A 144179-nucleotide genomic window follows, 5' to 3' on the forward strand; every position below is an offset into this window, starting at 1 on the left:
AACGTAACATAACTGTTAATTTTAAGGTAAAAATATTTTAAAATAATCATATTTCTTTGTAGAATTTACAGATTACTGTAGTTTCGACAAAGAAAAACTGTATTAGAAAAAGCAATATAATACAGTTAAAATTACAACATGACAGTGTTAAAAAAAAATTATTTATACAGAATTAAACTGTATTAAATTTCACAAATTTATATGTTATACTTTACAGATAATATATGTACAAATACAGCTAAATTATGATAATATGAGGGGTTTAAAAAAACAGGTGATGTGTCTGTTTAGAATCGAGTAGGCCTATATTTAACAATATGTCAGTTTGGTCATAATAATAGTAATAATAGTAATGATAACTTTATTTGTGTACTTATCTAAACAAGGTAACAGCTTGCTTCACACAAAAGTCCATGGCAAAAATTAATTTAAGAGCCAAATATTAACATAATAAGCTCAAGACCTTAAGTTTATAGAGAAACCCAATAGTTCCCACAATGAGCAAGCACTTAAGGATAAAAACTTTTCTTGTCATTATGGTAATTACTAGTGATTAGTTTCAAGAAATAGTTGGCTCTTGCAATTTTTATTTTGTCATTATAGGAAGTTAAGAGTTCTTTTATATTTAGGTAGTGGACATGCAGTTTGGTCTTTTTCCACTTCCGTTCAATTTTTCTGCACAGCCTTTTAAGTTCTCGTAGCCTGTCATCAACCCATGGAGAGGTGTTAATAGGGGATTTCATTCTTGTTTTAATGGAGGCTGTGATATCCAGTGTGGTTTGACAGGTATTATTGAACCATTAAGTAAAATTTTAGGATCAGATGACTCATGACTCGCGTTATCGTAGAGAAGACCTACGGAAAAGTTTGATGAGAATTTTGAGGCAATATGTTCATTTAAGATATACGTGAACTTTTATGTAACTTTTTATGTTTTTTGGGGCAACTTTGAACAGGGAGTCAAACTTAACACAGAGGGACTAGACATGTTAACCACGAGGTCCAAACTTTGACACATAAATAAGTTATAATTGGTTAATAGCCTGGTTAAATAATTACTTCATTGTAGTATTTTGAGAGTCAACAAAGTATTTGGTAGAATCTTCGGAACAAAAAATGCCTCCCAAGTCTTCTAAAACTGTGCTGACTAATGACTCAGAGGCTAAGGCTATTACGGCAAGAACACTGTGGACGCTAGCATGCCACAGGCATTCCAGGAGATTGTCGAGGAAGTTATTTAAGAAGAGAATAGCGGTCTCCGTGAAGAGATCAAGCGGGCCATCTCTCTGATAAAAACTTCACTAGATGAATGCAGTGACAAACTACTTGAACATGACGAAGGGCTGAATGACTTGGATACCCGCTTGCACGATACGCAAATTTGAGCCAAAAAACTACAGGAGAAGACTGATGTTCTCGAAAATAGAGGAGGACGATGCAATCTACGTATCATAGGAGTGCCAGAGGGTTTGGAAAAGGGAAATCCTACACAGTTCATCCCCCTCACGAACATTGCGTTCTACACACGAACGTTGTGTTTCTGTGCCCTCACTGCGCGCCCACTCTGCCACCCACCCCCTCCGTGCCCGGTCAACTGGCGCCTGGAGCTGAGTTTACCTGATCACGAGGACAGCGGGTGTTACGTTCCGTAACCGGTAAGTCAATGTTCATCTTCTTCAAACTTGAAATACGTGTTGTCACTTTATAACGAGCTTCTGCTTGGGACCGAGACGATATTTTAGTGTCACGGTCCGACTGACCAGCAGTTAGTTACGCAGTTAGGTGGGTTTCATGCTCAGTGTCGAACTTTTTTAGTTCGTTGTTCCATGTCATGTGGGTTGTTATACAGCGTCACCGGAGGAGGGAACACACTTCTAACGCTAAGCTAAACAAATCGAGCGGTTTTGTTTCTTTGCTAAAAATGATTACCTGCCGTTTTTGCAGCAAAGCATTAGAGACGTTGAGGGGTTATGTGCTGCATTGTAGAGTGCATAGGAGCGCACCCCGTTGTATTTTCAAATGTTTTGGCGTCGAATGCAAGCGGACATTCTGTACTTACGCAGCTTTCAAAGCTCATTTCTATCGGGTTCACAATGAACCAGCATCCTCTGTTACATCTAAAGCCGTTGTTGCAGATTTCAAATGTGCCATTCCGCTGTGTGAGCGCCAATGTCACACAGTGACAGAACTTATATCCCACTTAAAGGAGCATTTAGTGGAGGGGCGACCCGTGGCATGTCCAGTAACTGGTTGCAAAAATGCGTTCAGGGTGAAATCATCATTTACTGCTCATATGTCCAGGAAACATAGAGCATGTTCAGTGGATAGCATCAGTGACATGTACAGGGAAACTATTTCTCAGTGTTCTTCTGTCATTGCACGTGAAGATGCTTCCCATAGCTCAAATGATGCAACAATAAATGAAAGCATTGAATTGCCACAGAATTTCAATGAGACCTTTCTTAAGAATCTATGTCTATTCTACCTAAAATTGCAAGGGCAGCTCCTTCTTCCAGCTTCAACAATACAGACGATTGTCGAAGAGATGCAAAATGTGCACGAGTTGGGACAGGATTACACTTTTAGTAAACTACATTCGCTTTTAAAAGATGACATGTGTCTGACAGATGATGTTATTGGTAAAATCTGTGATTGTGTGAAGGATTCAGATCTATTCTCTGTCTGTCATCAGGGATCACTGAGAACAACATATTCAAGAACTCAGACATACAAAAAGATGTTCAAATACATAGAACCTAAAAAACTAAAATTAGGAAATGATGAAAATATGACAGAAAGGTTTGCTTACTACATACCCATCAAGCAAACCGCAAAGAGTTTATTACAATCAGAATTATGGAAGAATTCTGTGTCACAACAGTCTTGTGGAACAGACTCAGATTATTTTGGTGACATAAGTGATGGTCAAATCTTTAAGTCCAACCAGTACTTTATTGAAAATCCAGGATGTCTTAAGCTTATTCTGTACCAGGATGCTTTTGAAATGGTCAATCCCCTCGGCTCTGCTAAGAAAAAACACAAAGTTGTTGCAGTCTATCTTTCTGTGGCAAATTTACCTGCTCATGTGCGGTCCAATACTGATCACATGACACTTGTACTATTGTGTAGAGAGAATGACCTAAAAAAATGTGGAAATGCTAAGGTTTTCTCAGAGATGTTAGTGGATTTAAAAGATTTGGAGGAAAATGGAATAAAAATAGGGTGTGAAACCGTCAAAGGGGCTCTGTGTTGCATTGCTGGCGATAATTTGGGTTCACACAGCATTGGTGGGTTCACTGAAAACTTTAGTCGTTCTGAGTACTTTTGCAGGTACTGTGAAATTACGCAAAGAATGTTTCATGGTGACGATCCAAATGTATGTGGTCCACAGCGCACCCCTGAAAGCTACAATTCTGCTGTTGATGATCTACAAGCTGGAGACAGTCAACACGTCAAAGGTATAAAGGCGAACTCTGTTTTCAATGTTCTGAAATGGTTTCATGTTTGCCAGCCTGGTCTCCCACCTTGTTTAGGCCATGACATATTTGAGGGTGTCTTATCCTATGATGTTGCACTATACTTAAAGTATTTCATTAAGAAAAAAAAATGGCTTACATATGTACTTTTGAACCAGCGCATCAAGCAGTTCAAGTATAAAGGATCTGATGCTCTCACAAAGCCATGTGCTGTCAACTCTGAGGTTGGCAAGCTTTCTGGTCAAGCCATTCAAAATTGGAATTTGTTAAGGTTGCTGCCTGTATTAATTGGTGACAAAGTGCAAAATCCAGAAGGTGATGTCTGGCAGTTAACTCTCCAGCTTAAAGATATCGTTGATATGATTTGTGCGCAAAATATTTCATTGTCACAGGTAGCATATCTTGACATTGTAATCCAAGAATACTTAGAATCAAGAAAGTGTTTATTTCCTGAGAGTCGACTAAAACCAAAACACCATTTCATGCGGCACTATCCAGAACTAACTTTGAAATTTGGCCCCTTGATCAGAGTTTGGACGATGCGTTTTGAAAGTAAACACAGCTACTTTAAGAGATGTGCCAGAAACTTAAAAAACTTTAAAAACATCTGCCTAACTTTATCCGAGAGACATCAGATGTTTCAGGCATATCTTTCAGCTGGGCCAGGACGCAGTCAGCTTCTACAAGTCAAAGACAGTTGTACTTTTTACCCAAACCTTTACAGTGATGCAATTAAACATGCAGTGAGGGAGTTTGGCTTTTCAGAAAACATTACTAGTGTTTCCACAGACATACAGTATAAAGGTACATCATATAAAAAAGGGAATTTCCGGAGAACTTCTCATTATTTTAATTCAAAATGATGCTGCTGTTTATTTTGTGATGGATCTACATAAAGCTGACTATCATTCTGAATACCATCTGTACTCCCTGATGAAACAGAGTACAACATTGCAATGTCTGAACATTGACAACTTGGTCGATTTTTATCCGTTGCCATCATACATTGTTAATGGGCACCAAGTCATTTCACTGAAACACAGTGTTTTGTCGAAATAAACACAATCTTGGCCACTGAGGTGGAGAAGCCATACTAAAAATGCACATGTAAATTTAGTAAAAATTATAAAATACTATTTGAAAAATATGAAATTGACAGCAGTTTTTCCTTCTGTTTGTACAAAAATAAAAAGTAAATTCTCACTCACATTATATCCTTAAAGTGGAGGTTCCTCTTATCTGTATATATGTACAGTATTACATGACTAAATGTGCTAATTACCTTTCTCTTCTTTCATTTGTAATCTGGAAAAACTATCGTCATTCTGCCTTTATTCCAGAAATGACTCACTTGGAAGAAACATTTCTACGCATTGCCATCACTGAGGTCTTGCCTGACCTTCCAGAGATGATAAAAGATATCCTGGAAGAGAAGTTAAATTCAATCGGGGTAGAGACATCTGATGATTTTCAGTTTATCAAGGAAGCCGATTTGCTGACAGCCTTGAGGCCAATTCAAGCCCGAAAAGTCCTTGCTGCTTGGAAGCTGAAATGTAAGTCCAGTATTGCATTACAATACAGGATGCAACCAGTGCCCAAAGTGGCCTGAATAAAAGATCAATCAGAAATATACAAACATTCACTTTGTGTTCCTTTTTTTTGTGTGTGTTTTTTTTGCAGACCAGACTCCTGAAGCCAGCAGCTCATCTGATGCTGCCTCACCAGGACCTCACGCATCCTTACAGTCTCTTTCACCCAGAAGTTCACCCTCAACCTCTTCCAACAGCTGCCAAAGCCCCGATATAGACTGGGTGGATACATTTATGATACCGTGGGATGAGTTCCCAGAGGAAATCATGCAGTCATTGGAGAGAGAAAAACGACCAAGTCCACGAATGAGGAGGGAGATGATCCGGATTGTGGTATGTGAGATGACACAAAAAAGATCTTGCCTTAGTAGAAGAAACACTACTCAAGTTGCCAAAAAGATGGTGGCAAAATATCCCAAATCTCTTCAAGACATAATAGGAGGAGAGGTGATTGGGCAAGGGTATCACTCTCTTGTAAAGCAACTGCAAAACAGGATTGAGAATGTGAAGCAAAATACAATCCCAAAAGTGAGAAAAAGAAAGCAGCTCACTGAGGAGTCCGACCCAGACGAAGTCCCTCCAGAACAGAGAGCAACAATCCAGGACACTTATGGTTGCGTTAAGTGGAATTTAAAATTCCTGCCCCGTGGAGAGACTCATCAGAGCCAGCAGGAGAAGAAAGAAAAACTGAAGATCATGTCTCAACAAACTGATGCTAATTTAGAGGAGGTCAAACTTCTAATGAAGTTGACTTTCTACACACAGCGTGAACAAGTCAACCAGGGGAAAAATATACAATTCCTCCTGGAAGAGTGGCCATTTTGGTTCGGCGAACTCGGCATGGCAGTCCACTTCGAAGAACTGACCGGACTTGGGCTCAAAGAAACTTTCATGCAGAATTTGGATCGGAAGGGGAAACGGCTCCTGAACTACATGAATACTGTTTGTTTGAAAAAGAGCCAAAAGTCCTTACAGGCTGTCACCAAGTCTAAAGTGATGAGGGGAGAGCTGAGTGGTTGCTCTGAAGACGTCAAAGAGATGCTGCTGCTTCTGTTTTCCTACTTTAATGAGAAGCAAGACTCGATGCTCTGCCATGTGGAGGACACATGCCTGGCAGAGGAAGTACAGATGGACCAAGTTCCCCTAACTCCCACCATTGTTGTGTGTGGTAAGTTCACTATTTTTATTTTATTTAAATTTTGTATTTATCTATTCTTTCTTCCTTTTCTTTCTCCCTCTTTTCTGCCTATTGAATTATTTATTTTCCCCCAACCTACACATGACCTGTTTTCTATTTTCATGTTAAGCAATTTAACTGATAGTGATAATTTCAAAGCATATATGCTCAAATGGTTTTGTGATGTTTCAGGGAGACAAGTCTTGTTTTAATTTTGTATTGTGCATTTTGTTTTGTTTGTTAGGACGATCCTGTTATTCTTCGAGACGGTTCATGCTGAGTGTGGATCGAAACATTGTACACGACAACATCCCCTCCTTCATTTCTGCCCTGTGCATGATGTTTGGGAGCTACTACTGTTTCAACATCCATTACCCATCAGAGCTGGCATCCACCCTGGAGTTTCTTCAGAGGTGTGTATTTTTGGATCCAACACTTTCACTTTATTTTTTATATTACTGCTACAGTAATTTGGAGATTAGGAGACTTGAATAAAAAATGTTGGTTGATGTGAGGTGTTTTGGTGTAATTAATTATTAATATAGTCTTCTGTTTTTCTTCTATTTCCCAAGGTGTTTTTTCTCCATCAACCCGGAAAAGGGAACTAAAGTGGACAAGACAAACAAGTCCCGTCTTCACATGAACTCCCAAGTCCTGACCTTGTTACAAGAACTTTCGGATCATGCGTGGCGGGATCTTTGAGTTTGTTTGAGTTTGTTTCATCTCAACTCTGTCTAGCCAGTTCCTCAAGCTTAAGAGTTAAAGTTTCAGACTGAATTATTACAGTTTGTATGCAGTTGTTAGTGAATTTTATTTCACTTGAATTTCTTCACTTGCTTACCTACGGAAGAGGATTAGGGCCACTGTGGAAAAGACAAGTGAGTTCTGAGAAAAAAGTCAGAATTCTGAGATTAAAGTCAGAATTCTGAGTTTAAACTCAGAACTCACTTGTTTTTTCCACAGTGGCCCTAATCCTCTTCCGTACATACCCATACCTCAGTTGAAGAGCTTTTTTTTGGAAGATATTATTACATGGAACATTTATTCATAGCCAATAACCCCTTCTTTCTTTCCATATTTTCTCATTCAGTTAATATAGTATGTGGAGAAATTACATGTTTTTGCACTTTTGAGATTAATAAATCCTTGGAAAGGCAAGTTATTGTTTTGTTTAATTAAAACAAAAACATATTTTAGTACAGCAACACTTAAGTTATATGTAGCTTTGCTTTACAATTTGTAAATGCTTAATCTGTGTACACTGGGTTACATCTTTCACATTTCTGGTCAAACATTTAAAAGAAGACAAGGCAGTGTAAATGACTGATAGAAGCTTTCTTTTTTTCAGAGCGCAATAATCATAACAGGTGGTGAAGAATACTTTTACAGTTTATATTTCAGGTGGATATATATGGGAGTTGTAGAACAGGATTTTTTGCCATAAAATCCTAATTTGTACATTTTACAGAAAATCTAATTGCAGTATTTAGATGTTAATTTTACTGTAAAGTCTTAATATAAAATACTGAAAAATACACTACATTATATAAAAATTTGGAGTAAATTTTGCAGAGGAATTCAGTTAAATGACAGCCTTATAATGAAGAACTCATAGTTCTTTTCAGTGAAACTGAATGGGGCTCAATGTAAAGTAAGCGACAACTGCATGTAAATATTACGGAAGGAATTTACATGTTTAAAATGTATTTTTTTATTTAAATTGAACAGATTAAATTGTCAAAATTAAAGTTGTTCTTGTAAAGTTGTTTACATTTTTACTTTAAATTTTACAGAATTACTCTGGCAACCCAGCTGCCAACTTTTTTCCGTAAAAACGACGGGATTGCAGACATGATGGAGGACCTCTGAGAGCTCATGGGCAACAGCCGACTCCGATCTCGACAGGAAATGATTGTTGGTCTTCTTCTGTGGTTTGTATTCTTTAAAGGAGACATATTCTGCCCTTTTTACCGCAGTTGATATGGTTCCTTGGGGTCTTAATGAAATGTCTGAAACATAATTTGGTCAAAATACCACAAGGATCATTTAAAACAGCACCTTGTTACCCTGTCTAAAGCAGCCCTCCTCAGATTGACCTGTTTTGAGTGCCCCCCCCCCCCACACCCCTTCTCCCTCCTTCACGAGATACAAGCGCCCAGATTTTTATCTATCCATTACCTCTGTAGAAATATGGCTACAGGAGACGAAGATACGGTCTTGCAACCATATCGTCAGGTAGTCAGGTGGGCCGACGCCTGGCTCCGGGGAGAGACGGGCCGCGAGCTGACCGCTGACCGCCGTGTAGCGAGACTATGACGTGTGTTCTGGTCATAATCCCATTCGACGCCATCTAGCGTATCGTTTCAGAGGAACCACAACAAATCGCGGGAGTTGTTTTTTTCCAGAGTTTTGGGACTGTAGACATGCCAGAGACCCACATTAACGTGTAGAAGAACTACAGGAGTGGAATTTTCATAATATGTCCCCTGTAAGAGTGGAAACTTTAAATCAATTAATTTGTTTTAACATCTTTATTCCAGACTGTCAACACACAGAGTTCAAACTGCCACGTGTTAATTATACTTTAAGAAAATCAAATGTCCACTGGAGTTTGAATGTGGGGGGGGCTTGTGGACACGTGATGACATCACAGCAGCAGGATGGAGGTGGCTTGTGTTTTTCTGTTGTTCGGTTTCCACTGAAGAGTCGATCACTTACTGCTCTTGTGTTCTGACTCGTTCACACCTGAACTGCAGGAGGGTTCATCAATAATGAGCAGGTAATGAGGGGATTATCACACACACACACACACACACACACACACACACACACACACATACACACACACACACACACACAATAACACACACACACACACACACAATAAAACACACACACACACACAATAACACACACACACACACACAATAAAACACACACACACACATTAACACACGCACAAACACACACACACACACACATTAACACACACACACAATAACACACGCACACACACACACACACAATAACACATACACCTACACACAATTACACACAAACAGACACACACACAATAACACACACACAATAACACATACACCTACACACACATACACATAAATACTTACACAGACACACAAACCCTTACACGTACACACACTAAGACAAACAATAACACACACACACACACATTAACACACACACAATAACACACACACACACACAATAGCACACACACACACAATAAAACACACGCACACACAATAAAACACACACACAATAACACACACACACAATGAAACACACACACACACATTAACACACGCACACACACACACACACACACACATTAACACACACACACAATAACACACGCACACACACACACAATAACACACGCATACACAATAAAACACACACACAATAACACACACACACAATGAAACACACACACACACATTAACACACGCACACACACACACACACATTAACACACACACACACATTAACACACGCACACACACACACACACACACATACACAATTACACACAAACAGACACACACACAATAACACACACACAATAACACATACACCTACACACAATTACACACAAACAGACACACACACAATAACACACACACAATAACACATACACCTACACACACATACACATAAATACTTACACAGACACACAAACCCTTACACGTACACACACTAAGACAAACAACTACACACACACACACACACACCTACACTTGATATACTACACTCCACTATACTGTTACTATACTTTACTCTTCGATGCTTTTATTATACTGTACTTTGATATTCTGCAGATTATATTATATTGTTATTAATCTGCATTAATTTTTGAGTTATGTGTTTTTTGTTGTTTCTCTACATGTTTGAGACATCTTAATAATTTAATATATGACATAAATCAGATTATTTACATCAGTGAATGTATCAGTAATACTACAACTAATAATATTATGACTAATAATAATATTAATTACCAACTTCAGTTTTCGTCCTGTGGTTTGTTGATGGTTGTGTCAGATGTGTCTCTTCATCATTTAGTGTGTATCACGGTGTGTGTGTGTCTGAGTGTGTGTTAGTGTGTGTGTACGTGTGTGTGTGTGTCAGACTGGAACAATATGGCGGCGCCAGCAGCAGCAGCATCGTTAGCATCGTTAGCCTCGTTAGCTCCGGGACCCGTGTGTGTGTGAATGTGACCCGGCAGGATGACCCTCTGTGCCCAGTACCTGAGGTAAGGTGTGACTCAGCAGGTGAAGTGTTTGGTGGCTAACGCTAAGCTAACAGGCTGGGGGACCACCCCCTCAGCGCTATGCTAGCAGCTAGCTCCTCATATCAACAAACACCAGGCGGTGCGTCGCGCGGCTCCTCGCACAGATCCCACCGGGTGTTCGGGTCCAGTCGCCCCGGTTCCGTGTCCCCTGGTGACCGTTGTCTTTAATCGGTTCTGAAGTTAATTCGTGTTTACCCGCCATTGACAGACTCGATGTGTTATTGCTAGCTAGCTTTAGCATGCTAGCATCTTTCTGCGCACGTCGGGTTAGCATCAGCGGGCAGATGTGTGTTCGTGTTGAAGCTGGTTCCGGTGAGTGATCAGCGGCTTGTGAGCGGATAACAGCCCGCTTCATGTGTCCCTCTGCCGGGCTGAGCCGGACCAGGACCCGGGGCTACCCAGCGGGGCCGGGGCCGGCTAACTGCTGGTTTGTTTGTGTGGCTGGTCACAGTCTGGATCCAGGTGATAGTCACAGCCCGGCAGCCACAGACCGGATCTGTTGAGTGTGTAAACGAAGTCATCAGGAAGTGTGTGTGTCTCTGTGTGTGTGTGTGTCTCTGTGTGTGTGTGTGTCTCTGTGTGTGTGTGTGTCTCTGTGTGTGTGTGTGTTTCTGTGTGTGTGTGTGTGTTTCTGTGTGTGTGTGTGTCTCTGTGTGTGTGTCTGTGTGTGTGTCTCTGTGTGTGTGTGTGTCTCTGTGTGTGTGTGTCTCTGTGTGTGTGTGTCTCTGTGTGTGTGTCTCTGTGTGTGTGTGTCTCTGTGTGTGTGTGTGTCTCTGTGTGTGTGTGTGTGTCTCTCTGTGTGTGTGTGTGTGTCTCTCTGTGTGTGTGTGTCTCTGTGTGTGTGTGTCTCTCTGTGTGTGTGTGTCTCTGTGTGTGTGTGTCTCTCTGTGTGTGTGTCTGTGTGCGTGTGTCTCTCTCTCTCTCTGTGTGTAACCCTCTCTCTCTTCTCTTACATGTAAACAGACAGGCTGAGGCCCTGAAGGCTGACATGACAGGTAAGATCACACGTCCTCACTACATGTCCCTGTCCTCAGGTGACCTGTCCTCACTACATGTCCCTGTCCTCACTACACGTCCCTTCTCACTACATGTCCCCGTCCTCACTACATGTCCCTGTCCTCAGGTGACCTGTCTTCACTACATGTCCCTGTCCTCACTACATGTCCCTGTCCTCACTACACGTACCTGTCCTCACTACATGTCCCTGTCCTCAGGTGACCTGTCCTCACTACATGTCCCTGTCCTCACTACATGTCCCTGTCCTCACTACATGTCCCTGTCCTCACTACATGTCCGTGTCCTCACTACATGCACCTGTCCTCACTACATGTCCCTGTCCTCAGGTGACCTGTCCTCACTACATGTCCCTGTCCTCACTACATGTCCCTGTCCTCACTACATGTCCCTGTCCTCACTACATGCACCTGTCCTCACTACATGTCCCTGTCCTCACTACACGTCCCTGTCCTCACTACACGTCCCTGTCCTCACCACACGTCCCTGTCCTCACTACACGCCCCTGTCCTCACTACACATCCCTGTCCTCACTACACGTCCCTGTCCTCACTACACGTCCCTGTCCTCACTACATGTCCCTGTCCTTACTACATGTCCCTGTCCTTACTACATGTCCCTGTCCTCACTACACGTCCCTGTCCTCACTACACGTCCCTGTCCTCACTACATGTCCCTGTCCTTACTACATGTCCCTGTTCTTTACTACACATCCCTGTCCTCACTACACGTCCCTCTCCTCACTACATGTCCCTGTCCTCCGTACATGTCCCTGTCCTCACTACATGTCCCTGTCCTCACTACATGTCCCTGTCCTCACTACATGTCCCTGTTCTTCACTACATGTCCCTGTCCTCACTACATGTCCCTGTTCTTTACTACACGTCCCTGTCCTCAATACATGTCCCTGTCCTCACTACATGTCCCTGTCCTCACTACATGTCCCTGTTCTTTACTACATGTCCCTGTTCTTTACTAAATGTCCCTGTCCTCACTACATGTCCCTGTCCTCACTACATGTCCCTGTCCTCACTACATGTCCCTGTCCTCACTACATGTCCCTGGTCTTTACTACACGTCCCTGTCCTCACTACATGTCCCTGTCCTCACTACATGTCCCTGTCCTCACTACATGTCCCTGTTCTTTACTACACGTCCCTGTCCTCACTACATGTCCCTGTCCTCACTACATGTCCCTGTCCTCACTACATGTCCCTGTCCTCACTACATGTCCCTGTTCTTTACTACACGTCCCTGTCCTCACTACATGTCCCTGTTCTTTACTACACGTCCCTGTCCTCACTACATGTCCCTGTCCTCACTACATGTCCCTGTCCTCACTACATGTCCCTGTTCTTTACTACACGTCCCTGTCCTCACTACATGTCCCTGTCCTCACTACATGTCCCTGTCCTCACTACATGTCCCTGTCCTCACTACATGTCCCTGTTCTTTACTACACGTCCCTGTCCTCACTACATGTCCCTGTCCTCACTACATGTCCCTGTCCTCACTACATGTCCCTGTTCTTTACTACACGTCCCTGTCCTCACTACATGTCCCTGTCCTCACTACATGTCCCTGTCCTCACTACATGTACCTGTCCTCACTACATGTCCCTGTCTTTACTACATGTCCCTGTCCTCACTACATGTCCCTGTCCTCACTACATGTCCCTGTCCTCACTACATGTCCCTGTTCTTTACTACACGTCCCTGTCCTCACTACATGTCCCTGTCCTCACTACATGTCCCTGTCCTCACTACATGTCCCTGTCCTCACTACATGTCCCTGTTCTTTACTACACGTCCCTGTCCTCACTACACGTCCCTGTCCTCACTACATGTCCCTGTCCTCACTACATGTCCCTGTCCTCACTACATGTCCCTGTTCTTTACTACACGTCCCTGTCCTCACTACATGTCCCTGTCCTCACTACATGTCCCTGTCCTCACTACATGTCCCTGTTCTTTACTACACGTCCCTGTCCTCACTACATGTCCCTGTCCTTACTATGTCCCTGTCCTCACTACATGTACCTGTCCTCACTACATGTCCCTGTCTTTACTACATGTCCCTGTCCTCACTACATGTCCCTGTCCTCACTACATGTCCCTGTCCTCACTACATGTCCCTGTTCTTTACTACACGTCCCTGTCCTCACTACATGTCCCTGTCCTCACTACATGTCCCTGTCCTCACTACATGTCCCTGTTCTTTACTACACGTCCCTGTCCTCACTACATGTCCCTGTCCTCACTACATGTCCCTGTTCTTTACTACACGTCCCTGTCCTCACTACATGTCCCTGTCCTCACTACATGTCCCTGTCCTCACTACATGTCCCTGTTCTTTACTACATGTCCCTGTTCTTTACTACATGTCCCTGTCCTCACTACACGTCCCTGTCCTCACTACATGTCCCTGTTCTTTACTACACGTCCCTGTCCTCACTACATGTCCCTGTCCTCACTACATGTCCCTGTCCTCACTACATGTCCCTGTTCTTTACTACATGTCCCTGTTCTTTACTAAATGTCCCTGTCCTCACTACATGTCCCTGTCCTCACTACATGTCCCTGTCCTCACTGCATGTCCCTGTCCTCACTACATGTCCCTGTCCTCACAACATGTCCCTGTCCTCACTACATGTCCCTGTCCTCACTACATGTCCCTGTTCTTTACTACATGTCCCTGTTCTTTACTACATGTCCCTGTCCTCACTACATGTCCCTGTCCTCACTACACGTCCCTGTCCTCACTACACGTCCCTGTCCTCACTACATGTCCCTGTCCTCACTACATGTCCCTGTTCTTTACTACATGTCCCTGTTCTTTACTACATGTCCCTGTCCTCACTACACGTCCCTGTCCTCACTACATGTCCCTGTTCTTTACTACACGTCCCTGTCCTCACTACATGTCCCTGTCCTCACTACATGTCCCTGTCCTCACTACATGTCCCTGTTCTTTACTACACGTCCCTGTCCTCACTACATGTCCCTGTCCTCACTACATGTCCCTGTCCTCACTACATGTCCCTGTCCTCACTACACGTCCCTGTCCTCACTACATGTCCCTGTCCTCACTACATGTCCCTGTCCTCACTACATGTCCCTGTCCTCACTACACGTCCCTGTCCTCACTACATGTCCCTGTCCTCACTACATGTCCCTGTCCTCACTACATGTCCCTGTTCTTTACTACATGTCCCTGTTCTTTACTACATGTCCCTGTCCTCACTACACGTCCCTGTCCTCACTACATGTCCCTGTTCTTTACTACATGTCCCTGTCCTCACTACATGTCCCTGTTCTTTACTACATGTCCCTGTTCTTTACTACATGTCCCTGTCCTCACTACACGTCCCTGTCCTCACTACATGTCCCTGTTCTTTACTACACGTCCCTGTCCTCACTACATGTCCCTGTCCTCACTACACGTCCCTGTCCTCACTACATGTCCCTGTTCTTTACTACATGTCCCTGTTCTTTACTACATGTCCCTGTCCTCACTACACGTCCCTGTCCTCACTACATGTCCCTGTTCTTTACTACACGTCCCTGTCCTCACTACATGTCCCTGTCCTCACTACATGTCCCTGTTCTTTACTACATGTCCCTGTTCTTTACTAAATGTCCCTGTCCTCACTACATGTCCCTGTCCTCACTGCATGTCCCTGTCCTCACTACATGTCCCTGTCCTCACAACATGTCCCTGTCCTCACTACATGTCCCTGTCCTCACTACATGTCCCTGTTCTTTACTACATGTCCCTGTTCTTTACTACATGTCCCTGTCCTCACTACACGTCCCTGTCCTCACTACATGTCCCTGTCCTCACTACATGTCCCTGTCCTCACTACATGTCCCTGGTCTTTACTACACGTCCCTGTCCTCACTACATGTCCCTGTCCTCACTACATGTCCCTGTCCTCACTACATGTCCCTGTTCTTTACTACACGTCCCTGTCCTCACTACATGTCCCTGTCCTCACTACATGTCCCTGTCCTCACTACATGTCCCTGTTCTTTACTACACGTCCCTGTCCTCACTACATGTCCCTGTCCTCACTACATGTCCCTGTCCTCACTACATGTCCCTGTCCTCACTACATGTCCCTGTTCTTTACTACACGTCCCTGTCCTCACTACATGTCCCTGTCCTCACTACATGTCCCTGTCCTCACTACATGTACCTGTCCTCACTACATGTCCCTGTCTTTACTACATGTCCCTGTCCTCACTACATGTCCCTGTCCTCACTACATGTCCCTGTCCTCACTACATGTCCCTGTTCTTTACTACACGTCCCTGTCCTCACTACATGTCCCTGTCCTCACTACATGTCCCTGTCCTCACTACATGTCCCTGTCCTCACTACATGTCCCTGTTCTTTACTACACGTCCCTGTCCTCACTACACGTCCCTGTCCTCACTACATGTCCCTGTCCTCACTACATGTCCCTGTCCTCACTACATGTCCCTGTTCTTTACTACACGTCCCTGTCCTCACTACATGTCCCTGTCCTCACTACATGTCCCTGTCCTCACTACATGTCCCTGTTCTTTACTACACGTCCCTGTCCTCACTACATGTCCCTGTCCTTACTATGTCCCTGTCCTCACTACATGTACCTGTCCTCACTACATGTCCCTGTCTTTACTACATGTCCCTGTCCTCACTACATGTCCCTGTCCTCACTACATGTCCCTGTCCTCACTACATGTCCCTGTTCTTTACTACACGTCCCTGTCCTCACTACATGTCCCTGTCCTCACTACATGTCCCTGTCCTCACTACATGTCCCTGTCCTCACTACATGTCCCTGTTCTTTACTACACGTCCCTGTCCTCACTACATGTCCCTGTCCTCACTACATGTCCCTGTTCTTTACTACACGTCCCTGTCCTCACTACATGTCCCTGTCCTCACTACATGTCCCTGTCCTCACTACATGTCCCTGTTCTTTACTACATGTCCCTGTTCTTTACTACATGTCCCTGTCCTCACTACACGTCCCTGTCCTCACTACATGTCCCTGTTCTTTACTACACGTCCCTGTCCTCACTACATGTCCCTGTCCTCACTACATGTCCCTGTCCTCACTACATGTCCCTGTTCTTTACTACATGTCCCTGTTCTTTACTAAATGTCCCTGTCCTCACTACATGTCCCTGTCCTCACTACATGTCCCTGTCCTCACTGCATGTCCCTGTCCTCACTACATGTCCCTGTCCTCACAACATGTCCCTGTCCTCACTACATGTCCCTGTCCTCACTACATGTCCCTGTTCTTTACTACATGTCCCTGTTCTTTACTACATGTCCCTGTCCTCACTACATGTCCCTGTCCTCACTACACGTCCCTGTCCTCACTACACGTCCCTGTCCTCACTACATGTCCCTGTCCTCACTACATGTCCCTGTTCTTTACTACATGTCCCTGTTCTTTACTACATGTCCCTGTCCTCACTACACGTCCCTGTCCTCACTACATGTCCCTGTTCTTTACTACACGTCCCTGTCCTCACTACATGTCCCTGTCCTCACTACATGTCCCTGTCCTCACTACATGTCCCTGTTCTTTACTACACGTCCCTGTCCTCACTACATGTCCCTGTCCTCACTACATGTCCCTGTCCTCACTACATGTCCCTGTCCTCACTACATGTCCCTGTCCTCACTACATGTCCCTGTCCTCCCTACACGTCCCTGTCCTCACTACACGTCCCTGTCCTCACTACATGTCCCTGTCCTCACTACATGTCCCTGTCCTCACTACATGTCCCTGTCCTCACTACACGTCCCTGTCCTCACTACATGTCCCTGTCCTCACTACATGTCCCTGTCCTCACTACATGTCCCTGTTCTTTACTACATGTCCCTGTTCTTTACTACATGTCCCTGTCCTCACTACACGTCCCTGTCCTCACTACATGTCCCTGTTCTTTACTACATGTCCCTGTCCTCACTACATGTCCCTGTTCTTTACTACATGTCCCTGTTCTTTACTACATGTCCCTGTCCTCACTACATGTCCCTGTCCTCACTACATGTCCCTGTTCTTTACTACACGTCCCTGTCCTCACTACATGTCCCTGTCCTCACTACATGTCCCTGTCCTCACTACACGTCCCTGTCCTCACTACACGTCCCTGTCCTCACTACATGTCCCTGTCCTCACTACACGTCCCTGTCCTCACTACATGTCCCTGTCCTCACTACATGTCCCTGTCCTCACTACATGTCCCTGTTCTTTACTACATGTCCCTGTTCTTTACTACATGTCCCTGTCCTCACTACACGTCCCTGTCCTCACTACATGTCCCTGTTCTTTACTACATGTCCCTGTCCTCACTACATGTCCCTGTTCTTTACTACATGTCCCTGTTCTTTACTACATGTCCCTGTCCTCACTACACGTCCCTGTCCTCACTACATGTCCCTGTTCTTTACTACACGTCCCTGTCCTCACTACATGTCCCTGTCCTCACTACACGTCCCTGTCCTCACTACATGTCCCTGTTCTTTACTACACGTCCCTGTCCTCACTACATGTCCCTGTCCTCACTACATGTCCCTGTCCTCACTACATGTCCCTGTCCTCACTACATGTCCCTGTCCTCACTACATGTCCCTGTTCTTTACTACATGTCCCTGTTCTTTACTACATGTCCCTGTCCTCACTACACGTCCCTGTCCTCACTACATGTCCCTGTTCTTTACTACACGTCCCTGTCCTCACTACATGTCCCTGTCCTCACTACATGTCCCTGTCCTCACTACATGTCCCTGTTCTTTACTACATGTCCCTGTTCTTTACTACATGTCCCTGTCCTCACTACACGTCCCTGTCCTCACTACATGTCCCTGTCCTCACTACATGTCCCTGTCCTCACTACATGTCCCTGGTCTTTACTACACGTCCCTGTCCTCACTACATGTCCCTGTCCTCACTACATGTCCCTGTCCTCACTACATGTCCCTGTTCTTTACTACACGTCCCTGTCCTCACTACATGTCCCTGTCCTCACTACATGTCCCTGTCCTCACTACATGTCCCTGTCCTCACTACATGTCCCTGTTCTTTACTACACGTCCCTGTCCTCACTACATGTCCCTGTCCTCACTACATGTCCCTGTCCTCACTACATGTCCCTGTTCTTTACTACACGTCCCTGTCCTCACTACATGTCCCTGTCCTCACTACATGTCCCTGCTTTACTACACGTCCCTGTCCTCACTACATGTCCCTGTCCTCACTACATGTCCCTGTCCTCACTACATGTCCCTGTTCTTTACTACACGTCCCTGTCCTCACTACATGTCCCTGTCCTCACTACATGTCCCTGTCCTCACTACATGTCCCTGTCCTCACTACATGTCCCTGTTCTTTACTACACGTCCCTGTCCTCACTACATGTCCCTGTCCTCACTACATGTCCCTGTCCTCACTACATGTCCCTGTTCTTTACTACACGTCCCTGTCCTCACTACATGTCCCTGTCCTCACTACATGTCCCTGTCCTCACTACATGTACCTGTCCTCACTACATGTCCCTGTCTTTACTACATGTCCCTGTCCTCACTACATGTCCCTGTCCTCACTACATGTCCCTGTCCTCACTACATGTCCCTGTTCTTTACTACACGTCCCTGTCCTCACTACATGTCCCTGTCCTCACTACATGTCCCTGTCCTCACTACATGTCCCTGTCCTCACTACATGTCCCTGTTCTTTACTACACGTCCCTGTCCTCACTACACGTCCCTGTCCTCACTACATGTCCCTGTCCTCACTACATGTCCCTGTCCTCACTACATGTCCCTGTTCTTTACTACACGTCCCTGTCCTCACTACATGTCCCTGTCCTCACTACATGTCCCTGTCCTCACTACATGTCCCTGTTCTTTACTACACGTCCCTGTCCTCACTACATGTCCCTGTCCTTACTATGTCCCTGTCCTCACTACATGTACCTGTCCTCACTACATGTCCCTGTCTTTACTACATGTCCCTGTCCTCACTACATGTCCCTGTCCTCACTACATGTCCCTGTCCTCACTACATGTCCCTGTTCTTTACTACACGTCCCTGTCCTCACTACATGTCCCTGTCCTCACTACATGTCCCTGTCCTCACTACATGTCCCTGTTCTTTACTACATGTCCCTGTTCTTTACTAAATGTCCCTGTCCTCACTACATGTCCCTGTCCTCACTACATGTCCCTGTCCTCACTGCATGTCCCTGTCCTCACTACATGTCCCTGTCCTCACAACATGTCCCTGTCCTCACTACATGTCCCTGTCCTCACTACATGTCCCTGTTCTTTACTACATGTCCCTGTTCTTTACTACATGTCCCTGTCCTCACTACATGTCCCTGTCCTCACTACACGTCCCTGTCCTCACTACACGTCCCTGTCCTCACTACATGTCCCTGTCCTCACTACATGTCCCTGTTCTTTACTACATGTCCCTGTTCTTTACTACATGTCCCTGTCCTCACTACACGTCCCTGTCCTCACTACATGTCCCTGTTCTTTACTACACGTCCCTGTCCTCACTACATGTCCCTGTCCTCACTACATGTCCCTGTCCTCACTACATGTCCCTGTTCTTTACTACACGTCCCTGTCCTCACTACATGTCCCTGTCCTCACTACATGTCCCTGTCCTCACTACATGTCCCTGTCCTCACTACATGTCCCTGTCCTCACTACACGTCCCTGTCCTCACTACATGTCCCTGTCCTCACTACATGTCCCTGTCCTCACTACATGTCCCTGTCCTCACTACACGTCCCTGTCCTCACTACATGTCCCTGTCCTCACTACATGTCCCTGTCCTCACTACATGTCCCTGTTCTTTACTACATGTCCCTGTTCTTTACTACATGTCCCTGTCCTCACTACACGTCCCTGTCCTCACTACATGTCCCTGTTCTTTACTACATGTCCCTGTCCTCACTACATGTCCCTGTTCTTTACTACATGTCCCTGTTCTTTACTACATGTCCCTGTCCTCACTACACGTCCCTGTCCTCACTACATGTCCCTGTTCTTTACTACACGTCCCTGTCCTCACTACATGTCCCTGTCCTCACTACACGTCCCTGTCCTCACTACATGTCCCTGTTCTTTACTACACGTCCCTGTCCTCACTACATGTCCCTGTCCTCACTACATGTCCCTGTCCTCACTACATGTCCCTGTCCTCACTACATGTCCCTGTCCTCACTACATGTCCCTGTTCTTTACTACATGTCCCTGTTCTTTACTACATGTCCCTGTCCTCACTACACGTCCCTGTCCTCACTACATGTCCCTGTTCTTTACTACACGTCCCTGTCCTCACTACATGTCCCTGTCCTCACTACATGTCCCTGTTCTTTACTACATGTCCCTGTTCTTTACTAAATGTCCCTGTCCTCACTACATGTCCCTGTCCTCACTGCATGTCCCTGTCCTCACTACATGTCCCTGTCCTCACAACATGTCCCTGTCCTCACTACATGTCCCTGTCCTCACTACATGTCCCTGTTCTTTACTACATGTCCCTGTTCTTTACTACATGTCCCTGTCCTCACTACACGTCCCTGTCCTCACTACATGTCCCTGTTCTTTACTACATGTCCCTGTCCTCACTACATGTCCCTGTTCTTTACTACATGTCCCTGTTCTTTACTACATGTCCCTGTCCTCACTACATGTCCCTGTCCTCACTACACGTCCCTGTCCTCACTACATGTCCCTGTCCTCACTACATGTCCCTGTCCTCACTACACGTCCCTGTCCTCACTACATGTCCCTGTCCTCACTACATGTCCCTGTCCTCACTAGGGATGTCACGAGAACCGATACTTACGATTCCTTTCGATACTAAGATAACAAAACACAGACGATGCCCAAGTTTTTGAAGCACCGTAGGCACCGTGAGCTTCGATGCCAGCAGCTGTTAGCAGCTTAGCATTAGCATCGGGGCTGCGCCAGTCGATGTTTACATTCAGAAAACCAAGACGGCAACTGCGGCTGCAGCGTTCGCCCCACCTCGACTTGTTGATAAAAAAGGCACAAAGAGTCGTGTATGGAAGTACTTTGCGTTTGACGCCGGGTTTACACCGAACACGGAAGCAAATCCGCCGCGCCGCGCTAATCCTTAGCGCGCCGGCACATGGTTGTTTACACCGGAAGCTGAAGCGGCGCATGGGAGTGGATGGGAGCCAGCTGTTATTTAAGGCTTGGTGCTGCGCTTACGAGTCGCTTTGGCGTCGCTTCAGCGTCCGGTGTAAACCCGGCGTGAGGCAGATGACCGTGGTATTATCATTTAATGCATAACGTGTATCACAACAAAGCGTCACTCACATGCGTCCGCAACTACCGTATAACCCTCAGTATATGCGCAGCGCAAGCACATTGAACTACCGTATATGACATTAACAACATCCAAAGAATGCACTTTTTTTTTACCGTGGTATCGAAATTGGCATCGAGAATCGTGTTATTTTACTGGTATTGGGACCGACTACTGAATTTTTGGTATCGTGACACCCCTAGTCCTCACCACGTTCCTCATCACGTTCCTCACCACGTTCCTCATCACGTTCCTCACCACACTGCTCCTCAGGTGTTCCTCACCATGTTCCTCCCACCTCTCTGCTCTTCTGTTGTGTAGATTCCAAGTTGGGGGCGGCCGAGGTGTGGACGTCCCGTCAGGCTCTGCAGGACCTGTACCAGAAAATGCTGGTGACTGACCTGGAGTACGCTCTGGACAAGAAGGCGGAGCAAGACCTGTAAGCAGCTCGGCCTCCACTCCCCCCCACACCCCAGAGAAACCTGCAGCTAGTTTACTCCTGTGTCTCCCTGGCGTCTCACTCCTGTGTCTCCCTGGCGTCTCACTCCTGTGTCTCCCTGGCGTCTCACTCCTGTGTCTCCCTGGCGTCTCACTCTTGTGTCTCCCTGGCGTCTCACTCCTGTGTCTCCCTGGCGTCTCACTCCTGTGTCTCCCTGGCGTCTCACTCCTGTGTCTCCCTGGCGTCTCACTCCTGTGTCTCCCTGGCGTCTCACTCCTGTGTCTCCCTGGCGTCTCACTCCTGTGTCTCCCTGGCGTCTCACTCCTGTGTCTCCCTGGCGTCTCACTCCTGTGTCTCCCTGCAGGTGGAATCATGCTTTTAAGAACCAGATCACCACCCTGCAGAGCCAGGCCAAGAACCGAGCCAACCCCAACCGCAGTGAGGTGCAGGCCAACCTGTCGCTGTTTCTGGAGGCAGCAAGTGGCTTCTACACACAGGTACGAGTCAGGTGGCCCTCAGAAGTCCATCCTACCCTGTGTCAACTACATGACCTTCACGTAACCTGGATTGAGTTTTCATGATTCTTTTAGACTTTAGAATATAATCTATCTCTGTAGTGTTTGAACGTGCTGCTCAGAACAAGAACTCTGCTGGAAGATACTTCAGAATGATAACAATCAGGAGTTAATTTTAACTGGGCGGGACTAAAATGCAGATGAACTTGTAACAGCTCCAGAGGAAGAACTCATGTTTCCTCTGAAAATGAGCTTCTACCTCCTTCAGCTCTCAAAGCTCCGTAGACTTCAGGATTTAAGAGTCTTTCACACCTTGTTTGGTTCAGAAGTTGGTTTGTGTTTGACGCCTGCTCTTCCTCCGGTGTCTCAGTTGCTGCAGGAGCTGTGCAATGTGTTTAACGTGGACCTGCCGTGTCGCGTCAAATCCTCTCAGCTCGGCATCATCAGCAATCCACAGAGCAGCAGCAGCAGCATGGTCAGCCCGCAGCCCAGCTCCTGCTCCTACATCTGCCAGCACTGCCTCGTCCACCTCGGAGACATCGGTGAGAAGCCTCCACACTTTGTCCTTAAAAGGTTCGAACGCTCTCTGAGCTCCAGGTCGACACGTTCCATCCACCAGCCAACGTGTGTGTATCAGCCAACGTGTGTGTATCAGCCAACGTGTGTGTATCAGCCAACGTGTGTGTATCAGCCAACGTGTGTGTATCAGCCAACGTGTGTGTATCAGCCAACGTGTGTGTATCAGCCAACGTCATACACAGGGTTAGTAACTAGGGATGGGCATTCGATTAAGACAATCGACGAATCACTATTTATAGACTGTTAAAATGCAGTGAAAATAGAAAAAACGCCGCGTGTTTCCTCATTGAGATCTTTATTACAAGATGAACAACTCTTGTGGCAGATAAACGGGATCGTTCAATAGTTACACTTGTAAATAAGCTCTGCTGTACTCTTCAGCCGCGCTGAGAGCAGCTAGCCGCTGAGAGCTAGCTGGACTCCGCCGCCCTCGACCTCTTACTCCGGCCGTTGTCACGTCCTCACTCCAAGAACTCCTCAACCAGACCCGGCCCTGTCCTGGTCCGAAGGGGCTAGCGTCCGGAGCTAGCCTCCGCTAGCTCCGGATGCTAGCTGCGGAGCTCGGTTTCATGTCCGCACGCGGACCCTCAGTCTACGGGAAAGGGAACCCGTACAGACCCGGGTCTGGGTGAGGTTCCGGGATTGATGACATGACAACAACCGGACTGAGACGTCGAGAACCGTCAGATCCATCTAGCTCCCAGCGGCTAGCTGCGGGTCTTTCAGCGGGGCTTGTAGAGTAGAGCTCCGGACTGCTTCCTACAGCTGCTAACATCCTGTGCTGCGTTCAGGCAACTCGGGTATTCTGACCTCCTACTCATGCGCTCATGGAGACGTATAGCTTCGCAGTGTTGGCAGTGAACGCAACAGAATTTCGTCGAAGACAAAATAATGTCATCGATGAAATTCTTTATGATCAATTAATCGATCGTCGATTAATTATGCCCATCCCTATTAGTAACATACAGCGGGTAAATAGGTTATAAAAGTTAATGTCCAAGTGTCAGAATCAGGAAGTTAAATGGTACGGGAACATCTCTAGTTGTATGTGAATCAGATTCATTTTCTGTCAATCAACTGCTCTGATATTGAACGTGACAGATTCTTCTATCAAGTCCTTTATAGAAACAATCTTCCACTAGGCTGATAATAAACACTCCGGTGTCATGTTTACATTTAGTGTTTCTGTGTTTCAGCCCGTTACCGTAACCAGACCAGCCAGGCGGAGTCGTACTACCGACACGCAGCTCAGCTGGTTCCATCCAACGGTGAGTCGCTGCCTCTGTCCTCAAGCTGCCCCCCCCTCCTTCTAGTGCTCTGTGCCCTAACCCTAAGCTAGGCTTAAGGCTCCTACCGTCTTATTGGACACACTGAGGAGGTGGGCGGGCTCATCTGAAACCCTCCCTCCAGTGTCTTCCTCTTGTCCGGGGTCTGGTCCCTGAAGAGGTGTTTCAGACGTCCCTCTCCCCAGCAACAGTTTCCCAGCTCGCTGGTGGATCCTGAGGCGTTCCCAGGCCTGATGGGATGTGTAGACCCCCCACTGAGTTCTGGATCTACTCGGTGGTCTCCTCCTGGTTCAGGGTGGCCAGTGACCTCCAATGGTCACTGAGTTGGTCATGAGTTGTGATAAATATACAAATGCTTAAGAATACAGTGTTATAGGCTTTCTGCTTTGGTTTCAGTGCTGTAGACCCCTTCAGAGAATGGTCTGTGCCGACACTGACAACAAATGAAACGAATCATTTCCATTCCATCAACATGGTTTTATTGTTTCAAGTAATTACTGAGCTGGCTTCGGTCATCGGTTCTGCACAAAGTCAGACCTGTTCTGAAAGATGACATGTGAATGTTTCTGGAGCTTGAAGCAGGTTTTCATCAGCGGCCATGTTTGTAGTGAAGTGAAGCTGCTTGTTGTCTGCTGCAGGTCAGCCCTACAACCAGCTGGCCATCCTGGCCTCTTCTAAAGGAGACCACCTCACCACCATCTTCTACTACTGCCGCAGTATCGCAGTCAAGTTCCCCTTCCCAGCAGCCTCCACCAACCTGCAGAAGGCCCTGTCCAAGGCCCTGGAGAGGTATACACACACACACACAGACACACACACAGACTAGGGGTGTCACGATACCAAAAATTCAGTAGTCGGTGCCAATACCAGTAAAATTACACGATTCTCGATGCCAATTTCGATACCACGGTCAAAAAAATTCCATTCTTTGGATGTTGTTAATGTCATATACGGTAGTTCAATGTGCTTGCGCATATACTGTGGGTTATACGGTAGTTGCGGACGCATGTGAGTGACGCTTTGTTGTGAGACACGTTATGCATTAAATGATAATACCACGGTCATCTGCCTCACGCCGGGTTTACACCAGACGCTGAAGCGACGCCAAAGCCTTAAATAACAGCTGGCTCCCATCCCCTCCCATGACGCTTCAGCGTCCGGTGTAAACAACCAAGCACCGCCGCGCTAGGGATTAGCGCGGCGCTTGGTTAACGCAAAGTACTCCCATACACGACTCTTTGTGCCTTTTTTATCAACAAGTCGAGGTGGGGCGAACGCTGCAGCCGCAGTTGCCGTCTTGGTTTTCTGAATGTAAACATCGACTGGCGCAGCACCGATGCTAATGCTAAGCTGCTAACAGCTGCTGGCATCGAAGCTCACGGTGCCTACGGTGCTTCAAAAAATGGGCATCGTCTGTGTTTTGTTATCTTAGTATCGAAACGTATCGTAAGTATCGGTTCTCGTGACATCCCTAACACAGACACACACACACACACACACACACACACACACACAGACACACACACACACACACACACAGACACACACACACACTGGCCGACGAGGACCTGAACCCAGCCCGAAACGTCTCGGATGTTTTCTCTTCTTTGTCTCTGTAGTCGTGAAGAGGGGAAAACCAAGTGGAGTGTGTCCGATTTCATCAAGGCCTTCATCAAGTTCCACGGCCATGTCTACCTGAGTAAGAGTCTGGACAAGGTGGACGCTCTGAGGGGGAAACTGGAGGAGCAGTTTCAGGTAATGATGCCGACACTGAGGTTTGTGTCATCCTGTAACTTTACTGTGAATCACTCTGAGCGACGGATCCAACAAAACATGACATCAAGTTGGATGAAAACCAACTCACATTTATGAATGAAACCATAAAACGTCTCTGTTGTGATTTATCAGTGAAGCTAACAGTGGTATTTACAGGACGATATTGTTCAGTGCATCATTCTGATTTCCTAATGGTTAGTCGGGTTTAAGCAGCATTTGCTTTGTCACATGGTTGTTCTACATTTGTGACTAGGGGTGCAACGATTAGTCGACGTCGTCTACAAAAATCAATGACAAAAATAGTCGCCGACGAATTTACTCATCGAAGAATCGTTGGTGACGTCATAGCGCGTGTTTCTCGTGCCGCGCAGCGGAACTAAAGGTTGTTTTACCGGAGGTGGAGTGAGCCATCTCGCTCCCTTCCTATCTCTGAAAGAGAACTTCACTCTTAACATGGCCCGAGAAAAACTACCTGCAATATCTGCACAGCGGACCTGCTCTCCATGGAAGCATGACATGCGGGTGTGAGGAGGAGGAGTCACGGTTGACATCATAACGGAGACGATGCGGACTCACCTCGGTAAGATAGCCCGTTAGCTAGCTTGCTATATACCTGCGCGCAGGATTCTAGAATCCAGTACAACAATATGGTTTAAACTTTTTTTTAACGAGTTTAAAAGCGAAATATTATCCTATTGCCTGACAAACTTTTTTTAATCACAATTATTTAGTCCGAAGAAGACTGTAGTTTAGTTTGTTGTTTTAATAATGTTATTTTCCCTGTCATTTTTTGTTAACACGAATAATGGATACTTGATTTTGAATTTATTTTTAGTATCAGCACTCGGCCTGTTCTTGGTTCACAGTAAAAAGGGAAACTTAAATTTAAATTATTTTTTTTATTAGCACTTTGCCTGTCCTTGGTTTTAAATGGACAAAAACTAGATTTGTCTTTGCTTTTGTGTCAACAGTACCCTTATATGCAGCAAAGTTTATTAAAAGACTTTTTTTTTAATGAAGTATCGATCTTTATTGTCTTTATTTTCAGTCATCACATGCCTCGAACAACCTCGAGCTAAATTTAAAAGCTGCTTGCTAAATAATAGCAATTGAGAATTTGTGTCATTCATAATCCGATTAGTCGATTAATAGTTTCAATAATCGGTGACTAATCGACTATCAGAATAGTCGTTAGTTGCAGCCCTATTTGTGACAACAACAAAAAAGCTGTGACTATGGAGGCAACCAATCAAATCAGGGTGATATGAAAGAGAAGCAGGATAGTTAGCATCGGCATCAAGCATCAGTCACACCTTCCGTCAGGTGTTCACATGTGGGTCCACACACACACACACACACACAAGTGCACGAACACGCTGTTGTGGTCATCCTGAAGCACTAAAGTCAGAGATGCCTGCCTAACATGAGAGAAAGAATCTATGGGAGAAAAAACACAAAGTTAGTGACATGTAGATAAATGAGGCAGAGAGAGAAGTTGTCAGTGTGGAAAAGTCACCTGGCTTGTGTCTGTGTTTGTGTGTCTGTGTGTGCAGCGGCTGATCCTGCAGAAAGCCTTCAGTTCTCAGCAGCTGGTCCACATCACAGTCATCAACCTGTTTGAGCTCCACCACCTCAGGGACCTGACGGGGGACGGCAGCGAGCCGGCCTTCAGCAGCGAGCAGCAGATCGGCTGGTTCCAGCTGCTCGGACTCTTCAGTAAGAATCACTCTGTCAGAACGCTGCTCCTTCTGAATCCGATCGATTGGGCGCTTCCTGGTGTCTGATGTCACTTCCTGTGTCCTCAGTGTCCTTCCTGGGCGTCATGTGCAGCCGTGTTCTGCTCAACAAGACCAGGGGGGAGGACATCATGGGGGAGTGTCCTCTGCCGGCCATCAAAGTTTCCCTGGACTGGCTCAAGCTGAGACCCAGCGTCTTCCACGATGCTGCAGTGGACCAGAGGCAGCAGTAAGTCACCAGCACGGAGGAGGTGGAACCTTTGTCTTCTCTGTGGTTTGATCCATTCTGTGCTGAAGCTTGATCTGGTCTTCCTCCTCCTGTCCCTCAGTGTTTGGCCCTGGCTCGTCTCCATCCTCAACAGTTTCCAGCCCCAAGAGTACGACGTGTCCTGTTCCTTAGGTAGGACACCGGCTGCTGATCCCTACAGACCAACAGGTGTTGATCGGGTTCTTGATGGAGTTCACTGATCGACGGGTTTTTGTCCATGTTGGTGGATATAAGGCTGTTATATCAGTTCCCTCTTCTCCACTCACGTGTCAGTCTCTCACTCACACATAAGGACAGGACACCGGTCACAGCTGCGGCAGCTTCCATACAAACGACCATACGTCTTTACATAAATACAATCAACACCCAGGAAAATCAGGTTTCAAATTTGCTCCCTGGGGTGAATGAATGTGATAAAACAGAATTTGTACCTGAGTGTCAACATGTTTCCTTTTGAATGAGAGACTCTCAGATGTGGTCCCTGAAGGTGTGTTTGTTTTCTCCACAGTCACACCCCTGCCAGAGGAGTTTGAGCTGCAGGGTTTCTTGGCTCTCCGGCCGGCTTTGAGGTACAGAGTCGCCTCCGTCTTTGAGTGAGAGAGTTTGGTCGCTCTGTGTCTGAGCTGACTTCTGTTTCTGTTTCAGGTCTCTGGACTTCACCAAAGGTCACCAGGGAATCCTGGTGGACCGAGACGGGCCGCCGGTCACCACTCGCCACCAGAGACTCATCAGTCTGGGTAAATGGGTGGCAGACAACCAGCCAGGGTGAGTGTTGGTGTGTGGCTGCATCTGACAGCGAGAACCCAGAGAACCCAGAGAACCCAGAGAACCCAGAGAACCCAGAGAACCCAGAGAACCCAGAGAACCCAGCAGGTCGCGCTCTGCAGTCAGCTTGTGACGCTCTTCATTAACAAAGCAGAACGCACACCAGAGGGAAGCTCAGCAAAATCACGTTTATGAACAGAAACGCAAACAAAGAGAATCGAATTTTCTTTCTCTTAGTTGGTTAATAATACAAACAGCGAGTTGCTACTGTTTCATGATGGTTCTCATGTCTCCGCGCTGGCGACACCCAGTGGTTGGAGGCATTATGTGTTCATGTTGTCCCTCCGTCACATTCTTGTGAACACAGTGCCCCCAGAAGGCCAGGAGGGCGTTTCTTCAAAATGGGTTCAATCATTCATTTAGACTCATGGATTAAAAGATTTGATTTGGGTCAAAGGTCACAGTCAGGAGCGTGTGTGAACCTGTAACTGGTAAACAGTGGAATAGACCACAGGACAGTGATTCTAGTTTTCAAACCTGATGTCAAACTTCTCGTCACTGTTGCAGTTTTTCATATTTTCTTTTACATGTTATTTTAAACTGATCACATGACGACTCTGCGTTACTGAAGGTGTGACCATGAAAGTTATGAAGAGAAGGAGACAATGAAGTAAAGGTTTGACCTCAGCAGGTTCTCTCTGTCTCCTCCACAGGCTGATTCAGTGCAAAGTGAGTGAGGACGGTCTCCTCCTCTTCATCACTGACATTCCAGAGCAGGCCATCGAGGAGCCGCAGGAGAGGGAGGCACCGGTGCTGCAGGACTCGTCAAACGGCGAACAACTGCCTAACGACGTTGGAAACTCTGGCCTGAAGTCGGTGCTGTCGGCAGGGAAGACGCAGAGCTCATGGCCTGACGGTGGTGACAGACCCGTCGTCACCTTCAAGGAGAACATCAAACCCCGAGAGCAGAGCCGCGAGATGATGCGGAACCCTCAGAAGGACGGCGGCAAAGAGCGCAGAGACGTGGGTAAAGGCAACGGGGCTGCTGGGAAAGGAGAGCTGAAGAGGGACGGGAAGAGGAAGAGCGAGCCCAAGAAAACTGGCCACGAGAAAACGACTGAGGCCGTGAAACAGGTAAAGAAGCATGTAGAGAAACATGTAGAGGAGCAGGTAGAGGAGCGGGTAGAGGAGCGGGTAGAGGAGCGGGTAGAGAAGCAGGTAGAGAAACATGTAGAGAAGCAGGTAGAGGAGCGGGTAGAGAAGCAGGTAGAGGAGCGGGTAGAGGAGTGGGTAGAGAAACGGGTAGAGGAGCGGGTAGAGAAACGGGTAGAGGAGCGGGTAGAGGAGCGGGTAGAGGAGCGGGTAGAGAAGAGAGTAGAGGAGCAGGTAGAGGAGCAGGTAGAGGAGCGGGTAGAGGAGTGGGTAGAGGAGTGGGTAGAGAAACGGGTAGAGGAGTGGGTAGAGAAACGGGTAGAGGAGCGGGTAGAGAAACGGGTAGAGGAGCAGGTAGAGGAGCAGGTAGAGGAGCGGGTAGAGGAGTGGGTAGAGGAGTGGGTAGAGAAACGGGTAGAGGAGCAGGTAGAGGAGCGGGTAGAGAAACGGGTAGAGGAGCAGGTAGAGGAGCAGGTAGAGAAGAGGGTAGAGAAGAGAGTAGAGGAGCAGGTAGAGGAGCGGGTAGATGAGCGGGTAAAGGAGCAGGTAGAGGAGCAGGTAGAGGAGTGGGTAGAGGAGCATGTAGAGGAGCAGGTAGAGGAGCGGGTAGAGGAGTGGGTAGAGAAACGGGTAGAGGAGCAGGTAGAGGAGCGGGTAGATGAGCGGGTAAAGGAGCAGGTAGAGGAGCAGGTAGAGAAACGGGTAGAGGAGCGGGTAGAGAAACGGGTAGAGGTGCGGGTAGAGGAGCGGGTAGAGGAGCGGGTAGAGAAGAGGGTAGAGAAGAGAGTAGAGGAGCAGGTAGAGGAGCAGGTAGAGGAGCGGGTAGAGGAGCGGGTAGATGAGCGGGTAAAGGAGCATGTAGAGAAACGGGTAAAGGAGTGGGTAGAGGAGCATGTAGAGGAGCAGGTAGTGAAGCAGGTAGAGGAGCGGGTAGAGAAGCAGGTAGAGAAACGGGTAGAGGAGCATGTAGAGGAGCGGGTAGAGAAACGGGTAGAGGAGCATGTAGAGAAGCAGGTAGAGAAGCAGTTAGAGAAACGGGTAGAGGAGCAGGTAGAGAAACGGGTAGAGTCGCAGGTAGAGGAGCAGGTAGAGGAGCGGGTAGAGAAGCAGGTAGAGAAACGGGTAGAGGAGCATGTAGAGGAGCGGGTAGAGAAGCAGGTAGAGAAGCAGGTAGAGGAGCGGGTAGAGGAGCGGGTAGATGAGCGGGTAAAGGAGCAGGTAGAGAAACGGGTAAAGGAGTGGGTAGAGGAGCATGTAGAGGAGCAGGTAGTGAAGCAGGTAGAGAAGCAGGTAGAGAAGCAGGTAGAGAAACGGGTAGAGGAGTGGGTAGAGGAGCATGTAGAGGAGCGGGTAGAGGAGCGGGTAGAGGAGCATGTAGAGGAGCAGGTAGTGAAGCAGGTAGAGGAGCATGTAGAGGAGCAGGTAGTGAAGCAGGTAGAGGAGCGGGTAGAGAAGCAGGTAGAGAAACGGGTAGAGGAGCATGTAGAGGAGCGGGTAGAGGAGCAACCGCTCCAGCTTCATCCTGAGCGGCTCGGCAGCACCTGACGTGTTTGACTCGTTTCCTGTGTCTCAGGTGAAGGCTCAGACGGAGCTGAGGAAGACTCCGGTGTCCGAGGTGAAGAAGACTCCTGTCACTCAAACTCAGACCACCTGCTCCTCCCAGTTCATCCCCATCCACCACCCTGGAGCCTTCCCCCCCCTGCCCAGCAGACCCGGTATACATACCCAATATATTCTGTATTATTATTCATATGCAATTTATTCTTCATGTTTTGTAAATCACTTTGGATAAAAGCTGAATGATGTGTTATGATCTTCAGAAATTGGTGAGATCAATTCATTTTATTTTCTCTCGTCAGCGACAATAGAAAAGTTGGTGTCATTTCTGCTCCTGCTTGGTTCCTCTGCAGGTTTCCCGCCCTCAGCCTACGTGATGCCTCCTCCGGTGGCCTTCCCGGGGCTCCAGGTGAATCCGGGCTTCACCTTCTCCACCGGCGTGCCGGGGCCGTTCCTCCAGACGGCTGCTCACACTCAGGCTGGCACACAGGTTCAGGCCGGAAAGCAGTCCCACATTCCCTACAGTCAGCAGAGGCCCTCCGGTCCAGGGCCGGGTCAGGGTCCCGGGTCCATGAACCAGAGCCCCTCCCAGGGTCAGCAGCCCCTGTGCCAGCCGCCCTCCCAGCATGCTTTGCAGCAGTCTGTCCAGCTGCAGGTGCAGACGATGAGCCAGCAGCAGCAGTCTCCCACCAGACCGGTCCAGCAGGTCGGGATCGGGAAGAGTCCGCCTCACCTCCCAGGACTGCACCAGGTCAGCTCACTAAACACAAAACAACTTCCTGTTTCCACCTCACAGTGTCAACCCAGCACAGAGAGTGTGTGTTTGTTCATGTGTGTGTTTGTTCATGTGTGTGTGTTGCATCTCTTTAATATATTCAAACCTTTCTAAACACAGACTGACCTCTAGTGGTGATAAGTAGACAGAGCACCTGACCCTGGTTGTGTCTGGTCTCAGTTCATGCAGGTCCAGGACCAGCCGGCTCAGATATGGAACCAGGCACAGGCGGCGCTGCAGAAGATGAATCCCATGATGTCCATGAAGCAGCAGCCGTCCCAGACGTTCTTCATGGCGTCTCCGGATCCTCTCAAACTGTACGAGCACCAGCTGCAGCCTCAGCTGTCCAACATGGACAAGAAGATCAAGTTCCCCGACGCCAAGATGCAGGACTTCTACTGGGAGCCGTCCTACAGGATGGGCGACGGCCTTGCTGTGATGGCAGACAGGATGAAGAGGCCCCCCCCGGGTGGGATCTGCTCAGAGCAGGACGGCTCCACCGGGGGCCGGCCCCCCTTCGAGGTGAGCAGCTCTCTGGGACCTGGTTGGAGGAGGAGGTCCGGTCCTGATGCTTTTCTGTCTCTATGCTGACCTCTGTAATTTCCTTCTTTTCACCTCTGTCTCACTCACTTGCCTTTCTTCACCTCCACTTTCCTTGTTCTTCTTCCTCTCCTTCTCCTCTTCCTCTCACCAGGACAAGAGCTCGCCTCTCCTGCCTCCTGACCTGTTAAAATCTCTAGCAGATTTTGAGGAGGAGGAGGAGCTCGTCTTTTCTAAGCCTCCTGATTTCTTCCAGGCCTTGGCTGCTCCTCTTAGTTCTGCTCCTGGACCAAACATGTTTGTATGTACCCGACCCTCTCAGTCCCAAGCGGCTCTATAGAGCCACACTCTGCTCATCAGTCTCCAGCTGCTCACTTCTTAGCCAGTATTCCTAATCTATGAGATCATGTGACCTCGTCTCATGTGTCAAACTGCAGCGTCACTAACGTCTCCTCAGAACAACCAGGGCTTTTAATGTTAAACAGCTGTGAACCTCAGACCGTCACAGGTTAGACTCCGCCTCTCTTATCATGTCTGTCCCTCGTCTCTGCAGATGTCCAACCAGACCAGGATGGAGAGCGGCCCCGAGGGCGTCAGCCAATCATCTTCTCTTCTGCCCATCTCTGGTTTCCCCATGCAGGTGAGACCAAAGAGACATGACGCATGGGTGCAGGGGGCAGGTGTAGGTGGGCGTGTCCTCGAGCTCTCAGTCAGGCTCCAGTTTTAGTCATGTTTCTAAAATTCAAGATGGCGCTGGAGTTCAGGTTAAACTGAGGCTGACGAGGGGACGTCATGTCACATGCTGCACGGTGGACCGAACAGTGGACCACCCGGTGGAGTGGACCACCCGGTGGAGTGGACCACCGGGTGGACCACGCGGTGGAGTGGACCGAACGGTGGAGTGGACCACCGGGTGGACCACGCGGTGGACGACTGCTCCTGAATGTTCACAGAGAAACGGCTGCTAAGTGATGAGGAGGGTCTACCTCGTTGCATTATGGAAAATGTAGGCTCCAGTAGGGTTGCAAACTTTCCATGGGAAGTTTAGCTCGGGAATTTTGGGAATTTTGAGCATATAGTCAAGTGCCCAAAGTTTCCTCAGGGCTCAAATCAGCCTATGACATAACAAAATGTTTATATTTATGTCTGTATATGACAAGGTAAATACAGTTAGTATAAATTACCCACAACATTTCCAGTTTATTCCCGTTAATTCCCGTTAATTCCCATGGAAAGTTTCCAACTTTGAATATTCCTGGAATTTTGCAACCCTAGGCTCCAGTGTTGTTGGTGTTTGGTTCTTGCACAGATGTGGATCATTGTGTTTCAAACTGATCTCTGTAGGTTTGAATAACAACTTTAAAGCACATGAGTGGCACTGAGTGTGGCAGTATCCCAGTTCATCCAGCAGAGGGCAGAGTAGATGAGATGTTAATATGAGAAACTGCAGCATCGTCACTTAATCAGTTAATTCACAAACAGAGATTTGATTAATATCAGCCGCTCCTGTTTCTGTCCTCATGTGATCAGGAGTACAACCAGAACAGCATCTTCAGCCAGGCGTACGGCAAGACGCTGCCGCCCAGCGCCAAGGCCGACGCTCCCATGATGCACCAGGAGCCGTCCCTCTACTCCCTGTTCGAGGGGACGCCGTGGTCCCCCTCCCTCCCTGCCAGCTCAGGTACGTCTCAGCTGCAGAGACTCAAATTTAGACGAAGACTTTGATGGACCCGTCTCTGATGGAAGCTGTTTTCTCATTGGCAGACCACTCCACCCCGGCCAGCCAATCCCCTCACTCCTCCAACCCCAGCAGCCTGCCGTCCTCCCCCCCCACACACAACCACGGAGCTATGCCCTTCTCTAACTTCGGGCCGATCGGCACTCCGGACAGCCGCGACCGCCGGGTGGTGGACCGCTGGAAGGCCGACAAGACCGGTGAGGGGGGGCGGGGTCTCGAGCTAGAAAACACAGATGAAACATAACGACGAGTTTTTATAAAGGAAGTTTGTCTCGTTGTTTTCCAGGAGCCGTCAGCGGCTTCGGTCTGGACTACCTCCCGGCTGCGGCGTCCTCCGCAGCGTCCGACACCAGCTGGCACCAGGGCGGGCCGAGCGGCAGCTCCTGGACCAATCAGGAGTCTCCAATGGAGGAGTCGTCTTCCACCGTGCTGCTCGACAGCCTCAAGGTCGCTGGCTAATGACAACGTCATGTGACTAACAGCTGATGCAGTTTGATCTAAATCAATACTTCCTAAACTTTATTGTCTTTGTTATTAACGTTTTAAATTGACTCAACTTGAGTTTCAGACTTTACAAAGCTTGACGTGTTCTCACGTGTGGACGACACATGTCGTCCACACGCTGTCCACACGTGTCGTCCACACGTGTTCTCACGTGTGGACGACACGTGTCCGCTGCTTCAGGTCCATGATGCTGTTCTCTCTCTGCAGTCCATCTGGTCCAGCTCCATGATGCAGCCGGGCCCGTCGGCGCTGGAGCAGCTCCTCCTGCAGCAGAAGCAGAAGCAGCAGCGAGGTCACGGCGCCATGAACCCGCCTCACTGAACGCCAGCCGGGCGGCGCTTTGAGTCCGGATGTAAGAACCACCACCGCCAGGAGAAACGTGAGGAGAGAAACACGACAGTTTGACGAAGACCAGCTCCGACTTAAATGGGAAATTAAACCGGTGAGAAACGGTGGAGGTCGGGGAGCTGACACGCCCCCCCGACGAGGCTGACACACACCCCCCCCACCCCCTCAGCCGTCGAGGAGCGGTGACCCCCCCTCCTGGATCGGAGGGCGCGGGATCTCTTCAACCATGGCGCCACACGCCACTGCCGGGTTTCCTTCAACCCGCGGGAATCTGAACATTGAGGAACACCGCCCCCCCCCCCACCACCACTGCCTCCGTAGAACTGCTGTCTCCACCAGGATGTCTCCACCAGGACGTCTCCACCAGGATGTCTCCACCAGGATGTCTCCACCAGGATGTCTCCACCAGGATGTCTCCACCAGGACGTCTCCACCAGGACGTCTCCACCAGGACGTCTCCACCAGGACGTCTCCACCAGGATGTCTCCACCAGGACGTCTCCACCAGGACGTCTCCACCAGGGTTTCCACCAGGATGTCTCCACCAGGATGTCTCCACCTGGACGTCTCCACCAGGATGTCTCCACCTGGATGTCTCCACCTGGTCGTCTGCTCGGTCCTGACGGCGCCCGTCTTTAGCGTCTCGGAGAGCGAGGACGGTGTGGTGGTCCGGTTCGGGGGGGGCGGGGGGGGGGGGTCAGGTGAAGCAGCGGGAGACAAAATAACAGACTGGACTTTCTGCTTCCTCTGTTCATTTTCATTGCTGTGGAGGAGGAAGAGGAGGAAGAGGAGGAGGGTTCTCTGCAGCTGATTGGTCGAATGAAGGAAGGAAGAGGGTTACAGCTATATAAATATATAAATAAGTATATATTGCCATAGTTGGACTTTAAACGGGTCTCGTCTCGTGGCCGTGTTGTGAGGACATGACCAGACGGGTTGTCCCTCACCCGGACAGAAGAGCCCGAGAGGACGACCTCGTCAGTGAAAGGAGGCGGGGCTTAGAACACGCGACCCGTCAGTGTTAGGGATCGTATCATCGTTAGAGATTTACACATATGAAAAAAACCTGAGTATTTAGTGATTTGTTTGTAGCGGTTTTAGCTTCACGCTGTGACGTGAACGCAGCTTTGTCTTTTAACTTCTTCTTCCTGTTTCTTCTTTAATGAACCAAGAAAATACAATGAAACTGTTCGATTCCGTCAGTGACTAACCTGGGGGGGGGGTCGGGGGGGGGCTTTCATCTCTAGTTACAGCGGCTCTGATTCATTTTTTTTGCCGCTGAAGCTTCTTCTTGTAAAACCTGAGAGTCACAGGAACGGAACCGGAAGCTTCTTCAGAGACGGAACCAGAGATCGTTGTCTCGTGATCACCTCCTGGTGGTCGTTTGATGAACCAGGAAGTCGCTGAGTCATCTTTATTCTCTTAGAACTGGTCAAGGTGCAGTTTTGTCAAATCATGAATTGAGTTCAGAGAAAAGAAACTGGACGAACATTTTGTGCTGAAATAAAAACGATCAATATAATTGATTAATGTTCTTCTGCTGAATCAACGATCAGGAACCAAAGTTCCACCTGAGACTTCCTGCTCCATCACGTCCGCGTTCCATTTAGCCCAAGAACCAAATGGAAAGTTCCTGAAGATCTTTGGTTCCTGTTCCCTCTGGTTCTGTGTCTCCTCTGGTTCTGCGGTTCCTCTGGTTCTGTGGTTCCTCTGGTTCCTCTGGTTCTGTGGTTCCTCTGGTTCATTTGGTTCTGTGGTTCCTCTGGTTCTGTGGTTCCTCTGGTTCTGTGGTTCCTTTGGTTCTGCGGCTCCTCTGGTTCTGCGGTTCCTCTGGATCTGTGGTTCCTCTGGTTCCTTTGGTTCTGTGGTTCCTCTGGTTCTGTAGGTTCTGCGGTTCCTGCTGTGACAGCTTGGGGTTTCTCTTTCTGTGGGTTCTACCTTGTGTGTTTACATGGCATCAGTCCTGGTTCTTTTGGAGCCGATCAGGAAGTGTGAGTGACAGCTGGCCAGTGGGACACTGAGGCTCTAGCGCCCCCTTCAGGCTGCTGCAGTGTAAAGATCATGGAGGTTCAGCTCAGCAGACCTCACAGACGTGTCTGTTTTCTGTGATAGTTTCATGTTGCATTAAAAAATGAAAAGTTGAATGTTGATGAAGCGTCTCGCTCGCAGCTCGGCGGCTTCTGTCGCCTTTGGCGTGTTTTTCCTTTTTCTAAATGGACTCCGATGCGGCGATGACCTTCCGCTCTGTGATGTTCGGGACGCGGCTCCTCATTGGTCAGCGCTGATGTTTTAATGGGAAACATTTGACTCTGTAAACTTTCAGAATTGGTGGAATGAGCCTTTAAATAAACGTGAACTATGTTCTCCTCGACAGCGTCTCCGTGTTTATCTGTTTGCAGCTGGAACCAAGATGAAGAACCAGTTCATCCTCACAACCCAGTGTAGTTCACACTCCCCACCAGCTGGGGGCGATAATGAACCGATTTGTCAACCACCAATAAACCTCAAGAAGAAATCATTTCTAAAAGTTATTATTAAAGGAAACATTTTCTGTTTCTTCAAGTTGATATGAATTTTTGTGAAATGTTTTCATGTTCCTCCGACCGTCGCTGCAGCTCCTCTCTTCAGCCTCTGTCTCACACACATGAGCTCCTGGCTCTTTATGACCCCCCCCCCCCACACTCCTGATAAAGTCTGCTCTAATTGGTCAGCTGCTCTGCTCTGTTGTGATTGGTCAACAGCTCACAGTAGTGACACCTAGTGGCTGGAGGTTTGTTTTTGTGTTTGAAGAAAACCAAACAAAAGGTGACGTCTGTTTGAACAATGACGTTTTATTTCTAAGTTTCACTTTTTAAGTTCTATTTAGCTTTTTTAAGTTTGAGATCAAATCGTGACGATAAAGAGAACGAGAAGGAAACTGGGGGGGTGAGACAGATAACGACCAGACCTCCCTCAGTTACACACACACACACACATATCTCCAGCTAGTTGCAAGATTGAATATTCTCCTGCTCCGTATCAAGAAGGGAGACTTTCTCTCACAGTGCATTCATGAATCACTCCATTATATTAAATTCTGAGATATCCTCTCTCCTGTGAAATTATCAGTCTTGGAATGCTTTGAGGCCGGAACACTATGACCTCTGGTTTCACTTCACACATGTAATGAGCACACACTCAGGCAATATGCCTATGGGTGGCCACAACAGTGGCCTGCAGATCATCATCATCATCATCATCAACACGCAACGCCAGGAGGACGACCCAACGCCAAGAAGGCAGGACTGCCTTCTGCCTTGTGAAGAAGAACCTCTGTCATGCCCAGTATCGATTTAAAAGCGATGTGCGCACTTTGCCCCAGCGCCATTTTTCCTGTGCAGCTTACTGTGTAGGATCAGTGGACCATGCATGATCATTTGCTAGACACTGCAGTTTCCTGACCTGTGACCTCTGAATAAACCTGCTGAATTTTAACTTGAGAACGACGCCTCCTGCCTTTGATTTCCAGCCGCAACAACTTGTTTATTAGTGTTAATAAATTACAGCTGAGCAGAGAACTTTCAGTTTTACAGATTTTAAAGTGAAGTTTAACCTTTGACCTCTGTCAGCTTTACATGAATCTTTATTTAAACCCTGATGTTGAATCCATCAGATAAAACGCCGCGTCGCCAAAGAGGCTCATGGGTAAAAACCTCAAGCTGCGTTCACAGGAACAGATGAGCAGCTTCAGAGCTGGAGTCACTCCAGGTGACTGAAGTCAAACTGAGGCTTCAGGAGAACGTTCTCCATGTTAACAGACGGGTCATGGAGAACGTCCTCCGTGTTAACAGACGGGACATGGAGAACATCCTCGATGTTAGCAGACGGGATATGGAGAACGTCCTCCTCCGTGTTAACAGACGGAACATGGAGAACGTCCTCCTCCGTGTTAACAGACGGGACATGGAGAACATCCTCGATGTTAACAGACGGGATATGGAGAACGTCCTCCTCCGTGTTAACAGACGGGACATGGAGAACGTCCTCCTCCGTGTTAACAGACGGAACATGGAGAACGTCCTCCTCCGTGTTAACAGACGGGACATGGAGAACGTCCTCCTCCGTGTTAACAGACGGGACATGGAGAACGTCCTCCTCCGTGTTAACAGACGGGACATGGAGAACATCCTCGATGTTAACAGACGGGATATGGAGAACGTCCTCCTCCGTGTTAACAGACGGGACATGGAGAACGTCCTCCTCCGTGTTAACAGACGGAACATGGAGAACGTCCTCCTCCGTGTTAACAGACGGGACATGGAGAACATCCTCGATGTTAACAGACGGGATATGGAGAACGTCCTCCTCCGTGTTAACAGACGGGACATGGAGAACGTCCTCCTCCGTGTTAACAGACGGAACATGGAGAACGTCCTCCTCCGTGTTAACAGACGGGACATGGAGAACGTCCTCCTCCGTGTTAACAGACGGGACATGAAGAACGTCCTCCGTGTTAACAGACGGGACATGGAGAACGTCCTTCTCCGTGTTAACAGACGGGATATGGAGAACGTCCTCCTCCGTGTTAACAGACGGGACATGAAGAACGTCCTCCTCCGTGTTAACAGACGGGACATGGAGAACGTCCTCCTCCGTGTTAACAGACGGGACATGGAGAACGTCCTCCTCCGTGTTAACAGACGGGACATGGAGAACGTCCTTCTCCGTGTCAACAGACGGGACATGGAGAACGTCCTCCTCTGTGTCAACAGATGGGACATTGAGAACGTCCTTCATGTTAACAGACCGAACATGGAGAACATCCTCCTCCGTGTTAACAGACGGGACATGGACAACGTTCTCCTCCTTGTTAACAGACGGGACATGTAGAACATCCTCCTCCGGAGAATGTTCTCCTCCGTGTTAACAGACGGGACAGGGAGAACCTTCTCCTCCGTGTTAACAGACGAGACATGGAGAACCTTCTCCTCCATGTTAACAGACGGGACATGGAGAATGTTCTCCACCATGTTGTTGTGCAATAGGAGTAGACTTGACGTTGGCTAATTATTAATAATCATGAAATATGATTATTAAAATAATAAAAATTATTTATTAAAAATAATTAAAAATTATAAGGCTATCACTTAAAGGGACTCTTACCTTTGTTGCATTTTTACACTTTTTTTGGATAAGGTTAAATTGGTATTAATAAGGTAATGACACTCTAAAATGCAAGACAGACCCACCAGGAGTAAAAACAAACAATTATTTCACTCTCATAATATTTAGTGAAAACTTCAACCAATAAAATTCTTCGGACCGAAGGACCTTATTGGCCGACAGATCTGTCTGTTTGCTGCATGGACATGCAGGTTTTCCGTCTGCTTCTTGTGGCGCATTCGGGCCCGCGTCATCAGGGCATGTGAATGTAAATGTATATAACTTACCGAATCCATTGCTTTGGTAAACAAAAACTCACGTGCGTGCGCGGAGGCAGTAGCTTGTAGGTCTGCTTGTAAATAAAGTTTCTTCAAAAAAACACCGCGGATGGGAACGAGGGGGTGGGGCATTGGAGGAAGGCGGGATGATTTGAATGTGCTGTAATTCTCAAATGCAACAAAGGTAAGAGTCCCTTTAAGAATAGTAAAATAATCAATTAGAAATGATACGGTTATCCATTAAGAATAGTTAAATACTTAATGAAAACAATAAAATTATAAATTTTATATGATACAATCTGTAAATATTACTTATCGTAGCGGGGCACCACCCTGGTTACAGGGACCAACGAATCAAGCTATAAATATCAGTCTCATATGATAAATGTTAAATTAATAATCTCAATAGTTAATATTAATGATTATTCATTAAACAATGAAGGGTTTTCGAGTTCAAGCACATGCTATCGTAATCCAGCTGTATTCACACACATATGCACAAATAATCACAGACTACAGATACTTTAATTACAAAAGCATTTATTAAAGAAAGGGGAAATATAGTTAATGTTATTCAATGATTCATCATTTTAACAAACTCCAATATTTCAAAGATAACAACAGCAGCAGCTTATCACAATTTAGAACACACATGTATTAATCTATGTGTATCTGTGTGTGTGTGTATCTGTCTGTGTCTATCAATGTGTCTCTGTGTAGGTGTGTGTGCGTGTGTGTGTGTGTGTGTGTGTTCAGGAGGCAGCAGGTTTTTGTTCAGCTCTGTGTGGATCCTCAATCACCGTGGTACCCCCGTATATCCACAGTGAAAAAGCCTTGTATAAAAACCTCTCGTCTGCATAATAGACTCTCAAAATGGTGGTTTAACCCACGTTATTCAAAATGGAGCCTATGTTAATGACCATGTGGCCGGAGTTCACAATGGCGGTCGCCACATGAATTACACAAAGGGATTTTCAGACAAAGAGAATTTCTTTATCTCTGCTTGGCTTTGGGCCGAATGGCTTCCAGATGCATTAAACCTCTCTTAGTATAGATTTATTTATGTGAAGTGTATAAATACAGATTGGAACATGTATGTAAGCAGGTTCAGGAGAAGAGAGAGAGAGAACATGCAAGGAGAGAACAGAGAAGCTCTTAAAAACACCGTCAGAAACAAGTTACATTTACTTTACCACTCAGCACCCAAACGGCGTTGTGTGCTGAAGTTTGACCGGTAAAATCTCTGTAAAGTTGTCCAGACGGGAACAGTGTGGCCGGAGACGCTTTGTCACGGCGCCTAAACACTGTAACACACGGCCGTAACCAGAAACCGGAAGTGGCGACTAGCCGCGGCTAAGACAATGAGACACTGAGGTCCCGCGAACAAATACACTCAAGTATTAAACAATACGCTACGTATTACAACTAACATCTGCCGTGACAATTTCGCCTCTTACTGTGACCGTGGTTTCGTGGGGTGCGTGCGCGTTCTGCGCGAATATCCCGGAAGTCCAGTGAATAGCTGGTAGTCTCTTAGGCGAGCTCGTGAGCTCCGCAGGGCCGAACAGGAGCGGATCCGTCGTGCTCCGGGACGGGATGAAGCTTCGTCTTCTTCTGTAGCAGCGGGGATCGTGCTGCTTTACAGGAACGTGTGGCTGCTTGTAGCCGTTGTAGATCATGTGGAAAAAGAATAAAAGTCCGTGTGGGAAATGTCTGAGCTCGTCCCGCGAGCAATTTCCTGTTTCGGTCCTTCAAGTTAAAACAGCAAAAAGTCCTATCAAAATAAAACTTCGACTGAGATAAAAGAAGAAATGAATTCAAATATACATCTTATCGCCTCAATTAGATTACTGGGTTATCTAGTAAGACCTCGGGAGGGTTAGGGTTGTGGCAACGTCAGCGCTGGAGTAAAAAGAGAAAGATTTCTGTGAGCTCAGCACTTTTGTACCACCTGAAAGGTACCGGCCCCCTGGAGGAGGGGTCATGGGGTTCAGTGTGCTCTCAGCCAATTAACTATCAGAATTTGGCCACAAGGGGCGGGCTTCGCCCTCAGTGGACATCTAAGGTTGCATTTAGGTCTCTGTAGATCTGCGTGCAACATCTTCCCCCCAGGGCCTGCTGGGGGGGGTTTGGGTTTTGAGACCCATGAAACTCTAGAGCTGGTCTCAGCCTTGCGTGTAGGCCTCAAGTTTTATGACTCATTGTTTGGAGGTCAGCACTCAGGACTCTTCCCCAACAATGTTAACAGACGGGACATGGAGAATGTTCTCCATGTTAACAGACGGGACATGGAGAATGTTCACCTCCATATTAACAGACGGGACATGGAGAATGTTCTCCACCATGTTAACTAGGGTTGCAAAGGGGTGGAAAGTTTCCATGGGAAGTTAAGCTCGGGAATTTGGGGAATTTTGAAAAAAAAATAAAACAATGCAAATTTAACGCTGAGCAATAAAAACATCATTCAAAACACTATTTTAAAGATGTATGGAATGCAGCACACGCTGCACGTTGAGTTTCAACCCTCCACTGTTTATTCTTCCATCACATGCACAGATAACTCCCAGCATCCTTCACTCTACAGCAGAGCTATTGAGGCCTCCCAGCAGCGGCTCCCAGCAGTTTCGATGATATTACTTGGGAAAATATAGGGCACCACCGTGTTTCCAGGGACCAACAGGTCAATCTATAAATATCAGTCTCATTTGATAAATGTTAAATTAATAATCTCAATTGTTAATATTAATGATTATATAATAAACAATGAAGGGTTTAAAGTTCGAGCACAGGCTATCATAATCCAGCTGTATTCACACATATGCACAAATAATCACAGACTACAGATACTTTAATTACAAAAGCATTTATTAAAAAGGGGAAATAAAGTTAATGTTATTTAATGATTCATCATTTTAACAAACAAATTTCAAAGATAACAACAGCAGCAGCACTTATCACAACTCAGACCATACATGTAAAACCTGTGGTCTATGTTCGTCTGTGTGTGTGTGTGTCTGTGTCAATGTGTCTCTGTGTGTGTGTGTGTGTGTGTGTGTGTGTGTCTGTGTGTGTGTGAAATAAAGTTAATGTTATTTAATGATTCATCATTTTAACAAACTCCAATATTTCAAAGATAACAGCAGCAGCAGCATTTACCACAATTCAGAAACACATGTGAAACCTATGGTTTATGTTTGTCTGTGTGTGTGTGTGTGTCTGTGTCAATGTGTCTCTCTGTGTGTGTGTGTGTGTGTGTGTGTGTGTGTGTGTGTGTGTGTGTGTGTGTGTGTGTGTGTGTGAGAGAGAGAGAGAGAGAGAGAGAGAGGAGTGGCAATGACGTATGATGCAGTCACGTGGTGACGTGGTCTGGTCACATCCAAGATGGCGTCCGATAATGATTCATGGAATTATTAGGGCCGGAAAACTCTCAAAATGGTGGTGACTACAAACAAAATGGCGGAGCCGCTTTGGAATTTAGAGCCAGAATGGAGGGCGGGTCTAGAGATGAATAATCTTCTATGGCCGCCGGACCACGTATGAGACACAAAGGATGAGGTGGAACAAAGGATTCTTTGTCCTAGCTTAGCTTTGGTGTCAAAATGGCGGCAAGATGCGTTCAGGCCCTCTAAATATAGATGTAACTATGTGACGCGAACTGTATAAATACAGATTGGAACGTGTGTGTAAGCAGGTTCAGGAGAAGAGAGAGAGAGAGAGAGAGAGAGAGAGAGAGAGAGAACATGCAAGGAAAGAACAGAGAAGCTGTTAAAAACACGCCGGAGATAAGTTAACAGTGATTTCACCACTCAGCCCCCAAGCGGACGTTGTGGGCTGATGTTTTGATCGGTACAATCTCTGCAAAAGGACGTTTACAGTGCGGCCGGAGACGCTTCGTCGCGGCGCTTAAACACTGTAACACACACATGGCCGCCAAACCGGAAACCGGAAGTGGCGACTCGTTGCGGCTAAACAATGAAGACACGGAAGTCTTACAAACAAATACACTAAAATAAAGACAAATACGCTAAGTATTAAAACTAGTATCTGCCCAGAAAAAATAGCCTCTTACTGTACAACCCTCGCGGTGTGCGTGCGCGTCGGCGCGAATATGCCGGGAGTTCAGTGAATCACGTGGTCTCTCAAGCGGTGCTCCGGTGATTCTCGTGAGGGCCCGGACCTCGCTGCTGGACCGGAAAGGAGCGGATTCTTCTTGCTCCTCAGCGGAATGAACGTCGCGCTTCTGCAGGGATGAAGATCGAACCGGTTGAAGATCGTGTGGAAAGAGTAGTCCGTGTGGAAAATGTTTGACCTCGTCCCGCGAGCGAATTTCCTGTTCCGGTCTTTCAAGTTAAAACAGCAAAAAGTCCTATCAAAATAAAATCTGACTGAAGGTAAAATAAAAATTTAAACAAACGTTTGTGAATCGCCCCCTTTAGCAGCTAGGACGTCTCAGGTTTCATTTGGGTCTCTGCAGAGCTGCCTGCAGCATCTCCCCCACAGGGCCTTCTGGGGGGGGCTGGGGGGGTTCGACCACCAGGAAAACTCTAGAGCTGGTCTCAGCATTGCGTTGTTGGGGTAGAGTCCTGACTTAGAACAAAGAGTCGTAAAACCTTAGGCCAGGCTCGGGAAACCCCTTACATTAGAAATCCAGCATGGAGCGCTTATCTCCATGTGGCAGCAGATCACTTCCTGGGTCCTGTGAGGGTCCCCATTGTAAGCCCGCCCCTGGGGGCCAAATCCTGACAACTCAATTGGCTGGAGGGCCACACTGACCCCTGACCCCTCCTCCCAGGGGGGAGTCACCTAGAACATGACTTAAATAGGCTGAGCTCACTAACTTCTTTCTCTCTTCACTCAGATGCCCAAGCGACAACAGGACCCCTAGGGGTCTTAATAGTTAACTCGGTATTTTTAAGAGACTCTCTTTGTCCTCTTCTTTTTCACTCCAGCACTGACGTTCCAGTTAGGCCTCCTCCGGTCTGGTTAGGGTCTCCTGTCCTCAGATGCTCAGGTCGTATCCAGACCCTCCAGGGGCCTAAACACACGACTCAGTAACTAAGGAGGCGATTAGACGTTTGTTTAAGACATTTATTTGAATTCATTTCATTTTATGCTTTCATCTTAGTCGACGTTTTATTTTGGAAAGGACTTTTCCTGTTTTAACTTGAAAAGACAAAACAGGAATCTCACTCGGGACGAGTGAGACACGGACTTTTATTCTTTTTCCACACGATCTTCAACCGGCTCCACGCAGCCGCACATCCCTGCAGAAGAAGACCAAGCTTCATCCCGTCACGGAGCATGACTGATCCGCTCCGGTCCGGCCCAGCTGCGGTGCTCACGGGAGCTCGCCTGAGAGGCCAAGACATTGTTCACTGGACTTCCGGGAGATTCGCGCCAAGGCGCATGCAACCCACGAAATCACGGTCACAGAAAGAGGCTTATGTTGTCTGGGCAGATGTTAGTTTTAATATGTAGCGTGTTGATTTAATACTTGAGTGTATTTTGTTGATGGAACTTCCGTGTTCCATTGTTTTAGCCGGCCACTACTCCGAGCCGCTACTTCCGGTTTCCGGTTGGATCGCAATGTTTTGTGTGGCAGTAAATAGGGCCGCGAGAAGCGCCTCCGCCCGCACTGTTAACGTCTGTGTGAGTCTGCAGTGATTTCACCGATCAGAACCTCGGCCCACAACGCTCGCTTGAGGGCTGAGGGGTGAATCACTGTTAACTCATCTCAGGCGTACTTTTAAGAGCTTCTTTGAACTCTCCTTACATGTTTTCTCATGTTTTCTCTCTCTCTTTTTCTCTCTCTCTCTCTCTCCTTCTAAACCGACCTATACACACTTCTGACCTGTATTTATAATACAGGTCATGTCACATAGTTAAATCTATGCTTAGAGAGGCTGAACACATCTGGAAACCATTCGGCCCCCAAAGCCAAGCAGAGATAAGAATTCTCTTTGTCTAAAATTTCCTTTGTGTAATTCATGTGACGACCACCAGTGTGCGCTCCGGCCACATGGTGTCATTAACATATTCTCCATTTTGGATAACGTTAAGTTAAACCCACCATTTTGAGTCTATTATTGCCACGCCTCCGCTCTCTCTCTCCTCCCATCCTGGCTCTAAATTCATAACGGCTCCGCCATCTTGTTTTGTAGTCAATCCGCCATTTTGAGAGTTTTTAGGCCTTGATTCCACGAATCATGATCGGCCTCCATCTTAGATGTGATGTCACTACGCGTCATCGCCACGCCCCTTCTTTTTCTCTCTCTCTCGCATACACGCACACACACACACACACACACATTGATAGACACAGACAGATACACACACACAGAGACACATAGATGGACCAGAGGTTACATGCGTGTTCTAAATTGTGATAAGCTGCTGTTGTTATCTTTGAAATATGGGAGTGTGTTAAGATGATGAATCATTAAATAACACTAACTTTATTTCACACACACACACATAGACACACACACACAGAGAGACACTTTGACACAGACACACACACACATAGAGACAGACATACATAGGTAGACCGCAGGTTGTCCATGTATTTTCTGAATTGTGATAAGTGCTGCTGCTGTGTTTACCTTTGAAATATTGGAGCTTGTTAAAATGATAAATCATTGAATAACATTATAACTTTATTTCCCCTTTTTAATAAAAACTTTTGTAATTAAAGTATCTGTAGTCTGTGATTATTTGTGCATATGTATGTGATTGCAGCTGGATTATGATCGCCTGTGCTCGAACTTAGAAGCCTTCACTGTTTATTAAGTAATCGTTAATATTAAAATATTGACATTATTAATTTGACATTTATCATTATGAGACTGATAATTATAGCTTGACATCGTTGGTCCCTGGGAAACCAGGGTGGTGCCCCCCCTTTCTCAATTATTAATATAGATAGTATTATTCTTAAATTGATAATTTTATTGTTTTGACTAATTATTTTCATTATTCTTGGTTGATAACCTTATCATTGTTAATTGATAGCTTGTACTTTCTAATTGATAATTCCTATTTCCTCATTAGTGGTTTTATTGTTATTTGATTACTGATCATCTTCAATTAATAATTTAATTATTTTTGATAGATAATTTTTATTATTTTAATAATCATATTTCATGATTATTAATAATTAGCCAACGTCAAGTCTACTCCTATTGCACAACAGCGTGTAGGCCTCTTTTTACGACTCTTTGTTTAAAAGTCAGATCACTAAGGCCTCCCCAACATAGTCAAGTGCCCAAAGGGCTAAAATCAGCCTATAACAAAACAAAATGTTTATATGTATATGACAAGGTAAATACAGTTAGTATAAATTATCCACACAATTTCCAGTTCATTCCTGTGTTGTGCAATAATGGTTAGGAGTGATACCATAAGCTGGTGTGCCTTTAGGCGTTCAATAAATTTGGTTATCAAAAATAGAAAAATAAAACATTAATATATAAAATATTAATATTAAATCATAACTTTAGTTTGACTAAGTTCTATCGGGGAACCACCCTTCATAGAAGGGAAAAGATAGCCAATTTATTGATTAAGATCAGTCTCATTTAGATCTAGTTCAATTAGAAATATTAATATTTACTATTAAAGACTATATAATGAACAGTTAAGGTTTATAGAGTTCTTGACAGTGTAGAGGTTGGCAAACTTCACTTATGCAACATTAATGACGGGACAAGGTTAAAAGAAAACATTTATTATAAACATAATAAGTATAAAACACCAATTACTAAACAATATACTAACTAATAAAGATGTGTGTGTGTGTGGGTGAGTGTGTGTGTGTGTGTGTGTGTGTGTGTGTGTGTGTGTGTGTGTGTGAGGGTCTCTCTGGTGGCTAACAAAGAGAGTCACACCTTCCTGTGATCTTTTAAGATCTCTAAGCTAGCAGGCCCCCCCCCTCCTTCTGGTCGGGGGACGTAGCTAAGTAGGTGAAGAGATATGCGGGGTCTGTGAGAATGCTAATCAGAAAAATGGCAGGGTCTTTGTAGAGCCCGACTTACATTAACCTTGATTTAACTTGTAACACAATATCACCACATATATCAAACACCACACAGAATCAAATAAACAGTCTTGCTTAGCCTAGTAAAATTATTAAGCCCAGTATGTTACCAGTCCAAGGACAGGGAGAAAGTTGCTGTGCAGTTCAGTTGCTTATTGAATCTGTAGTTCTTACCTGCAGGACACCGAGTCGCTGCAAGGAGTTTAGAAGAAGCTTGAGATGCGTGGAGGTTTTCTTGAGAAGATGAGCTGGAAGCTCGACCTTTGACCTCCAGTTGTTGGAAAGAGAATATTTGAGCTGGAGGAATCCGGTTCCTCCACTCGCCGATGCAGGAGGAAAGGCCAGCGGCCTGCTGTCCTCAGTGGTGGTCGGTGGAGAAGAGCGCTGCTGGAGCAGCCTTCGGCCCTCCGAGGGATTGGAGAAAGAGGATGACTCTGGGGGAGCCTTGATCTTTTATAGACCTTGTTGCCCCTTGGTCATGGGACCAGACTGACCAATTGGAGTTGACCCTGGTAGATATTCGCACCTATGTGCGAAGATGCTGAAACAAAGGGGACATGTTGCCTCCTGGGAGTTTGAGTTATTTGACCTTCTCAGGACAAAGAGAACACGTTGCACTCTGGGAGATTGAGTATTCTCCAGCCCATGCGGCTTGTCAGGACAAAGGACATGTGCTTTCAGGTTTTTACTTCGAATACAGGCCTGAAAGAGAGACCTGCCTTTTTGCATAAAAACCATGTCCCAACACCTGTTAATTCCCGTTAATTCCCGTATATTCCCATATATTCCCGTTAATACCCGTTAATTCCCATGGAAAGTTTCCAACTTTGAATATTCCCGGAATTTTGCAACCCTAATGTTAACAGACGGGACATGGAACAAACTAAAAACTCAAAGTCGACGTAAAATAAATGTTTGTCCAAGATGGATCTGTCACTTTTGGTCGTTCACGTGTTCATCGTGTGGAGGAAGTTCACTTTGACCCAAAATTGAACTGGTTAAGTGTTCGCGACCACATTAATGTGATTTGAATCTGTCAGGAACATGTGGGTCGGGGGGGGGGGGGGGGGGCTGCTCTGACTGGTGGAGAGAAACAACCACAGAACGTGGTTCAGTTTCCTGATGCAGACGAGAGGTTTTTATACAAGGCTTTTTCACTGTGGATATACGGGGGTACCACGGTGATTGAGGATCCACACAGAGCTGAACAAAAACCTGCTGCCTCCTGAACACACACACACACACACACACACACACACACAGACACACACACACACACACAGAGCCTGGAAACAGCTTCTTCTCGTCTCTCCAGCTGAAACATTTCAGATTCTCTCAGTAAACAGAAGAAATCTCAGCTCAGAGTCTCGTCCCCTCGTCCTCTCGTCCCCTCGTCCTCTCGTCTTCTCGTCCCCTCGTCCCCTCGTCCTCTCGTCCTCTCGATGGACGTGGATCATCAACATCTCTGAGCTTCTCTGACGCTCAGGTTTTTGTGCTGAGGCTAAACCACTGTGTACTTACACGTTCGGAGAAGCCATCAAACTCACCGTCCATCCCCGAGGTAAGACCACTCTGTTCATGAGACCCGGGTCAGTCAGTGACTCCCGTCTCTGTCTCAATGTTTTCATTTGAATTCAGAGCCTGAAACTTCAACATTTGAGTCTTAAACCAAATGTAGAAATATTAATATTGGTTATAAATTGATATGAATATTTAATAAATAAATAGTGTTTAATAATAATGAACTTGTGAAAGATTTCACATTTTACAATGTGTTGAAGCCAAAGTAGAGCAAAAACTTTTAGGAGTTTAACATATCCACAGAGAAATAAAACTATCTGTTTAATACCAGTTTATAAATATATATATAAACACAAATGTTTACAATTTATGTAGAAATTATTCATAAAGTTTCAAGTGAACGAGAAAATTAAAAAATTAAAAACTGTCGAAGAGAAATTGATCAAACAAACGAAAGTAAAATAATTTTATTGTCAGAAATATAAACATTTATCTGTAATGATATGATACTAAGTTTGTTTGGACAAAGGCTCATTTTTATAATTTATATTAATTAATAATTACTAAAGTAATGACTGATTTTAGATATTGATCAGTGATTCCAGATAATCTGAAAATATATTTGGTTCCGAAAATATGGAATCAACTAAAAATGTTTTTCACGCAGAAACATCCTGAAATTGTTTCATTATCAGATTTTATATTATTTATTTACAGAGACTCAGATATTTACTGAATTACTGAACAATTTATCAATCTGATAATTATCAAAAATCTCCTTGTGATATTAATTGTATGACGATAATTATAAACACGACATAATTCAAATTGACTGTTTGTTACCGTAAAAATGAATCAAATTGAATTCAGAACCAAATATATTCAATAACCTGTGTTTTATTTTAAGATGTGATAACTGTGTGACTGTGTGGGGGGGCTTCTGTTTCCTGTTCAGACCAGCCTCATGTGAAGCCCAGTCTGTCTGTCCTCAGTCCTCTGGGGCCGGGGGGGTGCCTGGGACACGGGGGCCCGGGGGTTTGTCTCGCGGCTGGTTTCCCTCCTCGGGACGGTGAGATGGTTCTGAACCTGGTGAATGGTTCCATCCCTCTGACTCTGAACACCAGTGCCGTCATGTCCCCGAAGCACAAAATCTTCTTCTTCACTGGATTCAGCGACGGACCCGTCTCCTCCTGTGAGATGAACCACGTGAAGTCCAGCGACGCCCGCGGTACGAATCCCAGAGTCATCACATGGTCAACGCTGATCACATGGTCTATTTAACACATCTGTCTTTTTCTGTTTGTGTCTCTGATGGTTTCTCTCGTCTCAAAACAGTGGACTCATGTGACGGCTTTAATTCAGGTGAGGCACCAAACGTGGTTTCAAACCATTGGAACCTGTTCCAAACCAGTTCCAAACCATTTGAACCTGTTCCAAACCAGTTCCAAACCATTTGAACCTGTTCCAAACCAGTTCCAAACCATTTGAACCTGTTCCAAACCAGTTCCAAACCTCTCTGATGTTTTCTCTTTTCTTGAAACAGTGGACTCTTGTGAGGACGTTGATTCAGGTGAGTCCCCGAACATCTGGTTTCAACCTGTTCTTAACGTTCCAGGGATCAGAAGGTTCCATCTTGTCTTTGTGTCCCTTTCAGAATCCGTCAGGTTCAACTCCCACCTGCTGCTGCTGAACGCAGCTCGAGTGATGTTCACCAAGGCCGTGGCCTTCAGCAGCCTCCTGACCATCAGAGCGCTGCTGGCATGACCACAGCTCCCAGCAGCTCCCAGCGGCTCCCAGCAGCTCCCAGCGGCTCCCAGCAGCTCCCAGTGGCTCCCAGCAGCTCCCAGCGGCTCCCAGCAGCTCACATCAGCTCCCAGCGGCTCCCAGCAGCTCCCAGTGGCTCCCAGCAGCTCACATCAGCTCCCAGCAGCTCCCAGTGGCTCCCAACGGCTCCCATTGGCTCACATCAGCTCCCTTCAGCTCCCAGCGGCTCACATCAGCTCCCAGCGGCTCCCAGTGGCTCACATCAGCTCCCAGCAGCTCCCAGCGGCTCCCAGCGGCTCCCAGTGGCTCCCAGCAGCTCCCAGCAGCTCCCAGCAGCTCCCAGCAGCTCCCAGCAGCCCTCCAGCGCCTCCAAATCACACTCACGGATTCATTGTGTTTCACTTGTTTTTTGTGACTTGATGCAAATAAAGTTGGTGATTTTCACTTATTTTATGTTTTGAATTATTGTTCCATTATCACTAAAACATCTGTTAAAGTAATACATATTTAAATGTATTTATATACAAAAATGATTTATATTTACATAAATAAATTTTATTTCTAACAAATTTATGATATTTTATTTACATAAGTAACTTTTATTTCTAACAAATTTATGACATTTTATTAACATTAAACATTTATTTACATTAAAATAAATGTAAGATTAATTACTAAAATATATATTTATACAACATTTTTTCGACATGTTTCCTGTGAGTTATTCACTGAGTTCTTACTGTAAAGGAAAAGTCAAGATGATGGATTTTCACTTCTTAAATTAAAATCTACCGTTTGTTTTATCTGAAGTTGAGCAGGTTTAAAAAGGGGAGGAGCAGGATGTGGTCTGAGTCCGTCTGTCGCTTCCTCTGCAGCTTCGTCAGTTACTAACCACAATTTAACAGTCAACTGCAGATAAAGATCAAACACACACTCAGGCTGCGCTCAACATCGTGAAGTTCACAAACATTCACCTGATGACAAACTGTCACCAGCAGAGAGAGTTTGTGATGCTGATGAAACACTTGTCCACACAACACATTTGATTCAGAGTCTTCAGTCCTATGAAGCTCGTTCACTTGTTGTCATGGTAAATCACCATGGTAACGCTGAGCAGCTGACCTGCTCCAGGTTAAGTTGGAGATAAGAGATCAAACAGTATAAGGCTCCGCCCACTGACCATCACTTCCTTGAACCATGACATCATGTTCTTAGAGGATCTGAGGAGCTGGTCTGGATCGAGTCTCTGAGGAGGACCAGGGTCTCCAGAGACCCACGAGATCCTCTTAGCTCCTCTGATGAGCTTCTGAAAGATCTAGATTCTCCTTTGATCACTTAAGTATTCAACCTGTGAAGTTATATTATTAAATAAAAAACATTACAGAGGCCACATCGTGGGACTCACAAGATAGGCTAAGGGAGAAACTATCTGTCCCACAATTAAACATATTTAATTTCACAGGGTAAAGGTTCTTAAAGGATCAAAGTATTAAAGTTTGTTTTGGCCTCATTCCCTCTGAAGAGGATCCAGATCCTTCAGAACCTCATCAGAGCTCAGGTGACAAACAAGAAGAAACACTGACACCTGCAGGCCGGAACAGTTACTGTCACATGTAGTCAAGTTCATCTCATTTTCTCTATTTGTTTATTTGAAACTTCACGAGATTAAGATACGATTAAGATACATTTATTTGTCCCAAACACATGCACAGAAAAAAAAACACCTGAAGTTGTTATCTGACTTTAACTACTGAATATACATATATATATATATATATATATACATAGTTCTGTTTATATTTAACATCAGTGATTTCACTGTTTGAACATGTGACCAAACAATAAACATTCTATTGAGCTGTTTGTTGTTTCCACTTCTGTCCTGAGGGGGGCAGTAATATACAGGTTCGATGTTTATCAACCGAGAAGAAGAAGAAGAAGAAGAAGAAGAAGAAGAAGAAGAAGAAGAAGAAGAAGAAGAAGAAGAAGAAGTTGTTCATTATAACATTCATCTCTTTAAATTATTTTTATTAAATATTACTGACTTCCGACGGCGGCGCGTCAGTGGGACGCAGACCGGAAGTGTTAGCCTGGCTAGCTGTGAGCTAGCTGTGTGGATGTGTGTAGTTAGCTGGAAGACGATGGTGTCGTCGTGTCGCAGATAAATGTTCGAGCGCTGATGAAGCAACGATGTCTTCAGTTCAGTGTCTGAGAGACTTTGTCCACCAGCGACTCACTGCTGCTGCTGAAGAGATATTCAGAGTGTTCGAACAAACTGTCCTCGAGTACGAGGACGAGATCGATCGACAGAGAAGACTGTTGGACATCGTGTGGAACCCGGAGATAAAGCTACACAGGACAGGTGAGGACACGCTGAATGGACTGAGAGACTGACACTGGACAGGTGAGGACACGCTGAATGGACTGAGAGACACTAACACAGGACAGGTGAGGACAAGCTGAATGGACTGAGAGACACTAACACAGGACAGGTGAGGACACGCTGAATGGACTGAGAGACACTAACACAGGACAGGTGAGGACAAGCTGAATGGACTGAGAGACACTAACACAGGACAGGTGAGGACACGCTGAATGGACTGAGAGACACTAACACAGGACAGGTGAGGACACGCTGAATGGACTGAGAGACACTAACACAGGACAGGTGAGGACACGCTGAATGGACTGAGAGACACTAACACAGGACAGGTGAGGACACGCTGAATGGACTGAGAGACACTAACACAGGACAGGTGAGGACACGCTGAATGGACTGAGAGACACTAACACAGGACAGGTGAGGACACGCTGAATGGACTGAGAGACACTAACACAGGACAGGTGAGGACAAGCTGAATGGACTGAGAGACACTAACACAGGACAGGTGAGGACACGCTGAATGGACTGAGAGACACTAACACAGGACAGGTGAGGACAAGCTGAATGGACTGAGAGACACTAACACAGGACAGGTGAGGACACGCTGAATGGACTGAGAGACACTAACACAGGACAGGTGAGGACACGCTGAATGGACAGAGAGACACTAATACAGGACAGGTGAGGACAAGCTGAATGGACTGAGAGACACTAACACAGGACAGGTGAGGACAAGCTGAATGGACTGAGAGACACTGACACAGGACAGGTGAGGACAAGCTGAATGGACTGAGACACTAACACAGGACAGGTGAGGACAAGCTGAATGGACTGAGAGACACTAACACAGGACAGGTGAGGACAAGCTGAATGGACTGAGAGACACTAACACAGGACAGGTGAGGACAAGCTGAATGGACTGAGAGACACTAACACAGGACAGGTGAGGACATGCTGAATGGACTGAGACACTAACACAGGACAGGTGAGGACAAGCTGAATGGACTGAGACACTAACACAGGACAGGTGAGGACACGCTGAATGGACTGAGAGACACTAACACAGGACAGGTGAGGACACGCTGAATGGACTGAGAGACTGACACTGGACAGGTGAGGACACGCTGAATGGACTGAGAGACACTAACACAGGACAGGTGAGGACAAGCTGAATGGACTGAGACACTAACACAGGACAGGTGAGGACACGCTGAATGGACTGAGAGACTGACACTGGACAGGTGAGGACAAGCTGAATGGACTGAGAGACACTAACACAGGACAGGTGAGGACAAGCTGAATGGACTGAGACACTAACACAGGACAGGTGAGGACACGCTGAATGGACTGAGAGACACTAACACAGGACAGGTGAGGACAAGCTGAATGGACTGAGACACTAACACAGGACAGGTGAGGACAGCTGCTCCACAGTTTGTAAAGTGGTGAGCTGCTGCCTCCTCACCAGCAGGGGGCAGCAGCATGTGGGTTCACACACACACCAGTGAAGAGAAGCTTCTCATCCACATGTCACTTCCTTCTCTGCTCCAGTTTCAGAGCTCCGTCCTCCAGAGCCTCCAGAGCTTCCACAGCAACATGTCTGTAAGGAGGAGGAGCTTCTCACTGACCAGGAGAGGAACCCCAGTCTGGACCAAGAGGATCCAGAGCCTCCACAGATTAAAGAGGAGCAGGAGGAGCTCTGCACCAGTCAGGAGGGAGAGCAGCTTGTCCTGAAGCAGGAGGACGAGACCTTCATGTTGACGTCTCCTTATGAGGGAAGTGATCACAGTGAACCAACCAGTGAGCAGCAGCTCCTCTCCCACATCTCTCCTGGAGCTGAGAGCCCAGCTCAGAGAGGAAGTGAGCAAGTGGACCCAGGATCAGCTCGAGAAGAAGAGTCCCAGAGACACAACTCCCCCCCGACACAGAGTCCCTGCTCCACTCACACAGGGAGAAGAGCTCCAGCTTGTGACACGTGTGGAAAAGCTTTCCGCAGTAACTCTGACTTGAAACGACACATGAGGATCCACACAGGTGAGCGGCCCTTCTCTTGTGAAATATGTGGGAATATATTTATTCAGAAAACCAACTTGCAGCAGCACATGAGAATCCACACGGGTGAGAAGCCGTTCCTCTGCAAGAGATGCGGGAAAAGGTTTCGACAAAATTCAGCGTATAGAATTCACGAAAGAATCCACACGGGTGAGAAGCCTTACACTTGTGACGTCTGTCGGAGGAGGTTCAGTCAGACCTCCCACCTGAAGAGTCACATGAGGATTCACTCAGACAAGAGTCAAGTGTTCCCTCCCTTCTGACTCCTCCCCCTCCTGAGGGACGAGCTGCCTGCACCTGTTTGCTTACATCATCACATTGTCAGTCAACTAAATGTATATTATATATTAAATTATATATTATGAACATTTCATAACAGACACTTTTTTAAGTCTCTGCCTGAGGACGAACACTGAGCTGCAAACGTTTGGACATTCTTACGTTCATGTATTTTTCTGCATAAAAGTCTAAATAAATTAATGTTTAAATATGAAGTATGAATAATGTTTGTATTTTTTTTAAAGAAATCACATCCTTATGATGTTTTGAGCTTTCACTCTAAGTCTCTTCTCCTCCGGCTGTTTGACACGTACGAGTAACTGACGTGTATTTGGTAGTTGGACGTTCTTCAGTGTTGCTTCATGGACGTCTTTCAGACTCGTCCTCACTAAGTGACGTGAAGACGAGTCTCTGAAGATCTGATGAAGATCTGATGAAGATCAGCTGAAGATCTGTCATCAGCTGAAGATCTGTCATCAGAGACGACATGAAGACTGAAGAAAAAGTGTTAAAGCCCGACTAGTGATATTATTGACGTATCCCAAATAAATCAGCATCAACTAATAAACAGATTTTACTCCCACATATTGTGACACTGTAAAATGTTCCACATCTTAAAACCATGAATGTGTTTGTGATGTTTCTTCATTAAACTGATACAAATAAATATTGGAGAACGTTCTGGAGGAAGATGTGAATTTTGTTCCAGGGACTAAGTTTGGAACGTGTTCAGACGGAGAGAGAGAGGAACTGAAGCTGAACCTCGAAGAATTACACTTTGGATTCATGTGATCTTATATGAAGAAGTGCTGCAGACAAGGTTTGATTCATGCTTCAATATCTTAAGAGAACAAAACTGATCGAGATTTCTTTATGTTTCATGTATTCTTAATTTTAAGTTAAATATTTACAGGCCACACTCTACCAGTGGGGGGCAGTAATGCACCATGACTTTTGCTTATTGCCATAAAACACCAAGAAGAAGATCTTCACAGTTTGACTAGAGAAACAGATTTAATGATCAAAGGATCTTTAGCTGTTGAATAAAGATCAGAACAACGACTGAGACACTAACAGGACAGGTGAGGACACGCGTGTCTTTATTGGTTCTCTCTCTTCACATGAGTGATCTCTTGTCTCTTTGTTCCTCCAGAGCTTCCAGAGCTTCCACAGCAACATGTCTGTAAGGAGGAGGAGCTTCTCACTGACCAGGAGAGGAACCCCAGTCTGGACCAAGAGGATCCAGAGCCTCCACAGATTAAAGAGGAGCAGGAGGAGCTCTGCACCAGTCAGGAGGGAGAGCAGCTTGTCCTGAAGCAGATCCAGACCTTCATGTTGACGTCTCCTTATGAGGGAAGTGATCACAGTGAACCAACCAGTGAGCAGCAGCTCCTCTCCCACATCTCTCCTGGAGCTGAAAGCCCAGCTCAGAGAGGAAGTGAGCATGTGGACCCAGGATCAGCCAGAGAAGAAGAGTCCCAGAGACACAACTCCCCCCCCGACACAGAGTCCCTGCTCCACTCACACAGGGGAGACGTCTTTCTCATGTGACACTTGTGGAAAAGTGTTTGATGCTAAGTCCAAACTGGACAAACATCTGAGAATCCACACAGGTGAGAAGTCGTTTTCTTGTGACACTTGTGGGAAAAGAGTCGGTCAGAGTTTCTCGCTCCTGGCAACACGTCATCATCCACACGGGTGAGAAGCCAGCTGTGAGCAAAACATGTTGGAAAAGTTTCACACTTCCAATTCCCCTGAAGGATCAAATGAGAGTCACACAGGTGAGAAGTCGTATGATAAAAACATGCTAAAAGGTTCAATCGTGTTACTGACCTGAAGTTTCACACCAACACCCTCACAGGTGAGAAGTCGTGCATCAGCAACACGAGGGAAGAACCTTCATTCATCCAGCTTGAATAAAAAGTCAGAGTAGAAACCACACGATGAAAAGTTGTTAACTTATTGATTGAGAGTTTTCACTGGTGAGAAGCCACGTCACATCACTGCAGCCTCCAAAACATCGGAATCTCTGTAACATCTTAAACGTTAAAAACCTTCTACTAAACACTAAAGCTACGCTGCTGATCATTCAAATGTTTGTTTTGAAACATCATGGATATTAAATGTTACATGTTGGTTAATGAAGAAAATAAATTGATGTTTTTGCTTTGAATCCTTTAATGTTTTTATTTCACATTTCAAAAGAAAAAAAAACTTTTTAGTCAGTTACATTTACTTCACAGTTAAAAGTTTAAGTTACTGCACTGAAAAATCTTTTCATACAAACGCAGGATGGCGTTGTCATGACGACCGACACTGTTGTATTTACATGACATTAAAATACTTTATTTAAAAAAGCTTAAAATTGGAAATAACTATAATAAGACTCTCTGATCTGAAAGCTGCTCCACAGAGGAAGAAAAGACCGGAGACCTGGATGAGTCCGGGTCGGACCTCTCATCCTCCTCTCATCCACAGTTCAGGAGGTCCTGTCCGGTCCGACCTCCTGAGCTCATCCAGATATTCGATGACTCCTTTGCTTTGGAGGTTTTTTAGGTCGCAGGTGAATTTGGCTTCAGAAACAGGTCACATCACTTCTGCTGTTTCCTTCCTGCTGCTACAGAAACTATAAACTCTCAGGGTAGTTTTTATCTGAGAGGAGGAGCCATGGCCCTGATCATCTTCATCATCTTCATCTCCATCTTCATCAGGATCAGGGCCAGACTCCACTCTCTGCTGCTGTGGGACAAGAAGGTGAAGAAGGACCCCCCCACCACCACCACCACCACCACCACCTGCTGGTGACGCTGCTGTTGAGTGTGTGTTGCTTTGTGCGGGGGGGGGTGGGGGGATGCACCAGGGATCAATTTCAGGCCCTCTTCTGTTCACACTGCAATAACTCCTCTGTATGCAGATGATACTGTATTATATCCTAATCTCTGTTTCCTTCCTCAGGGTGATTTCCTCTCTGAGTCCCTTTTGATCCGGAGGGAAACGATCTGGTCCAGCAGCTGACATCTGTGCGTCAAATCCTACTTCGGACCTTCTGCGTTAATCGGAGAGATTTTCCTGCGACGTTCATCAACCTGTGATGAAATGTTGATAACTGAGGTCATTGATCCCATCATCCCACTTCCACTTCTCAGAGCATCTGCAAATAACTGGAGGGAAATTATCCTATATTTAGTTTTGGTCTCTGTCCGACAGCTTCCAGGCGACAGAACCAGAAGAGGATCATGTGATGCTGAAGACAAACAAACGCAGTTTGTCTCCGGAGAATTGACGTCTGTGTGATGGAGGCTAACGACTGTGACGTCTGAGCCGCTGGTGAGTTTCTCCTCAAACTTCTTAACGTGAAAAACGAACGCTTGTGGTGATTTTGATAAACTGCACGAGAGTAGAAAATGGATGATGAGTAAAGTCTGACAGAAGATTATAATCTTCAGTAATGTTCGGTATATGATTTTTATTTGAGCTCTACAAGTCAAACTGGGAAAAACAGACAAATGTGTAAAGATATCGGACGATGCAGACGGAGGATTAGAAAACAGACGACGGGTTTGGACCAAAGTTAAATACAAAATAATAAAGCTGCTTCCTCTCGTCAGTATTTGTCACAGTGTGTGTTAGAGTGTGAATACTCAGGGAGCAGGAAAACTTTACTTCAGCCGTGGAATCAAACTGACGGTGGAAACTGGTAAGACATCTAGTTTTTTGTTCATGTGGATAAAGTTTCTTAATCTGTGTTTTTAAATTAGACTCTTTTCTTTTGAATAGTTTAACTGGACTCACTGGGGACGGTCCAGTAGAAACTCTCTGTGACAAATGTACAAGATTAGATGAATTTAACAGTTAAACATATACAAATCAATGTTGTAGTTTTATTACTTACATTTTCACCAAAATACAAATTCACAGGAGATAGAAAAGACCATCAATTCCACAGACATGAAGAAAATCATATCTAAGAATCTAATGAATTCAAACATTTAAGAGATACAAATATGAATTTGTCGTTGATATGATGAGGTTTGTGTGTTGTGAGAGGTTTGTGTGTTGTGAGAGGTTTGTGTGTTGTGAGAGGTTTGTGTACGGGTGTGAGTCTTGGTGTGTCTGGATCTGGGAACAAACTGGTCTTCAGTGGTGGAGTGAGGCTGCTGGTGTCCTCAGGTCTGTAAATTAATTCATAAATGTTTATTATCACCATCGGTCATGAACATGAATCACAAGTTGAATCAAACCGTCTGTCACAGCCACAGTACGAGTAAAGTTTTATTCAAAGATAGTACAGTGTGCGACTGGTTTTTGTTTAGCTGTTTGTCTGTGTGTGACTGGTCAGGGCGGATACACAACTGTGTTTGGAAGTGGAACAAAGCTCACTGTTTACACCAGTAAGTAATACTACTATATGTATATATATATATATATATAAATATATTTATATATATATATGTATTTATATGTGTGTGTGTTATGTAATATTCTTGTGACCACAGTTGTTTTACAGCAGCAAGTCAGATAATGAGATTCATTCAACTTCAGAATTGATTGATCTCTGTCATTAACAAATCCAGGATAATGTTTTTATCTCAGATTAATGTTCATCTGAAAACATATGATTTCTATTGGAAGTGACATTAAACTAAACACAGTAAGTTTAATTCTTCTAAACTCTGAAGAATCGCAGTGAGAATCTTAAAATAAAGAATCATAACCGTAATAAATTCATCAACCAGCTGCTCACCTGCTCATTAATATTCACATGTTAGTTATGATCCGAATGTTCGACGGCAGCTCTGAGTGACTGAGCATTAAACGGAATGTGAACGTGTTGTCATGAGGTTTGAGAGCTGGAGGACGGAAGAGGATTTATACAAGTGGAACCAGATTAACTGTGGAACCCAGTGAGCACTGGTTTAGATTCTAAATATGACTCTATGGGCATTTTACAATATTTTATACATATACATAAAGTATCTGAATTAATTTGTGTAGTGGCTCCACTGTAGTAAATCTATCATCTCTATTAAATTCACAGATGAAAACAGAACATTGTTGAATGAAAGTGTCGTATATAAAAATAAGAAACCAGCTGGTTTCAATTATTAAGATTGTCTGTAAATGAAGTGTGTTGAGGAAGTCACAGCTGAGTTTGTGTTGTGAGGTTTCATGTTGTGTGAATACTGGAGGTTCATATAAGATCGTGTTTGGAAGTGGAACCAGATTAATCGTGGAACCCAGTGAGTACTGATATAGATTATATATATATATAAATCCCTTTTATATAGAGGATTGTTAACTCAAACTCTCCTATGTTTTATTACATAAAATCAATAATACATCTCGTTCATTGTCTGTACTGTCACAATTACCATTTAACGTATAGCACACTATAGTAGAATTATTCTTTATTTATTCGTTTCAAATATTCAAATTCTGTTCAGTTTAAAGTGTGTAGATGAAGTGTGGGTGAAGTGCACAGCGGAGTTTGTGTTGTGAGGTTTCACGTTGTGTGAATGCTGGAGGGTATAAGATGATCTTTGGAAGTGGAACCAGATTAACCATTGAACCCAGTGAGTACCGATATAGATTCTAATATTATTCATATAGAACTTTATTTAAAACAATGTGTTGTGCAGGAAAACAAACCAAAACAAAACAACAGATGATTGGAGAATAAGTAAATAGTAAATATCAGAAGTTTGATATAGAATATGTTTAATTTGATTATATTTAGTTGATGTTTTTTTATGAATGAAGTTTAGGTCAGATCATGTCACAGTGAGTTTGTGTTATGAAGCTTCGTGTTGTGTGACTGGTGGAAATCAAAAGTTGATCTTCGGAAGTGGAACCAGATTAAACGTTGAACTCAGTGAGTATCGATATAAATTAAAATATATCCGTATGAACCATTTTCAAACAAACTTTAATATAACACATAAAATCATAAATTCATTCATCATAAGAATCAGGATCGATGTATCTCTGATCATCTGATGTATAAATATAACAAGATTAAACATTGAACCCAGTGAGTACTGATATAAGTTATACACTTCATTAATATGAATAATCTAAAAGAATAATAAATATATCTAGTATTAACAATGTTACTTTATTTAGAGTCTCACTAGAAAATGTATTTTTTTTAATGAAGTTTGGCTCAGTTTGTGTTATGAAGCTTTGAGTTGTGTGACTGACACAAATCAAAAGATGATGTTTGGAAGTGGAACCAGATTAAACATTGAACTCAGTGAGTACTGATATATAAATATAATGTATATATATATATATATTAAGTGGAACCAGATTAACTGTGGAACTCAGTGAGCACTGGTTTAGATTCTAAATATGACTCTGTGGGCATTTTACAATATTTTATACATATACGTAAAATATCTGAATTAATTTGTGTAGTGGCTCCACTGTAGTAAATCTATCATCTCTATTAAATTCACAGATGAAAACAGAACATTGTTGAATGAAAGTGTCGTATATAAAAATAAGAAACCAGCTGGTTTCAATTATTAAGATTGTCTGTAAATGAAGTGTGTTGAGGAAGTCACAGCTGAGTTTGTGTTGTGAGGTTTCATGTTGTGTGAATACTGGAGGTTCAAATAAGATCGTGTTTGGAAGTGGAACCAGATTAATCGTGGAACCCAGTGAGTACTGATATAGATTATATATATATATACATCCCTTTATATAGAGGATTGTTAACACAAACTCTCCTATGTTTTAATACATAAAATCAATAATACATCTCGTTCATTGTCTGTACTGTCACAATTACCATTTAACGTATAGCACACTATAGTAGAATTATTCTTTATGGAAAATCGTTTCAAATATTCAAATTCTGTTCAGTTTAAAGTGTGTAGATGAAGTGTGGGTGAAGTGCACAGCGGAGTTTGTGTTGTGAGGTTTCACGTTGTGTGAATACTGGAGGGTTTAAGATGATCTTTGGAAGTGGAACCAGATTAACCATTGAACCCAGTGAGTACCGATATAGATTCTAATATTATTCATATAGAACTTTATTTAAAACAATGTGTTGTGCAGGAAAACAAGAAAAACAAAACAACAGATGATTGGAGAATAAGTAAATAGTAAATATCAGAAGTTTGATATAGAATATGTTTAATTTGATTATATTTAGTTGATGTTTTTTTATGAATGAAGTTTAGCTCAGATCATGTCACAGTGAGTTTGTGTTATGAAGCTTCGTGTTGTGTGACTGTTGGAAATCAAAAGTTGATCTTCGGAAGTGGAACCAGATTAAACGTTGAACTCAGTGAGTATCGATATAAATTAAAATATATCTGTATGAACCATCTTTCAAATAAACTTTAATATAACACATAAAATCATTAATTAATTCATCATAAGAATCAGGATCGATGTATCTCTGATCATCTGATGTATAAATATAACAAGATTAAACATTGAACCCAGTGAGTACTGATATAAGTTATACACTTCATTAATATGAATAATCTAAAAGAATAATAAATATATCTAGTATTAACAATGTTACTTTATTTATAGTCTCACTAGAAAATGTATTTTTTTTAATGAAGTTTGGCTCAGTTTGTGTTATGAAGCTTTGAGTTGTGTGACTGACACAAATCAAAAGATGATGTTTGGAAGTGGAACCAGATTCAACATTGAACTCAGTGAGTACTGATATATAAATATAATGTATATCCTTACACACAAAGTATTATATATTAAGTGGAACCAGATTAAACACTGAACTCAGTGAGAACTGGTTTAGATTCTAAATATGACTCTATGGGCATTTTACAATATTTTGTACATATACATAAAGTATCTGAATTAATTTGTGTAGTGGCTCCACTGTAGTAAATCTATCATCTATATAAAATTCACAGATGAAAACAGAACATTGTTGAATGAAAGTGTCGTATATAAAAATAAGAAACAAACTGGTTTCAATTATTAAGATTGTCTGTAAATGAAGTGTGTTGAGGAAGTCACAGCTGAGTTTGTGTTGTGAGGTTTCATGTTGTGTGAATACTGGAGGTGCAAATAAGATCGTGTTTGGAAGTGGAACCAGATTAATCGTGGAACCCAGTGAGTACTGATATAGATTATATATAAATATACATCCCTTTATATAGAGGATTGTTAACACAAACTCTCCTATGTTTTAATACATAAAATCAATAATACATCTTGTTCATTTTCTGTACTGTCACAATTACCATTTAACGTATAGCACACTATAGTAGAATTATTCTTTATGGAAAATCGTTTCAAATATTCAAATTCTGTTCAGTTTAAAGTGTGTAGATGAAGTGTGGGTGAAGTGCACAGCGGAGTTTGTGTTGTGAGGTTTCACGTTGTGTGAATACTGGAGGGTATAAGATGATCTTTGGAAGTGGAACCAGATTAACCATTGAACCCAGTGAGTACCGATATAGATTCTAATATTATTCATATAGAACTTTATTTAAAACAATGTGTTGTGCAGGAAAACAAACGAAAACAAAACAACAGATGATTGGAGAATAAGTAAATAGTAAATATCAGAAGTTTGATATAGAATATGTTTAATTTGATTATATTTAGTTGATGTTTTTTTATGAATGAAGTTTAGCTCAGATCATGTCACAGTGAGTTTGTGTTATGAAGCTTCGTGTTGTGTGACTGTTGGAAATCAAAAGTTGATCTTCGGAAGTGGAACCAGATTAAACGTTGAACTCAGTGAGTATCGATATAAATTAAAATATATCTGTATGAACCATCTTTCAAACAAACTTTAATATAACACATAAAATCATAAATTCATTCATCATAAGAATCAGGATCGATGTATCTCTGATCATCTGATGTATAAATATAACAAGATTAAACATTGAACCCAGTGAGTACTGATATAAGTTATACACATTATTAATATGAATAATCTAAAAGAATAATAAATATATCTAGTATTAACAATGTTACTTTATTTATAGTCTCACTAGAAAATGTATTTTTTTTAATGAAGTTTGGCTCAGTTTGTGTTATGAAGCTTTGAGTTGTGTGACTGACACAAATCAAAAGATGATGTTTGGAAGTGGAACCAGATTAAACATTGAACTCAGTGAGTACTGATATATAAATATAATGTATATCCTTATACACAAAGTATTATATATATATATATATATATATATATATATATATATATATATATATAAAGTAGAACCAGATTAAACACTGAACTCAGTGAGTACTGATATATAGATATAATGTATATCCTTATACACAAAGTATTATATATTAAGTGGAATCAGATTAAACACTGAACTCAGTGAGTACTGATATATAAATATAATGTATATCCTTACACACAAAGTATTATATATATATATATATATATATATATATTAAGTGGAACCAGATTAAACACTGAACTCAGTGAGCACTGGTTTAGATTCTAAATATGACTCTGTGGGCATTTTACAATATTTTATACATATACATAAAGTATCTGAATTAATTTGTGTAGTGGCTCCACTGTAGTAAATCTATCATCTCTATTAAATTCACAGATGAAAACAGAACATTGTTGAATGAAAGTGTCGTATATAAAAATAAGAAACCAGCTGGTTTCAATTATTAAGATTGTCTGTAAATGAAGTTTGTTGAGGAAGTCACAGCTGAGTTTGTGTTGTGAGGTTTCATGTTGTGTGAATACTGGAGGTTTAAATAAGATCGTGTTTGGAAGTGGAACCAGATTAATCGTGGAACCCAGTGAGTACTGATATAGATTATATATATATATATACATCCTTTTATATAGAGGATTGTTAACTCAAACTCTCCTATGTTTTATTACATAAAATCAATAATACATCTCGTTCATTTTCTGTAGTGTCACAATTAGCATTTAACGTATAGCACACTATAGTAGAATTATTCTTTATGGAAAATCGTTTCAAATATTCAAATTCTGTTCAGTTTAAAGTGTGTAGATGAAGTGTGGGTGAAGTGCACAGCGGAGTTTGTGTTGTGAGGTTTCATGTTGTGTGAATGCTGGAGGGTATAAGATGATCTTTGGAAGTGGAACCAGATTAACCATTGAACCCAGTGAGTACCGATATAGATTCTAATATTATTCATATAGAACTTTATTTAAAACAATGTGTTGTGCAGGAAAACAAACGAAAACAAAACAACAGATGATTGGAGAATAAGTAAATAGTAAATATCAGAAGTTTGATATAGAATATGTTTAATTTGATTATATTTAGCTGATGTTTTTTTATGAATGAAGTTTAGCTCAGATCATGTCACAGTGAGTTTGTGTTATGAAGCTTCGTGTTGTGTGACTGGTGGAAATCAAAAGTTGATCTTCGGAAGTGGAACCAGATTAAACGTTGAACTCAGTGAGTATCGATATAAATTAAAATATATCTGTATGAACCATTTTCAAACAAACTTTAATATAACACATAAAATCATAAATTCATTCATCATAAGAATCTGGATCGATGTTTATCTGATCATCTGATGTATAAATATAACAAGATTAAACATTGAACCCAGTGAGTACTGATATAAGTTATACACATTATTAATATGAATAATCTAAAAGAATAATAAATATATCTAGTATTAACAATGTTACTTTATTTATAGTCTCACTGGAAAATGTATTTTTTTAAATGAAGTTTGGCTCAGTTTGTGTTATGAAGCTTTGAGTTGTGTGACTGACACAAATCAAAAGATGATGTTTGGAAGTGGAACCAGATTAAACACTGAACTCAGTGAGTACTGATATATAAATATAATGTATATCCTTATACACAAAGTATTATATATATATATATATATATATATATATATTAAGTAGAACCAGATTAAACACTGAACTCAGTGAGTACTGATATATAAATATAATGTATATCCTTATACACAAAGTATTATATATATATATATATATATATATATATATATTAAGTGGAACCAGATTAAACACTGAACCCAGTGAGGACAGATTATACACATTATATATTTTAACATGTACAAAAGCAAAATAATTGGCAGATATTTCAATGATCATTATAATCATAAATAATTATAAAATCCCAATCAACATTATTAACACTACAATATTGTATACAGTCTCTACTGTACAGTAAGTAATTCACATGTCATTTGAACCTTTATAATATTTATTAGATTGATGTAAATAGTGATGAATGTAGAAGGTTTCTCTCTAAATGTCAGGATGTGCAGTTTGTGTGTTGGTGTTTCATGTTGTGTGAATGTTGGTGTGAATAAGATGATCTTTGGAAGAGGAACCAGATTAACCATTGAACCCAGTGAGTACTGATATATAAATATAATGTATATCCTTACACACAAAGTATTATATATATATATATACATTAAGTGGAACCAGATTAACCATTGAACCCAGTGAGTACACGTTTACATCATGTTCACACGTGTTCACCGAAAGAAAAACAAAACCTCAGGTAGAATCTTTAACTTCAGGAACTAAGTCACAGAAAAAAGGAAGTTTCGCTGAATCCAAACTGGAGAAAGGATCTTTTTTCTTCAGGAGGTTTGTTTGTTGCTCTGCTGAGTTTGTGTTGTGATGCTTCACGTTGTGTGAATGATGGATCTGGAGTGAAACTCATGTTTGGAACAGGAACAAAACTCAACATTCAAACAAGTAAGATCCAATATCCATGTAATATCTGATCAATAGGAGAACATGATTTAACTTAAGTTTCAGCAGGTTTTAGTTTTATTTGGACTTAAAAGCTTTTTTTTATTGACTGAAGCAGATGAAAGAATATTATATATAGATATAATATTCATATCTATATATAATATTCTTCTATATGTATATTAACAACCAAACTACATGTTTTGCTCTGTGTTTGAAGCTGTTTAAAGTCGACACTTAAGGTACAGGAGTTCTTAATTATAGGTTTATTTATATGTGGTTAAAAAACAATCTGACACAATTAATTATGAAGCCAAAAACAAACTGACCTGTTTTTTAGGAGAACAACTGTGTCTGTAGTTATTGTTTGGATCAGATTCATTGTGCGACTCTTTCTGGAACTGATCAAATCGTCTTTGGGGCCGGAACCAAACTTACAGTAAACATCAGTGAGTATCACATTTAAATCAGTCTGCGTCTTTCTGCCGGATATAGGATGATACTGGAATAATTCTGTTTCTACAAAAGGAACATTTATTTATTTAATCCTCAAAATCAGCTTTGTACATGTAACATTAATTATAGATTGGTTCTTATGGCCTTAATTCACTTCTTAAATTTTACCCACTAGTGGTTCAGTCTCTACAAACTACGGTTGTTTACTACAGACTTGATTAAATGTACAAAACTTTGTTTTGAAACTCAAGTGAATTTGCCAAAGATGTGATAATTGATCAAATATCTAAGATTTCGATATAAAATCAAATTTAACTTAATCTTATAGTTGAAGAATTTAAAATGTTTTGTCGTCAATAGAAGTAAATCATAGATTCAGCAAACAGGAAGTGAATTTATGATATTCAGCGTAATAAGTAATAACGTTGGTTATTGAATCCAGTGAGTTTTAACTGTATTGATGTTTTATTTAGATACTGAACAACTGAAAGTGTCAAATGTTCACAATGTGAGTTCAGTCCATTGTGTGTTTCAAACATTTGTTCTTGTTCTTCTGAAGTGAAACAGTTTGCTGATGATGTGAAGTGTGTGTGTATATATATATATATATATGAATGAATTGAATTTGCACAGGAAAAGTGTTAGTTATTTTTATTCTATCATTTCTCCATTTCTTAAAGCTAATATTGTTCTTCTATTACAACAAATGTTTCTCCTCTCATGAACATCAACGTTTACTTTACGGTTTAGTTACGGTTAGTTCCTGTTCAGTATGTCGATGTCTCTTTATAACACATTCAAACACTTTGAGTGCTTCACAAGGTAAAAGGTACAACAAGGAAACAGCAACACGCAAAACATCAAAATACAAATGGTTAAAATAAAATAAAACAATTTGATGAATTCAGCTGCGATTAAAAAACGTGCTCAAATTAAAAAACAACCCAAAGAGAAGAGATTTGTTTTCACAATGATTTCAATTGACAAACACGTTTATGGATTTAATCAATCGAGTTAATTTAGTATTATTGATCTTTTTTAGTTAAACGGCTCTATAGAGTTTTCTCGTTAGTTGTAAAGACCTTTATGAAGTGAAGTGTAGTTCTTGTTCAGATGAACTTCACTGTGTGACGGCGTCAGGAAGCAGGAGGCTTCTGTTCGGACCAGGGATCAAAGTCACTGTGGGAAACCGTGAGTTAAACAGGCAAAGAAAACAGGACTTGTTCGTTTCATTTTACACAAACACTCACTTGTTATCGTAAGAATTAAATCACATAAACATAAGTTATGCGATGGTTTGAAATTCATGATAATCCCCAAACAGTGAGGATTATTTAACGAGTCTGTTTCCACTCAGCCGTCAGTCACAGCTCGCTGCCGAGCAGCTGGTGAGTCGGGGTCGTTATCAAACCGACGTTCCATGTAGAAGTTACAATAAACATTACAAGTTATTCTACATAAATAAACAGAAAACCAAGGACAGGACCAATATTTAAACTTCTGCACTTTAAACTATTTGTTTTAAATGTGAAAACATCCTCACGAGTCATCAGACCATAATTAACCTCAAAGAACATTTAACTTTACAAATGTTGTCACAGAATAATTGTTTGTGAATTTGTTGTTGCTCCACATATCTTCAGAATTAATTTTTGTGTGAGCGGCTGCGATCAATATCTTTATAGATCTATCTATAAGATCTATAGATCTCATTATTTCACCTGAATAACTTAAATCCATCCTGATGAGAAATCATTAGTTCTTTTTGAAGTATAACTATGTGAAGTATGAGGAAGTGATTATTGTTCAGAGCCGATTCACTGTGTGACATCATCAGGGTCAGGATGGAAACTTATTTTTGGAAAAGGAACCAAACTGATGGTGAAGAGCAGTGAGTAAAGTTCAGATATTTAGAAAATGTGTATATATATGTATATATATATGTATATATATATATATTTACCATATAGAAGAAGTTACTGATCCACTGTCAGTCAACTTTATGTTTCCAAACCTTTAAACTGCACCGAACGTTGTGAGTGCTGATGTTAAGTCAGTGATATCATTTAAAATATTATAAAACCATTAACCAGCCAAGAGCAGGTTGAGTTTAATGACTGTTTATTAAAATCTGTTAGAAACTAAATTCATCATGTTTTTTTATTTGTATGTTTCTGAGCTCCAGATGTTTTTCTTCAGTCTTTTTCAGTTTAATGATAAAAGTGTCGACAAAATGAGATTTAATAAAAGACAGAGTGACACTCGTCATCTGCGCTGGAACAACTGGAGAAAAACTAATTCAGATTTTTTTGACATACTTTTGTCATTAATAAAAAACAAGTATAGAAAAGTGATTCTCATTTAAAAAGGGTTCTGGTAAAATAATTACACTTTTAATATTAAATAATAATATCTAAACTAAATCAAATCGGGCTGAGGAACTCAGATTCCTCCAATTCCAAAAAGACATTTCTGTAAAATATAATATTCAATGTAGTTATATGGTGTTAATATTCATGGTACTGTCAGTTCTGTCACATAAGATGATTCTTTGTTAGTGTGAATTCAGAGATAATAAATATTTATATATAAATAAGTATTACTCACTTTCAATCACAACAATAAGAATAATACTGTAATACTGAGCTTGTTCTGATAAAACCAGCATTCGGTTGTGTATAAAACTGTAATAATAATCATCCTCAGTATGATTATGTGTATGAAGTGAGACTCAGTTTTCGTTCCTCCTGTCGTCGCTGTGTGAATCTCGGAGGAACCAAACTTCTCTTTGGCAGTGGAACCACTTTGTTGGTACAAACCAGTAAGAACATGAGCTCCCTTCAACTTTCTGAAAATAATAATTAATAAGAACCCAGTGTTTGTTTCTAGAACCAAGTGAGTGGCTTCCTTATAATTAATATACTAAAAGTAAAATTTAAAGTAAATTCAAATGTTTCCATGAGAGGATTCTGCAGTTTGTCATAATTCTACATTTTGATCTGATAAAGAAACAAAACCAAAAGTAAATCTCTGGTTCGACTTCTCGTTTGGAGTTTGTTCAGAAAACTTAGGTTTGTTGTTCTAAACTTATTTATCTTTATTTGAACAGTTTCCTCTTCATCTCCGTTTCAGACACAACAAGGAAATGAAGTTCACATTAATGTTTGAGTCAATTTAATTTAAAAGAACAACTCTTACTGAACAATTATCATTTTTATATATTTTTGTGCTGAGAAAGTTACCAACTAAAATATAATTCAAAGAAATGAACATAGAATATAAAATATGTGCTGATCAAGTTTCTGAAGGAACTGGAGTTATTGCTCATCCTCCCTGAACTGTGTGACTGGTACTGGTTTGCAAAAACTCCAGTTTGGATCTGGGATTAAACTCATCGTGCACAACAGTGAGTAAAATCTGATTAAAATCTGAATATAAAAATATCTATTTCTTTTTATTGGCCATTATTTTCTTTTGAATCATAAGAGAAGATTGGACATGAAGGTTTATATGATAATAACTGAAAGATTCAACAGCGACGTCGTGTAAACATCCAAACACTCGCTCAAATCAACAGATACCGTTTTATTTTTATAGATTTACATTAAGTCAATATCTGGGATGAGAATTTCAGAAATTACAAATGAATTTATTCAAGAAAAATTAATTTTTGAATTTTGATGAATTATTTTTTATTAATAAAACAGTTTTCAGTACTTGAAAGTAAGTGTGAATATTAAAATGAGGATGGTGATCAATGACGTTAATGTAGTTTGTCACATTGAAGTTTTTTCTTGTCAAGTAATAAAACAAATCAAAAAACAGAAGTAGAGAAACACCATCAATAAACTATAAATAGATTATTTCACGTGAACGATGCAGTTTCAATCTGTAACTAAAGGAAATGTTTCATGAACAATAACTGAACCGACTCGATTCAACTGAGTCACAAAATGAAATCTATTAAACACATTTCAAACTTTCAAACACGTTAAAGTTTCATCACAAGCGACAGAAAAACACAAACTGTAAACGATGAATGTTTGTTCGGTGACAACATGAGACGGATGAATCTTAGATTAATTTCTCAAACTTGAATCTTAGTGGATTCAGACTCAGGTGGTTTCTGAAAGCTGCTCATTTACTGTGTGAATACAAACAACTACAAACTGCTGTTTGCTTCTGGGATCCGAGTCACAGTCTTTTCACGTGAGTGATCTTTGTATCTGATTATACATTTATGATAACTTACATTTATACATTCGGATTTAACCACCAGGTTTTATAACAGAAAACTAATTTGTAATAATTAACCTTCAGCTCAGGGTTATTCGTCAAAGGTTTTAAAAGATAGGAATCACTATTTATTACATTACATTTATTTATAAGTTGTAGAAAATAATTTTCAACAGAAGAACAAAAACTAACAATCAAAGTTTGAAGCTACAGACTCGATAATAAACTAATTTATTAAATATGTTTCATTTAAATAGTATTTAAACAGAGTATTATTATCAAAGTGGTTCTGTTGGTATCAGCAGCAGCGACACGTCTCACATTTCAATCCTTACAAATTACAAATAGATGATTTCAGATTCATACCATATGAATTTGTTAATATACCGTGAACCTTTAACAACACACAACAGAATAAGTGGTTTTATATGATGATGCAATTGCTCACGTGTGATGCCACAGATATTCCATAAATGTATTAGTATACTATTATACAGTACTAACACACAACGTGAATAACAACATCACATCATCTTTGTCAGTTTGATGCCGAGCTCTTGGTTTTTGTTACGACTTCACTTCCTGTGTGAACAACAACGTTCGGCTCCAGTTTGGATCTGGAGTCCGACTCACTGTCCGGTTCAGTGAGTTCCTCGGCTGCATCATCACACAATATCCTGTCTCTGATCAGTCGGACAAATCAAACAACAATTCTTTAATAACACAGCAGAGATTTTCTTTTTGTTTCACTACATTTGAAATATTTAAATTATGCACAGAAAACTAAACACAAAAAAAATCATCTATTTGTGCCACATTTGACAGTTTCATGTTAAATCTCACAATTATATGAATTCAAGATGAAAACACAATTTTTATTTTCGGGCATTTTTCTATAAAATGCCTGAACCTCTTATTTCTCAGTTTTAGTTCTACTTTGTTAAACGACTCATATATTTGATAAAGGTTCTTAATATTGATCAAAATGAAAAGCTAATAATTACACGTGGTTATGTTTGTACTGTGATATCAACAAACAACATGTCGTCTACATTATCCTCGTATAATTTAGTTTTATCAATATTTCTCCTTAGACAATTTGTTGTGGAAATTACAACAACAACGAACTCCAGGATCCGAGTGGACATTGTGTTGAGTTCATGTTTGTTTTTGAATCTGGTTTGAGTTTCACTTCGGCCTTCATCAGTTTGATCGTCAAACACCGAACTTCACGTCAGATTGTTCGGTTTTGTTCACGTGAGTCTTTTGTCTTTTCAGGAGACGATTACGAGCCGTCCTACTATGAACTGGAAGACAAGACGGGAACCGTCAGGGCGTGTCTGGCCACCGGATTCAGCAGGAACAACGCCACCCAGGAGAATGACCTGTTTAGAAACCACACAGCAGCGAACAGCAGCCGAGCCGTCCGGGCGCCGGACGACTCGCTGCACAGTGAAGTGCTTCTGCTGTCAGAGGATCACAGAGGAAAGTGTGACCCCGGTACGTGTGAGCTATGTAATAACACATCTGTAACATCATGATCAACACAAATACATGAAACACAACATCAGTGATATTCAGAATAAATAAAGGCGGCTGAAGTATTTGATTTGTCCAAAGAAGACTGTGTTAAAAATGTGTCATCATTAAACATGTGAAGTTAAATGTTAACATGACACTTTAACTGCTGAACAGCTCAATCATCTTTGTGAAGACTAATAACTACTTGTTGTGTTTCAGAGGAAAATGACTCTGGTGTTTGTGTCGATACTTTGGACAAAGGTTTGTGTTGAATTATATCGATCAGTTTAATAAGTTATATGGATCAGTTTAACAGCTGTGGTTGTGTTGTGGTTGATTTGTTGTGTTTGATTTGTTGTGTTGTGGTTGATTTGTTGTGTTGTGGTTGATTTGTTGTGGTTGATTTGTTGTGTGGTGGTTAATTTTTTGCATGTGGTTGATTTGTTGTGTTTGATTTGTTGTGTTGTGTTTGATTTGTTGTGGTTGATTTGTTGTGTTGTGGTTGATTTGTTGTGCTGTGGTTGATTTGTTGTGTTTGATTTGTTGTGTTGTGGTTGATTTGTTGTGTTTGATTTGTTGTGTTGGATTTGTTGTGTTGTGGTTGATTTGTTGTGTTTGATTTGTTGTGTTGTGGTTGATTTGTTGTGTTTGATTTGTGTTGTTGTTGATTTGTTGTGTTGTGGTTTATTTGTTGTGCTGTGTTTGATTTGTTGTGTTGTGATTGATTTGTTGTGGTTTATTTGTTGTGTTGTGGTTTATTTGTTGTGTTGTTGTTGATTTGTTGTGTTGTTGTTGATTTGTTGTGTTTGATTTGTTGTGTTGTGGTTGATTTGTTGTGTTTGATTTGTTGTGTTGTGGTTGATTTGTTGTGTTTGATTTGTTGTGTTGGATTTGTTGTGTTGTGGTTGATTTGTTGTGTTGTGTTGTGGTTGATTTGTTGTGTTGAATTTGTTGTGCTGTGTTTGATTTGTTGTGTTGTTGATTTGTTGTGTTGTTGATTTGTTGTGCTGTGGTGGATTAGTTGTGTTTGATTAGTTGTGTTGTGGTTCTCAGATGTGACGGTGAACACGGTGTCCCTGCTGGTCGTGGCGTTGCGACTCCTCTTCCTGAAGACCGTCGTGTTCAACGTGCTGATGACGCTGCGGCTGTGGCTCCGTCACTGAGTCGCACACATCAACACAACCTGTAAATTCAATCATATTTTAGCTTCTTAACTTTTATTTTGATAATCATTTTCAAGCACAAAGAGAAATCCTGCTTCAGTCACTTTTTATTTTTCTCTTTTTCTCTTTCAGTAAATTTCCGTTTTGTTTCTTTGAAAGTGAAACTTTCTCTTGTCTTGTTTTTTTATTCGCCGACAAATGAAGACAAATCAAACGTCAATAATTATCAATACTTCCTGCACAGTTTTTTAGATTAAAAGTATTCTTAAAGCATTGAAGGCCCTTTTCTCTTTGGCTTTTAATGTGAAACCCCTGCAGATTTCTCTGAGAGTAGCGTGTTCTTAACATGTTCATATTCAGTCCGATGTTCGTAATGTTCTTCTGGTTTTATCTTGAAAGGTTCCTCTGAATAAAATCTGTTATTATTATTATTCAAAGTTTGGTGCTTGTGTCTCAAATTATCAGTTTTGTGAATTTCAAACTTTAACAGATTCATTTTTTGGATTAAAGTTTCTTCTTAAAGGTGATTTTATTTTATTCAACATAAGATAGTGTAATTTTTGTTTTATTTTCATGAAGAGTTTGTAACTTGTGTAATAACATGTTTATAATGTATGTTCAGTTCTGTTTAAATCTTTTATTTTTCAGATGAAAATGTCTCAGAGAAGAAAAAAATAAAATTGAATGGAAACTGAAAAACAGACAAATCGTCTTCTGTGATTGGTCTTTCACGTGCACTAATGACTCCTTCACGTGCACTGATGAAACTTTCACGTGCACTAATGACTCCTTCACGTGCACTAATGAAACCCTCACATGCGCTAATGAAACCTTCACGTGCACTTATGACTCCTTCACGTGCACTGATGAAACCTTTACGTGCACTGATGAAACCTTCACGTGCACTAATGAAACCTTCACGTGCACTGATGAGACTTTCACGTGCACTAATGAAACCTTCACAAGCACTGATGAAACTTTCACGTGCACTAATGACTCCTTCAAGTGCACCGATGAAACTTTCACGTGCACTAATGAAACCTTCACGTGCACTAATGAAACCTTCACGTGCACTGATGAAACTTTCACGTGCACTAATGAAACCTTCACGTGCACTGATGAAACTTTCACGTGCACCAATGACTCCTTCACGTGCACTGACGAAACTTTCACGTGCACTAATGACTCCTTCAAGTGCACTGATGAGACTTTCACGTGCACTAATGAAACCTTCACGTGCACTGACGAAACTTTCACGTGCACTAATGACTCCTTCAAGTGCACTGATGAGACTTTCACGTGCACTAATGAAACCTTCACGTGCACTGATGAAACTTTCACGTGCACCAATGACTCCTTCACGTGCACTGATGAAACTTTCACGTGCACTAATGACTCCTTCACGTGCACTAATGAAACCCTCACATGCAATAATGAAACCTTCACGTGCACTCATGAAACTTTCACGTGCACTTATGACTCCTTCACGTGCACTGATGAAACCTTCACGTGCACTGATGAAACCTTCACGTGCACTAATGAAACCTTCACGTGCACTGATGAGACCTTCACATGCACTAATGAAACCTTCACGTGCACTGATGAAACTTTCACGTGCACTAATGACTCCTTTAAGTGCACTGATGAAACTTTCACGTGCACTAGTGAAACCTTCACATGCACTAATGAAACCCTTCACGTGCACTGATGAAACTTTCACGTGCACTAATGAAACCTTCACGTGCACTAATGAAACTTTCACGTGCACTGATGAAACTTTCACATGCACTAATGAAACCTTCACGTGCACTAATGAAACCTTCACGTGCACTGATGAAACTTTCAAGTGCACTAATGAAACCTTCACGTGCACTGATGAAACTTTCACGTGCACTAATGACTTCTTCACGTGCACTTATGGAACCTTCACGTGCACTAATGAAACCTTCACGTGCACCAATGACTCCTTCATGTGCACTAATGAAACCTTCACGTGAACTAATGAAACCTTCACGTGCACTAATGAAACCTTCACGTGCACTAATGGAACCTTCACGTGCACTAATGAAACCTTCACGTGCACTAATGAAACCTTCACGTGCACCAATGACTCCTTCATGTGCACTAATGAAACCTTCACGTGAACTAATGACTCCTTCACGTGCACTGATGAACACTTCACGTGCACTAATGAAACCTTCCCGTGCACTGATGAAACTTTCACGTGCACTAATGAAACCTTCACGTGCACTGATGATACTTTCACGTGCACTAATGACTCCTTCACATGCACTAATGAAACCTTCACGTGCACTAATGAAACCTTCACGTGCACCAATGACTCCTTCATGTGCACTAATGAAACCTTCACGTGCACTAATGAAACCTTCACGTGCACTGATGAAACCTTCACGTGCACTAATGAAACCTTCACGTGCACTGATGAAACCTTCACGTGCACTAATGAAACCTTCACGTGCACTGATGAAACCTTCACGTGCACTGATGAAACCTTCACGTGCACTAATGAAACCTTCACGTGCACTGATGAAACTTTCACGTGCACTAATGACTCCTTCACATGCACTAATGAAACCTTCACGTGTACTAATGAAACCTTCACGTGCACTGATGAAACTTTCACGTGCACTAATGACTCCTTCACGTGCACTAATGAAACCTTCACGTGCACCAATGACTCCTTCACATGCACTAATGAAACCTTCACGTGCACTGATGAAACCTTCACGTGCACTAATGAAACCTTCCCGTGCACTGATGAAACTTTCACGTGCACTAATGACTCCTTCACGTGCACTAATGAAACCTTCCCGTGCACTGATGAAACTTTCACGTGCACTAATGACTCCTTCACGTGCACTAATGAAACCTTCACGTGCACAGTTACAGAATCTTGTTCATTTCTCGTCAGGCCGATGGAAAGTTTCTGTTAGATTCAGAAACAGCAGATGTGTGTCATCACTTCCTGTTTCCTGAATGGAAACAATGAAAACCACAGTGAATGCACAGGTGTGTGTGTGTGAGTGTGTGTGTGTGTGGGTGAGTGTGTGTGTGTGTCGTTAAATCACCTCAGTAACTAGATAAAAAAACTTTAAAGCGACGCTCTGATGAAAGTGTTTTTCTTGATATGATCAAATGAACTTTTTTAGAGACGCCATCTGCAGCTTATTTATTTATAATAAAAACAATGAAAAGAACAAAGAAATGAATTGTGTTCAAACACAAACGTTAAAGTTTGAAATGTTTCTGCGGAGGAGTGTGTGTCTGTGTGTGTGTGTGTGTGTGTGTGTGTGTGTGTGTGTGTGTGTCTGCGATCTGTTTGGCTGCTGCTGCCTCTGGAAACTCTTGTTTCCACAGGATGTGGTCGAGCTGCACGAAGACGTCACAGACGAAGGCGGCTGTGGTTTCCGCCCCAAAGCCGTCTGGGACAGGATGTGTGTGTGTGTGTGTGTGCGTGTGGGTGCGTGGGGGGGGGGGGGGGTGGGATCGAGGTCAGACGTCAGGTGTGAATCAGTGTGAGAAACACGTGAAACTTCTCTTCTTCACTTTAACCACGTGGACGCACAAACATCATCAAGGGCCGGAAACTAAAATAACTCAAATTCTATTTACAATAATTATACTTTAAGTTTTATATAAAGATAAAAAATCTCAGACTTCACAGAAAAAAAAGTTTCAAACCTTAAAACAAACTTTTTATAAGAACTTGACGCAGAACGTTTTTATTTATTTATATCCTCAGAACTTTCAATAAAATACAAAAATACTTCAGAAATCAAAAAAAAAACCTTTGTTATAAAAAGCTGTTTAACTGTAGAATTTTACATATAAAAACATAACATGTTTATCTTTCTGTATAGTTTTATGAATATATATAAATATGTAACAGACTGGAATGCAGCTGTAAGTATCAGGCGCTGTATAACTCATAATGAACAACATTAAACAGTTGGTGATATAACCTAAATATCACATATAAAATATATGAAACACTGAAAATCGATGTTTACCTGCATCACTGAATGTTTGAATACTCAAGGTTGTTTTTTATAAAACAGGTATATTTACATTTTATATTTTAAATATATAATTAGTTCAGTTCCTGAAAACATCTTCAGCTGCAGGTTGTTGATTTTTTACCACGTGTTGAGGTTGTGTTCTTCTTCTTTTTCTTCTTCTTCTTCTTCTTCTTCTTCTTCTTCTTCTTCTTCTTCTTCTTCTTCTTCTTCTTCTTCTTCTTCTTCTTCTTCTTCTTCTTCTTCTTCTTCTTCTTCTTCTTCTTCTTCTTCATCTCGTCTCCATCTGATCCAGAAAAACAACAAAACCACTGATGGTTGTTTGTGTCTGTTTGTTGATGGATGATTGACAGATGATGGATGATGGCTCATTGACAGATGGTGGATGATGGATGATGGATGGATGATGGATGATGGATGATGGATGATGGATGATGGATGATTGACAGATGATGGATGATTGACAGATGATGGATGATGGCTCATTGACAGATGATGGATGATGGATGATGGATGGATGATGGATGATTGACAGATGATGGATGATGGCTCATTGACAGATGATGGATGATGGCTCATTGACAGATGATGGATGGATGATGGATGATGGATGATTGACAGATGATGGATGATGGATGATGGATGATGGATGATGGATGATGGATGGATGGATGGATGGATTATGGACAGTTGATGGATGATGGATGGATGCATCCACCACTTACAAAGAAAAACAGAACATACATATAAACATAATAAGTACAGATTAAAGAAATCAAATGGATAAATTGCAGGTCGAGGTTTTCTCTGGTGTCAGATGATCTGTAGATGGGACACTAGCACCACCTGGTGGTTGTTCTCGGTGACTGCAGAAGCTGACAAATTATTGTTTATGGTTTTATTTGATTCATTTCCATCCTGGATGTGATGTGATACAGTTTTAATATTTTATTATGAGTCTGTGGGAAAGTCTGCGACATTTCGGACGTGATGTTCATGACATAAATTATTTTTTTCTTTTCCTCAAGTCACTTCAACAATGGTTCATTTTAATCATCATAAACAAACACATTTAATAACAATCATGTAGGAACTGCTGCAGTTAATTTTGATAAACTTTCATTAAATACAGACATGAATCTAGGTTTTTTAATGATCGTTTAATTAATATCCATCATTGAATGATCTTTATCAGCACAGTAGCTTTAGTGTTTCGTAGAAGGTTTTTAATGTTGAAGATGTTACAGAGATTCCGATGTTTTGGAGGCTGCAGTGATGTGACGTGGCTTCTCACCAGTGAAAACTCTCAATCAATAAGTTAACAACTTTTCATCGTGTGGTTTCTACTCTGACTTTTTATTCAAGCTGGATGAATGAAGGTTCTTCCCACGTGTTGCTGAAGATAGATAGATAGATAGATAGATAGAAAGATAGATAGATAGATAGATAGATAGATGATAGATAGATAGATAGATAGATAGATAGATAGATAGATAGATAGATAGATAGATAGATAGATAGATAGATAGATAGATAGATAGATAGATAGATAGATAGATAGATAGATAGATAGATAGATAGATAGATAGATAGATAGATAGATAGATAGATAGATAGATAGATAGATAGATAGATAGATAGATAGATAGATAGATAGATAGATAGATAGATAGATAGATAGATAGATAGATAGATAGATAGATAGATAGATAGATAGATTACTTTATTCATCCCCGAAGGGAAATTAAGTCGTCATAATAGCCGGTATACTTGAATACAATACAATACAATACAGTACAATAAAAATAAAAAATATTGAGGTAGAAAGAATAAAAAAAAAAAAAGATAAATAGGTAGATAAGGTGCAGTGGCAAGATGATAGTAATAGTACTGATGATATGATGGTAATGTTATTAATGTTATTGTTAGACAGTATATAAAAAATAGTACAGTATATATAGTATATAATATAACATAATATATATTTATATATGATAGTATTTATACCAATATAATAGCAGTATATAGTAATAATGGATGCACGACTTCTCACCTGTGAGGGTGTTGGTGTGAAACTTCAGGTCAGTAACACAATTGAACCTTTTACCATGTTTTTATCATACGACTTCTCACCTGTGTGACTGTCATTTGATCCTTCAGGGGAATTGGAAGTGTGAAACTTTTCCCACATGTTTCGCTCACAGCTGGCTTCTCACCCGTGTGGATGATGACGTGTTGTCAGGAGCGAGTGACCAAGCTGTCTCCCAGGAGTCACAGCGAGGACGACCTGGCCGAGCTGTTCCAAGCCTCCATGAAGCTCTACTGGGTCTGCTGGCCTTGTGGGGACCAAACACACTGAAGAGAGAGAGAGAGAGAGAGACAGAGAGAGAGAGAGAGAGAGAGAGAGAGAGAGAGAGAGAGAGAGAGAGAGAGGCTGAGCTGCAGTTCCTCTAACAGCCACTAGATGTAGCAGTTTGTCTTCCTGCTCAGACTCTCCTTTGACCTGAACATGTAAACACGTCTGACCAAATAAAAAAACTGTTTTCACTCGATAGTGTCAATGTTTCTCTCGTTATAGGGACGGACATTGAACATGTCGGACTCCCGTCTCCACGGTGACGTTAGGTGGGTGTGTAGTGACAGGATGTGACATCATAACACTATAAACCAGATCAATCATCAGTCTCATTTTATTTATATATTCTAATATTCCCAGTTTGTCTCACAGACGTTAACAAGGATCAACTTCCTGTTCTTAACTCATCACGAGTCAAATAGAAACTTGATCAGTGAATAAAGCTCAGTCCCATGTGAGGATCCTCTCCCAGGACACACACATGCTGATGGACTGAACACAACAACACAACAACACAACAACACAACAACACAACAACACAACAACACAACAACACAACAACACAACAACACAACAACACAACAACACAACAACAGGATTCACTACATGACAAGAACCAGTTTGTTACTTCATGTTTAAAGTGTTTCTACATCATGTCTGATGGAGATGAAGGAGCAGATGAACTGAGGAGTTCCTCTCAGTGATGGTAGAAGATGTGAGGAGACATGTTGTGTATCCAGAACTCTTGTTGTGATCTATGGTCCATGATCACAGTCTGTGATCCACATCAGGATTATTGACTATACACCACTGTTCACACACACACACACACACACACACACACACACACAAGGAGGTGGATCAGACCTCGGCCAAACCCTAACTTTCATGCACCTCAGACATACACACACTTTAACGTGTGGTCAGATACATATACCATGTCCTTGGAGCATTAACCTCACACACACACACACACACACACACACACACACACACACACACACACACTACGTCACCTCAACTTCAGATACACACACACACTTTTCCAGCTAGTTGCAAGATTGAACATTCTCATGCTCCGTATCAAACAGGGAGTCTGCCACACAGCAGATTAGACTTAGAGGAGGTTTGCATACCTTTTTTCTCACAGTATTTCATGAATTACTTCATTGTATTAATTCTGAGACGTCCTCTCTCCTGTGAGATCATCAGTCTTAGAATGCTTTGAGGCCAGAACACTATGACCTCTGGTAACCATAGCAATCGCGCGCACCTACAGGAGGACCCAACGACGCCAGGAGGGCAGGACTGACTTGTGAACCAGCCAACGAGGCACTGCCGCGCGTACAAGAACCTCTGTCACGCCCAGTATATCAATATATAAACTATGTGCGCACTTGTCTAAGCGCCATTTTTCCTTTGCAGCTGACTGTATAGGATCTGTGGACCATGCATGATCATTTGCTAAAAACAGCAGTTTCCTGACCTGTGACCTCTGAATAAACCTGTGTGACGGCCTCCTGCCTGTGTATGCGTGTATGGTGGCCTCTGCTTTGTCAACCTGCAGGTGATGAGCTGGTGGGCGTGGCCAATTCCCAAACCTGTGTTAAGCTGGTCCTTCCTCCTGCCTCAGTCTCTTCCTGACATCGCCTGGCTCCGGAGGGAGAGCGGTGTGCCGCTCCGCCGCAGCCCCTCGTTTTCTATTGTGTTCTCTTGGTTTGCTTTGCCGTCATTTTGGTCCCTTGTGTTAGGGAAATAAATTATCCTTTTGTTACTTTTACCTGCGCAGTTCCTTTTATTTGTCCGACTATGAGCCGGGTCGTGACAAATGTGGCGGCTCGTCTCGTTGTCCCTGTGCGCTAGTAAGCCAGAGTTGTGAATGAACTCACGGGAGTTTGTGAATGGAACCATTTTGGCGGCGTTACTATTGAGTGGCGTGGGAACCCGGAAGTCGCGAGGGCTTGTGTGTGTGGTTTGTACGCCACGGTTTAGCTGTGAACTGCGAAGGTAAATTTTGGGCCATGGTTTTGTTGTTTCTCTGGGTCACTTGGCTTTTGTTGCTGCTTGAAGATAATTGTTTTGTCCGGGCATCCTGATCAGTTAACCGCCGGGTGAGCAGATCTCGCCACTTTATTATTTTGCCTTTTTTGTTTTGGTCGGTAACCCTGAGGAGGGAGTGCGCTGGCTTTGGGTTGTTGCAGCTGGCCAGTCTCGGTCAGATGTAATTTCCTGCGGTTGGTGTCACTTCGAGCTCGGCAAGCCGACGAAGACTACGTGAGGTTTAGTAAGTATTGTGGCAGGTAGTTAGGGGTTGGGGTGTCTCGGCTTGTGTTTTTTCGTAGCTCCTTGTTTGGGAGTTACTTGGTAAGTAGCAGCAAAAGTAAGTGTCCTGGAGTTTTGTATTACTGTGTGTAGAGTATGGCGGATGTGGCGTTTTTTGTTCAGGCTCCGTCGGAGGAGTTGCTGGATAAGTGCACGCGGGAACAATTGTTTAAAATAGCGGAGCATTATCGTATCGATATCCCAGATAGAAGAGTGAAAGACGCGACAATTCAGAATGTTTTGTTTGCTGCATTATGTGAGTTGGGTATATTGTCGGGTGCTGCGCGTCCTCCCCAGGCCAGGGTGGAGAGTTTGGCTCCACTGGCTGCGAGCGCGAGTGACCTCACGTTTGAGCAGCAGAAAGAGTTACTGTTGTTGCAGTTGGAGCATGCTAAGACGTTGAAGTCAGTTGAAATAGAGAAGCAGATTGCAGTGGAAAAACTCCGCTACCAGACGGAGCAAGCGAAGCTGGCGGTAGAGCAGTCTCGGCTGGAGTTGCTGAGGGCTGGATTTTCGGGTGGAGCCGCCTCGGGAGCGCAGGAGAGTTCCTCCGTTCGTCCCGGGGGCGGAGGTGAGTGTTTTGATGTGCTTGGCAATCTGCGGTTACTTCCGACGTTTAATGAGCGGGATCCAGAGTCGTTTTTTTCTTTGTTTGAACGTGTGGCTGAGTCACGGAAGTGGCCTGAGTCAGCCCGCACGGTGATGCTCCAGTGCGCACTGACTGGCCGTGCGCAGGAGGCGTATTCTGCTCTGTCGGTGGCTGATGGCCAAGATTATGAGTGTGTAAAGTCTGCCGTATTGAAAGTGTACGAGCTCGTGCCGGAGGCTTATCGTCAGCGCTTTCGTTCATGGAAGAGAGTGGAGAAGCAGACACACCTCGAGTTTGCTCGTGACCTGGCGGGTCATTTTGCGCGTTGGTGTGCCGCGTTAAAAGTGGAGACGTTTGAGGATTTGTCCGAGTTAATTGTGTTGGAGCAGTTCAAAAATTCCATACCTGAAAACATTGCACAACACATTAACGATCTCAAGGTAAGACGTGTGTCTGAAGCTGCTTCAGTGGCAGATGACTATGTGTTGACGCATAAACGCTCTTTTGGTGAGTGGCGCGCGCATAGTGGCAGCCGTGGTGGACCGTTTGCAGAGCGTGCTGAGGCAGCTCTGGGGAGTTATGTTGGTCGTTCAGGTAAATCCGACGCCAGGGAACGTAACTCGAGGGGTTTTGAAAAAACCTGCAGTTATTGTCATAAAAGAGGTCATTTCAGAGCTGATTGTTACGCACTTAAACCCAGGGTTCCCCAGGGGGGTCCCATGGCGCAGCCAAAAGGTGCTTGCTGCGCTGTCTCGTTGCCTCGCGCACCAGCGGTGAGTGAGGTGGGTGTGCCAGCTCGGGGTGAATCCGTGTCTGTGGGGTTGGCGTCTTTTCTGCCGTTCATTTCTGGTGGCCATGTTTCTCTGGTGGGGGGCAGGTTGAAGGTGCCAGTTAAAATACTGCGCGACACAGCGGCCTTTGATTCCTTCATTCAGGCTTCTGTGCTGCCTTTTTCCGCTGAGACTCACACAGGTTGTTGGGTGCCTGTTGTAGGTATGGAAATGAATGTTTTGCAAGTCCCTCTGCACAAAATCACATTACACTCTGATCTCTTCCAGGGCGAGATAGTTGTGGGTGTGAGGCCGGCGCTGCCTGTTGAGGGGGTCACTCTGATCCTGGGTAACGGTGCTGCAGGTGAGCGTGTGTGGGGTGATGTGGCCCCGTCTCCAGTGGTTTCCTCAGTTCCCCTGGTGAGGAAGCAGCCTGATGAGGATGAAATAAGTTTCCCCGAAGTGTTCACAGCGTGTGCGGTGACGCGGTCTGTCCCAACATTCTCCACCAGAGCCGCCTGAGTGTGGCGTGGGTGATGGTGAGGCAGTAGATGGGTGGTGTTTCTCCCTGTCTGATGTTTCCCTTTCAGTTACGCAGGAAGAGTTGGAGAGTGAACAGCGAGCCGACGCGTCCCTGAAGGGACTGTTTGACATGGTGTTGCCTGCGTCGGAGGTAAAGAACGACTCTCACTGTTACTTTCTGTTGAAGGGATTGCTCATGAGAAAATGGGTGCCTCACGGGGACGATTTTGTAGGGGATCCCGTCCTCCAGATTGTCCTGCCTTCGAAGCTCCGGGAGACGGTGCTTCGCCGGGCCCATGATGACTCGGGTCACTGGGGGGTGAGAAAAACATACAACCGAGTGCTGAAACACTTTTTTTGGCCTAAATTAAAGAGGGATGTGTCTGAGTATGTGAAAACCTGTCATACCTGTCAACTTGCGGGGAAGCCAAATCAGGTGATTAAACCAGCTCCTCTGTTTCCGATTCCGGCTGTGGGTCAGCCATTTGAACACCTTATTATAGACTGTGTGGGTCCGTTGCCACGTTCCAAGTCGGGTGCTGTTTATTTGCTTACGGTCATGTGTCAAACCACCCGTTATCCGGCAGCGTATCCTTTACGCACGATCACAGCGCGTTCTGTGGTGCGCGCCCTGACACAGTTCATTGCTATATTCGGTATCCCAAAGGTGATTCAAACTGACCGCGGATCAAACTTCACCTCTCACCTGTTTTCACAAGTTTTGAAACAGTTGGGGGTTAAACACAATAAAGCATCGGCATATCACGCTCAGAGTCAGGGGGCCCTGGAGCGTTTTCACCAGTCTCTGAAGTCGTTGTTACGTACATATTGTGTGAAACTGGACGTAGACTGGGAGGAGGGGTTGCCCTGGTTACTGTTAGCGGCGAGGGAGGTGTCCCAAGAGAGCACAGGGTTCAGTCCCAACGATTTGGTGTTTGGGCACACTGTGCGCGGCCCTCTGGATCTTTTGTGCGAGCAATGGAAGGATGCTGCTCCACCAGAAAACGTACTTGATTATGTAAATGGGTTCCGTCATAGGTTGTATGCTGCAGGGGTATTGGCAAAGAAAAACTTGGGTACTGCACAGAGTAAGATGAAGACACTGTATGACCGGAGGGCTGAGAAGCGTGTGTTCAGTGAGGGGGACCGGGTCTTGGCGTTACTTCCCATCATTACTTCTCCATTTCAGGCGAAGTATGGAGGTCCTTATGAAATAAAGAAAAAAACGTCTGAACATAACTACATCATTGCTACGCCTGATCGTAGACGGAGTGTCCAGATGTGTCATGTCAACTTATTGAAACCTTACTATGAACGTGTCCCTCCAGGTGAAGCTGTCTCCGCCTCCTCTGTGCCTGCGCGGCCTGTGTGTTCTGTGAGTAGAGTGTCTGTGGTTTACCCTCCACAGTCGGTGCCTGCCGGGGTGGAGGATGGTCTGCCCGACGCTGATGCTGGGGTGCAGCAAGGTCGTTTAAAAAACTCTGAGTCCTTGAACAAATTACATCTTCTGTTGGGCCATCTGTCTGAGTCACAACAAGCCGACCTAGTTGAAGTGATAAGTTCCTTCCCATCTCTGTTTGGTGACACTCCTACTCAAACAAATGTAATTGAACATGATATAGATGTAGGTGATGCACTCCCAATTCGCCAAAGGTTTTACCGCGTTAGTCCTGAAAAACTTGTGTCCCTTGATGCGGAAGTGAAGTATATGTTGGATAATTGTATTGCTGTTCCCTCCTTTTCCAGTTGGGCATCTCCCTGCATTATAGTGCCGAAGCCAGACAAAACATTCAGGTTCTGCACTGATTTTCGCAAGCTAAATGCTGTAACGAAACCAGATTCTTTCCCGCTGCCTCGTATGGAGGATTGCGTTGACCAAGTGGGCCACGCCGCATTTGTGAGTAAATTTGACCTGTTGAAAGGATATTGGCAGGTTCCGCTGTCCGAGCGTGCACGTGACCTGTCTGCATTTATTACACCAAATGGTCTCTTCTCGTATAATGTTATGCCTTTTGGTTTAAGAAACGCTCCTGCCACGTTCCAGAGGCTCATGACCAGAGTCTTGGGGGACTTAGAGGGGTGCACTGTGTATTTGGACGACGTGGTGGTGGTTTCAGACTCGTGGCCGTCTCATGTGGAGCGTGTCCGTGCGTTGTTCCTGTGCTTGGCTGAGGCGTGCCTGACCATCAACCTCGCCAAGTGCGAATTTGCACGGGCCACGGTGACGTACCTGGGCCGGGTTGTGGGTCAGGGTAAAGTCCGTCCCGTTGCAGAGAAAATAAGAGCTGTCCAGTTCTATCCTCCGCCCACTACTAAGAAGGAACTGATGAGGTTCCTGGGTTTGGTGGGGTATTACAGGGGGTTTTGCCGTAATTTCTCAGAAGTCGTTGCACCATTAACTGATCTACTTAAAATGCGTGTCCCATTTGTGTGGTCTCCTCTCTGTCAGCAGGCGTTTGAGAGGATAAAGTCTCTGCTGTGTGAAGCACCGGTCCTGGCCGCTCCGAGGTTTGACCGACCTTTTGCGCTTCAAGTCGACGCTAGTCACATCGGAGTAGGTGGCGTTTTGTTGCAAGCCGATGAGTTGGGTTTGGAAAAACCAGTTTGTTTCTTTTCCAAGAAATTTAACTCATATCAATTGAACTATTCAACGATTGAAAAGGAGGCACTGGCCTTAGTTTGGGCTCTGAGAAACTTTGAAGTGTACTTGGGCTCTGGAGCGGTACCCGTAGTGGTGTACACTGACCACAACCCACTTTTGTTTTTGAACTCGCTGCAATGTCCTAACCAGCGTCTGATACGTTGGTCGTTATTTCTACAGTCACATTGGCTTGATATTAGACACATAAAGGGTGCGGAAAACGTCGTAGCCGACGCACTGTCTCGCGTTCCTCAGGATTGAGGTTTGAGCTAAGACTTTATTGCTGTTATGATGTTGTCCTGTTGCGCTCCTGTTCCCTCTTCTGTCATCCTTCCCTCTTAAATTGCTTCCCACTGGTACCAGGTTGCTGAGGTGGGGGTGTGGAAGATGCGCGTAGTGAGCTGTGTGGTTCTCAACAGCAGCTGGTGTTCCTGTCCTCGGATGTGTGTGCCCTTGTGTGTGTGCCTTAAACATCGTAAACTCTATACGTGTAAAAAAAAAAAAAAAAAAAAAAGTAAAACTTCAAAGTAAGTAAGATGTATATATTTGTGAAGAAAATAAACTTTATAGTAGGTAGAATGTGTAGCCTATATATGTGCAAAGTAAAAAAAAAAAAAAAATTGGTTTTGGTTTAATAATGAGGGAGCCATTGTCGAGTTCGGGGTTGGGCCCCGTTTTTCAGGGAGGGGGGTGTGACGGCCTCCTGCCTGTGTATGCGTGTATGGTGGCCTCTGCTTTGTCAACCTGCAGGTGATGAGCTGGTGGGCGTGGCCAATTCCCAAACCTGTGTTAAGCTGGTCCTTCCTCCTGCCTCAGTCTCTTCCTGACATCGCCTGGCTCCGGAGGGAGAGCGGTGTGCCGCTCCGCCGCAGCCCCTCGTTTTCTATTGTGTTCTCTTGGTTTGCTTTGCCGTCATTTTGGTCCCTTGTGTTAGGGAAATAAATTATCCTTTTGTTACTTTTACCTGCGCAGTTCCTTTTATTTGTCCGACTATGAGCCGGGTCGTGACACCTGCTTGATTTTAAATTGAGAACTACGCCTCCTGCCTTTGATTTCCACCCGCAACAGGATCCACGATGTGGCTGCAGCTCTGATCCTGATCCACAAGCGATGGAGCAGCAGGACTCTGGTGAAGAAGTCACATCAGTAACATGTGTTGATGAGACATTAACGTGATGAAGAGGGAGAAGAGGAAAGAGAAGCTCCATGTGTCACATGACCCCGACCTTCTAGACCTGCAGCAGCAGAACTAAGATCTGAGACAAACCTGGACCAGCTCCAACTTTAACTTTATCCTAAAGGAAGGTTTGAATCTCCAGCGTCCAAAGGGAGTCTGCCTCCAGAAGTGAGCTGAGATGATTCCACAGGAGAGGAGCTTGATGCTGAAGCTGTGGCTCCTCCTCCTCCTCCTCCTCCTCCTCCTCCTCCTCTTCCTCCTCCTCCTCCTCCTCCTCCTCCTCCTCCTCTTCTAGAGACTTCAGGGACAACAGACTGAATTCTGGGAGCTCAGGGCTCTAGTGGTGATAAGGTACGATGAGCTTCTTAAGGTTTGATGCTGCCATGTTATTAATGTAGGTGAGGAGGAGGAATTTAAATTCTAGATGTAACAGGAAGTCAGTGCAGTGAAGCTACCACAGGAGACATGTGGTGTCTGTCCCTGGTTGTCTTCAGGACACGTGCTGCAGCATTTAGGACAAACTGCAGAGTCTCTTACGACTTCCTGCTGGAGCCGGATGATAAGGAATTACAATCATCACGTCTGGATGGAACAAAGACCTGGACTCGTTCTTCTGCATCTATCTGAGACCTGATGTTTGAGATGTTACGTAAGTGGAAGAAGGCGGTCCTAGAAATGTGTTATAAATGAGAATCAAAGGACAAATCAGGATCAAAGATCAGGGCAATGTCCTCTAGAGCAGCTTCAGCATGAGATCATGTGTCTCTGAGGTGTTTGGGGCCAAGGATCAGAACCTGTTTCATCTGAGTTTAATAAGAGAAGGTTTATGTCCTGGAGACGTGAACTTCAGTTAATTGATGACACTGATCAGGTTTTATTTATAAAAGTATAACTGGGAGTCATCTGCAGAGCAGTGGAGGTTTATAGAGTGTGTCCTGAAAACGCTTCATGGTGGGTGTGCACAGATGACTCATCATTTATAGATCTGATAAATAGAATTTAAACCAGTTTAGAATTGGTTCATTTTTTTGCCTTTTAAAAAAGTATTCAGTAAAGTACTTTTTATTAACAGCAGAATTTCTTTAAGTAATTTAGTTGGAATGGGATCTAAGATACAGGTTGTTGGTTTAGAACCGTTTCTGAGATCTCTGTTGTTGGGGGGGGGGGGTATTAGTGCCAATTTAGGGCAGGAGATGGTTGATTTTATTTCTAATAGTTAGAATTTTATCATTAAAAAAGGTCATAAAGATATTGCTATTTAGGGATGGAGGAATACTGGGTTCGGTGGAGGTGTGACTCTCTGTCAGCCTGGCTACAGTGCTGAAGAGAAACCTGGGGTTGTTTTTATTCTCTTCTATTAGTTTTGAGTAATAGGCAGCTCTTGCTTTGTGGAGCCTTTTTATATTCTTTAACACTACTCTTCCAGTCTAGGAGATTTTCAACACTGTTGCTGGAGCGCCACTTCCTTTCTAATTTTCTCGATACTTGTTTTATCTCATTTGTCTTGGAATTATACCACGGAGCTAATTGACTATGTTTTACACATTTCTTTTTTAGAGGCGCTATTGAGTCTAATGTTAATCGTAATGAGTCTGCAGAGCTGTCTACGAGGTGGTCAATCTCAATAGAGCTCGGGTTTTTAAAGAATTTGTTGTTTATGTCGACGGATAATACGGGTTTAAATGTAATCGGAATTATTTCCTTAAATTTAGCTGCCGCACTATCAGGTAGACATCTAGAAAAAGAGTTTTTTAAATTATAATTTTATATGAGTGGCATATATTCTGATAATGAAATATCAATGATCCACTATCTCTGATACGATCAACCATCACAATCCATGATGGGGCTGCAGCCGCGGCCCTGGATCTGGATCTGGATCTGAGGACGATGAGGCAAAGGGTGAAGAAGTCAAGTCAGTAATATATATTGATGAGATATTAATTTCTTTAAAATAAAGTTTACATTAATAGGTTCAACAAGAATTTACATCAGTTTCAAAAAAGTGCAACCTCAGTATTTGTGGCTCAGATACAAAGTGGAGTTGCTGTGGAAGATCAAATCCTCCAATGAGGACTCTGATAAAGGTGGAACCCAGGATCTGGTCTGGAGCTTCCCCAGTTCCAGATGTTCTTTAAATGCAGCTGCTGCTAAGTGGCTGCACATGAACACACAGCTGCTCAGAACTCGGGGCTAAAACCAACGCTTCACTCACTGAGACATTGTCTCTGATACAAGGGGGGGGCTGGCTTGGTTTGAGGGGCCGACACAATGTGTGAGCGTACAAGGTGGTCCAGCTCTGCTCTGGTGAGTGGGTTCCATCTCCTGAGAGAAGAACTGACTGAGAGTCACAACCTGTCTCAAGCAGCTGCAGCTGAAGAGTGAAGCTGAACTGAGATCAGTTAGAAACACTCTGAAGTTATTAACAACCAGAGTTTATCTCCAAGATTCAGCAGGAAACTGTGAAACATGAAGGATTCTGAACAGTTTGGTGGATTTGTTCCAGCTGCAGCTCTTCAGGAAGCAGAGGATCATGGGTAATATCCAGTGGGACGACTCAGTCAGAGTCAACACATTGATTCACTTTGTTCTAACAGAAAATCTCTTCCTCAGACACAGAGCCCAACAGAGTGATTCCCCTCATGTGGCTGCAGGGGGCGCTGCTGGTCACTCAGTGCTCCACAGTCAGTGTTGGATCATATTCTGCATGTTGTCTTTTATTTGATGCATGGTCCAGGTGCTTTGTCACTGACGTGGATTTGCTGCTCATGTGAATCCTCTCACAGTTTCTCATCAGCAGCTGTAACCACGATGACTCTGATGAAACCAGAATGATCAGAATCCATCTGATATGAAGCCGTGGTTTGAATCCCACTTCCCTCCTCTCTGAGACGAGGCAGATCTGTGTGCTCAGGTTCTTGTACAGCCTCGTCTACACTTTGTATCACTGTGTGTCTAGAAGAGCACAGTAGAACAGAGCGCTGTCTGCCAGGGTTAGTTTGTTGATGGTCATTTCAGTTGATGATCTGGTTGTTTCTGATTCGTATCGTTTGTCAGGATTACGTACACCATTACTATATGACCTCGCTCCTTTGAGGAGAAGAAACTGAGGAGCCTGAAGGTCAGAATCATGTCTGTACCAGTGAAGATAAACATATTCTGATGTTGTCTTATAGTCACATGTGAGTTTGACAGATTGTCCTTCACTTCTACTGACTTCTTTTATGCGAGGAGAGATTGTGTCTGCAGCTCTTAGTCCTGAGAGAGAAGAGAGAGAGAAGGAAACCAACATTGTTCATGAGGTTGAGACCAAAACACAGATTTACAGAAACTGCTCCACTGGAGCTGAGGTCAAAACTACATCACACAGGACGTCAAGACAAAGATCATTATGGGATTGAAACAGGCAAATATCATCTATTCCACAGGTTCAGTGAGACAGAGACTAGTTGTAGAACTCACCTATGAAGGGAGATAAAAACACAAAGAGGTGAAGCAACATGTCTTAGTCTTCGTAGTTGAAGCCAAACAGATGAACAATGTTCTTCCACTGCAGGAGAATGAAACCACTCAGCAGCCTCTCTGCTGCACAGTCGTCCTCAACATCCAGCTCATTGTGCTTTGACTTCCTCCAACATCTCTGCACTGGACACTCCAACCATCTCATTGGTCGAGTTGGACTTCAGTGGGCGGGGCCAGCTCATCACCTGTTACTGCTGTGAAACGATTCGTACGTGGAGACGACTCCAGCTTCAGGGAAACCGATGAAACTGCAACAGTAGAGTTCAGTATTATACGTCTTGTGATTTGTCCAATTGTGGTTTTGAACCAGTTTCAACTTTAAAGATAAAACAGCAGAGACGGGACAATATAGGTCGATGCGTCAAGTATAAAAACACATGACACAGGGAACATGACTCAGCATCTCGTCATCTTTGAGACTTTCTGTTATTTTATATATAAAATAATCTGCTGGTCATTCGTCTGTTTAATCATCACAACAAAGAATCTGGACTGGATCATAAGAAACACTGAGGTTTAACAGTGAGTGGCTCCCTCTAGTGGAGGATGAGGAGTTGTGTGTTTGCTCCACAGGTTTGTGTACAGAGTTGTGTAGTTTCCTGTCACTGTGGGCCTCTCAGCACAGTAGTACACAGCAGAGTCTGTCACTGCAGCAGAGGAGATCTGCAGTTTGACATCAGCTCCAGACAGGTGAGTGAAGAACCTTGTTTCTGACTTCAGAGAATCTGACCTTCTTGTCACATTCAACCCTGAGATGTACAGGAGGAACTCTGGTGCTTGTCCTGGATTCTGTCGATACCAGAAGAAATCATCACTACCAGTTATTGTCCTGTTGACGTTGTAGGACAGAGTAACAGAGCTGCCTTCTACACTGAACTCTGCAGGCTGGTCTGGAGTCAGTTCATCACAGCTGACACCTACAGAAACAGAAACATGTGGTTAAAGACCATGTTTAACTCTGACTGTCTGTTCCAGTGGTTTCTAGAAACAGATCCTCTGAAGACATTTGTTCTTCCTGCTTTGACCGACCTTTCAGGATGAAGAGAAACAAAGGCCAGACTCCAGCGTGACGCAGAGGGAACATCTTACAGATCTGATGTCTGTTGTAGATATTGAATGCAGCACAGCAGGAGGTCTTTTCTGCTCTGCTCTTTGACAGTGTAGCTCCTCCCTCTCTGTCCGTCCTCTCATATCACTGCTTGTTACCAACACCTCAACCACACGTCGGGTTATTCTGCAGCTTTCAGCTCAAACACACAAACCTGTTATTTGGGTCAATTTTCTGTTTCTTTCTTGTACTTGTGACACATTTCTGAACAATAAAGTTTTCTTGTAAGATATTGTGGTGTATTTTAGCTGATAACTCTTTTGAACATGGTCATAAACCACGATGACATGTTACCATCTTCAGTGTTGATTCTCAAACTCTTACACTCGTTAAACACTATCCCAGATGGTATGGAATGTATACGTTAACTCTTTCCCCCAGAGAATACTTTCGACCTGTACAATGAAGACGCCTTACACTACAAGATACTAAACATGCCCTTATTTAGGCTGAAGACCCTGTTGTGTGATGTAATGTTATCTCTAGGTTTGGGGTCCCACCTCCAACCTATAAAACTTCTTGCCCTGCAGGGAGACTTCAGACTTCACCATTTGGCTGTGTGATTTCTCCGAGTCTCTAGAGCTCGTCCTGACCTGTACTACTTTGTTTAATAAACATCATTATTCTTGTAAGTACTGGGTCCGCCGTCCTTTTACTTCATCATCAACTTCTACAACAACACGGCGACCTCTCGGCCGACAATAATATACGTCAGACTTTGGCGTCACGTTGAACTGAGACGATTTGTGCACTGCGGCACCTCCAACAGCTTCAAAGCGGTGAGGATTTCTCATTTTGTTTGGACGCTGGTTGGTTCATTGGGGCTGTTGTATGTGTGTCTGTGTCTTTGCACACCAATAAACGACCTGTGTGTGGGGGTTTGTTGTGTTGTTTGATGTGAAGTGGAACTCCGTGCTAAATTTGATTTCATTTGCGTATTGCATGACGCAAATAGGGGGAAATGAGATATTAAAGTTTAAAAAAGTAATAAGGTACAGGACATGGTTTATAATAGCTTAATTGTAAAGATAAGGTGTGTTAAATGACATCGTGCAAGTTTAAAAAGCAGGTACCTCAACTTTTGTAAACAGTAAGACATATGTGGATTAATCACTGCGTTACAATTTGCTAAGGCATAGTCAGAAATTGAGCTAAAGGGACAAATTTGGGGATAACCTGGATCCAGGTCATTTGAATAAATAAATAAATAAATAAATAAATAAATAAATAAATAAATAAATAAATAAATAAATAAATAAATAAATAAATAAATAAATAAATAAATAAATAAATAAATAAATAAATAAATAAATAAATAAATAAATAAATAAATAAATAAATAAATAAATAAATAAATAAATGTAAAGGGTAAGGAGTAATGAGAGGAGGATAAGAGTAAGGAGATGACCACAGGGATCAGCCGCAAAATTGGATATTAAAGCCCTCAGAGAAGGAGCAGCAGAACGGGCCTCAGTTTTAATAACTGGAGATGAAGAAATATACATCCGTGTAATATGCTCCCGCGCTGACATTATTGACGAATTGCGTCGGATATAGCCAGTCATTTTCATCTCATTGGGTAGCAGAAATTAAGAAAAAGCGGCTGACTAGCTAGTTTCGTGGTGTAAAAATGAGATCTCTGTCTGTGTGAGTTGAATCTGCAGTGTTGTTTTTTGGGTGTGTGTGTGTGAGAAGATTGTGTTCATTGCTGTGCTCGAGCTGTGTGAGTTGAATTTTCAGTGTTGTTTTTTGGATGTGTGTGTGTGTATTTTGTTGTTTTCTGGCCAGAATTGACAAAATATGATTAAATAAAATATATGGGAGGACTATAAAAACATGAGCCTCGTAACAACACAATGAGCCTCTTTTAAGGGGACTTATGAACTATGAACCTCCCTTATAAGAGGAAGTAATGACATGATGAGCCTCGTTAGGGGGACTTAATAAATATAACCATTCATTCCCTTCACTGGTTCCCGTTTTTTCTCCATGTGCTGGTGTGTGTGTATGATGAATGTGGACATGGCTGTGTGAGAAAAGATAAGTGCAGCAGGAGCTGGTCTGTTTGGTCTAAAATTAACAAAAGTTTTTATGATTGATTATATTTATATGTTGTGATTACAAATGGGAAATTTGGTAAACTATAAGGACAGACATTTTGCTCTCTATATTAAATAAAATAATTAGCGACGGGAGTCTGCCTCCCCTGCTACTACAGCCCCCACCTTTTTGGTGTGTCTGTGTGTTTCTCCTGTGTAAACATTCCCTCTGCACCCCTCCAAGTTGGAGCAAGGAGGAGAGTTTTAGAAATATGAGGGGAATTGTCACTGTGATTTACATTCTCTTGTGGATCACATTTTAAAGAACTCTCTCTTTCTCTTTTTCTCTCTCGTGTAATAAGAAATAGATAAAATAAAGTGTGGGGTGAGAGTTTTAGGAACTCCTTTAACAAATAACAGGAATTACACTTATGCGTTTTGCAACAGAGATCTAAATAGACTCTCAAAAAGAGGAGAGAGAGCTGTTTAAAATATTAAAGGAACTTTGACTGTTGAACAAGTCGGGGTTTAAATTAGGAAAACAACATTGTTGGCTAAATTAAACAAAAATCACTGAAAGAGGCCTCTCCTCAGTTCCCCTGAGAGAAAAACATCTGTTCAGAGAATGGGGAGTTTGCATTGAGGGGAGCATAATAAATCCTCTAAAAACTTTAGTGCAGTGACATGAGGGGAGATCTTTAAGGTCTCACCTATGTAATTTACACCATTCTGTAAGACACAGGGACAAGAGTCACAAAGAGTTTAAGAAAACAACTTTTTAATGAGGTTTTAGTTTAAACTAAACATTATAATTTGTTTGTTTCTTTATGATAAAGCGAGACTGTGCAGACAGCATAAGGAAATAAAATTGCTTGTTTAAACCAGCTAGATTGGATATGGCTGTAGTTCTATAAAAATCTTTGACCGCTTGAACTTTTTATTTCATTTAGTTTTCATTATGTTCAACAATACCTAGTTATGGGTTCACTTTGGGAATAAATTGGGTTTAATTTGGCATCTTAGACTTTAAATAATGGATAAAGATCATTTTAATAAACGGGTAGAGGAAATTATTTGCATTGACTAGACAATGCAAATGTGCTGGTTTCAAGACTGTTATAAAGCTACACTAAGGGCTGGTATAAAATAAGTCAATACAGCCATGAATAAATAATAAACTATTGAGAACTTTAAAGATATAAATAGAATAAAATAAACTAAAATATACAGTGATGATGCGTTGTGTGCAGTTACAACTGGTGTTTAAAAAGAGTGAGGAAAGATGTGATGCTCACATTTTAATAATGGCCCAGAGCAAGTTCAGCAGCAAAAACAGCAACTAGCCAGTCACTCTCTGTCTCACATTTTCTCTGATAATAAAAGTTAACGCATGGGATGAATCATGTTTAGAAAGGATGTTGGCTGAAATTTTTACAACATTGGTTAACACAGACTCATAACTGTGTCCACAATAACAGCAGTTTATTTTCTCCAACAGTATTATAGTTGATACATCTTTGATACATGTGACTCAATGTATAGAAAAAATTAACTGGATCCACATGCCTATGTAAACTGTCCAAATAGTTTATGACTCAGTTTAACGATCTCTTTCCAGTTGCATATACAAACTATCTATATGGTTTATGACCCGGACTGGTTTAGTGGTCTGAAATATGCATGAACTGAAAGCTGTCGGATCCTTTTTATTGCCTGCTCTCCCTCGAAAGAACTGATGATGATTATATTACTAAGTTTCTTACAAACAGCGTTTTGGAGATTGATTGAAGACTTATGGTAACTAATGCTTAAAATGAAGAATTTCTTTACATAAGTAAATGAAAAAATAAGATTTGGAAAATGGAACTGATCTAAATAGTCCTAATATGGACTGCATGTGAAGGACCTAATACGACACTAAAACTGATAATCATATTGAATCACCTATGATGCTGTTGAAAGGACCTGATGGTTTCATAAAGATACTTAATCATTGTTTGTTTCTTTTCCCTTATGATGAGTGGGAATTGAGGTGGACAGATGAGAAGACAACTGGCTGGTGCAACACGGCCTGAAGCTTGCTGACATCTGCATGTGCAGCTCCTGGCTCCAGTCTGATCAAGGGGGGTACAGTTGACACACAAACTCTATAGCAAAAAACTGCATTTACATATTTGTATGTGTTCTCACTTATAGTTATTATTGCTGATACACATTTTAACCTGCTTTCATTTGTGAGCTATTATAAGAATATTAATAGAGCACATCATCTGTTTACATACACATGCAATACTAAATGCTTTAGTCAGTTAAACCGAAAAACAAGATATGAGGATTGGCAAAGGACTGACCAGTCTATGCATTTGATTAATTAATGGAATTTGATTGTTTGGTCTTAACTCCCGCTGAGAAGTTGCAAAAGTGAGTTTCATCGTTTGTGCGTGTTTCATTCTGATCTGAGCTGTGTTGGAGATTCGATATTGTGGCTGTTTGACGATTTTAGATAAATATTGGGTGAATGTCTTGCTGCAACCAGAAGCACATTTAGTGACAGTCAGTCACTTGTGGGAGCGCGTGATCTTTTTGTCAAACATTATAAGCGGATTTTAAGTTCCAATATTACATTAATAAGCTTTGACTCCTTTAGAGTTGGGAAGTCAATTTCATTTATATCAGTTGTGGTGAATAAGTGGTTTTGCTACATGAATGAATGGATATGTTGGTTGATTTGTTGATTTATTGATTGAAAACAACAAAGGGGGGAGGAGTAATCTGAATAGCTTTAAGTAGCTTCAAATCTTAGCTATTACATTTTTAATTTACAATAAGGGAACAAAAGGAAGCTGCTACTATGGGGAAAAAGGACACTAAAAATCCAAAAGTAATTACTCCTGTTGACGTAGTACAGAAAAATAATCCTTTAATTAAAGACATCAACATTGCAAAAATATCTGAAAAATGGCAGAAGCGCTGGCCTGAAATTGACCAACCATGGCCGGTAGAGGGGACTTTCAACCCAGATGTAATTAAAATAATTCAATTACTTGTGTCCACCTACAAGGTAGGACAAAAGGAGGGGGAAAAGGGACAGAAACGCAGAGAAAAGAAGGAAGTGGAGCTCGGCATTCAGTTGTTTAAAAATGAGGGTCAGAAACTGAACAAAGCTGCAAATGATAAGAGAGATAAAGACGTAGAAGATATGGGACAAGCAGAAGCAACAATAACGATGTATCCAAGTTCCAAAAGTAAGGAGAGAACAACAAGTTTGGGAACCAGGATCAGAAGGATGGAAAATGCATACGATAATGATCAGAGGGATCCTGAAGGGACCATGGGAGGATATGACCCTTCAGTCAGGCGGTTCCAGCCATCATCGGTGGTTCCTTTCGTCTCCTACCCACAGCCAGCTCTTTATCAAGTACAGACCTGGAGAGGAAGGTTTAATCCTAATTTTCAAAAACGTTTAGAAGAATGTTTTAATTGTGGACAATTAGGTCATTTTGCCCGTGAGTGCAACAGGTCAAGAGGAAGTTTCAGAGGAAATTTCAGAGGAAATTTCAGAGGAAACTTCAGAGGAGGATTCAGGGGCCAATCAGGGCCACCCAGGGGACCGTTGAACCCTTACAGGGGCCCAGAACCAGGATTCTAGAGGTGCCCTGAAGAATCGAAGGGGGATGTCAGCTGATAGTATCTGGGCCGGAGAGAGATCCAACAATAGAGGTGAAAGTAAATAATCGACCATTGAAAGTGATGCTGGATAGCGGAGCTGCTTTTACTTGTATTCGGCCTGAAGATGTTATACATCTCCCCATGTCCGGTCAATGGATACGGAAAATCGGGTTTGAGGGAATAAAACAGCTGATAGCTCTTACAGAACCAATTGAGCTCTGCTACAAAAATCAGAAACTTAAAATACCCATATTAGTATCAGAACATACACCTATTGCACTTTTGGGAAGAGATGCTTTGTGTAAATTGGAGTGTACAATAAAGTGTTCACCAGGCGGCTGTCTGGTGGAAGTGCCAAACTAAATTCTTCACTAATCATTGATGACATGATTTGCGATTCATCCAAGATTTCTAAGTTGTCAACGTCGCAGTACAACAATGTGCTTTGTCTGTTCCAAATCTTTAAACAATCCTTTAGCAATGATTCTCTTGTGTTGATCTGGTAAATGCATTTTTTAGCATTCAAATTGAGAAAGATAGACAATATTGGTTTGTGTTTGAGTCTTACAGAGAAAGTAACACTCTGCATGTCTATGTCAGTGCTATTTACGACCAGGCACTGAAAGAAAGCTTAAAAATCATTAGAAATAACACCAGGAAGAACACTCTACACTGACTTCATGCAGGCCCTGACTGGCCTCCAACACAGGCAGTTTATGAGAAAGGGGGGCTACATGACATCAGTGCTACTCCCACATCATGCAGGCAATAGGAGACCTGCAGCAGTGAAACTTGATCTTGTTGGTGTGTAAAGAATATTCGCAGAAGCCTATATGAGATGCGTTTGGCCTGTCGGGAAACGCTGGATGGTGTGCAAATCCTTAGTTATTTCATAGTTTCTTATTACATTAGTGATGTGTTTCCAGGGGGGAAATGGAAAATGTGACTTACAATTTCTCATTTACTTATAGAATGTTAATCTGTATTGATGTTTTAATCTGTTTTGTATGCAAAGATACTGGTTTTCTTTTCTTTCATTCTAGAACATATTGGGGGACGATCACTATGAGGGTGGATTGTTCAGGGACTCTGATGTGTTGAATGGATTCAAACACTTTCAACATGAACAATACAAATGGACTGAAGGACTCTGGACATCGATACAACATCCAGATTCAAGACGTCATCGATACTACAACTGAGAGTCAATGCTGCTGAGAAACTGCAGTGATATATATTCTTATGTTTTACATATATTGTATGACTAATATTAAAAGTGAATTATATTCTTTGTGTGTTAATTACCGGGAAAAATTATGTTTTCTGTTATTAGGTAAATATACTGGGACCTCAGATGTTTTCTTTATTTTCTTGACGCTTAGGGACAGTGGGGCTAGGCAGGTGAAGGTCCTTTCGAGGGTCCAATGGGATGACCAGCCTGACCTTGGACATTATTTTGTTTTTATTTACTGAGAGTTCCATATGTATTTGCTTAAAGTCATTCCCTTACACAATTACTAAACTTCCTCATTTCAGTGGTATAGGAGTACTATATATGGTCGCCTAGGCAGAGGGGCCGTGAGAGAATTTTCCTGTCTAGATTGTTTGATGGATAATATCAAGAAAGATAGCTGCCAGACTGGGTTTTTCGCTCTCACAATTAAACTCCTAAACACAGTTGCTTTATTATTGGAATTATACGTCTGTATGTTTTCAAGACCGTATCTAGTCTCGAAGGGGGGAATATGTGGTGTATTTTAGCTGATAACTCTTTTGAACATGGTCATAAACCACGATGACATGTTACCATCTTCAGTGTTGATTCTCAAACTCTTACACTTGACGTGTATTCTTGTCAGCCGAGAGGTCGCCTTGTTGTTTTTAACGAGTGTGAGAGTTTGAGAATCAACACTGAAGATGGTAACATGTCATCGTGGTTTATGACCATGTTCAAAAGAGTTATCTAGCTAAAATACACCACACACTCGTTAAACACTATCCCAGATGGTATGGAATGTATACGTTAACTCTCTCCCCCAGAGAATACTTTCGACCTGTACAATGAAGACGCCTTACACTACAAGATACTAAACATGCCCTTATTTAGGCTGAAGACCCTGTTGTGTGATGTAATGTTGTCTCTAGGTTTGGGGTCCCACCTCCAACCTATAAAACTTCTTGCTCTGCAGGGAGACTTCAGACTTCACCATTTGGCTGTGTGATTTCTCCGAGTCTCTAGAGCTCGTCCTGACCTGTACTACTTTGTTTAATAAACATCATTATTCTTGTAAGTACTGGGTCCACGGTTCTTTTACTTCATCATCAACTTCTACAACAACACGGCGACCTCTCGGCCGACAAGAATATACGTCAATATTGTCTGAAAAGCCACATGACAGCATCAACGTTCATATTCAAATGATTCTAAATTCTCTGAGATCCTGAAACATTGGACCAGTTGGTTTTACATTTCCTACACATGTTGTTGTTCAAGTTTTCTCAGTTGAATCTCAGTTAATTAACTTTATTTCAATCGTCTTTTTCCACTGAACTTGTCGTTTGTGAGCTTCTCTCCCGCTGCTTCCTGTGAGGCTGCTGAGTGATGGAGGATGAAGACACTCGCTATTTGAGGCTTTAACTAAAATCTGTGGAGTCTGTGGAAGTTCTGCTGAAAACTGGTTTGGTGTCTGTGTCGTAACATCTTGGACCAAATCAGTTCACTTGATGTGAGGTTGGTGCAGTGGCTCAGGTTGTGAGAGTAACAGTGAGTGGCTCCCCCTAGTGGAGGATGAGAAGTTGTGTGTTTGCTCCACAGGTTTTTGTACAGAGTTGTGTAGTTTCCTGTCACTGTGGGCTGCAGAGTACAGTAGTACACAGCAGAGTCTGTCACTGCAGCAGAGGAGATGATCATGTGGATTTGGTTCTGCTCCACTTTAATCCTCAGTCCAGAGGTTGGAGCAGCTTCTTGTCCTGAAGCATGTTGTGAGAGGAGGAACTCTGGTGCTTGTCCTGGATTCTGTCGATACCAGAAGAAATAATCCCCTGGGTTCACTTTGGAGGAGTTATAGGACAGAGTCACAGAGCTGCCTTCTGCACTGAACTCTTCATTGTGGACCGGTGTGAGTTCTTCACCTCTGATTGCTAAAGGAGAAAAGTAACTCTGTTATTTAAGGATTCAAAGACAATTCACACTGTGAAGTTTTAGGAATTGAACCTTTTTGTTCTGTTTAATGTAACAAACCTGTTAGAGTGGAGAGAAGCAGCAGAGAAGATAGAGCCTGATGCAGTGAGAGCATGTTGAATCCAGGTGATGTTGGTGCTTTGTAGATTGAACTGCTCTGAATATGGAAGCTCCTCTCTCTTCTATAGTTCAGTAGCAGCTCAGCTCCTCCCTGAATCTCTGCGTCTCCTCTGAGATCTGGACTTTCTCTTCCTCCACACTGGCAGCAACAGTTGGTTCAAGCTGCAGCTGGGATTTGTATTTGAGGGATCTTGTTCAACCTGAACTTCAACAAAGGTAACTGAGGTGGTGAGAAGATGGATCCCCTCTTTAAGGTTTGGAAACATGAGATGATCATGTTTTATAAACCTAATGATGAGTGGAAATCATTGCATCACTACTACCAACGTCAACTGGTGAGGAAAGAGAGTCTGATCAAATACTAGATGGTGAACATCAGAGGCAGAACAGAGAGATTTCAATTCAGCTGCTTTCATCAATTACACAGACAGAACAAGGATCTAAGTTCTAGACTCACACAAAGTCTGAAGGTGTTTGAGACCAAAACTCCACATGTGACAAACCTTCTGTCATAATCACTGGACTTCAGTGGAATTTTACTATAAACATGTTCAACAAAACCATGAAATTGATGATTTTTAGAAGAATAATGATCCAAACTCAACATGTAAAGTGAAGATGAGAGGACCCAGCACTGAACCCTGTGGTACACCACACATTTAAGAACTATCCTACAGAACCTGATGATTGTTAGAATTTGTTTTATTGTGAAACAAACGTCATCACAAACCACTGAGGTTTAACAGTGAGTGTCTCCCTCTAGTGGAGGATGAGGAGTTGTGTGTTTGCTCCACAGGTTTTTGTACAGAGTTGTGTAGTTTCCTGTCACTGTGGGCTGCAGAGCACAGTAGTACACAGCAGAGTCTGTCACTGCAGCAGAGGAGATCTGCAGTTTGACTCGTTTCTCAGTCGGGTTGATGTGAGCAGAGAAATCAGACAGAGTTGGATGAATGGATCCTTCCTCTGAGATGAGGAGCAGGAACTCTGGTCTGGATCTCTGCTGTTGTCGGTACCACTGGATGTTGTAGATGGATCCGTCATATTTACAGGTCAGGTTGATGTGTCTTCCCTCTGAAACTACTTCTTCAGTACTTTCTGGCGTTATGCTGTCCATGGAACCCATGGCTGCAAGATGAGGATTATTCATGTCAGTAAGTCTGAAGAGAATCAAACGTCAAGACACTCAACAGGTTCTTGACTTGTTCTTCTAAATGTGAAGATTTTTCCACAGAGTAAATTGTTAAACTCCACAAATAAACCTCCTGTCATGAAATGCAGAAGAAAGGTTTAGATAATTCCACAGGTTCAGTGAGACAGAGACTAGTTGTAGAACTCACCTATGAAGGGAGATAAAAACACAAAGAGGTGAAGCAACATATCTTAGTCTTCGTAGTTGAAGCCAAACAGATGAACAATGTTCTTCCACTGCAGGAGAATGAAACCACTCAGCAGCCTCTCTGCTGCACAGTCGTCCTCAACATCCAGCTCATTGTGCTTTGACTTCCTCCAACATCTCTGCACTGGACACTCCCACCATCTCATTGGTCGAGTTGGACTTCAGTGGGCGGGGCCAGCTCATCACCTGTTACTGCTGTGAAACGATTCGTACGTGGAGACGACTCCAGCTTCAGGGAAACCGATGAAACTGCAACAGTAGAGTTCAGTATTATACGTCTTGTGATTTGTCCAATTGTGGTTTTGAACCAGTTTCAACTTTAAAGATAAAACAGCAGAGACGGGACAATATAGGTCGATGCCTCAAGTATAAAAACACATGACACAGGGAACATGACTCAGCATCTCGTCATCTTTGAGACTTTCTGTTATTTTATATATAAAATAATCTGCTGGTCGTTCGTCTGTTTAATCATCACAACAAAGAATCTGGACTGGATCATAAGAAACACTGAGGTTTAACAGTGAGTGGCTCCCTCTAGTGGAGGATGAGGAGTTGTGTGTTTGCTCCACAGGTTTTCGTACAGAGTTGTGTAGTTTCCTGTCACTGTGGGCCTCACAGCACAGTAGTACACAGCAGAGTCTGTCACTGCAGCAGAGGAGATGATCATGTGGATTTGGTTCTGCTCCACTTTAATCCTCAGTCCAGAGGTTTGAGCAGCTGAAGAATATTGTGAGAGGAGGAACTCTGGTGCTTGTCCTGGATTCTGTCGATACCAGAAGAAATAATCATTACCAGTTATTGTCCTGTTGAAGTTGTAGGACAGAGTAACAGAGCTGCCTTCTACACTGAACTCTGCAGGCTGGTCTGGAGTCAGTTCATCACAGCTGACACCTACAGAAACAGAAACATGTGGTTAAAGACCATGTTAAACTCTGACTGTCTGTTCCAGTGGTTTCTAGAAACAGATCCTCTGAAGACATTTGTTCTTCCTGCTTTGACCGACCTTTCAGGATGAAGAGAAACAAAGGCCAGACTCCAGCGTGACGCAGAGGGAACATCTTACAGATCTGATGTCTGCTGTAGATATTGAATGCAGCAGAGCAGGAGGTATTTTCTGCTCTGCTCTTTGACAGTGTAGCTCCTCCCTCTCTGTCCGTCCTCTCATATCACTGCTTGTTACCAACACCTCAACCACACGTCGGGTTATTCTGCAGCTTTCAGCTCAAACACACAAACCTGTTATTTGGGTCAATTTTCTGTTTCTTTCTTGTACTTGTGACACATTTCTGAACAATAAAGTTTTCTTGTAAGATATAGTGGTGTATTTTAGCTGATAACTCTTTTGAACATGGTCATAAACCACGATGACATGTTACCATCTTCAGTGTTGATTCTCAAACTCTTACACTCGTTAAACACTATCCCAGATGGTATGGAATGTATGCGTTAACTCTTTCCCCCAGAGAATACTTTCGACCTGTACAATGAAGACGCCTTACACTACAAGATACTAAACATGCCCTTATTTAGGCTGAAGACCCTGTTGTGTGATGTAATGTTATCTCTAGGTTTGGGGTCCCACCTCCAACCTATAAAACTTCTTGCCCTGCAGGGAGACTTCAGACTTCACCATTTGGCTGTGTGATTTCTCCGAGTCTCTAGAGCTCGTCCTGACCTGTACTACTTTGTTTAATAAACATCATTATTCTTGTAAGTACTGGGTCCGCGGTCCTTTTACTTCATCATCAACTTCTACAACAACACGGCGACCTCTCGGCCGACAATAATATACGTCAGACTTTGGCGTCACGTTGAACTGAGACGATTTGTGCACTGCGGCACCTCCAACAGCTTCAAAGCGGTGAGGATTTCTCATTTTGTTTGGACGCTGGTTGGTTCATTGGGGCTGTTGTATGTGTGTCTGTGTCTTTGCACACCAATAAACGACCTGTGTGTGGGGGTTTGTTGTGTTGTTTGATGTGAAGTGGAACTCCGTGCTAAATTTGATTTCATTTGCGTATTGCATGACGCAAATAGGGGGGAAATGAGATATTAAAGTTTAAAAAAGTAATAAGGTACAGGACATGGTTTAGAATAGCTTAATTGTAAAGATAAGGTGTGTTAAATGACATCGTGCAAGTTTAAAAAGCAGGTACCTCAACTTTTGTAAACAGTAAGACATATGTGGATTAATCACTGCGTTACAATTTGCTAAGGCATAGTCAGATATTGAGCTAAAGGGACAAATTTGGGGATAACCTGGATCCAGGTCATTTGAATAAATAAATAAATAAATGTAAAGGGAAAGGAGTAATGAGAGGAGGATAAGAGTAAGGAGATGACCACAGGGATCAGCCGCAAAATTGGATATTAAAGCCCTCAGAGAAGGACGAGCAGAACGGGCCTCAGTTTTAATAACTGGAGATGAAGAAATATACATCCGTGCAGGGCTGGACTGGGAGAACAAAACGGCCCGGGCATTTTTTGGCTCAGACTGGCCCACATAATTAGCCGAGCACATCTGCCATTAAATTGACGTAATTTATGTCTTCTAAATGTCTTAAAGTAGCTCATATTAAAAGTACTTAAGTATCAAAAGTATCTGGTGTTGAAATGTACTTAAGTATCAAAAGTACAAGAACTAAAATTAAAAATGCAAAGTGCTTTTTATAGTAGGTCTATACAGACACAAAACAACCCAAAATGTTTCTCCTCAAGATTTATCTCAACTGACTGAAAAATTACAACAACAATATGCATATAATGTATAATTTTACCAATTTTGAACCCTAGATGCTGAGGTTCAAATAGTAATGGACCAGTGCATCTGAACTTCTAATTAACTATAAACAAGTGCCTCTTGTGTCTGCCCAAGAACATTAATAAACCACAGTATAACCACTATACTATAGGCACACAAAATAAGACACTATCTCTATTCTAGAGGAAGTAAAAGTCGTAACAAGATTTCTGAAGGTGAACCTGCGGAGGGATAGACCAACCTCTCGCGCTGCACCTCCCCCCCCCCCCCCCCAACGGCAAACACGCCACCGGACCTGCACATCTCAGGAGGGAGGGGGCAGCTAGTGAGAGAGAGAGAGAGAGAGAGAGAGAGAGAGAGAGAGAGTGAGAGAGAGAGAGAGAGAGAGAGAGAGGGGGGGGTGCGCCGTGGGTAGAGGCGTGCGACGCCAACCTCCGCTGCTCAAGTAACGAGCCAGTTTTGAGAATGTATTGAAAATTGAAAATGCGCGCTCACATGTCTGCCTCCACTCGCTCATCATTGTCGAGTCCTCCTCGCTCGTCTCCCGGCGCACCTGCTGCTGCTGGGCTGGTGAACCCGGCACCACATAGGTCCGTCAGTTTGGCACATTTAGCAGCCTCCACCTCCAGAGACTTCAGCTTTTTTCCCGATGCTTCTCAGCGCCACCCGGGCGTTTTTTTTCTCTTATTATCCATTAAGTTAAGTTTCTGTCTCAGCAGCAGCCCGTCCCGCGACTCCCCCCGCCAATGCCATGAGGTCCCGCCCCCCCCTGGTTTGTGTTGTGATTGACAGCACTGTCAGGGCTCTCTGAGCCTGTCAGCCCATGATTGATTGACAATGACAAACAATAGACCAATAATATGTGTCGATGCTGGCAACACACTGCTAGCCCTCTGTAGCCAATTGGCCGGCCCAATTGGAGGGAATTTAGAGAGGAAGAAGAGAAAAAAAAAACAACAACAACATAGCGGACCAGACCGGCCCACATTGGGTCAACGGCCCACCGGGATTATGCCCGGTATGCCAGATGGCCAGTCCACCCCTGCATCCGTGTAATATGCTCCCGCGCTGACATTATTGACGAATTGCGTCGGATGTAGCCAGTCATTTTCATCTCATTGGGTAGCAGAAATTAAGAAAAAGCGGCTGACTAGCTAGTTTCGTGGTGTAAAAATGAGATCTCTGTCTGTGTGAGTTGAATCTGCAGTGTTGTTTTTTGGATGTGTGTGTGTGTATTTTGTTGTTTTCTGGCCAGAATTGACAAAATATGATTAAATAAAATATATGAGAGGACTATAAAAACATGAGCCTCGTAACAACACAATGAGCCTCTTTTAAGGGGACTTATGAACTATGAACCTCCCTTATAAGAGGACGTAATGACATGATGAGCCTCGTTAGGGGGACTTTATAAATATAACCATTCATTCCCTTCACTGGTTCCCGTTTTTTCTCCATGTGCTGGTGTGTGTGTATGATGAATGTGGACATGGCTGTGTGAGAAAAGATAAGTGCAGCAGGAGCTGGTCTGTTTGGTCTAAAATTAACAAAAGATTTTATGATTGATTATATTTATATGTTGTGATTACAAATGGGAAATTTGGTAAACTACAAGGACAGACATTTTGCTCTCTATATTAAATAAAATAATTAGCGACGGGAGTCTGCCTCCCCTGCTACTACAGCCCCCACCTTTTTGGTGTGTCTGTGTGTTTCTCCTGTGTAAACATTCCCTCTGCACCCCTCCAAGTTGGAGCAAGGAGGAGAGTTTTAGAAATATGAGGGGAATTGTCACTGTGATTTACATTCTCTTGTGGATCACATTTTAAAGAACTCTCTCTTTCTCTTTTTCTCTCTCGTGTAATAAGAAATAGATAAAATAAAGTGTGGGGTGAGAGTTTTAGGAACTCCTTTAACAAATAACAGGAATTACACTTATGCGTTTTGCAACAGAGATCTAAATAGACTCTCAAAAAGAGGAGAGAGAGCTGTTTAAAATATTAAAGGAACTTTGACTGTTGAACAAGTCGGGGTTTAAATTAGGAAAACAACATTGTTGGCTAAATTAAACAAAAATCACTGAAAGAGGCCTCTCCTCAGTTCCCCTGAGAGAAAAACATCTGTTCAGAGAATGGGGAGTTTGCATTGAGGGGAGCATAATAAATCCTCTAAAAACTTTAGTGCAGTGACATGAGGGGAGATCTTTAAGGTCTCACCTATGTAATTTACACCATTCTGTAAGACACAGGGACAAGAGTCACAAAGAGTTTAAGAAAACAACTTTTTAATGAGGTTTTAGTTTAAACTAAACATTATAATTTGTTTGTTTCTTTATGATAAAGCGAGACTGTGCAGACAGCATAAGGAAATAAAATTGCTTGTTTAAACCAGCTAGATTGGATATGGCTGTAGTTCTATAAAAATCTTTGACCGCTTGAACTTTTTATTTCATTTAGTTTTCATTATGTTCAACAATACCTAGTTATGGGTTCACTTTGGGAATAAATTGGGTTTAATTTGGCATCTTAGACTTTAAATAATGGATAAAGATCATTTTAATAAACGGGTAGAGGAAATTATTTGCATTGACTAGACAATGCAAATGTGCTGGTTTCAAGACTGTTATAAAGCTACACTAAGGGCTGGTATAAAATAAGTCAATACAGCCATGAATAAATAATAAACTATTGAGAACTTTAAAGATATAAATAGAATAAAATAAACTAAAATATACAGTGATGATGCGTTGTGTGCAGTTACAACTGGTGTTTAAAAAGAGTGAGGAAAGATGTGATGCTCACATTTTAATAATGGCCCAGAGCAAGTTCAGCAGCAAAAACAGCAACTAGCCAGTCACTCTCTGTCTCACATTTTCTCTGATAATAAAAGTTAACGCATGGGATGAATCATGTTTAGAAAGGATGTTGGCTGAAATTTTTACAACATTGGTTAACACAGACTCATAACTGTGTCCACAATAACAGCAGTTTATTTTCTCCAACAGTATTATAGTTGATACATCTTTGATACATGTGACTCAATGTATAGAAAAAATTAACTGGATCCACATGCCTATGTAAACTGTCCAAATAGTTTATGACTCGGTTTTACGATCTCTTTCCAGTTGCATATACAAACTATCTATATGGTTTATGACCCGGACTGGTTTAGTGGTCTGAAATATGCATGAACTGAAAGCTGTCGGATCCTTTTTATTGCCTGCTCTCCCTCGAAAGAACTGATGATGATTATATTACTAAGTTTCTTACAACAGCGTTTTGGAGATTGATTGAAGACTTATGGTAACTAATGCTTAAAATGAAGAATTTCTTTACATAAGTAAATGAAAAAATAAGATTTGGAAAATGGAACTGATCTAAATAGTCCTAATATGGACTGCATGTGAAGGACCTAATACGACACTAAAACTGATAATCATATTGAATCACCTATGATGCTGTTGAAAGGACCTGATGGTTTCATAAAGATACTTAATCATTGTTTGTTTCTTTTCCCTTATGATGAGTGGGAATTGAGGTGGACAGATGAGAAGACAACTGGCTGGTGCAACACGGCCTGAAGCTTGCTGACATCTGCATGTGCAGCTCCTGGCTCCAGTCTGATCAAGGGGGGTACAGTTGACACACAAACTCTATAGCAAAAAACTGCATTTACATATTTGTATGTGTTCTCACTTATAGTTATTATTGCTGATACACATTTTAACCTGCTTTCATTTGTGAGCTATTATAAGAATATTAATAGAGCACATCATCTGTTTACATACACATGCAATACTAAATGCTTTAGTCAGTTAAACCGAAAAACAAGATATGAGGATTGGCAAAGGACTGACCAGTCTATGCATTTGATTAATTAATGGAATTTGATTGTTTGGTCTTAACTCCCGCTGAGAAGTTGCAAAAGTGAGTTTCATCGTTTGTGCGTGTTTCATTCTGATCTGAGCTGTGTTGGAGATTCGATATTGTGGCTGTTTGACGATTTTAGATAAATATTGGGTGAATGTCTTGCTGCAACCAGAAGCACATTTAGTGACAGTCAGTCACTTGTGGGAGCGCTTGATCTTTTTGTCAAACATTATAAGCGGATTTTAAGTTCCGATATTACATTAATAAGCTTTGACTCCTTTAGAGTTGGGAAGTCAATTTCATTTATATCAGTTGTGGTGAATAAGTGGTTTTGCTACATGAATGAATGGATATGTTGGTTGATTTGTTGATTTATTGATTGAAAACAACAAAGGGGGGAGGAGTAATCTGAATAGCTTTAAGTAGCTTCAAATCTTAGCTATTACATTTTTAATTTACAATAAGGGAACAAAAGGAAGCTGCTACTATGGGGAAAAAGGACACTAAAAATCCAAAAGTAATTACTCCTGTTGACGTAGTACAGAAAAATAATCCTTTAATTAAAGACATCAACATTGCAAAAATATCTGAAAAGTGGCAGAAACGCTGGCCTGAAATTGACCAACCATGGCCGGTAGAGGGGACTTTCAACCCAGATGTAATTAAAATAATTCAATTACTTGTGTCCACCTACAAGGTAGGACAAAAGGAGGGGAAAAAGGGACAGAAACGCAGAGAAAAGAAGGAAGTGGAGCTCGGCATTCTCCAGTTGTTTAAAAATGAGGGTCAGAAACTGAACAAAGCTGCAAATGATAAGAGAGATAAAGACGTAGAAGATATGGGACAAGCAGAAGCAACAATAACGATGTATCCAAGTTCCAAAAGTAAGGAGAGAACAACAAGTTTGGGAACCAGGATCAGAAGGATGGAAAATGCATACGATAATGATCAGAGGGATCCTGAAGAGACCATGGGAGGATATGACCCTTCAGTCAGGCGGTCCCAGCCATCATCGCTGGTTCCTTTCGTCTCCTACCCACAGCCAGCTCTTTATCAAGTACAGACCTGGAGAGGAAGGTTTAATCCTAATTTTCAAAAACGTTTAGAAGAATGTTTTAATTGTGGACAATTAGGTCATTTTGCCCGTGAGTGCAACAGGTCAAGAGGAAGTTTCAGAGGAAATTTCAGAGGAAATTTCAGAGGAAACTTCAGAGGAGGATTCAGGGGCCAATCAGGGCCACGCAGGGGACCGTTGAACCCTTACAGGGGCCCAGAACCAGGATTCTAGAGGTGCCCTGAAGAATCGAAGGGGGATGTCAGCTGATAGTATCTGGGCCGGAGAGAGATCCAACAATAGAGGTGAAAGTAAATAATCGACCATTGAAAGTGATGCTGGATAGCGGAGCTGTTTTTACTTGTATTCGGCCTGAAGATGTTATACATCTCCCCATGTCCGGTCAATGGATAGGGACAATCGGGTTTGAGGGAATAAAACAGCTGATAGCTCTTACAGAACCAATTGAGCTCTGCTACAAAAATCAGAAACTTAAAATACCCATATTAGTATCAGAACATACACCTATTGCACTTTTGGGAAGAGATGCTTTGTGTAAATTGGAGTGTACAATAAAGTGTTCACCAGGCGGCTGTCTGGTGGAAGTGCCAAACTAAATTCTTCACTAATCATTGATGACATGATTTGCGATTCATCCAAGGTTTCTAAGTTGTCAACGTCGCAGTACAACAATGTGCTTTGTCTGTTCCAAATCTTTAAACAATCCTTTAGCAATGATTCTCTTGTGTTGATCTGGTAAATGTATTTTTTAGCATTCAAATTGAGAAAGATAGACAATATTGTTTTGTGTTTGAGTCTTACAGAGAAAGTAACACTCTGCATGTCTATGTCAGTGCTATTTACGACCAGGCACTGAAAGAAAGCTTAAAAATCATTAGAAATAACACCAGGAAGAACACTCTACCCTGACTTCATGCAGGCCCTGACTGGCCTCCAACACAGGCAGTTTATGAGAAAGGGGGGCTACATGACATCAGTGCTACTCCCACATCATGCAGGCAATAGGAGACCTGCAGCAGTGAAACTTGATCTTGTTGGTGTGTGAAGAATATTCGCAGAAGCCTATATGAGATGCGTTTGGCCTGTCGGGAAACGCTGGATGGTCTGCAAATCCTTAGTTATTTCATAGTTTCTTATTACATTAGTGATGTGTTTCCAGGGGGGAAATGGAAAATGTGACTTACAATTTCTCATTTACTTATAGAATGTTAATCTGTATTGATGTTTTAATCTGTTTTGTATGCAAAGATACTGGTTTTCTTTTCTTTCATTCTAGAACATATTGGGGGACGATCACTATGAGGGTGGATTGTTCAGGGACTCTGATGTGTTGAATGGATTCAAACACTTTCAACATGAACAATACAAATGGACTGAAGGACTCTGGACATCGATACAACATCCAGATTCAAGACGTCATCGATACTACAACTGAGAGTCAATGCTGCTGAGAAACTGCACTGATATATATTCTTATGTTTTACATATATTGTATGACTAATATTAAAAGTGAATTATATTCTTTGTGTGTTAATTACCGGGAAAAATTATGTTTTCTGTTATTAGGTAAATATACTGGGACCTCAGATGTTTTCTTTATTTTCTTGACGCTTAGGGACAGTGGGGCTAGGCAGGTGAAGGTCCTTTCGAGGGTCCAATGGGATGACCAGCCTGACCTTGGACATTATTTTGTTTTTATTTTCTGAGAGTTCCATATGTATTTGCTTAAAGTCATTCCCTTACACAATTACTAAACTTCCTCATTTCAGTGGTATAGGAGTACTATATATGGTCGCCTAGGCAGAGGGGCCGTGAGAGAATTTTCCTGTCTAGATTGTTTGATGGATAATATCAAGAAAGATAGCTGCCAGACTGGGTTTTTCGCTCTCACAATTAAACTCCTAAACACAGTTGCTTTATTATTGGAATTATACGTCTGTATGTTTTCAAGACCGTATCTAGTCTCGAAGGGGGGAATATGTGGTGTATTTTAGCTGATAACTCTTTTGAACATGGTCATAAACCACAATGACATGTTACCATCTTCAGTGTTGATTCTCAAACTCTTACACTCGTTAAACACTATCCCAGATGGTATGGAATGTATACGTTAACTCTCTCCCCCAGAGAATACTTTTGACCTGTACAATGAAGACGCCTTACACTACAAGATACTAAACATGCCCTTATTTAGGCTGAAGACCCTGTTGTGTGATGTAATGTTATCTCTAGGTTTGGGGTCCCACCTCCAACCTATAAAACTTCTTGCCCTGCAGGGAGACTTCAGACTTCACCATTTGGCTGTGTGATTTCTCCGAGTCTCTAGAGCTCGTCCTGACCTGTACTACTTTGTTTAATAAACATCATTATTCTTGTAAGTACTGGGTCCACGGTTCTTTTACTTCATCATCAACTTCTACAACAACATGGCGACCTCTCGGCCGACAAGAATATACGTCAATATTGTCTGAAAAGCCACATGACAGCATCAACGTTCATATTCAAATGATTCCAAATTCTCTGAGATCCTGAAACATTGGACCAGTTGGTTTTACATTTCCTACACATGTTGTTGTTCAAGTTTTCTCAGTTGAATCTCAGTTAATTAACTTTATTTCAATCGTCTTTTTCCACTGAACTTGTCGTTTGTGAGCTTCTCTCCCGCTGCTTCCTGTGAGGCTGCTGAGTGATGGAGGATGAAGACACTCGCTATTTGAGGCTTTAACTAAAATCTGTGGAGTCTGTGGAAGTTCTGCTGAAAACTGGTTTGGTGTCTGTGTCGTAACATCTTGGACCAAATCAGTTCACTTGATGTGAGGTTGGTGCAGTGGCTCAGGTTGTGAGAGTAACAGTGAGTGGCTCCCCCTAGTGGAGGATGAGAAGTTGTGTGTTTGCTCCACAGGTTTTTGTACAGAGTTGTGTAGTTTCCTGTCACTGTGGGCTTCACAGCACAGTAGTACACAGCAGAGTCTGTCACTGCAGCAGAGGAGATGATCATGTGGATTTGGTTCTGCTCCACTTTAATCCTCAGTCCAGAGGTTGGAGCAGCTTCTTGTCCTGAAGCATGTTGTGAGAGGAGGAACTCTGGTGCTTGTCCTGGATTCTGTCGATACCAGAAGAAATAATCCCCTGGGTTCACTTTGGAGGAGTTATAGGACAGAGTCACAGAGCTGCCTTCTGCACTGAACTCTTCATTGTGGACCGGTGTGAGTTCTTCACCTCTGATTGCTAAAGGAGAAAAGTAACTCTGTTATTTAAGGATTCAAAGACAATTCACACTGTGAAGTTTTAGGAATTGAATCTTTTTGTTCTGTTTAATGTAACAAACCTGTTAGAGTGGAGAGAAGCAGCAGAGAAGATAGAGCCTGATGCAGTGAGAGCATGTTGAATCCAGGTGATGTTGGTGCTTTGTAGATTGAACTGCTCTGAATATGGAAGCTCCTCTCTCTTCTATAGTTCAGTAGCAGCTCAGCTCCTCCCTGAATCTCTGCGTCTCCTCTGAGATCTGGACTTTCTCTTCCTCCACACTGGCAGCAACAGTTGGTTCAAGCTGCAGCTGGGATTTGTATTTGAGGGATCTTGTTCAACCTGAACTTCAACAAACTGAGGTGGTGAGAAGATGGATCCCCTCTTTAAGGTTTGGAACATGAGATGATCATGTTTTATAAACCTAATGATGAGTGGAAATCATTGCATCACTACTACCAACGTCAACTGGTGAGGAAAGAGAGTCTGATCAAATACTAGATGGTGAACATCAGAGGCAGAACAGAGAGATTTCAATTCAGCTGCTTTCATCAATTACACAGACAGAACAAGGATCTAAGTTCTAGACTTACACAAAGTCTGAAGGTGTTTGAGACCAAAACTCCACATGTGACAAACCTTCTGTCATAATCACTGGACTTCAGTGGAATTTTACTATAAACATGTTCAACAAAACCATGAAATTGATGATTTTTAGACAAATAATGATCCAAACTCAACATGTAAAGTGAAGATGAGAGGACCCAGCATTGAACCCTGTGGTACACCACACATTTAAGAACTATCCTACAGAACATTATGATTGTTAGAATTAGTTTTATTGTGAAACAAACGTCATCACAAACCACTGAGGTTTAACAGTGAGTGTCTCCCTCTAGTGGAGGATGAGGAGTTGTGTGTTTGCTCCACAGGTTTTTGTACAGAGTTGTGTAGTTTCCTGTCACTGTGGGCTGCAGAGCACAGTAGTACACAGCAGAGTCTGTCACTGCAGCAGAGGAGATCTGCAGTTTGACTCGTTTCTCAGTCGGGTTGATGTGAGCAGAGAAATCAGACAGAGTTGGATGAATGGATCCTTCCTCTGAGATGAGGAGCAGGAACTCTGGTCTGGATCTCTGCTGTTGTCGGTACCACTGGATGTTGTTGATGGATCTGTCATATTTACAGGTCAGGTTGATGTGTCTTCCCTCTGAAACTACTTCTTCAGTACTTTCTGGCGTTATGCTGTCCATGGAACCCATGGCTGCAAGATGAGGATTATTCATGTCAGTAAGTCTGAAGAGAATCAAACATCAAGACACTCAACAGGTTCTTGACTTGTTCTTCTAAATGTGAAGATTTTTCCACAGAGTAAATTGTTAAACTCTACAAATAAACGTCCTGTCATGAAATGCAGAAGAAAGGTTTAGATAATTCCACAGGTTCAGTGAGACAGAGACTAGTTGTAGAACTCACCTATGAAGGGAGATAAAAACACAAAGAGGTGAAGCAACATGTCTTAGTCTTCGTAGTTGAAGCCAAACAGATGAACAATGTTCTTCCACTGCAGGAGAATGAAACCACTCAGCAGCCTCTCTGCTGCACAGTCGTCCTCAACATCCAGCTCATTGTGCTTTGACTTCCTCCAACATCTCTGCACTGGACACTCCAACCATCTCATTGGTCGAGTTGGACTTCAGTGGGCGGGGCCAGCTCATCACCTGTTACTGCTGTGAAACGATTCGTACGTGGAGACGACTCCAGCTTCAGGGAAACCGATGAAACTGCAACAGTAGAGTTCAGTATTACACGTCTTGTGATTTGTCCAATTGTGGTTTTGAACCAGTTTCAACTTTAAAGATAAAACAGCAGAGACGGGACAATATAGGTCGATGCCTCAAGTATAAAAACACATGACACAGGGAACATGACTCAGCATCTCGTCATCTTTGAGACTTTCTGTTATTTTATATATAAAATAATCTGCTGGTCATTCGTCTGTTTAATCATCACAACAAAGAATCTGGACTGGATCATAAGAAACGCTGAGGTTTAACAGTGAGTGGCTCCCTCTAGTGGAGGATGAGGAGTTGTGTGTTTGCTCCACAGGTTTTTGTACAGAGTTGTGTAGTTTCCTGTCACTGTGGGCTGCAGAGCACAGTAGTACACAGCAGAGTCAGACGGCTGCAGCTTTTGGATCTTCAGAGGAAATGATCTCGAGGTGGAATTCACTGTGGATGAAAATCTCTCTCTGAAGTCGTCTGCTGTGTTTCCTTCTCCCAGTAGAAAGCGGCTCAGGATGAACTTTGGTCTGTTGGCTCCTTCCTGTTTGTACCAGAAGAGAGACGCACTAGTTGAGCTGCTGACGTATCGACAGCCAAGTGTTGCTGCTTCTCCTTCAGTCGCACTCACGTCTCCTTCTGGTTGCTGCACAAGGTCTTGTTGTGCTCGGCCTTCTGTAAAACAGCAGTAACAGCATCAGTGTGAGTCAGGTCAGTGTTGTGTTGCTATCAGAGACACAGAGTTGTGTTGATATCAGAGACACAGTGTTGTGTTGATATCAGAGACACAGAGTTGTGTTGATATCAGAGACACAGAGTTGTGTTGATATCAGAGACACAGAGTTGTGTTGATATCAGAGACACAGAGTTGTGTTCATACCAAGACACAGAGCAGCCAGCAGCACTGAGATGAACAGAGGCGTCATATCTGCAGAGTTGAGTCTCTGTGAGTAGAAAGAGGAAAGAAGCTGTGACTCTGTGTTTAGACTCAGATTAGAAGGAGGAGTCTCGGCTCCGTTCAGCCCGACTCACAGCTCTACCCCTCGCTCACTTTTCATTCTCTCTCCTGTCCCACTGCATCTGGTCTTCTATGTCCTCAGTGTTGGAAACATCACAGTTTCCTCCTTCACATCTGCTGTAGATCCACTTTGCTGCAGAGCTGTTGTGAAGCTCCTCTGACTCTTTTATATCTCTAATCAGAAAGAGAACACGTTATCTCAGAATCAATATTTCAGCTCCATCTTACTTCTTATGTTCTTTGACACAGTTTTTCCTCTTGAATATGAACTCCCACTTCAGTATTTGTGGCTCAGATACAAAGTGGAGTTGCTGTGGAAGATCAAATCCTCCAATGAGGACTCTGATAAAGGTGGAACCCAGGATCTGGTCTGGAGCTTCCCCAGTTCCAGATGTTCTTTAAATGCAGCTGCTGCTAAGTGGCTGCACATGAACACACAGCTGCTCAGAACTCGGGGCTAAAACCAACGCTTCACTCACTGAGACATTGGCTCTAATACAAGGGGGGGGGGCTTGGTTTGAGGGGCCGACACAATGTGTGAGCGTACAAGGTGGTCCAGCTCTGCTCTGGTGAGTGGGTTCCATCTCCTGAGAGAAGAACTGACTGAGAGTCACAACCTGTCTCAAGCAGCTGCAGCTGAAGAGTGAAGCTGAACTGAGATCAGTTAGAAACACTCTGAAGTTATTAACAACCAGAGTTTATCTCCAAGATTCAGCAGGAAACTGTGAAACATGAAGGATTCTGAACAGTTTGGTGGATTTGTTCCAGCTGCAGCTCTTCAGGAAGCAGAGGATCATGGGTAATATCCAGTGGGACGACTCAGTCAGACTCAACACATTGATTCACTTTGTTCTAACAGAAAATCTCTTCCTCAGACACAGAGCCCAACAGAGTGATTCCCCTCATGTGGCTGCAGGGGGCGCTGCTGGTCACTCAGTGCTCCACAGTCAGTGTTGGATCATATTCTGCATGTTGTCTTTTATTTGATGCATGGTCCAGGTGCTTTGTCACTGACGTGGATTTGCTGCTCATGTGAATCCTCTCACAGTTTCTCATCAGCAGCTGTAACCACGATGACTCTGATGAAACCGGAATGATCAGAATCCATCTGATATGAAGCCGTGGTTTGAATCCCACTTCCCTCCTCTCTGGAGACGAGGCAGATCTGTGTGCTCAGGTTCTTGTACAGCCTCGTCTACACTTTGTATCACTGTGTGTCTCTAGTGCACAGTAGAACAGAGCGCTGTCTGCCAGGGTTAGATCCCTGATGGTCATTTCAGTTGATGATCTGGTTGTTTCTGATTTGTATCGTTCATTAGTAGAACGTTGTGCACCACTATATGACCTCGCTCCTTTGAGGAGAAGAAACTGAGGAGCCTGAAGGTCAGAATCATGTCTGTACCAGAGAAGAAGAACATAATCTTCTGTTGTCTCATAGTCACATGTGAGTTTGACAGATTGTCCTTCACTTCTACTGACTTCTTTTATGCGAGGAGAGATTGTGTCTGCAGCTCTTAGTCCTGAGAGAGAAGAGAGAGAGAAGGAAACCAACATTGTTCATGAGGTTGAGACCAAAACACAGATTTACAGAAACTGCTCCACTGGAGCTGAGGTCATAACTACATCACACAGGACGTCAAGACAAAGATCATTATGGGATTGAAACAGGCAAATATCATCTATTCCACAGGTTCAGTGAGACAGAGACTAGTTGTAGAACTCACCTATGAAGGGAGATAAAAACACAAAGAGGTGAAGCAACATGTCTTAGTCTTCGTAGTTGAAGCCAAACAGATGAACAATGTTCTTCCACTGCAGGAGAATGAAACCACTCAGCAGCCTCTCTGCTGCACAGTCGTCCTCAACATCCAGCTCATTGTGCTTTGACTTCCTCCAACATCTCTGCACTGGACACTCCCACCATCTCATTGGTCGAGTTGGACTTCAGTGGGCGGGGCCAGCTCATCACCTGTTACTGCTGTGAAACGATTCGTACGTGGAGACGACTCCAGCTTCAGGGAAACCGATGAAACTGCAACAGTAGAGTTCAGTATTATACGTCTTGTGATTTGTCCAATTGTGGTTTTGAACCAGTTTCAACTTTAAAGATAAAACAGCAGAGACGGGACAATATAGGTCGATGCCTCAAGTATAAAAACACATGACACAGGGAACATGACTCAGCATCTCGTCATCTTTGAGACTTTCTGTTATTTTATATAGAAAATAATCTGCTGGTCATTCGTCTGTTTAATCATCACAACAAAGAATCTGGACTGGATCATAAGAAACACTGAGGTTTAACAGTGAGTGGCTCCCTCTAGTGGAGGATGAGGAGTTGTGTGTTTGCTCCACAGGTTTTTGTACAGAGTTGTGTAGTTTCCTGTCACTGTGGGCTGCAGAGCACAGTAGTACACAGCAGAGTCTGTCACTGCAGCAGAGGAGATCTGCAGTTTGACATCAGCTCCAGACAGGTGAGTGAAGAACCTTGTTTCTGACTTCAGAGAATCTGACCTACTTGTCACGTTGAACCCTGAGATGTACAGGAGGAACTCTGGTGCTTGTCCTGGATTCTGTCGATACCAGAAGAAATAATCATTACCAGTTATTGTCCTGTTGAAGTTGTAGGACAGAGTAACAGAGCTGCCTTCTACACTGAACTCTGCAGGCTGGTCTGGAGTCAGTTCATCACAGCTGACACCTACAGAAACAGAAACATGTGGTTAAAGACCATGTTAAACTCTGACTGTCTGTTCCAGTGGTTTCTAGAAACAGATCCTCTGAAGACATTTGTTCTTCCTGCTTTGACCGACCTTTCAGGATGAAGAGAAACAAAGGCCAGACTCCAGCGTGACGCAGAGGGAACATCTTACAGATCTGATGTCTGCTGTAGATATTGAATGCAGCACAGCAGGAGGTCTTTTCTGCTCTGCTCTTTGACAGTGTAGCTCCTCCCTCTCTGTCCGTCCTCTCATATCACTGCTTGTTACCAACACCTCAACCACACGTCGGGTTATTCTGCAGCTTTCAGCTCAAACACACAAACCTGTCATGAGGAGTTGTGTGTTTGCTCCACAGGTTTGTGTACAGAGTTGTGTAGTTTCCTGTCACTGTGGGCTGCAGAGCACAGTAGTACACAGCAGAGTCAGACAGCTGCAGCTTCTGGATCTTCAGAGGAAATGAGGTCTGGTTGACAGCAGCATGTGTTCTTCTGTCCCTCTGTGTTTCTGCTGGATCATCTGCTTGTGTTGAGAAGCGTCGCAGGAGAAGCTTTGGGAAATCGTTGACTTGTTGTTTGTACCAGAGCAGAGTTGTACTTGGATCATTGGTCTGAAAAGTACAACCCAGTGTGAGTGTCTCTCCTTCAGCAGCAGTGAGGCCTCCGCTCGGCTGCATCACTCGGTCGTCTCCATCACACTCTGAGGAACAACACAACATGTAGAGGAAGAGACAAATCAAGAAAGAGGATTTCTGACTGACACCAGATCAGTAACATGTTCAACTGCTTCACGAGGAATCATGTTGTGTTTTCTTTCTTACTAAAGACCAGAGCAGCAAGAATCATCCAGAGCCGATGTTCCATCTCCACAACAAGGTTTAACTCAACAGGAGAAACTGGCTGAGGTTCAACCTTCAGTCTGACACGTGGTCTCCTCACAGCAGCAGTTATCACGCACACCTACTGACTTATATCGCCCTCTAGTGGAGGGAAGAAGCTGAGGTGAGCAGTGAGGAGAGAAGGCTTCTGGCAGCTGAAGTTTTTGTACAGAGTTGTGTAGTTTCCTGTCACTGTGGGCCTCACAGCACAGTTGTACACAGCAGAGTCTGTCACTGCAGCAGAGGAGATGATCATGTGGATTTGGTTCTGCTCCACTTTAATCCTCAGTCCAGAGGTTGGAGCAGCTTCTTGTCCTGAAGCATATTTTGAGAGGAGGAACTCTGGTGCTTGTCCTGGATTCTGTCGATACCAGAAGAAATAATCCCCTGGGTTCACTTTGGAGGAGTTATAGGACAGAGTCACAGAGCTGCCTTCTGCACTGAACTCTTCATTGTGGACCGGTGTGAGTTCTTCACCTCTGATTGCTAAAGGAGAAAAGAAACTCTGTTATTTAAGGATTCAAACACAATTCACACTGTGAAGTTTTGTGAATTGAACCTTTTTGTTCTGTTTAATGTAACAAACCTGTTAGAGTGGAGAGAAGCAGCAGAGAAGATAGAGCCTGATGCAGTGAGAGCATGTTGAATCCAGGTGATGTTGGTGCTTTGTAGATTGAACTGCTCTGAATATGGAAGCTCCTCTCTCTTCTATAGTTCAGTAGCAGCTCAGCTCCTCCCTGAATCTCTGCGTCTCCTCTGAGATCTGGACTTTCTCTTCCTCCACACTGGCAGCAACAGTTGGTTCAAGCTGCAGCTGGGATTTGTATTTGAGGGATCTTGTTCAACCTGAACTTCAACAAAGGTAACTGAGGTGGTGAGAAGATGGATCCCCTCTTTAAGGTTTGGAAACATGAGATGATCATGTTTTATAAACCTAATGATGAGTGGAAATCATTGCATCACTACTACCAACGTCAACTGGTGAGGAAAGAGAGTCTGATCAAATACTAGATGGTGAACATCAGAGGCAGAACAGAGAGATTTCAATTCAGCTGCTTTCATCAATTACACAGACAGAACAAGGATCTAAGTTCTAGACTCACACAAAGTCTGAAGGTGTTTGAGACCAAAACTCCACATGTGACAAACCTTCTGTCATAATCACTGGACTTCAGTGGAATTTTACTATAAACATGTTCAACAAAACCATGAAATTGATGATTTTTAGACAAATAATGATCCAAACTTAACATGTAAAGTGAAGATGAGAGGACCCAGCATTGAACCCTGTGGTACACCACACATTTAAGAACTATCCTACAGAACATTATGATTGTTAGAATTAGTTTTATTGTGAAACAAACGTCATCACAAACCACTGAGGTTTAAGAGTGAGTGTCTCCCTCTAGTGGAGGATGAGGAGTTGTGTGTTTGCTCCACAGGTTTTTGTACAGAGTTGTGTAGTTTCCTGTCACTGTGGGCTGCAGAGCACAGTAGTACACAGCAGAGTCTGTCACTGCAGCAGAGGAGATCTGCAGTTTGACTCGTTTCTCAGTCGGGTTGATGTGAGCAGAGAAATCAGACAGAGTTGGATGAATGGATCCTTCCTCTGAGATGAGGAGCAGGAACTCTGGTCTGGATCTCTGCTGTTGTCGGTACCACTGGATGTTGTGGATGGATCCGTCATATTTACAGGTCAGATTGATGTGTCTTCCCTCTGAAACTACTTCTTCAGTACTTTCTGGCGTTATGCTGTCCATGGAACCCATGGCTGCAAGATGAGGATTATTCATGTCAGTAAGTCTGAAGAGAATCAAACATCAAGACACTCAACAGGTTCTTGACTTGTTCTTCTAAATGTGAAGATTTTTCCACAGAGTAAATTGTTAAACTCCACAAGTAAAGCTCCTGTCATGAAATGCAGAAGAAAGGTTTAGATAATTCCACAGGTTCAGTGAGACAGAGACTAGTTGTAGAACTCACCTATGAAGGGAGATAAAAACACAAAGAGGTGAAGCAACATGTCTTAGTCTTCGTAGTTGAAGCCAAACAGATGAACAATGTTCTTCCACTGCAGGAGAATGAAACCACTCAGCAGCCTCTCTGCTGCACAGTCGTCCTCAACATCCAGCTTATTGTGCTTTGACTTCCTCCAACATCTCTGCACTGGACACTCCAACCATCTCATTGGTCGAGTTGGACTTCAGTGGGCGGGGCCAGCTCATCACCTGTTACTGCTGTGAAACGATTCGTACGTGGAGACGACTCCAGCTTCAGGGAAACCGATGAAACTGCAACAGTAGAGTTCAGTATTATACGTCTTGTGATTTGTCCAATTGTGGTTTTGAACCAGTTTCAACTTTAAAGATAAAACAGCAGAGACGGGACAATATAGGTCGATGCCTCAAGTATAAAAACACATGACACAGGGAACATGACTCAGCATCTCGTCATCTTTGAGACTTTCTGTTATTTTATATATAAAATAATCTGCTGGTCATTCGTCTGTTTAATCATCACAACAAAGAATCTGGACTGGATCATAAGAAACACTGAGGTTTAACAGTGAGTGGCTCCCTCTAGTGGAGGATGAGGAGTTGTGTGTTTGCTCCACAGGTTTTTGTACAGAGTTGTGTAGTTTCCTGTCACTGTGGGCTTCACAGCACAGTAGTACACAGCAGAGTCTGTCACTGCAGCAGAGGAGATGATCATGTGGATTTGGTTCTGCTCCACTTTAATCCTCAGTCCAGAGGTTGGAGCAGCTGAAGAATATTGTGAGAGGAGGAACTCTGGTGCTTGTCCTGGATTCTGTCGATACCAGAAGAAATAATCATTACCAGTTATTGTCCTGGAGAAGTTGTAGGACAGAGTAACAGAGCTGCCTTCTACACTGAACTCTGCAGGCTGGTCTGGAGTCAGTTCATCACAGCTGACACCTACAGAAACAGAAACATGTGGTTAAAGACCATGTTAAACTCTGACTGTCTGTTCCAGTGGTTTCTAGAAACAGATCCTCTGAAGACATTTGTTCTTCCTGCTTTGACCGACCTTTCAGGATGAAGAGAAACAAAGGCCAGACTCCAGCGTGACGCAGAGGGAACATCTTACAGATCTGATGTCTGCTGTAGATATTGAATGCAGCACAGCAGGAGGTCTTTTCTGCTCTGCTCTTTGACAGTGTAGCTCCTCCCTCTCTGTCCGTCCTCTCATATCACTGCTTGTTACCAACACCTCAACCACACGTCGGGTTATTCTGCAGCTTTCAGCTCAAACACACAAACCTGTTATTTGGGTCAATTTTCTGTTTCTTTCTTGTACTTGTGACACATTTCTGAACAATAAAGTTTTCTTGTAAGATATTGTGGTGTATTTTAGCTGATAACTCTTTTGAACATGGTCATAAACCACGATGACATGTTACCATCTTCAGTGTTGATTCTCAAACTCTTACACTCGTTAAACACTATCCCAGATGGTATGGAATGTATACGTTAACTCATAGATGGGAGGTGGACCCAAAACCTATAGATAACATTACATCACACAACAGGGTCTTCAGCCTAAATAAGGGCATGTTTAGCATCTTGTAGTGTAAGGCGTCTTCATTGTACAGGTCGAAAGTATTCTCTGGGGGAGAGAGTTAACGCATACATTCCATACACTCTGGGATAGTTTTTAACGAGTGTGAGAGTTTGAGAATCAACACTGAAGATGGTAACATGTCATCGTGGTTTATGACCATGTTCAAAAGAGTTATCTAGCTAAAATACACCACACACTCGTTAAACACTATCCCAGATGGTTTGGAATGTATACGTTAACTCTCTCCCCCAGAGAATACTTTCGACCTGTACAATGAAGACGCCTTACACTACAAGATACTAAACATGCCCTTCTTTAGGCTGAAGACCCTGTTGTGTGATGTAATGTTATCTCTAGGTTTGGGGTCCCACCTCCAACCTATAAAACTTCTTGCCCTGCAGGGAGACTTCAGACTTCACCATTTGGCTGTGTGATTTCTCCGAGTCTCTAGAGCTCGTCCTGACCTGTACTACTTTGTTTAATAAACATCATTATTCTTGTAAGTACTGGGTCCGCGGTCCTTTTACTTCATCATCAACTTCTACAACAACACGGCGACCTCTCGGCCGACAATAATATACGTCAGACTTTGGCGTCACGTTGAACTGAGACGATTTGTGCACTGCGGCACCTCCAACAGCTTCAAAGCGGTGTGGATTTCTCATTTTGTTTGGACGCTGGTTGGTTCATTGGGGCTGTTGTATGTGTGTCTGTGTCTTTGCACACCAATAAACGACCTGTGTGTGGGGGTTTGTTGTGTTGTTTGATGTGAAGTGGAACTCCGTGCTAAATTTGATTTCATTTGCGTATTGCATGACGCAAATAGGGGGGAAATGAGATATTAAAGTTTAAAAAAGTAATAAGGTACAGGACATGGTTTAGAATAGCTTAATTGTAAAGATAAGGTGTGTTAAATGACATCGTGCAAGTTTAAAAAGCAGGTACCTCAACTTTTGTAAACAGTAAGACATATGTGGATTAATCACTGCGTTACAATTTGCTAAGGCATAGTCAGAAATTGAGCTAAAGGGACAAATTTGGGGATAACCTGGATCCAGGTCATTTGAATAAATAAATAAATAAATGTAAAGGGTAAGGAGTAATGAGAGGAGGATAAGAGTAAGGAGATGACCACAGGGATCAGCCGCAAAATTGGATATTAAAGCCCTCAGAGAAGGAGCAGCAGAACGGGCCTCAGTTTTAATAACTGGAGATCCGTGTAATATGCTCCCGCGCTGACATTATTGACGAATTGCGTCGGATATAGCCAGTCACCGGATATTTTCATCTCATTGGGTAGCAGAAATTAAGAAAAAGCGGCTGACTAGCTAGTTTCGTGGTGTAAAAATGAGATCTCTGTCTGTGTGAGTTGAATCTGCAGTGTTGTTTTTTGGGTGTGTGTGTGTGAGAAGATTGTTTTCATTGCTGTGCTCGAGCTGTGTGAGTTGAATTTTCAGTGTTGTTTTTTGGATGTGTGTTTGTGTATTTTGTTGTTTTCTGGCCAGAATTGACAAAATATGATTAAATAAAATATATGGGAGGACTATAAAAACATGAGCCTCGTAACAACACAATGAGCCTCTTTTAAGGGGACTTATGAACTATGAACCTCCCTTATAAGAGGAAGTAATGACATGATGAGCCTCGTTAGGGGGACTTTATAAATATAACCATACATTCCCTTCACTGGTTCCCGTTTTTCTCCATGTGCTGGTGTGTGTGTATGATGAATGTGGACATGGCTGTGTGAGAAAAGATAAGTGCAGCAGGAGCTGGTCTGTTTGGTCTAAAATTAACAAAAGTTTTTATGATTGATTATATTTATATGTTGTGATTACAAATGGGAAATTTGGTAAACTATAAGGACAGACATTTTGCTCTCTATATTAAATAAAATAATTAGCGACGGGAGTCTGCCTCCCCTGCTACTACAGCCCCCACCTTTTTGGTGTGTCTGTGTGTTTCTCCTGTGTAAACATTCCCTCTGCACCCCTCCAAGTTGGAGCAAGGAGGGGAGTTTTAGAAATATGAGGGGGATTGTCACTGTGATTTACATTCTCTTGTGGATCACATTTTAAAGAACTCTCTCTTTCTCTTTTTCTCTCTCGTGTAATAAGAAATAGATAAAATAAAGTGTGGGGTGAGAGTTTTAGGAACTCCTTTAACAAATAACAGGAATTACACTTATGCGTTTTGCAACAGAGATCTAAATAGACTCTCAAAAAGAGGAGAGAGAGCTGTTTAAAATATTAAAGGAACTTTGACTGTTGAACAAGTCGGGGTTTAAATTAGGAAAACAACATTGTTGGCTAAATTAAACAAAAATCACTGAAAGAGGCCTCTCCTCAGTTCCCCTGAGAGAAAAACATCTGTTCAGAGAATGGGGAGTTTGCATTGAGGGGAGCATAATAAATCCTCTAAAAACTTTAGTGCAGTGACATGAGGGGAGATCTTTAAGGTCTCACCTATGTAATTTACACCATTCTGTAAGACACAGGGACAAGAGTCACAAAGAGTTTAAGAAAACAACTTTTTAATGAGGTTTTAGTTTAAACTAAACATTATAATTTGTTTGTTTCTTTATGATAAAGCGAGACTGTGCAGACAGCATAAGGAAATAAAATTGCTTGTTTAAACCAGCTAGATTGGATATGGCTGTAGTTCTATAAAAATCTTTGACCGCTTGAACTTTTTATTTCATTTAGTTTTCATTATGTTCAACAATACCTAGTTATGGGTTCACTTTGGGAATAAATTGGGTTTAATTTGGCATCTTAGACTTTAAATAATGGATAAAGATCATTTTAATAAACGGGTAGAGGAAATTATTTGCATTGACTAGACAATGCAAATGTGCTGGTTTCAAGACTGTTATAAAGCTACACTAAGGGCTGGTATAAAATAAGTCAATACAGCCATGAATAAATAATAAACTATTGAGAACTTTAAAGATATAAATAGAATAAAATAAACTAAAATATACAGTGATGATGCGTTGTGTGCAGTTACAACTGGTGTTTAAAAAGAGTGAGGAAAGATGTGATGCTCACATTTTAATAATGGCCCAGAGCAAGTTCAGCAGCAAAAACAGCAACTAGCCAGTCACTCTCTGTCTCACATTTTCTCTGATAATAAAAGTTAACGCATGGGATGAATCATGTTTAGAAAGGATGTTGGCTGAAATTTTTACAACATTGGTTAACACAGACTCATAACTGTGTCCACAATAACAGCAGTTTATTTTCTCCAACAGTATTATAGTTGATACATCTTTGATACATGTGACTCAATGTATAGAAAAAATTAACTGGATCCACATGCCTATGTAAACTGTCCAAATAGTTTATGACTCGGTTTTACGATCTCTTTCCAGTTGCATATACAAACTATCTATATGGTTTATGACCCGGACTGGTTTAGTGGTCTGAAATATGCATGAACTGAAAGCTGTCGGATCCTTTTTATTGCCTGCTCTCCCTCGAAAGAACTGATGATGATTATATTACTAAGTTTCTTACAACAGCGTTTTGGAGATTGATTGAAGACTTATGGTAACTAATGCTTAAAATGAAGAATTTCTTTACATAAGTAAATGAAAAAATAAGATTTGGAAAATGGAACTGATCTAAATAGTCCTAATATGGACTGCATGTGAAGGACCTAATACGACACTAAAACTGATAATCATATTGAATCACCTATGATGCTGTTGAAAGGACCTGATGGTTTCATAAAGATACTTAATCATTGTTTGTTTCTTTTCCCTTATGATGAGTGGGAATTGAGGTGGACAGATGAGAAGACAACTGGCTGGTGCAACACGGCCTGAAGCTTGCTGACATCTGCATGTGCAGCTCCTGGCTCCAGTCTGATCAAGGGGGGTACAGTTGACACACAAACTCTATAGCAAAAAACTGCATTTACATATTTGTATGTGTTCTCACTTATAGTTATTATTGCTGATACACATTTTAACCTGCTTTCATTTGTGAGCTATTATAAGAATATTAATAGAGCACATCATCTGTTTACATACACATGCAATACTAAATGCTTTAGTCAGTTAAACCGAAAAACAAGATATGAGGATTGGCAAAGGACTGACCAGTCTATGCATTTGATTAATTAATGGAATTTGATTGTTTGGTCTTAACTCCCGCTGAGAAGTTGCAAAAGTGAGTTTCATCGTTTGTGCGTGTTTCATTCTGATCTGAGCTGTGTTGGAGATTCGATATTGTGGCTGTTTGACGATTTTAGATAAATATTGGGTGAATGTCTTGCTGCAACCAGAAGCACATTTAGTGACAGTCAGTCACTTGTGGGAGCGCTTGATCTTTTTGTCAAACATTATAAGCGGATTTTAAGTTCCGATATTACATTAATAAGCTTTGACTCCTTTAGAGTTGGGAAGTCAATTTCATTTATATCAGTTGTGGTGAATAAGTGGTTTTGCTACATGAATGAATGGATATGTTGGTTGATTTGTTGATTTATTGATTGAAAACAACAAAGGGGGGAGGAGTAATCTGAATAGCTTTAAGTAGCTTCAAATCTTAGCTATTACATTTTTAATTTACAATAAGGGAACAAAAGGAAGCTGCTACTATGGGGAAAAAGGACACTAAAAATCCAAAAGTAATTACTCCTGTTGACGTAGTACAGAAAAATAATCCTTTAATTAAAGACATCAACATTGCAAAAATATCTGAAAAGTGGCAGAAACGCTGGCCTGAAATTGACCAACCATGGCCGGTAGAGGGGACTTTCAACCCAGATGTAATTAAAATAATTCAATTACTTGTGTCCACCTACAAGGTAGGACAAAAGGAGGGGAAAAAGGGACAGAAACGCAGAGAAAAGAAGGAAGTGGAGCTCGGCATTCTCCAGTTGTTTAAAAATGAGGGTCAGAAACTGAACAAAGCTGCAAATGATAAGAGAGATAAAGACGTAGAAGATATGGGACAAGCAGAAGCAACAATAACGATGTATCCAAGTTCCAAAAGTAAGGAGAGAACAACAAGTTTGGGAACCAGGATCAGAAGGATGGAAAATGCATACGATAATGATCAGAGGGATCCTGAAGAGACCATGGGAGGATATGACCCTTCAGTCAGGCGGTCCCAGCCATCATCGCTGGTTCCTTTCGTCTCCTACCCACAGCCAGCTCTTTATCAAGTACAGACCTGGAGAGGAAGGTTTAATCCTAATTTTCAAAAACGTTTAGAAGAATGTTTTAATTGTGGACAATTAGGTCATTTTGCCCGTGAGTGCAACAGGTCAAGAGGAAGTTTCAGAGGAAATTTCAGAGGAAATTTCAGAGGAAACTTCAGAGGAGGATTCAGGGGCCAATCAGGGCCACGCAGGGGACCGTTGAACCCTTACAGGGGCCCAGAACCAGGATTCTAGAGGTGCCCTGAAGAATCGAAGGGGGATGTCAGCTGATAGTATCTGGGCCGGAGAGAGATCCAACAATAGAGGTGAAAGTAAATAATCGACCATTGAAAGTGATGCTGGATAGCGGAGCTGTTTTTACTTGTATTCGGCCTGAAGATGTTATACATCTCCCCATGTCCGGTCAATGGATAGGGACAATCGGGTTTGAGGGAATAAAACAGCTGATAGCTCTTACAGAACCAATTGAGCTCTGCTACAAAAATCAGAAACTTAAAATACCCATATTAGTATCAGAACATACACCTATTGCACTTTTGGGAAGAGATGCTTTGTGTAAATTGGAGTGTACAATAAAGTGTTCACCAGGCGGCTGTCTGGTGGAAGTGCCAAACTAAATTCTTCACTAATCATTGATGACATGATTTGCGATTCATCCAAGGTTTCTAAGTTGTCAACGTCGCAGTACAACAATGTGCTTTGTCTGTTCCAAATCTTTAAACAATCCTTTAGCAATGATTCTCTTGTGTTGATCTGGTAAATGTATTTTTTAGCATTCAAATTGAGAAAGATAGACAATATTGTTTTGTGTTTGAGTCTTACAGAGAAAGTAACACTCTGCATGTCTATGTCAGTGCTATTTACGACCAGGCACTGAAAGAAAGCTTAAAAATCATTAGAAATAACACCAGGAAGAACACTCTACCCTGACTTCATGCAGGCCCTGACTGGCCTCCAACACAGGCAGTTTATGAGAAAGGGGGGCTACATGACATCAGTGCTACTCCCACATCATGCAGGCAATAGGAGACCTGCAGCAGTGAAACTTGATCTTGTTGGTGTGTGAAGAATATTCGCAGAAGCCTATATGAGATGCGTTTGGCCTGTCGGGAAACGCTGGATGGTCTGCAAATCCTTAGTTATTTCATAGTTTCTTATTACATTAGTGATGTGTTTCCAGGGGGGAAATGGAAAATGTGACTTACAATTTCTCATTTACTTATAGAATGTTAATCTGTATTGATGTTTTAATCTGTTTTGTATGCAAAGATACTGGTTTTCTTTTCTTTCATTCTAGAACATATTGGGGGACGATCACTATGAGGGTGGATTGTTCAGGGACTCTGATGTGTTGAATGGATTCAAACACTTTCAACATGAACAATACAAATGGACTGAAGGACTCTGGACATCGATACAACATCCAGATTCAAGACGTCATCGATACTACAACTGAGAGTCAATGCTGCTGAGAAACTGCACTGATATATATTCTTATGTTTTACATATATTGTATGACTAATATTAAAAGTGAATTATATTCTTTGTGTGTTAATTACCGGGAAAAATTATGTTTTCTGTTATTAGGTAAATATACTGGGACCTCAGATGTTTTCTTTATTTTCTTGACGCTTAGGGACAGTGGGGCTAGGCAGGTGAAGGTCCTTTCGAGGGTCCAATGGGATGACCAGCCTGACCTTGGACATTATTTTGTTTTTATTTTCTGAGAGTTCCATATGTATTTGCTTAAAGTCATTCCCTTACACAATTACTAAACTTCCTCATTTCAGTGGTATAGGAGTACTATATATGGTCGCCTAGGCAGAGGGGCCGTGAGAGAATTTTCCTGTCTAGATTGTTTGATGGATAATATCAAGAAAGATAGCTGCCAGACTGGGTTTTTCGCTCTCACAATTAAACTCCTAAACACAGTTGCTTTATTATTGGAATTATACGTCTGTATGTTTTCAAGACCGTATCTAGTCTCGAAGGGGGGAATATGTGGTGTATTTTAGCTGATAACTCTTTTGAACATGGTCATAAACCACAATGACATGTTACCATCTTCAGTGTTGATTCTCAAACTCTTACACTCGTTAAACACTATCCCAGATGGTATGGAATGTATACGTTAACTCTCTCCCCCAGAGAATACTTTTGACCTGTACAATGAAGACGCCTTACACTACAAGATACTAAACATGCCCTTATTTAGGCTGAAGACCCTGTTGTGTGATGTAATGTTATCTCTAGGTTTGGGGTCCCACCTCCAACCTATAAAACTTCTTGCCCTGCAGGGAGACTTCAGACTTCACCATTTGGCTGTGTGATTTCTCCGAGTCTCTAGAGCTCGTCCTGACCTGTACTACTTTGTTTAATAAACATCATTATTCTTGTAAGTACTGGGTCCACGGTTCTTTTACTTCATCATCAACTTCTACAACAACATGGCGACCTCTCGGCCGACAAGAATATACGTCAATATTGTCTGAAAAGCCACATGACAGCATCAACGTTCATATTCAAATGATTCCAAATTCTCTGAGATCCTGAAACATTGGACCAGTTGGTTTTACATTTCCTACACATGTTGTTGTTCAAGTTTTCTCAGTTGAATCTCAGTTAATTAACTTTATTTCAATCGTCTTTTTCCACTGAACTTGTCGTTTGTGAGCTTCTCTCCCGCTGCTTCCTGTGAGGCTGCTGAGTGATGGAGGATGAAGACACTCGCTATTTGAGGCTTTAACTAAAATCTGTGGAGTCTGTGGAAGTTCTGCTGAAAACTGGTTTGGTGTCTGTGTCGTAACATCTTGGACCAAATCAGTTCACTTGATGTGAGGTTGGTGCAGTGGCTCAGGTTGTGAGAGTAACAGTGAGTGGCTCCCCCTAGTGGAGGATGAGAAGTTGTGTGTTTGCTCCACAGGTTTTTGTACAGAGTTGTGTAGTTTCCTGTCACTGTGGGCTTCACAGCACAGTAGTACACAGCAGAGTCTGTCACTGCAGCAGAGGAGATGATCATGTGGATTTGGTTCTGCTCCACTTTAATCCTCAGTCCAGAGGTTGGAGCAGCTTCTTGTCCTGAAGCATGTTGTGAGAGGAGGAACTCTGGTGCTTGTCCTGGATTCTGTCGATACCAGAAGAAATAATCCCCTGGGTTCACTTTGGAGGAGTTATAGGACAGAGTCACAGAGCTGCCTTCTGCACTGAACTCTTCATTGTGGACCGGTGTGAGTTCTTCACCTCTGATTGCTAAAGGAGAAAAGTAACTCTGTTATTTAAGGATTCAAAGACAATTCACACTGTGAAGTTTTAGGAATTGAATCTTTTTGTTCTGTTTAATGTAACAAACCTGTTAGAGTGGAGAGAAGCAGCAGAGAAGATAGAGCCTGATGCAGTGAGAGCATGTTGAATCCAGGTGATGTTGGTGCTTTGTAGATTGAACTGCTCTGAATATGGAAGCTCCTCTCTCTTCTATAGTTCAGTAGCAGCTCAGCTCCTCCCTGAATCTCTGCGTCTCCTCTGAGATCTGGACTTTCTCTTCCTCCACACTGGCAGCAACAGTTGGTTCAAGCTGCAGCTGGGATTTGTATTTGAGGGATCTTGTTCAACCTGAACTTCAACAAACTGAGGTGGTGAGAAGATGGATCCCCTCTTTAAGGTTTGGAACATGAGATGATCATGTTTTATAAACCTAATGATGAGTGGAAATCATTGCATCACTACTACCAACGTCAACTGGTGAGGAAAGAGAGTCTGATCAAATACTAGATGGTGAACATCAGAGGCAGAACAGAGAGATTTCAATTCAGCTGCTTTCATCAATTACACAGACAGAACAAGGATCTAAGTTCTAGACTTACACAAAGTCTGAAGGTGTTTGAGACCAAAACTCCACATGTGACAAACCTTCTGTCATAATCACTGGACTTCAGTGGAATTTTACTATAAACATGTTCAACAAAACCATGAAATTGATGATTTTTAGACAAATAATGATCCAAACTCAACATGTAAAGTGAAGATGAGAGGACCCAGCATTGAACCCTGTGGTACACCACACATTTAAGAACTATCCTACAGAACATTATGATTGTTAGAATTAGTTTTATTGTGAAACAAACGTCATCACAAACCACTGAGGTTTAACAGTGAGTGTCTCCCTCTAGTGGAGGATGAGGAGTTGTGTGTTTGCTCCACAGGTTTTTGTACAGAGTTGTGTAGTTTCCTGTCACTGTGGGCTGCAGAGCACAGTAGTACACAGCAGAGTCTGTCACTGCAGCAGAGGAGATCTGCAGTTTGACTCGTTTCTCAGTCGGGTTGATGTGAGCAGAGAAATCAGACAGAGTTGGATGAATGGATCCTTCCTCTGAGATGAGGAGCAGGAACTCTGGTCTGGATCTCTGCTGTTGTCGGTACCACTGGATGTTGTTGATGGATCTGTCATATTTACAGGTCAGGTTGATGTGTCTTCCCTCTGAAACTACTTCTTCAGTACTTTCTGGCGTTATGCTGTCCATGGAACCCATGGCTGCAAGATGAGGATTATTCATGTCAGTAAGTCTGAAGAGAATCAAACATCAAGACACTCAACAGGTTCTTGACTTGTTCTTCTAAATGTGAAGATTTTTCCACAGAGTAAATTGTTAAACTCTACAAATAAACGTCCTGTCATGAAATGCAGAAGAAAGGTTTAGATAATTCCACAGGTTCAGTGAGACAGAGACTAGTTGTAGAACTCACCTATGAAGGGAGATAAAAACACAAAGAGGTGAAGCAACATGTCTTAGTCTTCGTAGTTGAAGCCAAACAGATGAACAATGTTCTTCCACTGCAGGAGAATGAAACCACTCAGCAGCCTCTCTGCTGCACAGTCGTCCTCAACATCCAGCTCATTGTGCTTTGACTTCCTCCAACATCTCTGCACTGGACACTCCAACCATCTCATTGGTCGAGTTGGACTTCAGTGGGCGGGGCCAGCTCATCACCTGTTACTGCTGTGAAACGATTCGTACGTGGAGACGACTCCAGCTTCAGGGAAACCGATGAAACTGCAACAGTAGAGTTCAGTATTACACGTCTTGTGATTTGTCCAATTGTGGTTTTGAACCAGTTTCAACTTTAAAGATAAAACAGCAGAGACGGGACAATATAGGTCGATGCCTCAAGTATAAAAACACATGACACAGGGAACATGACTCAGCATCTCGTCATCTTTGAGACTTTCTGTTATTTTATATATAAAATAATCTGCTGGTCATTCGTCTGTTTAATCATCACAACAAAGAATCTGGACTGGATCATAAGAAACGCTGAGGTTTAACAGTGAGTGGCTCCCTCTAGTGGAGGATGAGGAGTTGTGTGTTTGCTCCACAGGTTTTTGTACAGAGTTGTGTAGTTTCCTGTCACTGTGGGCTGCAGAGCACAGTAGTACACAGCAGAGTCAGACGGCTGCAGCTTTTGGATCTTCAGAGGAAATGATCTCGAGGTGGAATTCACTGTGGATGAAAATCTCTCTCTGAAGTCGTCTGCTGTGTTTCCTTCTCCCAGTAGAAAGCGGCTCAGGATGAACTTTGGTCTGTTGGCTCCTTCCTGTTTGTACCAGAAGAGAGACGCACTAGTTGAGCTGCTGACGTATCGACAGCCAAGTGTTGCTGCTTCTCCTTCAGTCGCACTCACGTCTCCTTCTGGTTGCTGCACAAGGTCTTGTTGTGCTCGGCCTTCTGTAAAACAGCAGTAACAGCATCAGTGTGAGTCAGGTCAGTGTTGTGTTGCTATCAGAGACACAGAGTTGTGTTGATATCAGAGACACAGTGTTGTGTTGATATCAGAGACACAGAGTTGTGTTGATATCAGAGACACAGAGTTGTGTTGATATCAGAGACACAGAGTTGTGTTGATATCAGAGACACAGAGTTGTGTTCATACCAAGACACAGAGCAGCCAGCAGCACTGAGATGAACAGAGGCGTCATATCTGCAGAGTTGAGTCTCTGTGAGTAGAAAGAGGAAAGAAGCTGTGACTCTGTGTTTAGACTCAGATTAGAAGGAGGAGTCTCGGCTCCGTTCAGCCCGACTCACAGCTCTACCCCTCGCTCACTTTTCATTCTCTCTCCTGTCCCACTGCATCTGGTCTTCTATGTCCTCAGTGTTGGAAACATCACAGTTTCCTCCTTCACATCTGCTGTAGATCCACTTTGCTGCAGAGCTGTTGTGAAGCTCCTCTGACTCTTTTATATCTCTAATCAGAAAGAGAACACGTTATCTCAGAATCAATATTTCAGCTCCATCTTACTTCTTATGTTCTTTGACACAGTTTTTCCTCTTGAATATGAACTCCCACTTCAGTATTTGTGGCTCAGATACAAAGTGGAGTTGCTGTGGAAGATCAAATCCTCCAATGAGGACTCTGATAAAGGTGGAACCCAGGATCTGGTCTGGAGCTTCCCCAGTTCCAGATGTTCTTTAAATGCAGCTGCTGCTAAGTGGCTGCACATGAACACACAGCTGCTCAGAACTCGGGGCTAAAACCAACGCTTCACTCACTGAGACATTGGCTCTAATACAAGGGGGGGGGGCTTGGTTTGAGGGGCCGACACAATGTGTGAGCGTACAAGGTGGTCCAGCTCTGCTCTGGTGAGTGGGTTCCATCTCCTGAGAGAAGAACTGACTGAGAGTCACAACCTGTCTCAAGCAGCTGCAGCTGAAGAGTGAAGCTGAACTGAGATCAGTTAGAAACACTCTGAAGTTATTAACAACCAGAGTTTATCTCCAAGATTCAGCAGGAAACTGTGAAACATGAAGGATTCTGAACAGTTTGGTGGATTTGTTCCAGCTGCAGCTCTTCAGGAAGCAGAGGATCATGGGTAATATCCAGTGGGACGACTCAGTCAGACTCAACACATTGATTCACTTTGTTCTAACAGAAAATCTCTTCCTCAGACACAGAGCCCAACAGAGTGATTCCCCTCATGTGGCTGCAGGGGGCGCTGCTGGTCACTCAGTGCTCCACAGTCAGTGTTGGATCATATTCTGCATGTTGTCTTTTATTTGATGCATGGTCCAGGTGCTTTGTCACTGACGTGGATTTGCTGCTCATGTGAATCCTCTCACAGTTTCTCATCAGCAGCTGTAACCACGATGACTCTGATGAAACCGGAATGATCAGAATCCATCTGATATGAAGCCGTGGTTTGAATCCCACTTCCCTCCTCTCTGGAGACGAGGCAGATCTGTGTGCTCAGGTTCTTGTACAGCCTCGTCTACACTTTGTATCACTGTGTGTCTCTAGTGCACAGTAGAACAGAGCGCTGTCTGCCAGGGTTAGATCCCTGATGGTCATTTCAGTTGATGATCTGGTTGTTTCTGATTTGTATCGTTCATTAGTAGAACGTTGTGCACCACTATATGACCTCGCTCCTTTGAGGAGAAGAAACTGAGGAGCCTGAAGGTCAGAATCATGTCTGTACCAGAGAAGAAGAACATAATCTTCTGTTGTCTCATAGTCACATGTGAGTTTGACAGATTGTCCTTCACTTCTACTGACTTCTTTTATGCGAGGAGAGATTGTGTCTGCAGCTCTTAGTCCTGAGAGAGAAGAGAGAGAGAAGGAAACCAACATTGTTCATGAGGTTGAGACCAAAACACAGATTTACAGAAACTGCTCCACTGGAGCTGAGGTCATAACTACATCACACAGGACGTCAAGACAAAGATCATTATGGGATTGAAACAGGCAAATATCATCTATTCCACAGGTTCAGTGAGACAGAGACTAGTTGTAGAACTCACCTATGAAGGGAGATAAAAACACAAAGAGGTGAAGCAACATGTCTTAGTCTTCGTAGTTGAAGCCAAACAGATGAACAATGTTCTTCCACTGCAGGAGAATGAAACCACTCAGCAGCCTCTCTGCTGCACAGTCGTCCTCAACATCCAGCTCATTGTGCTTTGACTTCCTCCAACATCTCTGCACTGGACACTCCCACCATCTCATTGGTCGAGTTGGACTTCAGTGGGCGGGGCCAGCTCATCACCTGTTACTGCTGTGAAACGATTCGTACGTGGAGACGACTCCAGCTTCAGGGAAACCGATGAAACTGCAACAGTAGAGTTCAGTATTATACGTCTTGTGATTTGTCCAATTGTGGTTTTGAACCAGTTTCAACTTTAAAGATAAAACAGCAGAGACGGGACAATATAGGTCGATGCCTCAAGTATAAAAACACATGACACAGGGAACATGACTCAGCATCTCGTCATCTTTGAGACTTTCTGTTATTTTATATAGAAAATAATCTGCTGGTCATTCGTCTGTTTAATCATCACAACAAAGAATCTGGACTGGATCATAAGAAACACTGAGGTTTAACAGTGAGTGGCTCCCTCTAGTGGAGGATGAGGAGTTGTGTGTTTGCTCCACAGGTTTTTGTACAGAGTTGTGTAGTTTCCTGTCACTGTGGGCTGCAGAGCACAGTAGTACACAGCAGAGTCTGTCACTGCAGCAGAGGAGATCTGCAGTTTGACATCAGCTCCAGACAGGTGAGTGAAGAACCTTGTTTCTGACTTCAGAGAATCTGACCTACTTGTCACGTTGAACCCTGAGATGTACAGGAGGAACTCTGGTGCTTGTCCTGGATTCTGTCGATACCAGAAGAAATAATCATTACCAGTTATTGTCCTGTTGAAGTTGTAGGACAGAGTAACAGAGCTGCCTTCTACACTGAACTCTGCAGGCTGGTCTGGAGTCAGTTCATCACAGCTGACACCTACAGAAACAGAAACATGTGGTTAAAGACCATGTTAAACTCTGACTGTCTGTTCCAGTGGTTTCTAGAAACAGATCCTCTGAAGACATTTGTTCTTCCTGCTTTGACCGACCTTTCAGGATGAAGAGAAACAAAGGCCAGACTCCAGCGTGACGCAGAGGGAACATCTTACAGATCTGATGTCTGCTGTAGATATTGAATGCAGCACAGCAGGAGGTCTTTTCTGCTCTGCTCTTTGACAGTGTAGCTCCTCCCTCTCTGTCCGTCCTCTCATATCACTGCTTGTTACCAACACCTCAACCACACGTCGGGTTATTCTGCAGCTTTCAGCTCAAACACACAAACCTGTCATGAGGAGTTGTGTGTTTGCTCCACAGGTTTGTGTACAGAGTTGTGTAGTTTCCTGTCACTGTGGGCTGCAGAGCACAGTAGTACACAGCAGAGTCAGACAGCTGCAGCTTCTGGATCTTCAGAGGAAATGAGGTCTGGTTGACAGCAGCATGTGTTCTTCTGTCCCTCTGTGTTTCTGCTGGATCATCTGCTTGTGTTGAGAAGCGTCGCAGGAGAAGCTTTGGGAAATCGTTGACTTGTTGTTTGTACCAGAGCAGAGTTGTACTTGGATCATTGGTCTGAAAAGTACAACCCAGTGTGAGTGTCTCTCCTTCAGCAGCAGTGAGGCCTCCGCTCGGCTGCATCACTCGGTCGTCTCCATCACACTCTGAGGAACAACACAACATGTAGAGGAAGAGACAAATCAAGAAAGAGGATTTCTGACTGACACCAGATCAGTAACATGTTCAACTGCTTCACGAGGAATCATGTTGTGTTTTCTTTCTTACTAAAGACCAGAGCAGCAAGAATCATCCAGAGCCGATGTTCCATCTCCACAACAAGGTTTAACTCAACAGGAGAAACTGGCTGAGGTTCAACCTTCAGTCTGACACGTGGTCTCCTCACAGCAGCAGTTATCACGCACACCTACTGACTTATATCGCCCTCTAGTGGAGGGAAGAAGCTGAGGTGAGCAGTGAGGAGAGAAGGCTTCTGGCAGCTGAAGTTTTTGTACAGAGTTGTGTAGTTTCCTGTCACTGTGGGCCTCACAGCACAGTTGTACACAGCAGAGTCTGTCACTGCAGCAGAGGAGATGATCATGTGGATTTGGTTCTGCTCCACTTTAATCCTCAGTCCAGAGGTTGGAGCAGCTTCTTGTCCTGAAGCATATTTTGAGAGGAGGAACTCTGGTGCTTGTCCTGGATTCTGTCGATACCAGAAGAAATAATCCCCTGGGTTCACTTTGGAGGAGTTATAGGACAGAGTCACAGAGCTGCCTTCTGCACTGAACTCTTCATTGTGGACCGGTGTGAGTTCTTCACCTCTGATTGCTAAAGGAGAAAAGAAACTCTGTTATTTAAGGATTCAAACACAATTCACACTGTGAAGTTTTGTGAATTGAACCTTTTTGTTCTGTTTAATGTAACAAACCTGTTAGAGTGGAGAGAAGCAGCAGAGAAGATAGAGCCTGATGCAGTGAGAGCATGTTGAATCCAGGTGATGTTGGTGCTTTGTAGATTGAACTGCTCTGAATATGGAAGCTCCTCTCTCTTCTATAGTTCAGTAGCAGCTCAGCTCCTCCCTGAATCTCTGCGTCTCCTCTGAGATCTGGACTTTCTCTTCCTCCACACTGGCAGCAACAGTTGGTTCAAGCTGCAGCTGGGATTTGTATTTGAGGGATCTTGTTCAACCTGAACTTCAACAAAGGTAACTGAGGTGGTGAGAAGATGGATCCCCTCTTTAAGGTTTGGAAACATGAGATGATCATGTTTTATAAACCTAATGATGAGTGGAAATCATTGCATCACTACTACCAACGTCAACTGGTGAGGAAAGAGAGTCTGATCAAATACTAGATGGTGAACATCAGAGGCAGAACAGAGAGATTTCAATTCAGCTGCTTTCATCAATTACACAGACAGAACAAGGATCTAAGTTCTAGACTCACACAAAGTCTGAAGGTGTTTGAGACCAAAACTCCACATGTGACAAACCTTCTGTCATAATCACTGGACTTCAGTGGAATTTTACTATAAACATGTTCAACAAAACCATGAAATTGATGATTTTTAGACAAATAATGATCCAAACTTAACATGTAAAGTGAAGATGAGAGGACCCAGCATTGAACCCTGTGGTACACCACACATTTAAGAACTATCCTACAGAACATTATGATTGTTAGAATTAGTTTTATTGTGAAACAAACGTCATCACAAACCACTGAGGTTTAAGAGTGAGTGTCTCCCTCTAGTGGAGGATGAGGAGTTGTGTGTTTGCTCCACAGGTTTTTGTACAGAGTTGTGTAGTTTCCTGTCACTGTGGGCTGCAGAGCACAGTAGTACACAGCAGAGTCTGTCACTGCAGCAGAGGAGATCTGCAGTTTGACTCGTTTCTCAGTCGGGTTGATGTGAGCAGAGAAATCAGACAGAGTTGGATGAATGGATCCTTCCTCTGAGATGAGGAGCAGGAACTCTGGTCTGGATCTCTGCTGTTGTCGGTACCACTGGATGTTGTGGATGGATCCGTCATATTTACAGGTCAGATTGATGTGTCTTCCCTCTGAAACTACTTCTTCAGTACTTTCTGGCGTTATGCTGTCCATGGAACCCATGGCTGCAAGATGAGGATTATTCATGTCAGTAAGTCTGAAGAGAATCAAACATCAAGACACTCAACAGGTTCTTGACTTGTTCTTCTAAATGTGAAGATTTTTCCACAGAGTAAATTGTTAAACTCCACAAGTAAAGCTCCTGTCATGAAATGCAGAAGAAAGGTTTAGATAATTCCACAGGTTCAGTGAGACAGAGACTAGTTGTAGAACTCACCTATGAAGGGAGATAAAAACACAAAGAGGTGAAGCAACATGTCTTAGTCTTCGTAGTTGAAGCCAAACAGATGAACAATGTTCTTCCACTGCAGGAGAATGAAACCACTCAGCAGCCTCTCTGCTGCACAGTCGTCCTCAACATCCAGCTTATTGTGCTTTGACTTCCTCCAACATCTCTGCACTGGACACTCCAACCATCTCATTGGTCGAGTTGGACTTCAGTGGGCGGGGCCAGCTCATCACCTGTTACTGCTGTGAAACGATTCGTACGTGGAGACGACTCCAGCTTCAGGGAAACCGATGAAACTGCAACAGTAGAGTTCAGTATTATACGTCTTGTGATTTGTCCAATTGTGGTTTTGAACCAGTTTCAACTTTAAAGATAAAACAGCAGAGACGGGACAATATAGGTCGATGCCTCAAGTATAAAAACACATGACACAGGGAACATGACTCAGCATCTCGTCATCTTTGAGACTTTCTGTTATTTTATATATAAAATAATCTGCTGGTCATTCGTCTGTTTAATCATCACAACAAAGAATCTGGACTGGATCATA

The 144179-nt window shown here is 42.9% G+C and overlaps 4 protein-coding genes across 7 annotated transcripts; all 4 read left to right on the forward strand.

Moving 5' to 3' along the window:
- Positions 1-10384: 10384 nt before the first annotated feature.
- smg7 (SMG7 nonsense mediated mRNA decay factor) lies at positions 10385-36428 on the forward strand. Of its 2 annotated transcripts, none has more exons than XM_061084105.1 (22): positions 10385-10515; positions 11518-11549; positions 22247-22364; positions 22729-22861; positions 23250-23421; positions 24655-24726; positions 25383-25533; positions 26364-26499; positions 28074-28236; positions 28326-28485; positions 28586-28692; positions 29033-29093; positions 29170-29289; positions 30003-30423; positions 32015-32156; positions 32352-32749; positions 32954-33295; positions 33867-33953; positions 34844-34994; positions 35078-35248; positions 35338-35498; positions 35763-36428. In XM_061084105.1, the coding sequence occupies exons 1-22, from the start codon at positions 10490-10492 to the stop codon at positions 35874-35876; spliced, it is 3438 nt and encodes a 1145-aa protein (XP_060940088.1). In that variant the 5' UTR covers positions 10385-10489; the 3' UTR covers positions 35877-36428. The 2 variants fall into 2 exon arrangements, with proteins under 2 accessions (XP_060940088.1, XP_060940089.1); XM_061084106.1 differs by having other exon boundaries at positions 28586-28656.
- Positions 31075-31986, forward strand: LOC133017654 (ring-infected erythrocyte surface antigen-like; the record flags this gene model as incomplete). The annotated part of the gene is made up of 1 exon (XM_061083794.1): positions 31075-31986. A coding segment is annotated over one exon (912 nt), but the record flags the coding sequence as incomplete, so codon positions are not given.
- Positions 36429-54600: 18172 nt separating the features above from the next.
- On the forward strand, positions 54601-59462 carry LOC133018443 (zinc finger protein with KRAB and SCAN domains 8-like). Of its 3 annotated transcripts, XR_009682810.1 has the most exons (5): positions 54601-55004; positions 56577-57059; positions 58066-58176; positions 58519-59137; positions 59218-59462. XR_009682810.1 is itself a non-coding variant. In XM_061084811.1 (4 exons), exons 1-3 carry the CDS (start codon positions 54833-54835, stop codon positions 58146-58148), a joined length of 738 nt encoding a protein of 245 aa, XP_060940794.1. In that variant the 5' UTR covers positions 54601-54832; the 3' UTR covers positions 58149-58176; positions 58519-59462. The 3 variants fall into 3 exon arrangements, 2 of the variants coding, with proteins under 2 accessions (XP_060940794.1, XP_060940793.1); XM_061084811.1 differs by having other exon boundaries at positions 58519-59462; XM_061084810.1 differs by lacking the exons at positions 58066-58176; positions 58519-59137; positions 59218-59462 and having other exon boundaries at positions 56577-57939.
- A 561-nt stretch (positions 59463-60023) lies between these two features.
- On the forward strand, positions 60024-77030 carry LOC133018148 (M1-specific T cell receptor alpha chain-like). Its single transcript, XM_061084464.1, has 5 exons — positions 60024-60097; positions 70577-70695; positions 75019-75240; positions 75481-75522; positions 76315-77030. Exons 1-5 carry the CDS (start codon positions 60024-60026, stop codon positions 76422-76424), a joined length of 567 nt encoding a protein of 188 aa, XP_060940447.1. The 3' UTR covers positions 76425-77030.
- Positions 77031-144179: the final 67149 nt, after the last annotated feature.

Source organism: Limanda limanda, chromosome 13 (genome assembly GCF_963576545.1).
Source record: "Limanda limanda chromosome 13, fLimLim1.1, whole genome shotgun sequence".
Lineage (NCBI taxonomy): Eukaryota > Metazoa > Chordata > Actinopteri > Pleuronectiformes > Pleuronectidae > Limanda > Limanda limanda.

Bases quoted from the DNA above. Each gene is read 5' to 3' on its own strand.
- smg7 (XM_061084105.1), top strand. From the start codon at position 10,490: ATGACCCTCTGTGCCCAGTACCTGAG. The intron at 26,500-28,073 runs GTAATGATGCCG...CTGTGTGTGCAG, and splicing joins AACTGGAGGAGCAGTTTCAG to CGGCTGATCCTGCAGAAAGC. The intron at 30,424-32,014 runs GTAAAGAAGCAT...CCTGTGTCTCAG, and splicing joins CGACTGAGGCCGTGAAACAG to GTGAAGGCTCAGACGGAGCT.
- LOC133018443 (XM_061084810.1), top strand. From the start codon at position 54,833: ATGTCTTCAGTTCAGTGTCTGAGAGACTTTGTCCACCAGCGACTCACT. The intron at 55,005-56,576 runs GTGAGGACACGC...TCTCTGCTCCAG, and splicing joins GATAAAGCTACACAGGACAG to TTTCAGAGCTCCGTCCTCCA.
- LOC133018148 (XM_061084464.1), top strand. From the start codon at position 60,024: ATGGCCCTGATCATCTTCATCATCTTCATCTCCATCTTCATCAGGATC. The intron at 60,098-70,576 runs GTGGGACAAGAA...TTTTCTCGTTAG, and splicing joins AGACTCCACTCTCTGCTGCT to TTGTAAAGACCTTTATGAAG. The intron at 75,241-75,480 runs GTACGTGTGAGC...GTTGTGTTTCAG, and splicing joins CAGAGGAAAGTGTGACCCCG to AGGAAAATGACTCTGGTGTT.